Raw genomic sequence first — 107,006 nt, 5'->3', positions numbered from 1 at the left:
AGGTGGAGAAGTTTTCTTATGTTAAAAAAAAAAATAGAAAGTTATCTTTGGTGATAGCTCTCTTCCTGGTACAGGCTACCTATCTAAATTATTTTAGGCAATTAAAGAGGAGGTAAAAAGTTCTTCTTGAGTCTATTGGACCTTGATTGTCTTCAGCTAAAAATAATCAGCATGCCAAAGTGGCACATTCTTGGGTGCTTGCTCTAAACCCCATCAGAGGGCAGCAATCCTGATTCAAGATTCTGGTTTCAAATATTATGGCTATAGACCCAGAAGTGGGATCCCTGGACCATATAACAGTTCTATTTTTAATTTTTTGAGGGACTTCCATACAGTTTTCCAGAGTGGCTGCACCATTTTACACCCCATCAGTGGTGTCCCCACGTTCCAACCTCTTCACATTCTTGCCAACAGTTTCTGACTTTTGTTTTCTTATAATACCCATTCTAACAGGTGTGAGGTCATATCTCATTATGGTTTTGATTTGCATTTCCCTGATAGTAATGGTGAGCATCTTTTCATATACTTATTAGCCATTTTCATGTTGTCTTTGGAGAAATGTTTATTCAGTTCTTTTGTCCACTTTGATCAGTTACTTGGGGGCTTTTTTGCTACTGAAATGTAGGAGTTCCTTATATATTTTGGATATAATCTCTTATTAGATATATGGTTTGCAAATTTCTCTCCCATTCTGTTTACTGCCTTTTCACTCTGCTGGAAGTGAAGGAAAGGAACTTTTTTTTTCTTTTGCTGTGCAGAAGCTTCTCAGTTTGATGCAGTTCCACTCGTTTATTTTTGTCTTTGTTTTCTATGCTTTTGGTGTCATGGTCAAGAAATCATTGCCAGCCCCATGTCATGAAGTGTATCCTCATGTTTTCCACCAGCAGCTTTACAGTTTCAGGTCTTATGTTTAAATCTTTAATTCATTTTGAGATGATTTTTGTGTATGGTGTGAATCCAATTTCATTCTTTTGCATGTGGATATCCAGTTTTCCCAGCATCATTTGCTAAAAAGACTATCCTTTCCCCATTCTGCATTAGTGGCTCCCTTATCAAATGTCAGTTGAGTATATATGCAGGGTCTATTTATGGGCTTTCTATTTTGTTTGTTAAAAAGAAAAACCACAGGCCCCAAATGGAGTCCCGTAGGCCACATCACCAAACTAGGGCTTAATATCTCACCTAACTGCAATTTCAACCTCCTCCAGAAATGTAGTCTTAACTGATCAGTCAGGAATTTTCTGGTCAGCACCAAAGAGGTAATCAGTGACATGGGCCTCTCCATTCCCAAAAGGAAGATGAGGTAATCTGCATGATAAGATCCACTACTCCTGGGCGCCTGGGTGGCTCAGTTGGTTAAGCGACTGCCTTCGGCTCAGGTCATGATCCCGGAGTCCCGGGATCGAATCCCGCATCAGGCTCCCTGCTCAGCAGGGAGTCTGCTTCTCCCTCTGACCCTCCCCGCTCTCATGCTCTCTCTCTCAAATAAATAAATAAAATCTTTAAAAAAAAAAAAAAAAGATCCACTACTCCTTCCCTTAAGGGAAAGTGAACTTGCCTGAAACAATCCTTTCTTTTCCCTTTGCTAATTATCCCACCCTGTTTCTGTCTATAAAATCCTTCCATTCTGTACAGCTCCTTGGAGTTTTTTTCTGATTGCTAGATGTGATGCTGCCTGATACACGAATCACTTGATAAAGCCAATTAAATATTCAAACTTACCAGTATAAGTTTGTTTTTTAACATGTTCCATTGGTCTATATGTCTGTTTTTATGCCAATGCCATACTGTTTTGATTACTGTGGCTTTGTAATGCATTTTGAAATCAAGAAATGTGAAGCTTCCAGCTTTGTTCTTTCTCAAGATTGCTTAGCTATCCTGGGGTCTTTTGTGGTTCCATATTAATTTTAGGATTTTTTTTTCTACTTCCTTAAAAAAAATACCATTAAGACTTTGATAGGGATTACACTGAATCTATAGATCACTATGGGTAGGATGGACACTTCAACAATATTGTCTTCCAATCCATGAACATAAATGTCTTTCCATTTATTTGTGTCTTCTTTAATTTCTTTCATCAGTGATTTATAGTTTTCAGTGCACAAGTCTCTCTTCTCCTTGATTAAGTTTATTACTTATTTAATTTTTTGGATAGTTTATTGTTAATGAATAGAAATGCAACTGATTTTTGTTTGTTGGTTCCCATCTCTGCTTCTTTATGCCAACAAAGTAGGAAGATATCAAGGACCAATATTAGAGTGTGACCCTGAGGTGTGAACGGAAGCTACTTTTATTTTTTATTTTTTTTTTAAGATTTTATTTATTTATTTGAGAGAGAGAGAGTATGAGCCAGTGGAGGGAGGGGGGGAGGAGCAGAGGGAGAGGGAGAAGCAGACTCCCCACTGTGCAGGGAGCATGATATGGGGCTCCATCCCAGGATCCCAGGATCATGACCTGAGCTGAAGACAGACGCTTAACCGACTGAGCCATCCAGGTGCCCCAACAAAGAATAATTTTTTAAGAAAGTGAGAAACAGAAGTCTTCTATATCAAGTGTGACAAGGAGGTCATGAATGAGCCAATTCTATAAATTTATAAAGGTATTCTCATTTCCACAAACACTATTTTTTTTAAAGATTTTATTTATTTATTTGAGAGGGAGAGCACATGAGAGGGGAAGGTCAGAGGGAGAAGCAGACTCCCTGCTGAGCAGGGAGCCGGATGCGGGACTCGATCCAGGGACTCCAGGATCATGACCTGAGCCAAAGGCAGTCGCTCAACCAAATGGGCCACCCAGGCGCCCTTTCCACAAATATTATGAAGGCATTAGAGACCTAAACTTGCAATTTGGGCCCGGCGCACATAGCATATTGGTAGAAAGCCCAAGTGCACTCTCTGTTCTTCATGCATGAAAACATACTGCAAATACACAATGCCAGAAGGTCACTGGCAGGAGGAAGACACAGCTGTCTCCTACATACGGACCAACACAGGACTGAGAAATAAGAACAGCTGAGAGGAACAGCTGAGGCTTATGACAAACGGGCACAGATTAGAGAAGTGAAAACCTGACCAGGGATAAACTCTGTGAAACCTGGAAATGACAGACTACACTGTGGTTTAGAAATTACCCTTCAATGAGAATCAGATATTCTGGGTTCCAGTCATGGTCCAGCCACAAACTAGGTCAGTAGCTTCATGGAAGTCACTGAATTTCTGACGTGCTTCAATGATAAAAGATGTGGTTGTGTCTTACAGGATATCAGGCCTTCATCCAAATCTATGACAGTGCTTCTTAAACTTTAATATGCATACAAATTACCTGAAGATCTTGTGAAAAAATGTAGATTCTAATTTACTACAACTGAAGTGGAGCTCAATCTTTTGCATCTCCAATAAGTTCCCATGAGACTCAAAGCTATTTCTTTGCATATCATGCTCTGTGTAGGAAGGCACTAGAATTTGCTGGTTCAATATTCCTACGCAGGATCAATCAATGAGGGAACACTAAGTGTCTAATTGGCCTTTTCAAATGAAGAGATGAAGAAGGAAAGTAAGTAGAAGAGAGATTAGGCCAGGAAATTTGACAAGGACCAATACCCAACCCCAAACCATTAAGAACTGAAACCAGGGCTTACCATGCGAGTAGTTGCTCAATAGTGGTGTCAAATATCAAAAGATAAGAGCGTTGCTAAGAACTCTTGAGTCAGTAAGGAACAGCAGCCCTAGGGGAATTTCATTTGTCAGGTGGGTTATGCTGCTAACGGTTAAAAAATACTTATAAAACTATTCTCCCAATTGGTCATCTGTATATTAAATTTTCTATTAAAGTCTTAGTTTTGAGAGAACTCAGATTTATCAATTCTGTGAGTTATAATTTATGATTTTGAACTTTAGTTTCATCCAAAAAAAGCACTCACCCCAGATTACAAAATCATTGTCCTACATTTTCTTCTTCACAGTTTTGTTTTGTTTGGTTTTAGAGAGTGCGGGCAAGAGCGGGGTGGTGGGGGAGGGGCAGAGGGAGAAAGAGAATCTTAGGTAATCTCCACACCCAGCACCGAGCCTGACTCAGGGCTCCATCTCACCACCCTGAGATTGGGACCTGAGTCAGATGCCCAACCAACTGAGGCACCCCTCTTCTCTACAGTTTGTTTTATTTTTTTCACATTAAGGACTTTAATCTGTCTGGAATCTTCCTTTTCATGAAATGTTTTATACAGAACAGTTTCAAGTCTCTTCTGTTTGTCACCCTACAAGCTTTCTCAATTAGAGATTTTTTTTCCCCTAATTCTGGGAAATGTCTCTATTATTTCCTCAAATATGACCTCTCTGTTTTTCTTTCCTACTGAAACTCCTGTTATCTCTTAGCTTTAAAAAAACAAAAAGTTCTATCTTGTCCTTCTTTCCTGTTGCCTTCTAGAGTCCTCAATGTGACCTTCCAACTCATTGATGGTTCTTCAGTTTTATCTGTGCCACAATTTATTGTGTTTTTTATTATATTTTACATACTAACATCTATTTGGTTCTTGTTTGTGACTTCCTGTTCTTTTTTATTTCTCTAGTATCTTCCCTTATGTCCTTGAATAGTCTTACTTTCCATATTTAAATTCTATTCTATCAATAACACTACTTCAGTTGGTAGGTGGTGTTAGTTGTCTTTTTTTTTTTTAATAGAAATCTTATTCCTTTCTGTCTATTGTTTGCCTGTGAACTCATGTATCTTGGGAGATGCCAACTGCCCTTCTTGGTAATGCATGTTGGTAAGGAGCCAAAGGTCATGTACTCGTCTAATTACACGATTACTCATGTGATCAATCTGATTAATGTAAGGCAGTAGTCAACAAACTATGGCCCATGGGCCCAATTGGACCCACTGCCCATTTTTATAAATACAGTTTATTGGAGCACAGAAACTGCCATTGGTTTACATGTTGCTTATGGCTGTGTTAGCGCTACAGGGACAAAGCTAAGTAGTGGCAGAGAGACCAGATGGCTCACAAAGCCTAAAATATTTACTATCTGGCACTTCACAGAGAAAGTTAGTTGACCCCTGATTTAAGAAGTGGAGAGAGTGGAGACCCAGGGTGGAGAGCGACAACTACCACCAACCCTGGTCCTCGCATCCAACTGCGGCTCCTCCCTCAGGCAACACCTCTCTGGATTTCACCTGGCGGTGGCTCACCAAGGCTGTAACACCCAGACACCAGGGGAGTCGTGAGGGAGTGAAGGCTTGTCTGTGGCTGGTCACTTAAGCTTCCATCACTTCCTCACTCAGTCCAGAGCTTGGCACTGCCCTGATATTTCATGGCTGGACTGTTGCTACTTATTTCTGTCATGATAGGGCAGGCAAGGACTGTCTAAAGGCATTGCACGTGAAAAGCAATCTAGTCTCCCAATGCTTCCTCTTCCTGCCAGGGTCCAAGTGGCCACCGTCCACCCAGGGAAAAAAGACGACTTTCTGTCTCCTTAGAGTTTCTTATGCTTTGTGGTTGTCGTTTCATAGTAATTATCATTAGATTCTGGAAACCATGCCTCCCTCTTGTTTCTTTGGCTTCTTCCAGATTGTTTTTTGTCAGGGAGCCAACAACACATGTTGCTTCACCCTTTGACAGAAACCAGAAGCCTCTGATGTTTATATAGATTAAGCCCATCTCCATGGCAACATCTTTTCCAAGCCCTTCTTCACTCATTCCTAATCCCTCCCAACACAAAACTAATATAGACATGCCTCCCATTTTATTGTGCTTCACTTTACTGTACCTTGCAGATACTGCATTTTTTATAAATTGAAGGTCTGTGGCAATCCTGAATCAAACAAGTCTATTGGCACCATTTTCCCACAGCATTTGCTCCCTTCGTGTCTGTGTCACATGTCAGTAATTCACGAACTATTTCAAACTTTTTCATTGTTATTTATATTTGTTATGGTGATCTGTGATCAGTGATTATGGCTTACTGGTTTGCATTTTATAGCAACAAAGTATTTTTAATTAAGGTATGCACATTGTTTTTTAGACATAATGCTATTGCACACTTAACAGACTACAGTATAATGTAAACAACTTTTATATGCACTGAGAAACCAAAAAATTTATTTGACTCACTGTATTGCAATATTCGTTTTACTGTGGTGACCTGGAACTGAACCTACGATACCTCCAAGGTACAACTGAAACCCAGAGGAAACTGGGGAGCCAGGAGCTAAGGAAGAGTAAGACTTCCAGTGATTTTTCTCAAGGATCTTATCTAGTGGTCCTTCCTTCTCACGGGCTCCACACAGCTTGTAACATACATCACCTGCTATTATGGACCCAAAATTTGTAAGTCAGAGCACTAATCCTCAGTGTGACAATATTTAGAGATAAGGCCTTTAAGGAGATAAATGAGGTTAAATGAGGTCATCAGGGAAAGACCTAATCCAATACGACTGGTGTCCTTAGAAGAAGAGATACCAGTGAGTATGCATACAGAGGAAAGGTCCTGTAACAAAGTCGTAGCAAGAAGATGGCTCTCTACAAGCCAGAAAGAAAGGGCCTCAGCAGAGACCAAGCACCTTGACCTTGGTCTTCCAGCCCCCAGAACTATAAGAAAGTACATTTTTGTTGTTTAAGACACCTATTCTGTGGTATTCCACTATGGCAGCCTGAGCAGACCAATACACTTACCTATTAGCACTAAAAAGTGCCCAGAGGACTCTGGGCACTTATAACATCCTGATAGCAAGGTTGCAGCTTATAAAACATGCCTTCCCCAATATACACCAAATTTCATAAATCCTGTATCGTAAATGCGAGAAGGAAAAGAACCCCAGTTGTAACCATCCAACTATATCCCAAATGGATACCATAAAAATATCCTAGATGAAAAAAAATACTTCTCTGGTAGAGAAAGTTCCCACATACCATGATCCCACCTTGTCAGATAAGGAATGTCTTAAACATGGATAAGGAAAGCGTGTAAATAGAAAAAGAATGATCCAGCATCGGGGCGCCTGGGTGGCTCAGTCGTCAAGCGTCTGCCTTCGGCTCAGGTCATGATCCCAGGGTCCTGGGATCGAGCCCCGCGTTGGGCTCCCTGCTCCGCAGGAAGCCTGCTTCTCCCTCTCTCACTCCCCCTGCTTGTGTTCCCTCTCTTGCTGTGTCTCTCTCTGTCGAATAAATAAAAAAAATCTTAAAAAAAAAAAAAAAAAGAATGATCCAGCATCCAAGCACAATCTGGGAGTATCAAAGAACTTGTGAGGCATTTGGGAGATATTTCCTATGCTAATCACAGGTAAAGAAAGGCAAAACATTTAAAAGCCTGGACAGTGGCACCTGGGTGGCTCAGTCATTAAGCATCTGCCTTTGGCTCAGGTCGAGATCCCAGGGTCCTGGGATTGAGGCCCACATCAGGCTCTCTGCTCAGCGGAGAGCCTGCTTCTCCCTCTCCCACTCTGCCTGCTTGTGTTCCCTCTCTCAGTCTCTCTCTGTCAAATAGATAAATAAAATCTTTTAAATAAATAAATAAATAAAAGCCTGGACAGAACATTTACTACCCAGATCAACCTAGAGATTCAATGCAATCCCTATCAAAATACCAACAGTATTTTTCACAGAACTAAAACGAACAATCCTAAAATTTGTATGGAACCACAGAAGACTCAGAATAGCCAAAGCAATCTTGAAAAAGAAAAACAAAGCAGGAGGTGTCACAATTCCAGACTTCAAGCTGTAGTAATCAAAACAGTATGGTACTGGCTCAAAACAGACACATAGATGAATGGAACAAAAAAAAAGTCCAGAAGTAAACCCATTAATTATATGGTTAATTAATCTTCAATCAAGGAGGCAAAATATGCAATGTGAAAAAGACAGTGTCTTCAACAAATGGTGTTGGGAAAACTGGCCAGCTACATGCAAAAGAATGAAACTGGCCCACTTTCTTACACCATGCACAAAAATAAACTCAAAGTGGATTAAGGACTTTAATGTGAGATCTGAAACTATAAAAATCCTAGAAAAGAACACAGGCAGTAATTTCTCTGCATCAACTGTAACATTTTTCTAGATATGTCCCCTGAGGCAAGGGAAACAATAGCAAAAATAAACTATTGGGACTATATCAAATATGCACAGCAAAGGAAACAATCAACAAAAATGAAAGACAACCTACTGAATGGGAGAAGATATTTGCAAATGACATGTCCAATAAAGGGTTAGTATCCAAAATATATAAAGAACTTATACAACTCAAAACCAAAACCCGCCCCAGATAAACCAGTTTAAAAATGGGCAGAAAACACGAACAGGTATTTCTCCAAAGAAGACATACAGCTAGCCAACAGACACATGAAAAGATGCTCAACATCACTCATCATTAGGCAAATGGAAACTGAAACCACACTGAGTTATCCCCTCACACCTGTCAGAATGGCTAAAATCAAAAACACATGGGTAGGGCGCCTGGGTGGCTCAGTTGGTTAAGCAACTGCCTTCAGCTCAGGTCATGATCCTGGAGTCCCGGGATCGAGTCCTGCATCGGGCTCCCTGCTCAGCAGGGAGTCTGCTTCTCCCTCTGACCCTTCCCCCTCTCATGTGCTCTCTGTCTCTCTCTCATTCTCTCTCTTTCAAATAAATAAATAAATAAATCTTAAAAAAAAACAACAACACATGGGTGTCTGGGTGGCTCAGTTATTTAAGCATCTGCCTTTGGCTCAGGTCATGATCCCAGGACCCTGGCAGGGAATACCGCATTGGCCTCCCTGCTCAGTGGGGAGCTTGCTTCTCTCTCAGCCCCCTTGCATGTGCTCTCTCTCTCTCACAAAAATAAATAAAAATTCTTTAAAAAATCCACAATTTAAAAATATATATATTTAAAAAAAAAAAAGCAGCAGCAAGTGTTGCTGAGGATGTGGAGAAAAAGGAACCCTTGTGCACTGTTGGTGGGAATGCAAACTGGCGCAGCCACTCTGGAAAACAGCATGGAGGTTTTTCAGAAACAAAAAATGGAATTACCATACGATCCAGTAACCGCACTACTAGGTATTTACCCAAAAAATATGAAAACACTAATTCAAAGAGATAAATGCACCCCTATGTTTACTACAACATTATTTACAATAGCCAAATTATGGAAGCATCCCAACTGTCCAGCACTAGATGAATGGATAAAGATGTGATATACTTGATGGGATATTACTGAGCCATAAAAAAGAATGAGATTTCTCCATTTGCAACAACATGGATGGATCTAGAGAGTATAATGCTAAGCAAAGTAAGTCAAAAAAAGATAAATATCATATGATTTCACTCATTTGTGGAATTAAGGCAACAAAACAAATGAACAAAGAAAAAAAAGAGAGAGACAAAGCGAAAAACAGACTTAGCTATAGAGAACAAACAGATGCTTACAGAGGGGAGGTACGTGGGGGGATGGGTGAAATAAGTAAAGGGGTTGAAGAGTACTGGGTAATGTATACAATTATCGAGTCACTATACGGTACACCTGAAACTAATATAACACTATATGTTAACTGTACTGAAATTAAAATTTAAAAAAAATAATAAATGATTAAAAAAACTTAAATACATAAATACATAAATAAAGGCCTGGAAAGAACAAAAAGATAAAGAATATAGTTACAAGAGGTTTACATATTCCATTTACCTGTAGCTATCCCCTTTCCAACCCTCTCACCATATTGCATACAAGGGGATTGTGGGGTGCTCCAATAACCTAGGGGGCCACCAAAAGTGGGGCATCCCAACTGGGTAGGGGCCTGCAGCGCAAGTGGTGAAAGAGTTCACCCAACAGAACAAACAGAACAAAAGAGATAAAAGTTTATCGAACACACCGCAAGGGAGTGACTGGCCCGACAGCAAAGGAGATTGTCTGCGATGAAGTGGTGGTGAGGGGCCACATTTTTAGGGCAGAGTGAAGAGGTATGGGAACAGATGGAATTTTCTTTCTTTTCGTAACTGTGCCTCACATTTTTTCTTTTGGTAACTGTGCCTTCTCTCTTTTGGTAACTGTGTTGTAAGTAGCCCATTGGTTAGTTAGGGCCTAAGGCTATTTCAAGGTGTGTTGCTTAATGAGCCTGTTTGCATTCAGTCCAGGGGTCACTTGCTCACGTTCCCATGGCTCAAGCCTGTTCCCTAAAAGCAGCCACTGCAGGGATCATCTCCCAAGAATCATCTTGAATTTTCTAAAATCCTTTAAATGGAGAGCATATTAGTTAATATGGGTCCCCTTAGTATATGACTTGACTGCAACATAAAGAAAAAATTAAAAAAAAAAATTTTAAGCCAGACAAAATTTCCTTACGTGGAAAATAAAAGTCGGCACACAAATTCACAACACTGCATCATACTACACCCATTCCCCTTACAGCTTTCTGTTTATGCCACTGGTGAAATCAGAAATCCTCCACTGATAAAGTGGCATGCTAAATGGCTAGCTCCACCTGCCATGAGCTCACCTTTCAGGCTAAGCCTAAAACAACAGCACACAGCAAATGCCATGGAAAGAAGTGTCCCTTGCCTAAATGTGCTCCCCACCACATCTAAAACAAATCCCTGCACATAACTTGCACATCATAAATACCTGACAAAGAAAAAAGTAAAGAAGACTAATTATGGCAGAAGACACAACAGACTGATGCATATGGAAATGTCACCATTATTACTGATAGAATTGATAGGAGAACATGTCTGGCTCACCTCGACTTCATCCAAGAATCCGAGGTCACAGGCTCTGGTTGCAAGCAGTGCTGTCAACAGACTGGGGCACCTCAGCAGAGGAAGCACTTGCTCAAATAAGCCTACACGTGGTCAGAGAACAGACTGAAACAGTGTACCCTCTCAAGATGTGGCCAGGTCGGAAAAACAGAGCTCCAAATGGCTAAGTCAAACTTGTTCTTGCTGATGAGATAAATCAGTTCTCCTCCTTTGAATGAGTGTGGGTGGAGGTGAGCCACAAGATAACATGCCTCCAGGCATTCTTCGTTCTTTATTTTCCCACAACTTCTTTTTTTTTTTTAAGATTTTGAGAGAGAGCTCCAGCTGGGGAGTGGGAGGGGGCAGTGGGAACAGAGGGAGAGGGGGAAGCAGACTCCCCGCTGAGCAGGGAGCCCGACGTGGGACTCGATCCCGGGACTCCAGGATCATGGCCTGAGCCGAAGGCAGCCGTTTAACCAACTGAGCCACCCAGGCGCCCTACATTTATATTTATTATTGACATATTTGGATTTATTTTTACTTATATCTTTTTTTATTTGTCCATTTCAGTGCATCTTTTTATTTTTCCTTCACTTTGTTATTGTTGTTGTTGTTAAGTAAACCACTACACCCAACATGGGGCCAAAACTCATGACCTCAGGATCAAGAGTCACATACTCTATCAACTGAGCCAACCAGGCGCCCCTATTTTTCCTTCTTTACTTTGTTCTAAATTAAGGTTTTGCTTTGTTTGGTTTTCTCCCCCATTTACTGATTTGAGAGTTATTACACTTGTTTTCTACTCTCTCAATGGGAATTCCTGAGATTTTTTTTTAAGATTTTATTTATTTATTTAAGAGAAAAACAGAGAGATAGAGAGTAGGGGGGCTCAATCCCAGGACCCTGAGATCATGACCTGAGCCAAAGGCAGACGCTTAACATACTGAGCTACCCAGTCACCCCCCTGAGATTTTTTAAGTGCACATTTAAAATGTCTAAATTTACCAATATCCTTCCCCTCCTTAAAGATAAAAGACCTTTCGATCTCCATTTTCTCTCCTGGCTCATGTACTATTGTCATCCAGAGATCTTTGTCTTTTTTAGGCTCTCAAATTAGATGTTTTATTAGAATTTCTTTCATTGAGAGCCTCTTGGTGGCAGATGGTCTCCACTTTTGTTCATCTGAAAATATTTCTATTTTTTTTAAAAGTTTACTGGGTGAGGGCGCCTGGGTGGCTCAGTTGGTTAAGCAACTGCCTTCGGCTCAGGTCATGATCCTGGAGTCCCAGGATCGAGTCCCACATCGGGCTCGCTCCTTGGCAGGGAGTCTGCTTCTCCCTCTGACCCTCTTCCCTCTCGTGCTCTCTATCTCTCATTCTTTCTCTCTCAAATAAATAAATAAAATCTTTAAAAAAAAAAGTTTGCTGGGTGAGGGGCACCTGGGTGGCTCAGTCGGTTAAACGTCTGCCTTCAGTTCAGATCACAATCCCAGGGTCCTGGAATTGAGCCCCGAGTTGGGCTCCTTGCTCAGCCAGAAACCTGCTTCTCCCTCTCCCTCTGCCTGCTGCTCCCCCTGCTTGTGCTCTCTCTCTCACTATTTCTCTCTGTGTGTCAAATAAATAAATAAAATCTTTAAAAGAATAAATAAAATAAAGTTTGCTGGGTGTGAAATTCTAGGATGGTGGGAATTTCTTCTCATACTTGGCTACCATTGTACTATGCCATAGTGAGGAGTCTATTTCATGTTCCTTCATGGATAATGTCTTCCTTGGCTCATTGTATGGTCTGTTCTCTTTGGTGTTCTGCAATTTCACTCTGGTATGTCTGTGTTTGTTGATTTCCTCTTATTTAATCCACTTGGGATTCCCGAAACTGAGAACTGGTGCCTTCATGTTTCAGTGATTAAGTGATTCATTTTCTGAATCTTGCCTTTCCCCATTATTCTGATGCTCTTATTTTTTATCTGCAATTAATTGGTTGTTAGAACACTGGTCCAAGGGTCAGTGAACACTTGTGTCCCCTGGAAGCCATCTGGTTTATAAAAATTACAAGTGGAACAATTGGAACACCAATTTATGAATTGTCTATGGATGCTTCCAGGCTATAACAGCAAGCATGAGTAGTTGTGACAGAAACGAGAGGACCACAATGCCTAAAATATTTATCATCTGACCCTATAAGGAAGAGTTATCTGATCTCTGCTTCTAGTCTTTGTGTCTTTTTTTTACTTTCACTTTTTAAATTTGCTAAATATAATTGCTTTTCTCTAAGCTTCGTCTATGTGTTTCTCACATCTTTTTTTTTTTAAGATTTTATTTATTTATTTATTTGACAGAGAGAGACACAGTGAGAGAGGGAACACAAGCAGGGTCAGAAGGAGCAGGGAGCCCAATGTGGGGCTCAATCCCAGAATCCTGGGATCATGAACTGAGATGAAGGCAGACGCTTAATGACTGAGCCACCCAGGCGCCCCTTGATTGTTTCTTCATTGTCTCTAGCTCTTACTTATTTTTGATTCCCTCTCATTCTTTTAAACACATTAAACATACTTTTTTCTGGATCAAATAAATAATTGTGATATTTTAATACCAAAGTCTTTACAGGCCTAATTCTGATGCTTATTGTTTCTTCCCATTCTTGTTAGCAGTGCCTCATACCCTCATGAGTTTTGCCCTTTTTTTTTTACTATGCAGTTGTATTTCTAATATCATTATGGGGATTTTTTCAGGCCTGCTTTAGGGATGCCTCTCTCTCCAGAAGATTTACATTCCTTTCTGCCGATTGCCTGGAGAGCACTACACTATCCACCCAGGTCTACTTTAAATAACATTTACTGCTTATAGTTTTCAAAGAAGAATAATGATGTAAGGGTCATTAAATCACAAAATGACTATTTTCCCTCAATTCATAGCCAAGGTCAAAATAGAAAAATAGGATGGATTTCTTTTCTAGTTCACTCTTTTTCTGAGAGTGTAGCTCACCCTTGGTCTGTTTTAAGTGGGGGGTTTAATCCTGCCTCCATGTCCTTCACAGGGGCAAGACTTTGTCTTCCATACCTGAGGGTATTTCCATCAAACAAAAGCTGAAGGCCACCTGGTGTCAGGAGGTACCATGTACAGCTGGCTTGAGGGTGCCCCTACTCTCTGTCAGGTTCACTTATGCAATTGAAAGAGTGAGGTTTTATTTTAATATTTTCAAAGGTTGGGTAGCAAGAGACTTTTAAAATATGTAGTCTATAATACTGCCAGGAGTAGGTCAAGGTTAATTACATTTAATTATTTTTTTTAAAGATTTTATTTATTTATTTGAGAGAGAGAGAATGAGAGAGAGAGAGAGAGAGCACATGAGAGGGGGGAGGGTCAGAGGGAGAAGCAGACTCCCTGCCGAACAGGGAGCCCGATGCGGGACTCGATCCCGGGACTCCAGGATCATGACCTGAGCCGAAGGCAGTCGCTTAACTGACTGAGCCACCCAGGCGCCCTACATTTAATTATTTTAAAATTAAAACTTCTGCATGATAGAAAACTCCCATGAATTGTGAGGTAGGGGGAGATGCTTAGACAGGGAGATAATATTTGCAACACAAGAAGTAATTTGTATACAGATTATACAAACAATTAATTTTTCTAAATAGTTGAACGATCTTAGAAAAATAGGCAGATCTCATAGAACAAAATAGAGGCAAAAATGCATGAAAGATGTTAAATTCAATAGTAGTAAGGGAAAAGTGAGTATCTATGTCTTCATCCATTTGGGCTGCTATAGCAGAATACCACAGACTTAAAAAAAAAAAAAAAACATTTCTTTCTCACAGTTCTGAAGGACATAAAGTCTAAGATCAAGGTGCCATCAGATTCACTGCCTGATGAGAACTCACTTCCTGGTTCATAAACAGCAGTCTTCTTGCTGTGTCCTCACATGGCACAAGGAGTAAGGAAACTCTCTGGGGTCTCCTTTACAAGGGCACTAATCCCATTCATAAGGACTCCACCCTCATGACCTAACCACCTCCCAAAGTTCTCATCTCCTAGTACCATCACATTGGGGGTTAGGATTTCAACATATGGATGCAGGGGTAGGAATAAACCTTCAGTCTATAGCTACCTAAGATCAGACAAATTCACTCAAGAGGTATATTACCTATAGAAACACTGCACAAAACATGGGCAAGAAAATGGATACAATACTTTTCATTATAACATGAGTTATAATTTTGAAAAATTAAAAATATCTGTTCAGCAGGAATCAAGTGAATCAACTCTAGTTTATACCTACATGAAATATTATGCAATAGTTAACAAGAATGAATTCAAATTGTTATGTGTCAACTTGGACAAATCTAAAAAGCAAATTACTGAGTAGAAAAAGGCTAGGTATAAAATAATGGTTGTACTAAAATATCATTTATTTACATTTTAAACACATAAAACAACACTGTATATTATTTATGGATACTTAAATATCTACAAAAAATGTAAAAACATGTATGGGATCAATACCCTTCAACTTTGGGGAAGTTGAAATCAATACCCTTCAAACTTGGGGAAGTAGTTCCTCTAGCAGGAGAAGCAGGAAGAGAAAAGAGTGGTGTTTTAGCATTACCTGCAATGTTCTTTTTTTTTTTAAGATTTTATTTATTTATTCATGAGAGACAGAGCGAGAGAGAGAGAGAGGCAGAGGGAGAAGCAGGCTCCCAAGGAGCAGGGAACCCAATCCCAGGACTCTGGGATCATGACCTGAGCCGAAGGCAGACACTTAACCATCTGAGCCACCCAGGCGCCCTGCAATGTTCTTTTTAATAGAAACGTATCTAAAGCAAATAAAGTAAAAATTAACATCTCATATATATATATATTATATATAATTAGCAGTGTATATATATATGTCTCTGTATTATTTTCTGTGCACTCTGAATGCCTAAACCACTTTATAACTAATTTTTTATTTATTTATTTTTTAAAATATTTTATTTATTTGACAGAGAGAGAGAGAGACAGTGAGAGAGGGAACACAAGCAGGAGGAGTGGGAGAGGGAGAAGCAGGCTTCCCACCGAGCAGGGAGCCCAATGCGGGGCTCGATCCCAGGACCTGGGATCATGACCTGAGCAAAAGGCAGACGCTTAACGACTCAGCCACCCAGGTGCCCCTATGACTAATTTTTTAAAGAAGAACAAAATTAATGAGTGTAAAAATTGCCAATTTTTTTTTTACAAGAACACTTATGAACAGGTATTTGAACATATAAATATATGTACTGCCATAAAAAAAATAAAAAGTTAATCAGGGTTTCAGAATATAGTCCAGAAACCAGCCCAAGTGTTGACTGGATTGTAAATTCTGTAGGAACCAAAATTTTAACTGTTTTCTTTTCCCTGAATTACCAGCACCTAAACAGAGACTAGCACATATTAACATCTTAAAAATGTAAAACTTCTGCATGATAAAAGAAAGTATAATCAAAGTCAAAATACAAATGATAGAGTAGGGAAAATATTTGCAACATTCATAATGGGAAATGGTTAATATCACTAATATTTTGAAGACATCTACAAATTAATTACGTATAAAGGACAACCTAATAGGAAAAAAATGTCCTAGATACATGAACCAGCAAGTCACAAAAAGAGAACTTGCAAATTGCCAACAAACATATGAAAAGATAGGCACTTTAATTATTAATTAGGGAGATATCAATTGAAACAATAACTTCTCTGCATATCTAATTGGCAAAAATTTCAAAAGACGGTTAACATCCAGAATTGGCACTGGTACAGGGAAACTGACACATTTACAAACAGTGCATAAAAATGTAAATGCAACAGAGAGCAACGCCGTAAAATATGCATATAAATTTCCCCCAAATCATTGTCTGACTCCTAAAATGTTCAAGAAACCCAGAGAAAAGCAACATCTGGAAGGTTAAGAAACTGAAATTTCAGTTCCTGCTCGGGACAAAGGAGAGGAAGCTTGGAGCTTGAATTCTATCAATTTAGAAGGATTGGTAAACAACTTGGGAGTTTCCACTGAAATTGCTGAGGACTAAAAGCTGTGGCTCAAGACTAAGGAGTTATTCTAAAAATAAAGGGAAAACCAAAACCAGCCTTTAAAAAGTATAAAAACAAATCTCCACTGGTTCAAAGCGATTGACCAATAATTTGTCTTCCTGAATATAAATGCTCTTCCGAGAAAGATTATAGAACCCAGAGTCTCTATAAATTATCATTCTCTAGTCCCCAGTATATATGGCAACAATACAAGCAAAACTCTCTAAATTTGTGAAACATGTGACCTGTAATCAAAAGAAAAATTAGTCAATAGAAACTGATGCATAGATGACCTAAACACTGAAGTTCAGCAATAGCTTTAAAACAGATACTAAAAATATATTTTAACTTAAAGAAAAATATGGTCATAATCAGTGAACAGATGGGGAAATCTCTGCAGAAAAATGAGAATATTCAAAAGAAAAAAATGGAACTCCAGAATTGAAGCAAAATGTCTGGAATGAAAAAGCCATTGGATGGGCTTAATGGTAGAATGGAATGGTAAAATAAAGGATCAGTGACCTCAAAGGCAGATCAGTAAAAATTATTCTATTTCATGAAATAGAATTTTTCTAACAAAAAACAGTACAGAATTTCAGTGACCTCTGGAATGTGTAAGAATTATCCCAGTTCTATTTGAATTCCAGTAGAGATGGGTATTCATTATAAATATGCCAAACTATTTTGAGTTGTTAAAATTTGTCTAAATAACTGCATTGCTAAATCTGACATTTTTATTCCATAAGATATGATGGATCAAAAATATTTTCAAAGGGAATTTCAGTTATTCTGTAAATAATGAGAAAGTAAAAAGAAGTGCATTAAAGAAAAGAGACACCTGCCTGCAAGCCCCACTTCTCTTTCCCAGTCCCTCTTTTCTCTTAAATTTTAGGGCGCCTGGGTGGCTCAGTTGGTTAAGCGACTGCCTTCGGCTCAGGTCATGATCCCGGAGTCCCGGGATCGAGTCCCGCATCGGGTTCCTTGCTCAGCGAGGAGCCTGCTTCTCCCTCTGACCCTCCCCCCTCTCATGTACTCTCTCTCTCTCATTCTTGCTCTCTCAAATAAACAAATAAATCTTGAAAAGAAAAAAAAAATTTTTGGCCATTAAATCATTGCATGACTTGCTTTGTGATTATAAAAATTAACGTGGGAGGGACGCCTGGGTGGCTCAGTCGTTAAGCTTCTGCTTTCGGCTCAGGTCATGATCCCAGCGTCCTGGGATCAAGTCCCACATCAGGCTCTTGCTCAGTGAGGAGCCTCCTTCTCCCTCTCCCTCTGCGGCTCCCCCTGCTTGTGCTCTCTCTCTCTCTCTGACAAATAAATAAACAAAGATCTTTAAAAAAAATTAATGTGAGATTTGTCTACTTCAGAATGATAAAGTGTTTTGGGTGGGGGGAGGTAGAGGATAGAGGAATTTAAGGTCATTGCTACCTAAAAACTAACATCTTTGATGGTGCCCTGCTATTGATGTCCTTTCCTTCCATTCCAGTCCCTCCCTCCAATTCTTTTCCTTCTCCAATATATTTCCTTTGAACTTGACTACAGTCTAAAGTTAGTGCAAACACACTCAATTAAATATAAACATAAGGGACCCTTGATAAAACTATGTGGTCATTAAAATATTTATTCTGCCCAAGGCCTCATATCTTAATTCCATAAACTTCTTGGGTCCATCACCTTTCTCATAAGAGCCCTAGTGTCCTCTCATTCTTTCCTAATAGCTGCCTATAGTACACATTGGAAGAAATGTTTATGTTTTAAGTAAAAAATGCTCTTCCAAAATGATTGCTTGTTCAACTATATTTCCTGGGAAATTCAACCCAGTCACATCTTGTATGATCTCTTAAAGGAAGACGTGAAGATGTAGGTTTGAAGAAATCAGGCCTCCAGAACCCCATCACCCACAGAGTCTGCAACTGCAAGACAAGCTGGACAAGCTTGGCTAAGGCGGGCTTGCCTGCAGCTGTTGGAGAACTATTCCCAGGAGTTTCTAGGGTTGAAGCTTCTTCCTGCCAAGTTCTCAGGATGTGACTCCTCTCCTGCCAGAACGCAAAGTCATCTGAAATCTCTCCCACCAGTTTTCACTCCTCTCTACTTTCCCCAAACCAGCTACTCTTCCCCTTATGCAATTTTGTGTTTCCTTTCTCTTAATGGTTTTGCAAATTTTCAAAGCAAGGCTGACTTTCCCCCCCTTTTTTTCAACTTTTTTCTAAGTGTAAATTAATGCATTGTCATCATAAACATAATTGTAAAATTGAAAAGGCATATAACAGCACCTTACCTCTCTTACCCAAAGACGACTAATTTTAATTTCTTTACTGAGTGATTCCTTTTGGGTTCAAATCCACTGGAAAATATAACATCAAGAAGTGGGGCGGGGGGAGGCGCCTGGGTGGCTCAGTCGTTAAGCGTCTGCCTTTGGCTCAGGTCAGAGCCCCGCATCTGGCTCCCTGCCAGCAGCCCGGGAAGCCTGCTTTTCCCTCTCCCACTCCCCCTGCTTGTGTTCCCTCTCTTGCTGTGTCTCTGTCAAATAAATAAATAAAATCTTCTAAAAAAAAAGAGAGAGAGAGAACTGTGTGTGTCAATTAGACAGCCAATAACAACTTTGTATCCAGCTGTAGAGCCCTATAGGGAGGCACTGCAATCAAAAGTATGAGAGCTATTGTAGAGGGGGTTCTGGAAAGTTCCAGAAAAACCAGTGTGCTCTCCAGGTTTATCCACTAAATCACTGTGCAACAGTGACTGAAATCACTTTCTTTCCCTGAGGTCAGGTTCTTTATTTGTATAATAAAGGGGCTAGACTTGATAACTCTAGGTTTACTTCTACCGGGTATTTGTTATTTTTTTGTTGTGCTACCCCAATTTGCATTTGACTTTCCTGTGCATTTGTGTTTTGTGATTATTTGTATCTGTGTTCCTCCAATTAGTAAATTAATCTTGATGGGGACAAGGTCACCCCAAAATATGCCACCTTAGGCATATCATTTTGAGTTAAAGTTACATAAGAAACAGCCAATGCAAAAAGAACACTCTCATCGTCCTTTGTCTCCCTGAACGCAGGAAATAAATCTCCCGTGTGAAAGGAACCCTCCCTGTACCAGGAGGAAGAGAGACATCCTTATCACCAAGACAGAATTTAGGGCCAGGAAGGTTGTATAAACAAACCTTGTTACTTTATTTGCTAGCCCAAGACCAAACTTCTTCTTTGTCTTGTAAATTCCTCACAAATGTATTGTTTCTTTGCCTAAAAGATATAAAAGCTTATTTATTATTTTGGTCTCATATTTCTATGCACTTCCATACATATGATTTAAATTTGTTTTTCTCCTGGGATACCCAGATGGCTCAGTCAGCTAAGCATCCAACTCTTGATTTTGGCTCAGGTCATTATCTCAGGGTCCTAAGATTGAACCCTGTGTTGGGCTCCACGCTGGGCATGGAGCCTCCTTAAGATTCCCTCTGCCCCTTCCTGCTCACACACTCTCTCTTTCTCTCTCTCTCAAAAAAAAAAAAAATTTTTTTTTTTGTTTTTCTCCTGTTAATCTGTTTCATGTCAATTTAATTATTAAACCAGCCAAAGAACCTAAGAAGGAAGAAAGAAAAACTTCCCACTCATAGTCTTATTCTTTGCATCTGCCCAAATACAGTGTTGGAGAAAAAACAAAAACAAACAAACAAAAAAAACCCCAAAACCAAAACGAAGATGTTTACCCCCATGACAGCAAACGAAGACTGAATTACAGTTTTAGCCTACCCCAGAAATGTGACCTTTTTAAAAGTCCCTCTGAAATTTATGGGCCCTAGTGAAGTAATCTGCATGATAAAAACCCTGCTGTTTCCTTCCTCAGGGAAAGAAGATGTCCCAGACTGAAACAATCCTTTCTCTTTTTTTGCTGATAACTTCTTGCTCCACCTTCTTTCATATAAAAACCCTCCATTTTGTACAACTCAGAGCTTCTCTCTACTTGCTAGATGGGGTGCTCCCTGAATCATGAATTGCTTAATAAAGATCTTTAAATTTGCTTGATTGAATTTTGATTAACAGTGGTGTATAGCATCTAATAGGTGCTCAATAAAGGTAGGAAGGATGGAAGTGAGAAGACTCAAGAATACTGAAGATAGTTTTTGATGAGGGAGCAGAAGGCTAACTAAGGACAGGCAGAAGCTGACACCCCACAAACCTCCTCCATGGGATATATGTGACATTCCTCAGGCATTCCTGGCTGCCCTAAAGGAAAAACAAATAGTTAATTTACAGAGATCACAATCCTTGCAAGACACGAGTCTCCCTCAGTTTACAAAAGTCTTAGCAATTTATAAGAACAAAGCATTTCTATGAATGGCCTTGCTTCCAGAAGGAAACGTAGATACAATTAAGTGTCTTTATAATCTGCAGTCCATTGACAGATACTTGAAGCGGGCAAAGTGCAATGTTCCTCCAGGCGGCTCCAACTATCTTACTACTAATGCTTTACTAAAGGGAAAAACAAACTTAACCTGACAATGGCCAGGCCTCTGGTATCCTGTAGGTCCTCTTTAGCATGTGAGAGTTCTTTTGTGAAACCTCCCTTTTCCTTACCTCCCCTAAACCCGTAGTGTATAGTCAGCCACCGCTCACAACTCTGGAACAGCAGCTCTTTCTGCCCTTGGGTCCTGCCTCCGTGCTTTAATAAACCACCATTTTGCACCAAAGACGTCTCAAGAATTCTTTCTTGTCGACTCCGACTCCACCCCACCGAACCTTACTTATATTCCAAAACCACATCATGTGTGTGTATAAAGAATTGTTATATCCACAGAATGTCATTACATATCTTTACATAACAACACTGCAAAGACTAGGAGCAAGGTGGTTTTATTAGAGAGTCAGTAATTTATAGGAATTGCTCAAAGTTTCATTTATTTTAGGAACTAGAACCACACAGGATGACCTTGTTTGTTTTCTTGGGGGTCTGGGGATGGTTTGTCTCAGCACAAGATGGTGGTGGTGATGGTGTCACTGATGTCACTCTTAACCATGAGGGTACCATGCACCATCACCCCTAATTGAACAGGGAAGGCAGTGGTTTCATTCCCACAGCCCTGGAAAACAATAAAATAGAAAAGGGTTAAATGAGCCAGAACAAGTGTACGAGGCAGATTTTTCCTGTAAAGATATAACAAGGAAGATTTTCAGGAAAGACAGATTTCCCAGGTCATTCTAACTTCTTTTTCCTTTGCTTGAAAAAAAGCTGAACGTAAGAGGCTGAATTTTTCTGTCATGTAAATCGTTTTGCTCCCACCGTTCATTTGTTTGCAAATTAACAAATTAAATGTCAAGATTATAATGTGAAGCATTCTGTGGAGTAGTGCAAAGGGCTGTCCCTTTGGGGCGGGGAGGGACCTGGGGAGAAGAACCTGGGGACAACTGGGGGCGCAGAGGACTTGTCCCTGCTGTGGGAAGAATTTTTCCTTACACTTACATACACTTCTACCTCCACACGTCCTCCACGTCCCCCCTGCAGGGTCTGGCCTTTCTTTTTATCTTATCTTAGTCTTCATTTTCTTGGGACGACTCTGAGGGCTTAGCTTGAGCTAACTCCGTGTGCCCTCTAGAAATCAAGCATGTGCTGTTCTATCTTGAGGCCTGGAAGGGATAGTCGGGTCAGTGGTTTATTTGCCTGAAAATATTTGGAAGGAATGTGAGAGGGACTTAGGATGTTGTAGAGCAGATGTTTGTTCAACCAAAAAATGGTTGTTTTTAGTGACCATTTCCATGGCCCTGTGTCTGTCCAGGATTGCAACCACACAAAACACTTGGCTTAGAAGATCTTTATGCCTATTTAAACAGTCATGAGGATTAATATACCAATAGTGTACTTGGGAAATCTGTGAAGAAAGTGAATATTGAATAGGGCCTTTAAATACGTCGTAGACTTCATGTCAGGGTAAGGTAGGGCTTGACAAAGAGGAAGGTGAACATTTCAAGCAGGGGGTATACAGTGCACCAAAGCTAAATGACGAAGCAAAGAGAAACGTTACAGGTCTAGTAAAACTGACGTTGATTGTGGTTAAACATTGGCTTTGAAGCTAATAAAAGTAAAGAAATTTACCTGCTGGGTGTTGGTGCTCTAGGAAGTGAGGGATGAAGCCCACCATACTGGCTTATCTAACAGCAATATGGCATCAGAAATAGTGAAGCCAGGAGTGGTTCCTCAAAAATTTCCCCCCAATTTTTAAAACTATTTGAAATTCCTGTTCCCATCACTCTTTGGATCCCAGATTCACCTTGCACTGTCATCAACTCCCCTTGCCTGTTTTCCTTAGCTCACTGAACATCCTCATTGATATATTTGCAAAGAATAACTTTCAGTGTTACCCTACCCATTTGGATGTTTGAATTTAAAGGGGGACTATAGAAGACTCAGATAATTACTCTTCCATGGTGATTTTCAGGTAGATAACGGGGTAGATGATTTTGGACAGGTGACCACCTTGCTATGGCTAAACTTCTATCATCTAGTCTGACTTCCTGTAAGGTAATCCCTGGGTAACTCTACAATAGAAAACAGTGGTATCCTCAACCATTATAGGTTTATGGATTCTAATTCCTATCATTTACACTGTTTGACCAAGACTACCTGTGCACAAACTTATAGCACAAGCAAATTCAAACCACAAGAAATGATGATTCAATACAAAAATGCAAAGATGGGGGTGCCTGGGTGGCTCAGTCAGTTAAGCATCAGTCTTCAGCTCAGGTCATGATCTCAGGGTCCTGGGATCAAGCCCCGGGTCAGGCTCCCTGTTCCTCAGGGAGTCTGCTTCTCCCTCTGTCCTTCACTCCACTCATGCTCTCTCTTATTCTCTCTCTCTCTCAAATAAATAAATAAAATCTTTTTAAAAAAATGTAGAGATCATTTGTTCCTAATGTTTACATATCAAAGAATCACACTAGATTTCTCTTATAAAAGTATTCACTTAGGGCCTTGTTTACCTCACAAAGTTGTTGGGAGATTAACTAGAGTTATATAACGTGGAAAATGGGAAATTAAAAGCACTGTAAGGGGCACCTGGCTGGCTCATTCAGTGGAGCATGTGACTGTTGATCTTGGGGTTGTGAGTCCGAGCCCCACACTGGGTGTGAAGATTGCTTAAAAATAAAATCTTCTTTTAAAAAAGCAGTGTATAAATGTTATGAATGTTTTGTCTGCTTTATATAGATTACTGTGATTCTAAGCTATTTTACTACATAGGTGCTAGTTCGTATTTATTTTATTTACTTTTTCTGCCAGACCCCAGGGGATAGTAGTGATTTGTGGTTATTTATTTACAGCAGAAAGGATAGGGTGAGAAGAATGTGAAGTTGTCAATTAACATATTTTTTGAAAGAATCACAGCTAGAACAAAATAAAATTTCAGAGGCCCCCAAGAGATGAAGATAGACCATAACAGAGCATCTGAGGCAGATAATACTCAGGACCCAAGCAGGTAGGCATGTAGCTTCCATGTAGATAACCAACCAGGAGGAAAGGTTCCAGCCACCAGGATGGTGCTGGAGCAAGACTCCAAGTCTGGGAAGGGGTCTAGGAAAAGCCCAGTTATTACAGATTTAACTTTGGGTTGATGGAAGGTTGGGGAATGAAGAAAAAGTCTGGACCTCAGGATCCAGACAAAAGCTCAGTCTTCAGAGCTTACTGAGACTGGAAACAAACCACTCGATCTTAGGAGCTTACCTTCTGCTGCAGGTCAGTTTTGGTCTTTGATCATGGGAATGAAATGAAGAATGGCATCTGAAGAGGATTATCTAGCTATGGCAAAGAGGTATGCAGAAGCTAGGAATATATTTGGACCCAACACTTCCTTCTACGTCATAGCACCACTTTGTGGTTCCTTTTGTACTTTTATAAATGTTTCCTCCTCTTCCGGAAATGTTATTTCTCTCAAACTCAATCTCTGAAACCATATTTCTTGGGTTGAAAGCTGTCATTTACTACCTATATGGCCTTGGTCAAGTTACTTGATCATTCTGGGTCCCGGTTTCATCATCTATAAAATAGAAATAATAATAGTCCTGTTACTGCACAGGGTTGTTGTAAAGACGACAAAGACTCAATACTCATAAGAGCACTTAGAATAGTACCTGGCACAGAGTTAAGCACTGTGCAAATATTTGCCTTGATTATTATTATCTTTATTTTTTATTTTATTTTTTTATAATTTAAAAAATATTCTTCATCTTTTTTTTTTTTTTTTAAGAGAGAGAAAGCATGCATGTGTGCACATAGGTCGGTAGGGGCAGAGGGTGAGAAAGAATCTTAAGTGGGGTCTACACCCAGTGTGGAGCCTGATATGGGACTCAATCTCAGGACCTTGAGATCATGACCTGAGCCAAAATCAAGAGTCGGATACTTAACCAACCGACTGAGCCACACAGGCACCCCCTTCATCTTTTTTACTTTGAGAAATTCATACTTCCTTCTGACTTGAGTCAACCACAGATTTCATACTTGAATTTGTAATCTCAGCTGATGCTTTCAAAAACAGAAAACTGACACATCAGAATAATGTTCTAAATCTGTAAATGTGGTGATAACCTGATATGACTTGTAAAATTTCCTAACACTCTTCTGAATTTATATACTATTTCTCATTTTTGTACCTAGTAATTTTTTTCAAAACCCAGAAATTTCAACAGCCATTCTGAGGCACCTCAGTTTTGAAACAAAAGGTGGCTTTTCATGTTCTGAGAGCCACGAAGAACCAAGATTGTTTTTCCAAATTAAAAAAAAATTTTTTTTTGATGATGGCTGCCCACTCAGAGAATACCCTAACATAAACCCTTTTCCTGGTAGCTGATGGTTTAATATTTTTAATGTTTGTGATAATGGACCCAGACTTATGGTAGCTAAAGCATATACACTGGGGAGGCCATCTTTAAGAAAAAAAAACACTAATTGAAAATACAGATTAGGTGTAAAATCAATATGTATCTTATTTTATTTTATTTTTTTATTATTTTTTTAATGTAAGATTGTCCTGATTCTTTTTTTTTTAGATTTTATTTATTTATTTGTTAGAGAGAGCATAGGCGAGAGAGAGTGAACGAGAGCACAAGCAGGGGGAGCTGCAGGCAGAGGAAGAAGCAGGCTCCCTGCTAAGCATGGAGCCCGATGCAGGACTTGATCCCAGGACCCTGGGATCATAACCTGAGCTGAAGGCAGCCACTTAACCGACTGAGCCACCTAGGCGTCCCATTAATATGTATTTTAAATGTATTTTAAATTGCAATTGTAAAAAGCAACGAAATACTATAAATATCACACAATCCAGAAAATAACACAATATTTTATTTGCTGATGCTTCCTTACTAGTGGAAGTTCCTGGTTTTTTAGTTTATTAAAGTAAATATTAAACTATTTTTAGCATGTCTTTGATCATACAATAATGATTTTGTAATATCATTTTCTGTAGAGAAAATGTAAAGTTAATTTAGATGTTCTCTAACATGGTTAACTGAAGTATTTTATTTTTATTTTTTTAATAATTTTTTATTGTTATGTTAATCACCATACATTACATCATTAGTTTTTGATTGAAGTGTTTTAATTTATGTTAAAGAAGTCACTTTTAGCTTCACAATAATTATTTCTAATAGATAAATGTATACAGTTTTGTCAAATTTATGATAAACCTCTATAGTGCATTTGTTTATGTGCATTACAGAGTATACACCTGACAGTAGAGAATTGCTGCTTGAGTAGGTATTAATGAAACTGTTTGCTTACAGTTTCATATGACCAATAATAGGAAGAATCTTTCACAGACTCACTTCTTGTTCTGTGCACTTCTGGTTCTGAACATTTTAAATCTTGTTTCTCCTCCATTACCACTGTTGGGGATATATAATTAAAAACAAAATCTTCCAACCCAGAAAACCTCTCCACAAAGATAGTAGAGAACGAAAATACTTTTATTATTAAATCAGCATTAAACCAGAATGTGATGCATATCCCAGGTAATCCACTGAGATCTTGCAAAGACAGAAAGAAATCTCAACCTTTTATATAACCAAGCAAACACAATCCATTACATACATACTCTCAAGATAAATAATAACTAGTCCTCAAGTAAAAGGACTTGACAGCACAATCTGTAACACAGAGTTTATCTTAGATTTATCCAGTAATTGGAGTGACATCTGTGTTAGGTAATTGGCTTTACCCAGAGGAAGAACAATCTTCTTATATCTTTTTAAAAAAAAATTTTTTTAAAGATTTTATTTATTTAATTGACAGAGAGAGAGAGACAGAGAGAGAGGGAACACAAGCAGGGGGAGTGGGAGAGGGAGAAGCAGGCTTCCCGCCGAGCAGGGAGCCCGATGCGGGGCTCGATCCCAGGACCCTGGGATCATGACCTGAGCCGAAGGCAGTCGCTTGACCAACTGAGCCACTCCGGTGCCCCTTCTTATATCTTTTTGACAGGAGATAGTTTTGTAACTTGAAGTAAGGTACCCAAGAAAGTTAGGCAGCTACCCTCCCACAGAAACTGTGAATAGAGTACTATTACCCTTGTTGTTTACATTTCAAAGAGATGGTTCTCAGGTCGTTGAGAAAGACATTTCTGAGTCCTAAAGCTGACAAGAGGCTTATTTAGCTTCTAAAAAATTTATACACATTTCAAAGAGACAAAGAAAGAAATTATAATTCAACATTTTCTAAAGTAAATGCTCCATAAAAGGGAGAAGAGAGAAGTCCATTCCCTTATTTTCAACAGGGAGAATTAAGCCTCTTGTTTTTTATTTTTTATTTATTCCTACACCACATATTCTGGTGCTTGCTAGAAAAATCTCTAGTCCTGTTCTTTCGGGTCATGACGTCCAAGTGACTCAGCCTGGTGGATATTCCCAGAAACAATTCCTACAGCCATTTGTTTCCCTTGTAACAAAGTTCTTCATTTAACCCTGGCCTTCTCATTCCCAGAGCAAACAAGCACCCTGGGACAGGGGCAAGATCACTGGATCACGAGAGTGGACAAGCATGGCTTGCCCTGTATTGGGAACATCGCTGTCTCCTCTAAAATTGTCCCATGATAAGCCAACCCGACCTACCAGATTTCTCACATATGGTGATTTTTTTTCCCCTCAGAGTTTACAGAGTGCTTCTCTGTAATTCACTTCATTCAGGGACCATCTCAACTTCCAAATATATTTATAAATATTCCAATTTTGAATGGGCTTTGAACTGTTTCCCATTATAGCTCCCAGACCTGAAACACATCAAGATATATGATCTAACAATCTGATTTAAATTTCCAAATATTATAAGACGGATGAAAAGTTTGCTGAATATTATATGGCAAAAGGTTGGTGTAATCCAAATATATAGATGAGTTCAGTAGGGTGTTATTATATTATTCCACACGTGGACCTAAAGAATTCTCATTTAAACAAGATGTTTAACTGAATATACTTTAGTTGTTCTTGGGGCTGACCAGCTTCACACAAAAGAAAAGAATAAGTTATGAAAAACTGAGATCTTCCCTTCAGGAATAAAAGACAAGGGGAAGGGGGAAGAAGGAGACAGAGAAGACAAGAATGTGTAGTCATAAAAGGCAGGAGAAAAGAGAGTTCCAAAAAGGAGGTGTCAGTGGTATTGAATATTACACAAGTTTTAGGGAAAAAAAAATGCACTAAGAAAATCCTTTCAGATTTGAAAGATAATTTAAAAATGTAAGAATGATCTTAGGTATATAAATTCAGTAAATTATGAAGTGGAAACTAAAGATGGGCAAAGAAACAGAGGTGAAATTATATATTATTTAAGAAGTTTTGCGGGGCACTTGGGTGGCTCAGTCATTAAGTGTCTGCCTTTGGCTCAGGTCATGATCTCAGGGTCCTGAGATCAAGCCGTGCATCGGGCTCTCTGCTCAGCAGAGAGCCTGCTTCTCCCTCTCCCACCCCCCTGCTTCTCCCTCTCCCACTCCCCCTGCTTGTGTTCCCTCTCTCGCTGTGTCTCTCTCTGTCAAATAAATAAAATCTTTAAAACAAATTTTTTTTTTGCAATAAAATAAGCCCAAGACAGCTAGGCAGTCAAAATTTTGTTTTGTTTCACTTTAAAACATAGGAAGGAAGAAGAAAAGAGTCAATTTGATGAGGGAAAGGAGGCGCAGTAGCCAAAGAAAGTAGAATATTGGACGAAGGATGCTCTGAGAGATGACAAGAAAAAAATATCAATAATATTAACAATAATAACTGCACACATATCAGATATGTGATTCATCTTTTAGCTCTGCTAGAGAAAAATCTTCCTTATCTAAGATCAGCCTCTGTTCCCCTACTCATGCTCCCTTCCTTGCTTTTGAATTATCTCATGTCTCTTCAATTATGAATAAATCATCTGTTGGGTATCACTGCACTTTCAAATTTCCATTCCATCATTTTGGAAGAATCCAATAAACAACAATGACAAAGTAATCCTACTAGACCAACCTTCCAACCACAAACACATAAGAAAAAGTAGACAATGGGCGCCTGGGTGGCTCAGTTGGTTAAGCGACTGCCTTCGGCTCAGGTCATGATCCTGGAGTCCCGGGATCGAGTCCCACATCGGGCTCCCTGCTCAGCAGGGAGTCTGCTTCTCCCTCTGACCCTCTTCCCTCTCGTGCTCTCTATCTTTCATTCTCTCTCTCTCAAATAAATAAATAAAACCTTAAAAAAAAAAAGAAAAAGTAGACAAAATATATGAAACAACTATTTTCAGGCACTGGACAAGGAGTCAAGGATGGAGATCCGAGAAAGAAGGGAAACAAATTAGTTGAACTCTAAAATAGCCAGGGCTCTCTATCTGGAGGTGTCTGTTAGACAACACTGGAGGGCAAACCCAAGCTAGGCACAGCAAGTCGAGGGACAGAGTTCAGAGTTCAAGGAGACTAAAGCAACTGAGGGGCAGAATACAAAAAGGAAAAATCTCCAGAAATCTGCAAAGGAGTGTGTTCTAGTTTATAACTGAAAATAATAAGCTGTACATGCATGCACAGGTTGAGACTCCACAAGCCCAGGCAAAGAACAACTATGAGAGAAAAAACAACTACTGGGGAGGTGAATGCTGAGCTACAGAGCTTGCAAAGAGTTAGATGTTTGAGATCCAAGCAACCAGAATGGATGGACCTCATTGACCACCCAGTGCCTTAGAAACCATATGTCCTAGCAGCAGAGAAAAATTAGCTCTAAAATGAAGTCTATTCCACTGTGACCCAACAAAGCTTCAAAAGAAAATCTTGAAATAATCAAGTAAATTTACAAATAAATTTTGTAAATTATTTTGACAGCTTTTTTGTAAATTAGCTTGACAGCTTGTCAGTACCAACTACAATACTCTTTTTTTTTAAGATTTTTTTTATTTATTTATTTGACAGAGAGAGACAGTGAGAGCAGGAACACAAGCAGGGCGAGTGGGAGAGGGAGAAGCAGGCCTCCCGCCAAGCAGGGAGCCTGATGTGGGACTCGATCCCAGGACCCTGGGATCATGACCCGAGCCGAAGGCAGACGCCCAACTACTGAGCCACCCAGGCGCCCCATCAACTACAATACTCTTTAAAGAAAGAAAACAAGACACAGAATTCAACAACATTTATAATGTCCAACATCCAATCAAAACTTACTAGACAAAAATAAAAAGGAAATGTGATCCAAAATGAAAAGGAGTATCAGTCAATAGCAACACACCCAGAAATAACAGAGATGATAGAATTACCAGGCAGAGAATTTGAAATAGCTATGGTAATATGTTGTAAGATTCTTTTTTTAAAAGTGAACATAATGAGGAAAAAATGGAAGGTTAAAAAATAAGTAAATGTAACTGAAGAGCATATAGAGCTGAAGTGAAAATTTTACTGGATGTGTTCAATAGCTGTTTAGACTTCACAATAAAATAATTTGAAGACAAAGTATAAAAGCTATCCAAACTCCATGTCATGGGGGAATAAAAACTAAAAACAAACTAAATAGAACTTCAGTGGCTTTTGGAACACCACCCAACAATCTAATGTATGTATAATTGGAGAAAAAAAAAGGGGGTGAGGGCAGAAAAAATATTTGAAGAAAACATTTCAAAGACATAATGACAAAAATTTTTGAAAATTGGATGGAAAATGTAAATTTACAGGTTCACAAAGCTTTATAAATACCAAGCAAGACAAACAAAACAGAATTACACCTACATGTCATAATTAAATTTCCAAAAATCAACAATAAAAATTGTTAGGACAATCAGAAATTAAAATATTCACCATACTCACCCACACATCACAACACATGTTATATAAGTATGGAAATATACATAATACATTGCTTATGTTTCATGAGAACCATGCGAGTCAGAGGACAATGGGACAATATCTTTAAACTGCTTGGGGTTGGGGGGGTGGAGTGGAATAAACTACCTAGAATTCTTTATGCAGTAAATATATCCTTCAGAATGAAGGGCATGTAAATAAATTTCACACAAACAAAAACAAAGAAATTTTTGCTACAAGACCTTTACTGCAAGTAATGTTAAAAGGGTGGCTCAGTTGGTTAAGTGACTGCCTTTGGCTCAGGTCATGATCCCGGGTCCTGGGATTGAGCCCTGCATTGGGCTTCCTGCTCAGCGGAGGGCCTGCTTCTCCCTCTGTCTCTCTTCCCTGCTTGTGCTCTCCTGCTCACTCTCTGTCAAATAAATAAATAAATTCTTAAAAGAAAAAAAAATTAACTCAAAGGGGACACCTGGGTGGCTCAGTTATCTGCCTTTGACTTAGTCATGATCCCAGGGTCCTGGGATAGAGCCACACTTTGGGCTCCCTTCTCAGCAGGGAGTCTGCTTCTCCCTCTCCCTCTGCTGCTCCCCCTGCTTGTGCTCTCTCACTCTCTCACTCAAATAAATAAAATCTTTTTTTTAAAGATTTTATTTATTTATTTGAGAGGGAAAGAGAGTGAGAGAAAGCACGAGAGCAGCAGAGGGAGAAGCAGACTCCCTGCGGAGCAGGGAGCCTGATGTGGAGCTTGATCCAGGGACCCTGGGATCATGATCTGAGCTGAAGGTGGATGCTTAACCAACTGAGCCACCCAGGCACCCCATAAATAAAATCTTTTAAAAAAATTAAAAATGGATCATACAGTTCAACATCTAAAAGAAAACATAGAAAAATCTTTGCAATCTTGGGGTATGCAAAGATTTCTTAGGATGCAAAAAAAAAAAACATAAGAAAAAAACAAATTAGATTTCAAAAATTTAAAACTTTTGTGAATCAAAATATATTATTAAAAAATGATCAGGGTGCCTCAGTGGTTCAGTCGGTTAAGTGCCCAACTCTTGATCTTAGCTCAGGTCTTGATCTCAGGGTCATAAGTTTGAGCCCCATGTTGGGCTCCACACTGGGCATGGAGCCTACTTTAAAAAAAATTATTAGGGTGCCTGGGTAGCTCAGTCTGTTAAGTATCTGCCTTCAGCTCAGGTCATGATCCCAGGATCCTGGGATCAAGCCCTGCATCAGGCTACTTGCTCAGCAGGGAGCCTACTTCTCCCTCTCCTGTTCCCCTGCTTGTGCTCTCTCTCTCTCAGTCTCTCTGTCAAATAAATAAATAAAATCTTAAAAAAAAAATTATTACTAAGCCACAAACTGGGAAAAAATATTCTCAATTTTTTTATCTCACAAAGGACTCATATCTAGAATAAAGAACTTTTGTGACAACAAAAGGAAAATTAATCTAACTTTTAGTGAATAAAATATTTTAATAAAAAATATTTTAAATAATTCTTCACAAAGAATAAATATATGAAGTCAATAAGCATATGAAAATTCGCTAAATATCACGAGTCATCACAGAAATGCAAATTAAATTAACAATGAGAAAACGCTATTTACCCCTACAATAATGTCTTTTTTTAATTGATAGTAACAAATATTGGTAAAATGTAGAGCAACTAGAACTTTTGTATGTCTGGTTGATGGGACAGCAAAATGGTGAAATCTCACTGGAGAACAATTTGGCTCTTTCTTAAAAAATTAAACATATACTTATCTCATCTAAGAAAATTCAGCTAACATTTATTCATCTAAAATAAAAACATATGCTCACCAAAAGATTCCTGCATGAGTATTCAGCACAGCTTTATTCATATAATTAAAACTGAAACAACTCAAGAACTTATCAACCACTAAGTGAATAAACAAGGTGTGGTATGTTCATGGAATATGGAATGTGTAAGGAAGGAAAACTTTCCCTCTCTTCCTTTCTAGTTTCTTTGGCTGGTCTAATAATTAAATTGACATTAGACAGATTAAGAGGAGAAAAAAACAAAAATATTTTTTAGAAAAAAATAATTTTAATTTTGTATGTACAGCAGCTCATAGAAATACGAGACTCAAAAAAGTGACCACACCAGGCAGCATTTTTATCTGTTAGACAAAGAAACAATAGATTTGTGAGGAATTGACAAGACAGAATTTTGGACTTGGGGAGGTAAATTGGTAAAGTAACAACGATTGTTTTTATAGCTTTCATGGCCCTAAATTCTCCATCTCTGGTGATAAGGATGTCTCTCTTCCTCCTGGTTCAGGGAGGGTATACCTCACATGGGAGACTTATTTCCTGCTTTCAGGGAGACAACGGAAGTTCAGAGGGTCCTTCCTGCACTAGCTGTGTCTTAAGTAACTTTAATTTTAAATAATCGATTTGCCAAAGTGTTATATTTTGAGGCAGCCTGCCCTGAACCTTATCAAATACTACTCAGCAATCAGAAGGAATGAATGAACTTTTTATATTTGACAATAGGGTTGAATCTCAAAAATTCTTTGCTAAATGAAAGCATCCAGACACAAAAAAGTATACAGATCGTATGATTTCACTCATATAAAGTCATACAGAAGTGAAGACTAATCTACAGGCATAGAAATGAGATCAGTGGTTGTTGGAGTGGGAGGGAAGGTGTTGAGGAAGACTAACTGAAAGTGGGCACAAAGGAATTTTTTGGAGTGCTGAGAACCTTCGAAATCTTAATTGAAGTGGTGGTTCCATGGGTATACACATCTGTCAAAACCCGCTGAACTGTATGCTAAAAATGACTGCATTTTATTCTATGTGAGTTATACCTCATTAAACTTTTTTTAAAATTACAACTCTAACTCTATTTTCTCGTTTTGCAGAGTGTCCCCCAACAATGAGTTATGCTTGCTATATCCATCAACTCTCTGTTGACGCTCAAGAGTTCAAAACCCCATCTTTTCACTTATCACCCTAAGATAGTTCACCAAAAAAGTCGTACAATTCTATGCCATTCACTCTTGCATTTCTGTATACCTGGCCACTTGTCACATTATTAATCAAATTTCCTACCCTTGATTCAACTTAGTTCAATAGAGGATCCCATTTAATTATTAAGAAACCACTGATTTTTCTTCTTGCAGAAACTGTGAAATTCAAGATCTAAAACCTACAAAATCATGGATTCTCTGATTTTGATTAATTATCTCAGGAGTGGAGGGATGACTGGTCCCAATTAGAATTTAGAAAACGGCCAGTGCCCCACCTTGACTTATGAATAAAGTTTTAGCGAGACTTTGTTTTCTCCTGGGAGTCTCTGGAGCACATCCATGGAGACTGATGTCCCAGAGGAAGCTAAGAAAGTGCCCCACTAACAAACTGCTATTCTGAGAGAAGAAATCTTGACCTAGTGTGAACTGACCTATTAATCAGTTTCCACACAATTCTCTTAAATACCGAAGCAATCTTGCTATTTCCTGAAAGCTTTATGAATGGAATTCAGCAATGCGTAACAACACTTACCTTAAATTTTAGAAAGAGATTCATTTTCCTGGTGCAAAAAAGGAAATTTTCTGTTTCAGTTCTGTGCCTTTATATGAACCTCTCCTTTCCTTTCAGGCGGCTCTTATTGGATAATGACACGCCTCCGCCTCCGGACCAGAAGTGTTTCCCTGGGAATCATTAGTGCTGTCAGTATTGCTTTGCTAAGAGAGAGCAAAGAATACTATTCTGGGTTAAGTGTTGCTCTTCTGTAGAATGAATAGATATGGCTAGCCTTGATGCCTTGAACCCTTGAAATAAATTCCAATTAATGCATCTCCGTCTCATATAGAAAAGTCATAAGTATGACTGGACTTGGACAAGCAAGCAGTCTTAATTCACCGCATTTTACCCACAACCATCAATCCTTGGGATGAATTTCAAACTGGCTGTCTTTATTTGCATTTCGGTTTTGCACAGTCCCCCAAATAGTGATTCTTGATGCATGTCCCTTTGTGGAATTTATAGAGTATAATCCGGGTGCCTCTGCTGGAAGGTGGTACACTATTGGGCATCTTCAAATTTACTACATGATCAAAGTCTTGAAAAATTGAAATTGACCCCAGCAACACTTCAGAAAAACAAAATGACTAAGCAAACAAACAAAAGATGAGGCTTGGGACATATTGCCCTAAGCCCAGATTGGGAAAAGATATATGTTAATATCTTTGTACTTCTTTCTTCTTTTGAGACAATGAAAAGTTTCAGAAAAATGAAGGATGCTTGTCAAACCATTGAGCATCAAGTGGGTTAAGAAAGCTCTCTGTACTCTGGGCAGTCCGGAGATCTGGGATAATAACCAGAACACAGTAGAAACACAAAGCCCTGATTAGGGAAAGATGGAGCAGAAAGGTTTGCATGCAGCAAAATTTACATAAAAGCTGGAAGCAGCCGTGGACTTGGAGACAAATTATTTAGCAAACAGTCCCTGTTATGTCTCTAGCATTTGAAATATAACAGTAGCCTTTTATAAACATATGCATGTATCAGTCTATATAAACTCATAGGTAACTGGGGACACAGTATCAACAAAATATCCATTTATATAATCCTTCAGAAAAAAATCTCTTTTGAGGACTTATTTTATGCCAAGCCCATGCTTCGGCCCCACAGATATTATTGCTGCCCTCGCGACCTTAGAGTTTGTGGAGGAAGCCAAACAAACTGTAAATTCAATGTTGTAAGCGTTCAGATATGGAAATGCGCAGGGGGTCGGGCGGAGGGGGGTGGGGCGTGGGGACGAGGAAGGTAGGAGTAGCACTGGAACTAGCCTGGAGATGAGAAGTCAGGAAAGGCTTTCCGTGACAGGCTCCTCGGCTGGGGTCTAGAAGTCAGACTGGATTTAGCCAAATGTGGAAGAGATTGGGGGAGGGGATTCTAGGCCAAGTTAACAGCACGCGAAGTGATTAGGTGATGAGAGAGAAGATGGCACCTTCAGGGAACCAGAGCAGGGGTCAGCAAACTGTTGCTGTAACGGGCTGGCCTGATCATGAGTATTTTAGGCTTTGGGGGTCCTATACTCTCTGCTATAACTCTGAACTCTTTTTTTTTTTTTAAGATTTTATTTATTTATTTGACAGAGATAGGGAGAACAGGAACACAAGCAGCGGGAGTGGGAGAGGGAGAGCGGGCTTCCCGCCCAGGAGGGAGCCCAATATGGGACTCGATCCCAGGACCCTGGGATCATGACCTGAGCCGAAGGCAGACGCTTAACGACTGAGCCACCCAGGCGCCCTGTAACTCTCAACTCTGCCATTGTAGCACCAAAGCATCCACAGGCAATACGTAAACAAATTAGTGTGGTTCCAGGGAAATCTTATTTACAGATAGTTAGCCAAACTCTAAACTTGGGTAACTCAATGAGCACAGAGCATAGAATGGGGAAGGAAAATGGAAGAGCAGGCAGGAAGATTGGGTGAGGTAAGACCAGATCATCAATGCCTTGAATGTCACACCAAGGAGTCTGGGTGCTACCCTTAAGGTTCTGAGGAGCGACATGGTCAGAATTGTGTTTGAAAAGGACCACTCTAGTTACAGTTTGAAACATGTGTAAGAAAGAGTATGACATAGGGAGTTCAGTTAGGAGGCTGTCTTGATCCCGATGAAAGATAATGGCATGAACAAAAATAGCCTCGAAGAGACCGAAGGAACAGATTGGAAGGTAAGGAGGTAACATGAACAGGACGACTCCTGATTGCTACGGGGAAATGAGGAGGAATGCCATATGACTCTATACGTCATGACTTCTCCAAAGGAAAAGAAAGAGTCTAGACTATATAGTTAAATCTGGTAAGCATGTCAACTGCAATGTTTAATCCAGTAATCCAGTACTTTAACTCTATCCCCTTAGCTTCCTAGGGTTGCTTTCCTGTCTTTATCTGAATATTGCTTTCACCTGCTAACTCACACCATCTGCCCTTCCTCGAAATCTCACAAAACTTCACGTGGGCTCATACCCCAATCTAGTCGGCGGTCCAGACAGCTACCGCCTGGTTCCTGCCCCTTCTCTTTTGCTCTGCATCCCTCCTGCGGGTCACTGCTCTTGCCAGGCACGCCCACTTCTGCTGCTACCATTTCTGCGGACACCATTGCTGCAGCTCCTGGGTCCTCGTGGTGCCAAAGCCAAGTCATGGTCCTTACAAAAGTACGCAGAGTCGGTATCTCCTCGTCTATGCCTTGCTTTGTCACCTGGATACATAGCAGTGCACCTGGGTACATAGCAGTGCTATCTGTGACCAGAATCTCAAAGGAGCCCATTCAGTTATCACCAGCAGCCCCTTCCTCCATGAAGCATAGATAAATGTGTACGTGTGTTGGGGAGGAAGGTGACACCATATTTTCCACACATACACATATGCACAAATTTGCCCCATGTTTGCAAACTCCCTGACTCAAGAGTCTCTCCTCCAAAAGTCTCATGAACCCATCATGTACACTGACTTCTAGGAGGCCTGTCCCACCTGTTAGTTTATCAGAAGTGCCTAGACTGACCCAACTCCCAGCTCCAGCTGAATTCTCTGCTTTAGTTCTATTTCACAAACTTCAGGCCTTGTCTGGAATGCATTTTCCCTCCCTACCCCACTCTCTTTTCCTATTGAATGCCTCTAGACTCAGCTTAGGCATCTTCTTCTCTGGAAAACTTTCTCTAACCACCACCCAGGCTGGGTAAGGGGTCTTTCTGGGTGTTCCCAAAACAATCTGTGCACAAATCTACACTATCACTCGCTGGGTTTCTCCCTATTTAAATGATAAGCTCCTTAGTCCTCTAAGAGGACTTGGAACATAGGAAGCTCTCAACAAATGCTTATGGAATATATAGGTCTAGTTCTCCAAATTGTGGAACGTTTATCCCTTAGAAATTTTGTATTAAGCAGGAGAGACTGCCACTCCCTTCTGAGTAGGGAATGAAGATAAATCTATATCTACCCTATTTTGAGGGACAAGGCCCATGGCCAGTTATACTGACCATTAGTACAAATTCAAATACTTCTCTGTCTCTTATAGTCTCATGGGAAATAACTGAAGCTTTTGACTTAATAGGCAAAAAATAATAATCCTTTCCTAGTCTAAAAAAGAGGTGGGAGGAAATGGAAGCATTTTTCTCCTCTACGCTCTCAGAGAATTCTTGTTCTCTGATATGGGGATAGAATGAAGCCACAAATCAACGAACTTTCCCATACTTTGAAAATGGAGCAGTTCATTTCACAGCAATTTACCTTACCCACTGCAAAGAAGAACCGTGTGGAAGAATATCCTCAGTAAGATAGGAAGTCGTGTTACTCTTTTCCAGTGAATTTTAAGAGAGTTGAAAGTTCTCAACCTATGAATTTGCATATACAAATAGGAATGCTTTGCTTGGTATGGAAAGATACTTAGTCACAAAGGGAGGTTTTGGTAGGGATGTACTTTCCAGGATCCAATTTGTTATCTCAAGCATTTGCTAGACTTTTTACTTTTTTAGTTTCATGTCTATGGATCTTTATCCAGTATACAGTGATTAGGTACATCTGTATATTAGGCCCTAATTCAGCTGGTCTTGGCATTTTAAATTAAAGCTTAGTACATTTTCCTACTTGCTTAGCAATTTTATTCATTTCGTTTGAATGTTTTTTAGTCTCCTTTGTTATGAGTCTGAATTAGAATTTGGAAGTGGATTCTTGAGAAAAACATCTGTTCCATTATCTAAGTTAGTATTTCACCGCTAATATATAACAGCAATGATTTTTAGTTGTATAAATACACCCAGAGAGATGTGGGGGGGGGGTTGTAAAATCAGCTTTCTTAAACATATTTGTAATATAAATCAAGAATTTCTTTTAGAACAGAAAAGGGGAGTGTGGATTATTTCTTATGAACCCACAGCTCAGTTTATGCAGACATACCATTGTATATACTTTAAAAAAAATCATATGGATTTTTGACAGTTAAACCCTGTCACCAAGTGTACTTTCGAAGTCCATTAAAAGATGGTTTAGCTGGCAAAAGGACAAGCCCAATCCTGAGTAACGAAGGAGTGTTGAGGGTGTATATGTGTATGCGAAGGAGGGGGAGTGTCCTGAAGGACCTTATATAGACCCAGAATCCTTTTTTTGTGTCCAACCTGTATTTGAGCATGAGATTTGAAGAAGCTACTTTCCTTGCTTGTCTTTCAAGAGTTTCAAGGGACATGAGAAATGGCACGACAATCACAGAGCTCATCCTCTTAGGCTTTCCTGATATCCAAGGACTACAGATCCCTCTCTTTATAGTCATCTTTTTCGTCTACATATTAACCCTTGCAGGCAAGGGGCTCATAATTGCCATTGTCTGGGCAGAGCCCAAGCTTCAAATACCAATGTACTTCTTCCTCTGCACCTTGTCCTTCTTAGAGATCTAAGGGATGACCACAGTCATCCCCAAACTGTTGGAAACTTTTGTGGTGACAAGAACAGCTATCTGCAACCTCTGCTGCCTACCGCAGGCTTTCTTCCACTTTTTCCTGGGCACCACTGAGTTCTTTATCCTCACCATCACATCTTTTGACCATTACCTGGCCATCTGAAAGCCCCTTCGCTACCCCACCATTATGACCAGCAACCTCTGCCTGCAACTTGCCCTCGGTTCCTGGGTGGTAGGCTTTACCGTTGTCTTTGGTCAGATGCTGCTGCTCATCCAGGTGCCATTCTGTGGCAACAATGTCATCAATCATTTCTACTGTGATGTTGGTCCCATTTTGAAAGCAGCCTGTGCAGACACAAGCATGCTGGAGCTCCTGGGTCTTTTGGCGACCGTCCTGGTGATCCTAGGGTCACTCCTCTTCACAATGATTTCTTATCTTTATATCTTGTCCACGATCCTACAGATTCTTTCAGCCACTGGCCAACAGAAGACTCTCTCTCCCTGTGCCTCTCACCTGACAGTAGTCTCCCTGCTCTATGGTGCTGTTTTGTTCATGTACCTGAGACCCACAACACACTCTTCCTTTAAGATTAATAAGGTGGTGTCCGTGCTAAATACTATCCTCACACCTCTTCTGAATCCCTTCATTTATACAATTAGAAACAAGAAGGTGAAAGCAGCCCTAAGGAACACAATGGCTTGTCCAAAGACTCATCATCCACAGTAAAACATGCAACACATCAAAATGAACTTAAGGCAGATACAAAAATTAAATGTGAAAGAGGACTGTGGAGAAGGTAAAGATGTAAAAGCAAACTATGATGGTTAAAGTCTCCTATAAGAATTTGTTATGTATAGGGGCGCCTGCGTGGCTCAGTCGGTTAAGCGGCTGCCTTCAGTTCAGGTCATGATCCCAGGGTCCTGGGATCGAGCCCCACATCGGGCTCCCTGCTCAGCGGAAAGTCTGCTTCTCCCTCTTCCTCTCCCCCTGCTTGTGAACTCTCTCTCTCTTTCTCTGTCAAATAAATAAATAAAATCTTAAAAAAAAAAAAAAGAATTCGTTATGTATAAATGAATCAGGAGTCCTTCAAAAGAAATGAACTCATTCTCCAACAAGGAAATCCCAGAATACCTTCAGATGCATCAAGTAGAAACGGCAAAAGTCAAGGAAAACTGTCAGTAGCCTTAAAAAGAAATGTAAGGAATCCTGTCTCCCTCTTTGTTTATAATAACTCTTCTTGCCTCATTCCCTTGTCAATGGCATAAAACATCCCACACATTTTCTCAGTACTTAGTTTCTTCACAGTATAAGTCCCCCGTAGGCTCCTAATCAATTCTAATGGATCTTTCAAAAATGTTTTAAATAAACCAAGTGTTTTTTCTGATACTGTGGGACTTTCATTTGAATAGAATACAAATGTCTACATACACCTAAATGTGTTTATTCCCAGATAATACCAAAACTTGAGGACATCATGTGAAAATTTCTAATTGGATTTAGCCAGTTCTTATGCTTCACTCTAGGTAGGCCAGGTGCCTAAGAAACCAAAAGTCTGAGAGCCAATGAACTATGAAGGTTTTCTTGCTGGAAAACTCAGTCCCAAGGTTACATTAAGGACAGGGCTTGAATGTAAGGTTATCATGTAATGTCCCTCAAGGCAATGACAAACCTATTCATTTAACCATGTTCTTGGGCAAGACATTTGGCAGAAAAAGTTTTTTACAGAATGATGATGCAGGTGAGTCAGTTTGTAAAAATGAGTATTATATGTGCCCCTCTTCCCACAGCAAAAAAAAGTCTATCATTAAAAGCCCATTAAACTGATTTTTTAAAAAAGGATTATTGCACATCCTTTTTAATATTGAGTTGAAAATTACAAAAGCAAAACAAAGTGTAATGAGGTGAAAATGTTATTATCTCAACTGTCCGATCTGATCTGATCTTAGAGAGGAGTTGTCTTGGGGCCAGGCAGGTGAAATTGGTCATTTGAAGGCAGAGGGAGAGAGAGAGCTCTAGGATGAGTATTATCAAGAGCCCTGTCATCAAAAGAATGGTTTAAATTGCCCTGAATGAGAAAATCTGGGTAATATCTAAGTGCTCCTCAGAGGGGAAAATGGCACAAAAAGTAAAGAGAGGAGAAATGAGCCCAAAAGATGAATGTAGCAGAAAAGTCTGTGGGAAGAAGCCAGTGGAAATTCTCCAAAGTTGGGGAGCCTACAGAGCATTTTAAAGGTGGAGATGCCTATCCTCAATTTGAGGCCACATTTCTATGCTGTTCAACTGTCTTCCCCTTTAACCTTTAGTAAAGTCTCCTACATTACCAAATATACATATGAACAGGCTGTGTAGGTCACACACATTCGTGTATGTGTATGTTGTGCATGTAATTCAAGGAAGAACTGAGTTTCTTGTCTGGAATGATGTGGTTTGGATGCTGGACAGCCCATAGAAAAGCTCACAGCAACGGCCACAGAATATGCAGAAATTTTAGGAAGAACTTCAGACTTTCATTGGCTTCGGCATGGCTCCAGGTAACCTATATCTTGGGGAATTGAGACACTTGGGTTATATTATTACTTAAAAACACTTTTAAAATCTGCTTTCAAGTTTCACAGATATTAGTTTCCCTGGGCCTAGCCTATTGCCTTAAGAGTTACCTGTTTGGAAAAAAAAAAAAGTTACCTGTTTGATAGCAGACAGAGGGTAACATAGAACACCTTGACAGATCTTATAAAGGAGAGAACAAATGTGAGAGTACCACCTGAGTCCAATTCATGAAAATCAAAACAGACATCATTTATTCAAGCATTTTTCATATTTTATTGATGTATTGGTATCATGTCCCAAGCAATGTGTCAGGTACTGATTCTGTTGAAAAAAACATTTTTGTGTAGTCTGCCAGAAAATCAGTGCTAGGGGTTGGAAATGCCAGAGTTGGAGAAGCCTATCCAACAAAGATGCTCCAACACCTGAACATCAAGAATGAAATGGGTTACAAGACTTCTAGGTAGCCCTGCCTTAGATCTTCACCAACATGGTCCCTCCAAAGTCACCAGGGAGTGTGTTGTCTACCTCCAGTGCCTACAGGAGCCAGAGTGTTGTTTTGAGGAAAAGGAGCCCTGGCCAAAAGGAGCCCTGGCCACAGAGACAACATGGCAGAGCTTGACTTTACATTGCCCTGTTTCTTAGGGCTCTAGAACCCAAATATCTTCCCCAAATGTACATACCCCAGCTTTCTCCAAGAGAATAAGAAATTACAACAAGAACTCATCCAAACAATATCATAAACAACCTCTTACTCAGATCCCTGGATAGTAATTATTTTTCTACGACTGGTAACTCTGATGACAAGGTGGAGCTCATGCATACAGCTGAGCCAAATCCTTGACAATGAGCTCTTGAGTTAATTTGTTCCTGAAAAAATGTACACACTTAAGTAAAGCGGTTGTTTCCATGATGTGTTCCAAGAATACATTAGTAATTAAAAACAGGGTTCAAGTATTCAAATCGGGGGACATACAGAGTTAGACAAGGTTAAGCAGGTTCTTTCACTACTCAATTTCTCAGAATCTTTAACGCTATGTTGAAAAACAATTTCTAACTCCCAAGCTTATGCATATAAAACTGCCTGTTATATCATCTTGGTTTTATTAAGAACTGTGCCTACTATTAGTGATGTCAACCAGAGCAATGACCATTTCAAAAGGAGACTTTACAATCCTCTCCTCAACCAGTCAAATGGTAGCCTCTTGTTCCTGCCTTATTTGGGCAAGACTTCCTTTCCTTATCCACGATCTAGCCCCTCCCTTGTAACTCAGAAAGACCAAAGTCACTTTTGAGTGATACAGCTCCCCTTTACCTGTCAAGTAATAAATTCAGCTTTACTTTTTCAGTTCTAATAATCTTCACATGCATTAGAAACTCCCAAGAGGAAGATAAGAGAATATGCCTTTCCCAAGCTTACCCAGCTACAGACCACTTTTCTCAAAGTGCCTTAGACTAAAGGTTTCCTGCCATCTTCCTTAAGGCGCATCCAAAGTCATCTCTGTTTTTATCAGGCTCTTATAATTCCATGATATTCATAAATGACCGACCAACTTGGAGATAAAATTTTTAACTCCAATACAAGAAAAGTTGAATACAAAGAATTGGACATGATTACATATTTACCTGACCAAGTGGCTCACCACCACTTTGAATTACATATTCTCCTTGCAAGTTTAAATGAGTCCAATTATAAAAATGCCATTTACACATGACTCTTCCAGAACCATCCACTTTCTGTACCTGGTATTCAGTTAGTCTCAGACTGAACAACTAAAAGGGTAGAATGACACACACTTTCAGATCAGCCCACTCCACTAATTACTCCTGCCATTTCTTTAATTTTTCGAAAATAGTCTCTCTCTTCCAAGTGCAGAAGCAACCATTTTCCTAATAATTAGTTCTTTGGTCTTCATCAGATACTGTTTAAAAAAAAAACAACAACCTAATGCCCCCATCTCCACACTATGGCTTTAGTCCAAGCAGTTGACCTACAATAATAACTGTAAATCACCTTTCCCCATCTACTCTTGGACCCCTTCATTCTCTTCTGTGACCAGAAGGATCTTATAAACATCTATATCTAATCATGTCACTTGATTAAAATCCTTCAATGGCTTCCCATTAACTGTAACAGATAATGCTTAATTTAGTCTATAAGACATTTGGTCTATCAGATCTGATCCCTGTTCACAATACCAGGTCCATCTCATATATTTCTCTATTGCTTTCTGGCCCTAGACACACTATCCTCTCAGTTTCTCCAACACCCTAAGCTCCTTTCCACCTCAGGACCGTTGCATACACACTATTACTTCAAATATTCTTTCTTACCCCACTTCCCACTCCCACCCCAATCTCAGTCTGCCCACTCATCCTTCAGAACTCTGCTCAAAGTTTACTACTCAAGAAAGTTTCTGCTAACCACCTGTCTACCAGCATCATCACCTGGATTAGGACCACCAGTCATAAGCTCTTGCAATAGGTTGTACTTCTCCTTTGTAGAACGTACCACAATCATAAGTAATTTATTCAAATATGTTTCTTCCCTCCCAAACACACACATCCACGTGAAAGCTCCATGAGGACAGGTTGTTCTCCACTGTATTCCATATACTACCACAGTGTCCGTATTCCATATACTACCACAGTGTCCGGCAACAGTAGTTACTCAATAAATAAATCCCACTGACGAATGAAGGACCAGATAACTGGACGGACAGAAAATCAGTCACATCACATATAGATTGTAATCTCTGTAGTTCTGTTATGTAAATATCCCACACTCTGTGTTTTAAAAGTATAAATGAATTACCATAGGCCATATTAGATTAGAATCCCCAATTTATACCAATCACAAAAGTAAATTCAAATTCATAAAAAGGAGAGCAAAAAAGTAGTAAAAGAAAATATAGGATGAAGCCCGGTTGATTTTGGTGTGGACAAAAATGTTCTGGAGTAAGACATGAAATTCAAAGCCACTGAGAAAAAGAGTGTATCAAATTTACCCAATTTGAAACTTTTTTTAGTTTTTTGTTTTTTTTAAAGATTTTATTTATTGATTTGACAGAGGGATAGAGAGACAGCACAAGTAGGCAGAGAGGCAGGCCCAGGGAGAGGGAGAAGCAGGCTCCCCGCCGAGCAGGAAGCCCGATGTGGGGCTCGATCCCACGACCCCGGGATCATGACCCAAGCTGAAGGCAGCCACTTAACCAATTGAGCCACCCAGGTGCCCCTGAAACTTTTTTTTAAATAAAGACTTTGACTCCTGTTCTTTCTTTATTTTTTCCCAAAGATTTTCTTCATTTATTTATTTGACATAGAGAGAGACAGCGAGAGAGGGAACACAAGCAAGGGGAGTATGAGAGGGAGAAGCAGGTTTCCCGCTGAGCAGGGAGCCCAATGCAGGGCTGATCCCAGGACCCTGGGATCATGCCCCAAGACGAAGGCAGATGCCCAACGGCTAAGCCACCCAGGCGCCCCCAATTTGAAACTTAAAACCATAAACAAAGTTAGAATGTAAGCTATAAAGTCAAAGAAATTATTTGCAACATACATATTAAATGATTACTAACAAGAATATATAACATTTAACAAGAATAAGAAAAAAATCCAATTGAGAAATGGGTAAACTCATAGGAAAACTACAAGTCACCAATAAACATACAAAGACTGTTCATTTTCATTCTTAATCCTGGAAAAGGTAAAATAATGAAACATCAATTTTTACCCATTTTACAAGTTTTTTTGAGAGAGAGTGAGAGAGAGAACAAGCGGTGGGGGGGTAGTCAGGGTGGGAGAGGGAGAGAGAGAGAGAGGGGGGGGGGGAATCTTAAGCAGGCTCCCTGCTCAGTGCAAGTCAGTCAGGGCTCAATCCCAGGACCCTGAGACCATGACCCAGGCCAAAACTGAGAGTCGAATGCTTAACCAAATGAGCCACCCAGGCGATCCTCACTTTCCAAGGTTAACAACATAAAATAGTGGCATGAATATGGGGGAAAAACATTCTCATATACAGCCCTTAAGATCATAAATTGGTGCAGTCTCTGGGGAGATAATTTGGTAGTATTGATTGAATGTATACAACCTATGACCCAGCAATACTTTTTATTTGTCCCAGAGTAACATTTGCATGTATGCATGAAGAAGATGTTTATTATAGCATTGTTTGTGATAGTAACAATTATAAACAACACATACTACCCATAGGGAAATGGCTAGTCACACAATGGAATGTTATGCGAAAAGTAGAAGGAATAAGGGAGATCTGTATGTACTATGAACAGGTCTCCAAGGCCCAATACTGGGAGAAAATAGCAAACTGAGGAATCCAACATGAACCCACACATATATGCATACGCACACAAAATAATAATATATGATTTCTATGAATACTTATGTATATTGTATGTAAAAGTATAGAAAAGGTAAGGTAAACACGTAAGAATAAACATTTGATGAGAGAGATGAGGAAGCCAGGCTTAGTAAAAGGTCATTAACTGCAATGTTTGAAATGTTTAGACAAACATTTATGTATCATTTATGAACTTAATACTTTAAAATATTAAATGAAATCTATAATGAGAACATCTGGCACACAGTAGACCTTCACGAACCGTATATTCCCGCCCCTCCATCAAAAGTAACGAATAGGGGCGCCTGGGTGGCTCAGTTGGTTAAGCTTCAGCTCAGGTCATGATCCTGGAGTCCCAGGATCGAGTCCCGCATCGGGCTCCCTGCTGGGCGGGGAGTCTGCTTCGCCCTCTGACCCTCCCCCCTCTCATGCCCTCTATCTCATTCTCTCTCTCAAATAAATAAACAAAATCTTTAAAAAAATAAAAAAGTAACGAATACCTTGGCTTCAAACACAATAGACTGATCCCAGGAATGTGTCCTATTAAAATGAAACGTGTAAGACATAGTTGGGGGGAGAGAAGGCCCTCCCATGGCACGTGGAGAGGGGTGACTTAGGGGGTTCAAGGGACAGGGAGAATAAAAAAGAAAATAGGAGAGATCACTGGCCGAGACAAACTGAACAAATGAGGTCAGGGAGGTCAGTCTTAACGAAACACAAAGACATGCTCCAAGGAAAACAGAAGAGAACAGGATACCGTAACTATTCTCTTACTAAGCTCTTACAACGTTCCAAAGAGTTCGCATGCAATATATCCCTTAGCTCTCAGAGCAAGGGTATTATTATACCCATTTTAGAAGAGCACACTGAACTCTAGAGGGGTATAGGGGATTGCCCGAGGCCTCACAACTGCTCGTGAATGCAAGAGCGAAACCCCAAACGGCTCTCCTTGCTACCCCGCTTCGCGGACAATTCAAGAAAAACAAGTAGAGTTACAGACTCCAAAATCAAAGCAGAGATCAAAAGCGGTGAAACGGGTGCGCCTGGGTGGCTCAGTCGTTAAGCATCTGCCTTGGGCTCAGGTCAGGATCCCGGGGTCCTGGGATCGAGTCCTGCATCATCGGGCTCCCTGATCGGCAGGAAGCCTGCTTCTCCCTCTCCCACTCCCCCGCTTGTGTTCCTGCTCTCGCTCTCTCTCTCTCTCTGTGTCAAATAAATAAAATCTTGGGCGCCTGGGTGGCTCAGTTGGTTAAGCGACTGCCTTCGGCTCAGGTCATGATCCTGGAGTCCCGGGATCGAGTTCTGCATCGGGCTCCCTGCTCAGCAGGGAGTGGGCTTCTCCCTCTGACCCTCTTCCCTCTCGTGCTCTCTATCTCTCATTCTCTCTCTCTCAAATAAATGAATAAAATCTTAAAAAAAAATAATAATAAATAAATAAAATCTTTAAAGACAAACAAAAGCGGTGAAACGGGTATGTGTGTAAACTGAAGGCCGCGGGCTGCAGGGGCGGCGGGCGGAAGCGGTATGGCCTGAGACTTTCCGCGCTGGGTCCCCGCGGCGACCAGAGCCTCCACCCGCGCGTAGCGCACAGAGACCAAACCTCCCGCTGCCTAGAAGGGCTCCAGCGCCGCGAACAGGCGGGGCGAAGCCCAGCTTCCGGTTCCGGGCGCAAAGGCCCCACGTGTTCCGACCCGCCAGGCCCCGCGCGGCTCGGATCCGGCGGCGCTGCTACGGCCGGGAGTGGGTGGGGGAGAAGCCGGGGCAGGGGAGGAGCTGCCGGAGCTGCCGGAGCCGTGAGTGCTGAGGGGCTGGGCCGGGCCGGGCCGGGCCGGATCGCGTTGAGCCGGGCAGGGCAGGGCGGGGAAGAGGGGGAGAGGTCTGAGACCCCGCCCCCCAGATCGTGGGGAAATCTCACTGTCCTGGAAGAAGGGGCGGCGGCGGTGTAGTGAGGGGGTCTGGGCGTTGTGGTCCCCGGGGCTCCTGGTGGCCGGAGCTCGAACCTCTGGGGGCGCGGATGGCGCTCCGGGCTTCTTTCAGTGCAGCCACCGCCCTCCGCCCCCTCCTGAGGCCTGTAGAAACGCAGTTAGTTCGTACCTCCCATTGCTTCCGCGCCAACTGGCCCCCAGGCACGGAGAGAGGAGTGATCTAGGCCCCTTTATTTCCCCTAGCTTTTTCTCACCCGGTCTTTCAGATTGTTCAAGAGCCACCCCCCCTCCATCCCATCCCCCGCAGGCTCCCGGCCCAGACAAGCCCCATCTCTCTCCACCACCAACCCACCCCCTCCACACACACACAGATACCCTCACCCGTGATCTTATCACCCTTGGATACCGTCGGGCCTGTGGCTTTTCAGCTGCCACTGTGACCGACCCCACGCTTCCCCTCAAGCTAGTAGCTTCTGTCTCCGCTTGCAACTTCCCTCCCCCCGCAACCCCTCACAGCCAGTTTTGGCACTTCTGAACACCACCGTTACCCACAGCAGGAGTATGTAGGCCTCTGCTTCTTGTCTGGTTTGACCAAAAGTTTGTTAGTTTGTATGCCATGGATATTCTGTGTTCTCTCAGGGGTCAGCCCAATTTTTATTTTTCTGGCATTGGAGATTCTTGTCTCCCAGGCGCTTTGATTTCCCTGTCTGCCTTGGTCCCTGTACTGACCACCCCAAAGGTGGGCCCCTAGGCCTCGCTGTCCTTTGACCACCTTGGTCCTGGGGAGCACTGTCACATTCAGGCTCTCACTGTTGCTTTTTCTTTGTCCACACACTGCAGGTGACACCCAGGGCAGCCTGACTCAGGAGCCACAGAAAGCTAGTGGAGTCCCCCTTCCCTTCTCCCAGCTTCTCTTCCAAGTCACCCCCCTGGGCCTTGATCCAGAAAGCCGCTTCAGAAAGGTTGTGAGGAAGCCAGTGGGAGGCATGTTGGTGGGAAGTATGTGACAACCAAGCAGTTAGGGTTTGTGGCCATTCGTCTTGGGTAACTTTCTGCTGATAGATTCTAGTATAAGAGCGTGGGCAGGGTTGGTGGGAGGAAGGGGATTTTTCCTCTTAGGACCAGATACCTGGGATTCATAATCTTTCCCCCTTTTTCCTCCAGCTGTACCCCTTTTGCACTCTTTTAAATTCTATATTGCAGTAGACAGTCATTTCAAGGGCACAGCAAGGTTTACAGCGATGTGAGGGACTCTTGGGCATTACAAACTATATACAGATGAGGTAAGTTACAGGTTTGCATTTTTTTTCCAGTTAATTTGCACAGGCATAAAACAGTCCTAGACTCTTTTGACTTTTGCAAACCTTCCTGTAAATTTGGCCAGCACTGGAAAAGTTGGATGCTTTCTGCCTGAACCTCAAGTTTCCTTTCTTTGCCTTAGGTACTGGCTCTCAAATTTATCATGCTTCTCAAGCACCTGAAGGGAGGGCTTGTGGAAGAGATTGCTGGGGCCACCCCCAGAGTTTCTGATAATAGTTCTGGGCCTGGGCTTGAAAATCTGCACATTTCTGACAAGTTTTTAGGTGCTTGCACTGCTGGTTTGGGTTTCTCACACTGAGAACCACTGCCTTTGGCCAATCTCCTTCACATAAACAGTGCAGTGGTTTGGGGGATCAAAAGACCTGTGTGTGTACTTCTGTGTTAGAAACTAGTAATATGGAGAAGAAAAAAAACTAGTAATATGATCTTGTGTGGATAATTTAACCACTTAGGTCTGAGTTCTTTAGTTTTTAAAATTAAGAAAGCGTACTTAAAAAAAAAAAAAAACAAACCTCCAAATGCTAGTGATCTTATGCCAAATGGAAGATGAAATATTGATGAATTTTCCCCCTGATTTTCTTAATTCTCTTGATAGGAGCTTCCATTTTGACCATATAGCTTATATCCATATTTAGGTTTTTGCTACAAATTGCGAGTATGCTAAAGTTCGTGCTACTTCTTAACTACTTATTAAATTCTTTAAGGTCAGAGCCAGTGCTTTTTTTCATCTTTCTCCGCCTGGACATTGGTTTGTGTGGGACACACAATTGATGCTCTGTAGATATTTGTAGAATGAATAATCATATCCCCTGCTCTCTTTTCCCTTTGAAGAAGTTTTTCTCCACTCGTCCTGTACCACATTGTAAAGCAGTATATGGCTGTGCCACCTGATTCCCCCAGGTGATTGGGATAAATGCCAATGCCAAATTCCTATAACTGTCCCCATGAGTGATTTATTACCAAAGCCGTGGCACCCACTGATTCTGAATTTTAGTGCATCCATATCCAACTTGGAGTAAGAGAAATAGCTTAATAAAATTCAACACGTTTTACTGAGCGCCTTTTCTACCAAGCATCTGACAAAGTGTTAGGCACTTAGAATATAAAAATGAATAAAGAGGTCCTTGCCATACTGGGATGCCTTCTACTCTTTGTACCATGATTTTTTTTTTTTTTTTTAAGATTTTATTTATTTGACAGAGAGAGACCCAGTGAGTGAGGGAACACAGACAGGGGGAGTGGGAGAGGGAGAAGTGGGCTTCCCGCGGAGCAGGGAGTCTGATGCAGGGCTCGATCCCGGGACTCCAGGATCATGACCTGAGCCGAAGGCAGACGCTTAACGACTGAGCCTCCCAGGCGCCCCTCTTTGTACCATGATTTAATCTGTAGTGGAGACTGCTGCTCCTCTGATTCCTCTGATTCCCATAGGCATGGGTCCCATCTTTTATCATCTCATCATAAGCGAGGGAGCCTCGGGCAATGCCAGAAGGAAGTCGTCTAGACACAAAGCAAGAGTATTTTGACAGTATCAGTTACAAAACAAAGCATAATACATGACTCTTGAATTGACTGTTCTGAATTATCCATGTTTACTCCTCAGGTCAGTCTCTAGTTATAAAATATAGTATCCTGTTGTTTTTCGCTAAATAATGGTTCCTCCAACTGTCCATGTGATTGGCATTGAGCATGTTCATCGTAGTAATGAATTAGGTACAGCTAGTTTAACTCTGCCTGCCACATGAAAGCTGCCACTGTCATCAGGGTGGGTGTCAGGTTTGAAGGGTGCCCTTTTCCCACTTCAGATTCATTTGTGATGTTCTATTTTCAACTGAGGGGTATAGATTAACCTGCTTTATTTAAGCCATTGACCACCTCTAGGTCACCCTTAAGGTTTAGAAAAACCTAGCTTCATGTTGAACGTTAACCAATATCATCAGGATAGCCAGATACTCAGTTCTGGACTTGAAAATCTGTTTGTGGCCTCTAGCCCACCTGAAGTCTTGAGTAAATGCCTGTCACCATCTTAGGCTAATACATCATGGCCTAGGTATTCAATGAAGAAGCCCTGTATCCTTGTTTCTCTTGAAGCCCCTCTATCACCATCAAAAAGCAAGATGGTTTCTCATAATATGATCCAGCTCTCTGCCTTCGGGCGGAGAGCCATTCCTAGTTCTCAGATGACACATCTTCAGAAGGTAGAACACAAATCACCTACTTCCAAAGGCAGAACTACCAACATTCAGCACTGTCTCCTGGGCCTGTGATACACACCTAGAAAGACATTAATTAAAAATAAAGTGAATTGTTACAGTTTTTATAGTTTATTTCACATTATTTGTGTTTACATTTACTCCCAATGACATTTTTATACCCACTTTATACCTTGATCCTAACCACAGAGTCTACAGAATTTCAGGGCAAAAGATACTCGTGTCTTGGCTTTCCCCTGATTTCCCTGTACCACCCACCGCCACTACTTATTTAGCCTCTGGGTTTATTTCTTCCTGTCTTCCCCCTCACTCCGACTTACCCTGTTTCTTTGAAACCTATCGTAATAAGCTTTGAGCCACTTCTCCCCTTGCTATTCAGATATTTTATGCTGAATCTAATGAAGGAAAGATGTAAATGGCAAAAAAATTTTTTTTAAAGATTTTGTTTCTTTATTTGACAGCGAGAGCACACAAGCAGGGGGAACAGCAGACAGGGAGAGAGAGAAGCAGGCTCCCCGCTGAGCAGGGAGCTCGATGCGGGGCTCGATCCCAGGACCCCAGGATCATGACCTGAGCCAAAGGCAGATCCTTAACCAGCTGAGCCACCCAGGCGCTCCGGCAAAAATATTTTAAAGAAATAGTTTTTAAACATGGTTTGAAGCATACTAATCATGATTTGTTAGAAGGCCAAAAGTCAGTGAATGCCTTCCCTTTCATTTCTCCAGCCTTCTGGGTTAAGTTTTCAAGGGACTTCGTAGGTATACTAACTGGGCTTGCCCCAGATTGCCTCTTCCCAGTTCGAGGGAGGAGACAGGACTGCAACACTGGTAAGGAGAGGCACCACTGATAGGTCTTGGGCAGGAGAACTTGGCTGGAAGGTTCCATCCCATCTGTGTTCCAAGGCTCTTATCTTAGCTGATAAGTCTTTTCAAAGCAAGGACTCTTCTTTCAGTTTAACACTTTATTTTTTTTTTTAATTTTTTATTGTTATGTTAATAACCATACATTACATCATTAGTTTTGGATGTAGTGTTCCATGATTCATTGTTTGTGCATAACACCCAGTGCTCCACACAGAACGTGCCCTCTTTAATACCCATCACCAGGCTAACCCATTCCCCCACCCCCCTACTTTTGATATAACAGTAAACAGGCCAAGATTTTTCCTGTGCATTTAAAATTTTTTGGAATGATGATGAATGAAATAAAGGACTGCCTGTTTATCATTTAATCTTGCCTTCCCAAAAGGATTTAAAGCACTTTGAAGGAAAGAGAACAAAATCTATTGAGCATCTACTCTGTACTGGGCTCTATGCTGCAGTGATTCTATACGTTACTTCATTTACTCCTTAAAACAACCATGGGAGGTAGGTAGTGTAGCCACATTTTGAAAATGAGACCAAGACAGGGAGTGTCCCGTGGCCAGTAAATGAGGAGAGGGATTCAAACTCAGGGCTCCAAAGCCCTGAACCATTATGTGGAAAGCATGGATAAACACTTGTATACAGGACAATTAACCATAAAAGATCATCTTTCCAGTAGAAGGATCATACCAGATAATCTTTAGTTTTGAAGAAGAATACAGTGGGGCACCTGGGTAACAGACTGATTTCGTCTCAGGTCATAGTGTCAGGATCATGAGATCAAGCCCCGTGTCGGGCTCCATGCTGAGTGTGGAGCCTGCTTGAGAGTCTCTCTCTTTCCCTTTGGCTTTACCCCTTTCCATCCTTTCTCTTTTCCCTCTCCCTCTCTAAAAAAGAAGAATACAGCATTAGAACAGGGCAGTTAACAATTTTTATTAGTTGATTTCTATTCTAGAACAATGGGAAGAGCAGTTGGAAGGTCTGGTTAACCCCAGAGAACAGACATACCCAGATTGCCAGGTTATGGGCCAGCATTAGGGTAAAAAATAAAATTGGAAGCAGGAAGGGAAATAGGTATCTGCTAAATATAATCATTTGAACCTCTCTGACCACTACTGAAGATTATTTGCCAGTAAATAGATCACTATCTCTCTATTGGGTAGATACTGTATGACCACAAACATTGTCATTTAGGGTCCAGAAAGCTCTCCCCAAGTAGTCAGATTTTAAGGTAGAGAACCATATATCCTTTTAATGCCTGCAGTTTTCTGTTCTTGTCAGTAGAATGCAGTTACGGCCTTCAGTGCCATGTGACACATTCAGATAAGGGTCAGAGGTAGTTGGACCAAAGACCGGAGAAAGCTCTTACCTTTTCCACATCTCCCCAGTCCTGCTCCATACATCCTGGAAACACTCACTCCAAGAGACTAGGTCGTGGACTGCACCCAGCCCTAGGCCTGTGAAGCTTTTCTGCAGACATTGTTTCAGAGCCTTCTGGAACCAAGTCTTTTGCTCTTCCTGGCCTGGGTTCAGTCTCTCTGTATAGTCCTCTTCAGTTTTTATCTGTCATTGCGGAACCCTTCCAAGGACAGACACTGAGGGAAAGTATTAGAATAGCAAGGGCAACAAATTGCAGGCCGACTTGCGGTGTAGCATATCCTAGGAACCTAGAATGAAACAACGTCCGTTTTCTGTTTCTAATACTTGACCTTTGCACAGCACATTTTAGTTCATAAGCTCACAGAGCTCAGCTAATCCTGTGAGTTAGGAGAGTAGTTCTCTGCAGAGGGCTTTCCCCTTTACAAGGGCTCTTGTGTGTGTGATGTCATGGAACCCTTAGAGCTGCTCCAGGTACTTGAGGATGTGGGGCTAGGACGCGCCTCTTTGGGTACCTGACCCAGTGTTCTTTCCACTGCAGCGCCTGCCTCCGGTTCCTTCCCATCCCTTGCCCCACCAGGGACGACTCTTCTGCCCTTCATCCCGCCATTGCTCATCTGTTTGCCTTCATCTCTTCCTGAGCTGCCAAAGTAAATCCAAAACAAGCAATGGAAACCTCAATTGATGATTTCTGAAGCGGATTTAGAAACAGCAGGTTTTATGTGGGCCAGCATTAGGGTAAAAATGTTCCTTTGTCTTTGGAGAGCGAGAGCAGGAATGCTGCTGTCAATGCAGACTTCACAGACTCCGTGGTAGACAGTCTGGTGGCCAGTGCTCCGTGGAAACAAGGAGAGCTTCTAGTCTGCTTTCCTGCGCGTGGGTTCTCAGACTCTGAAGACGACTGAGACCCCTTCATTAAGCCAAAAGACCCTGTTGATTCTGTCTTCTCTCAGAACTCCCAAGGAAAACAGCCTCACTGAAGATAGCCATAAAATTTTAAAAACCACAAACCGTGTAGAAAACAGACCACCATGGGGTAGAGACTGCAGATTCAGGAGGGAGGACAATTAGCACATAAAGACCGAGAAATGAGGGAACTCTAAAGCAAACTATGAAAGTAGGCAGTGGATATTTGAGGCTACTGGAAGGGAAGTAAGAGCACGAATGAATGAAAAGCCATTTGAGATACAGATAAAAATAAATAGTAGGGTCATTGAAATTAAACTCAATTTGCTGGGAAGCATCTAATTAGACCCAGCTCTTAAGAGCGGATCGCTAACCTTGAAGGTGGATCTGAGGCTGAGGTAATGACCCAAAAGACTGCAAAATGAAGAACCTTCAGGTTGCATGTGGAGAGGGGTGCAGAGGGGGCAGGACTGGGAAGACTAGGGGTGACCTGAACAGAGTCGTTCATTCAACATACAAGTGACTGTTACCTACCAGCGTGGTGTAGGAGACGGTCATGTTTTTAAAAGGTCCCACTGATACCGTTCAGTGGTTCCTAATGGCTCAACCAGGGGAATGGAAGTGGAGATGAGATAGATGAATTGGAAAGACATTTAGAAGGAAGGATTAACAAGATCGGTGAATAAAAAAGAGTGTAGAAACAGTGGAGGGCAAGGTGGATTCTTGCTGATAAAAAAAGAGGAAGAAAACTTTAGCTTATTCGTTTAAATTCCCTTACTGCGCACTTTATTATGCATGTTGGAAAGTTGAAGGAGTTTCGTAGGAAGCATAACCAGTGGCTGTATCTGGTATCCCAGGATCGATACCACAGACGTGGTGATAGAGGTGTGCCCAGGTTGCTGCAGAAGCACAGTGATTTCTCACCATTTTAAGGGTAAGGGGAATGGGATCAAAGAAAATATCTCAGAAAACATGAAGTCTGAGCTGTCTTAGAAGTAAAGTTTCACCTAATGAAGGGTAAAGACTCACAAGGAACAACATGTTCTAAAGCCAAAGAGATGGGATTTGTGTGTGCTTCACAGGCATACACGATGCGTGTGTGTGTGTGTGTGTGCGCGCGCACGCGTGCACGCGTGGGCGTGCTGCGTGTATTGAGGAGGATTGAAGAGGAGGGAGAAAAGAAAGTCTGCCTAATCTATAATACTTAGGAGTTTGTCTTTCACTTACGAGACAGAGGAATGGTTGAGGATCTTAAATAGGAAAGGGACATGATCACGTTTGCCAACAGTGCCGGTCACTCTTGTGATATGGTCCTTGGTAACTTGAAGGTAACATACTTGGAGGCAGGTGGCTCAGGATTGGAGGCAGTTGGAGTAATCCAGACAAGAACTGATAAGGAGCTAGGGTGTAAATCATAGGAATGAAGAAGAGGGGGCCATGTGAAGAAATGGAACACACCATGCAGCATTGGAGGTGGGGGGTGGGAACATTGCATTTAGAAGGAACAGCCTTCCTACAGGCATGGTGTCCTGAAAAGACACCCCCTTTCGATTGGAAGATCAGCAGTGCACCCATGATAGCTCCGTGATAACACAGCAAAGGGGAGGATATTAGGCTTGAAAAATCAACTGAGGGCTGATTGTGAAGAGCTTCATGTGCCATGCCAAGGATGTTATAGCTGATCTTATTAACAGAAGTATTTTTAAATGTTGAGCAGTGCAGTTGGGACTATAATTTAGAAAGATAGTTAACATTGGGTTGCCATTGCTCTTCTGAGCACTTGGCAGAGGGTGGTATGTTTAATCCTCATAGTCACGCTATTAGATGGATACCATCCTTGCCTCCATGCCACAGATGGGGAAACAGGCATAGAGAGCATAGGAACTTAACTATTGGCCTCACACCTACTAAACGGTACAGCCCAAATTTAACCCCTGACACCAGACTCACTCCTTAACTTACACGCCCTAGGTGGTTCCTCCACCATCACACACATCAGGACCACGTGTAGCATTTCGAAGGATACAGTTGCCTACATTGACTAAATCCCAAGTATCCAGAAGAGTGTTGAGTGATACTTACTTTGCAAAAGCTTCACCATAATTATGCTGCCCTTTACTCATGGTCGAGTACGCAGGGATCCCAGTTAGGAAGTTAGGTCAATAGTCCAGGCGAGAGCTGAGGGCCCAAACTAAAGCGGTCTCTGGCAAAGAGGAGGAAACAGATTTAGAGGCTTACGAGGTAGAATTGGTTTAATGGGCTGTAAGCAATGGGAAAGAATCAGAATTGAGTCTAAAGATTACAAAGTTGAGTGTTTACTTAGCTAGTGATGATCTCAGCCAAGACAGGATCTTGGGAAGAGGGGTGGATTTGGGAGTCAGCAGAATGAGTTCAGTTTTGAACACTTGGGTTTGAGGGTCCAGAGGTCCTCCCATTAAGATGTCTTAGTAAGCGGAAGGTTGCTCTTGGGAGTGCCTGTGCACCCGCCACTGTGTAAGGGGCTTTCCTCACTGTTACCTCACACAATTTGCCCCTCAAATCTCTTGAGAGTCCCCATTTTACAGAGGAATTCATATTGAGTGTAATTCAGTTTGCAGTGAGCCTTTATAAAGGCTTCCCCATCTGTTTCAGCCTGGCGGATGTGTCTCCTCTCCTGGTGTGTATGTAAACGTGTGTGTGACATGGTCAGTACCACATGTTCCAGCAGGCAGTGAGCAGCGTCCTTGGTCCTCACCATTCTCCTTGCAGGTTCACAGGGTTCTTGAAGAAGAGGTGCAGTTTTTTTCTGTTTCTCTATGGGGTGTGAACCTGGCCAAGGACAAGGGGTAAGAGAACATACTTGAGGCATAGATCATCCGATTTCAGCCAAATCTATTTAGAGCTGATGGTTGTGGAGATTGGGGGCAGGGGATTTAATAGTGTAAGGAAGTGTTATGTGTGCGGGGTTATGAGTGAACTCAGAACTATTTTCCCTGTGTATAATCTCATGCTTATACTCATGTTTGTCTCTACTTCTCTGCCCCAGGTCCCTTGGGAGAAACTCCTTGAGGTGCCCAGGCTGAGACTGGGGGCTAATGACAGTGTGAGCTCTAGATGGTGTGAGACCCCTCCCCCCGAGAGCCAAACAATGGCTACAGCCTTGGAACCAGAGGACCAGGATCTTTGGGAAGAAGAGGGAATTCTGATGGTGAAATTGGAAGATGATTTCACCTGTAGGCCAGAGTCTGTCTTACAGAGAGATGACCCTGTGCTCGAGACCTCACACCAGAACTTCCGGCGCTTTCGCTACCAGGAAGCCGCAAGCCCTCGAGAAGCTCTCATCCGACTGCGAGAACTTTGTCATCAGTGGCTGAGGCCTGAAAGGCGGACAAAGGAGCAGATCCTAGAGCTGCTTGTGCTGGAACAGTTCCTTACCGTCCTGCCTGGAGAACTGCAGAGCTGGGTGCGGGGCCAACGGCCAGAGAGTGGCGAGGAGGCAGTGACGCTGGTGGAGGGTTTGCAGAAACAACCCAGGAGACCAAGGCGGTGGGTGAGGAGGGGGAGTCCTGATCTATGTGATGTGGAGGGGGCCTATTTGTTTGCTGGAAGGATGGATTTGGGGGTAGGGCATACAAGGCCCCCATCATTTACCCTTTAAAACTAATTGGCTGTGCTCTCAGGTTGCACCTAGATCCGTAAGGGGCAGAGGTGTGTGTGTGCGTGTGTTTGTGTGTGAGTGAGTGTGACTTTCTCGTTTTTGAAACACCTGCCTAGGGAGGATCTTAGGGATCTCAGCACTCAAGGGTCATACGGTTTTTTCCTTTCTTTGGCTTTTGAACCTCTAGTTCCTGGGGAGGCCAATTTTGTGACTTCCTCAAAAGATCTAGACTCTCAGTCACAGATCCCCCTCCCCCAGGACCATAAGACAGGGAAGCAAAAACAACAAGGAGAGAGCTACGGGTGGGAGAGGTAGAGATGGGAAGGATGGGTGTCCTAGAGCCCTGGGTGACGGACAGGGTTGAGGAGGGTAAGGAAGCTGTGCAGTATCCAAACATCCCTGCCTTGTCCTGGTGAGGGTAACCTGCAACAGCTCTTGCGTGCCCCAATGGAACCGGAGACTCCCCTCCTCATCTGGGACCCTTTGGGAGTGTTCCTGTTGGCAGGTTCTCCAAAAATAAGCCCTGATGTCAACCGAGACTTTCCTCTTGACTCCATGCTGACTGGAAATTGGAATTATTCCCAGGTGACTGTCCATGTTCATGGCCAGGAAGTCCTGTCAGAGGAGACGGTGCATCCGGAAGCAGAGCCCGAGTCACCTAGTGAGCTGCAGAACCCTGTGCAGACCTCGACTCCCGAGGCGTCCCGTGAGGAGACCATACAGAGCCCCAGTCTGGGGCCACCAGAAGAGCAGAGCCTGTGCCATGAATTGGAGTTCCAGCCCCTGCAGGAGAGCGGTGGGAAGCCTCAGCAGAAGCGGGGCATTGTAACGGGCAGAGCGTGGGAAGGGGGATATTTCCCCTCTACTAAGGAGGCTAGGTGTGGGGAGCATAGTGGGAATAAATCACAGAATCCAGGGTGTTGAGAGGAGACGGCACTAGCTAGAGTCCCCCAGAAACTGGGCCGAGCTTTAATAGCCAACCAATCCTTGGTGGTTCTCTTGGCATTTCAGTAGTGTTCCAGATGGTGGCCCTGGGATGATTCGAGCTGCCCTTGGGCCAGTTTCCTGATTCCTACCAAAGAGCATGAGAGCTACTCGGCTCTTTGCCACTTACCTGGGCAAACTGCATATTGCTGATCTCCGCATTCTTTTCTTCGTAGAGGTTCCAGTGTCCCAGGACCCAGACCTTCCTGAAGAGAGGAACACTGGAAACCCAGAGATGGTTGCCCTTCTTACTGCTCTTTCACAGGTGTGCTCTAGTTTGCCTCTGTGCCTCAGATAATTTGAAGAACCATCAGGCATTAGCTGTATACTGAACGGGTCAGACAGGACACAAATTTCCACCCTCCTTTTGCCAACTTAAGTTCTCAGTTCTAGACGTGTCTACAGCAGGAGTTGAATCGAATGGGATGAATTATCATAGTCTCAGTTGGATCTGCAGGCTCCAGAGCCTCTTTATTTGCCACTGCCCAGAGGGAGGAACTAACAAGATAGGATTATTTTAGAACTCTCCAGTACAACCTGGAAGTTGCTGAATGAAGGCTTGTTTTTTGTGTGTTTTTAAGGAGTAAACTTGATAGTCATTTGTGAGAATGGCTAACTGCTGCAGAAATGATTTCCAAAATTGTGTGGTATCCTCTTGTAAGGACTGCACTCAGGCCACTACTCATAGGAATCCCTTAAAATGGTCAGGGCCCGAAAACTAAGCTAGAGGCTGGAGAGAAAAGGAAAAGAAGCATCCGTGGTTTCAGATTGTAGTCTAGCTGCAGCAAAAGGGCCTGTGTGTGCTCTGCCGACCATGTAGGTGATGGGGGTCCCTGGAGAAGGTCAGTTAGGGAGAGCTTTCCAGAAAAGGTGAATTTTTGCAGAAACGTAGGTGGTATTAAGGCATCAATTAGGGAGTTAATTAGGACTTTTAAGACTTTTCTTGTGCGTTAACCCATATGCTCAAGAAGAAGAGCAGAGGCTTGCCCTGAGAGAAAGTGGTGGGACTGGGGGGCCCGGAGGAGGAAGTAGGAAGTCGGGGAGCGGCAGCCAAGGGTGCCACAGATTTCCCCAAGGGAGCCCGGAGTCCTGTGTGCGTTCCTTTTGTCTCCGGGCGTAACCTTCATTCCAGGAACGAAATGGGCGGCTCCGGGAAGCTCCCCTTTTTAACTGAAGCCTGTGTCGTTTCAGGGATTGGTAACTTTCAAGGACGTGGCTGTGTGCTTCTCCCAGGACCAGTGGAGCGATCTGGATCCCGCACAGAAAGAGTTCTATGGAGAATATGTCTTGGAAGAAGACTGTGGAATTGTGGTCTCTTTGTGTAAGGAATTTCAAGTGTTTCTAGGGTGTTCTGAGCACAGAGGTCTTTCTCCTGTTGGAAATCGTGGGGGTCTTAGATCTTAGACTATAGGCACCACGCTTCTCTTACGCCTGCCCCCCCCCGTGAGATTGAAGGAGGAGCTATAATATAAGCAAGACGATATCCTTCCAAGTTCAAGGGAAGAGGAAATGCTTAGAAAGTGCTTGGAAACTTCTAATAAGAGAATAAAATTATAATATATAGCTTTTTAGTATGTTGGAGGTAGCGTGTGAGTTTTGGAAACAAGCAATAGAAGTTGATCTGCTTACTTGAATACGGGGAAAGAGGGAGCATTAACGGTCCTAGATCATTGAGTCGCAGACAAAGGGCATGAGATATGCAGGATTTGGTGAGAGGTGCTCGAGCTAAAAAGACCAGATTGGATCCACTGACTGGGCTGTCCGTTTGTTCTGCAGTCTACCCAACAGCAAAGATCTGCTCTTAACACGGGGAATTGCCGAACCAATCGTAATGTCCCGCTTTCCCTCTCTTGAGCAGCATTTCCAATCCCCAGACTAGATGAGATCTCCCACGTTAGAGAGGAAGAGCCTTTGGTCCCAGATACCCCAGAGCCTCAAGAGCCTCAAGAGCCAGAAATCCTGAGTTTTACCTACACAGGTGAGGAACGACAAAAGGCATCTTCCCCCACAGAGCTGGCACTTCCCCTCTCCCTCTGGGGTGCCCCTCTCATTGGTTCTTCTAACCTGTTGGCCATCACCCCTGTCCCCCTCTGAATGCCAAGTTCTTCTGTCCTCACCCCCCTCTTTCCCTCCCATCATTCGTGTAATGTAAGATGGTGAAAGAGAAAAAATGGGAACTTCGGAATGCAGCTGTAGTCATGTATGAAGCAGGTCACTTAAACTCTTGGTCCTCAGTGTCCACATTTGTGAAATGGGGATAATAATCTTTGTCCGCACCGAGGCTTGTCGACAGCATGAGATACCATGTAAGAAAGTGCCTGGCACGTGACAGAAATCAGTTGACCAGTTATTTCCTTCTTTCCCAGCCTCTGCAGTTATGAAATGTGGGCTTCTCTCTGTGTGGTCTTGCCTTCCCAAGACAGTTTAAAAACGCCGCCGTTGCGTGGAAGGCATCGTCCCCTCTATAATTTCCCCTGTTCTCCTCTCACCCTCTCTGCAGGAGATAGGAGTGAAGATGAAGAAGAGTATCTTGAGCAGGAAGATCTAAGTTTGGAAGATCTACACAGATCTATTTTGGGAGATCCAGAAATCCACCAGACTCCAGACTGGGAAATAGTCCTTGAGGATGATCCAAATAGACTTAACGAAAGAAGATTTGGTACAAGTATTTCCCAAGTTAATAGTTTATCGAATCTTCGGGAAACCATGCCTATCCACCCCTTGTTAGGGAGACACCATGACTGTCCTGTATGTGGGAAAAGTTTCACTTGTAACTCCCACCTTGTTAGACACCTAAGAACTCATACAGGAGAGAAACCCTATAAATGTATGGAGTGTGGAAAAAGTTACACGCGGAGCTCACATCTTGCCAGGCACCAGAAGGTTCACAAAATGGGCACTCCTTATAAATTTCCCCTAAACCGGAAGAATTTGGATGAGGCCTCCTCTCTGGTCCAGGCTGAGAGAACTCCACCTGTTGAGAAACCCTATAGGTGTGACGATTGTGGAAAACACTTCCGCTGGACCTCAGACCTTGTCCGGCATCAGAGGACACACACAGGAGAAAAACCCTTCTTCTGTACTATTTGTGGCAAAAGCTTCAGCCAGAAGTCTGTGCTGACAACACACCAAAGAATCCACCTCGGAGGCAAACCCTACCTGTGTGGAGAGTGTGGGGAGGACTTCAGCGACCACAGGCGGTATCTGGCGCACCGGAAGACCCACGCAGCTGAGGAGCTGTATCTCTGTAGCGAGTGTGGGCGGTGCTTCAACCACAGCGCTGCGTTTGCCAAGCACCTGCGAGGACACGCCTCAGTGAGGCCCTGCCGGTGCAACGAATGTGGGAAAAGTTTCAGTCGGAGGGACCACCTTGTCAGGCATCAAAGAACCCACACTGGCGAGAAACCGTTCACGTGCCCTACCTGTGGAAAAAGCTTCAGCAGGGGCTATCACTTAATCAGGCATCAGAGGACCCACTCAGAAAAGACCTCCTAGCTAGCTTCCTGTGTGAGGAGGTCTGCATTCAGCCCTCACCCGGGGATGGGCGAGGAGATGCCCTCTTGTCAGCTCGGGAAGACCTTTTCCAGGGAGTCTCCCTGACTTGCCCAGATCTCCGTCACCTCTTCCCACAGCTAAATTAAAATCCCCCTGGCAGAACCTCTCAACCTTCTTCTGCACCTTGAGGAGATTTTTTTGCCCAAAGTACAACCTGGGTGGAGGCTTCTCCTTGACTGGAGTGTTCCCGCCTCTACCTCATGGGTGTGAAGGAGGAGATTTAGAAGACTTCCGAGGTTGTGGTTATTATATTTTGCCCAAAATAGGCTGTTGCATATCCTAAAGACTGCTTCACAGCCTCAAGTATAAAGTTGCCCAGGACGGCCCTTTAGGTATGGTAAGGGACCAGCCTCTAGGATTCTGTCCTTACTGGGCTCAAATCTTAAAGCACACAGCCCTGAACTCAAGGCAGGAGATTTGCATCCTCATGGCTCTGCCACACACTCACAGGATAACTACAAATCTCTCACTGGTTCACTTCTTCACCATGCACTTTCCTTTGATCCTGGGGAGAGATGGGAGAAGTGTCTGATGGGGGAAAACCTCGAGGCTGTTTCCCGTGGACCTTGTCAGGCTGCTCCCTTACCCATTGCCAAATACCAGGTGCCAGACCCTGCTAGAAAGGAGGACCTAGTCAGAAGCCTCTTTCCTTGTGGGATGCTTTCCTGTTAGAATACTCATGCCCACCCTTCTTAGTGTTCTACGAGCCTCTTGGTTTTGCCCCTAGCACTTCTGCAAAAGTGAGGCGCAAGTTGGGTGCTGGGGGCGTCAGTTAAACCATGATATCATTTACATTCCCACACGTGTACAAGCCCACCCCTCCTGCCCTCTTCACATGGGTTTGTGAGGGGATTTTGGAACCATGTCAGCTTACATAGGTACTATAGTAATTACAGAGTCATGATTGATTGGGTCACTTCCTTTATATGAGGAACATGAGAAGACCTGAGACCAAACTGTGGAAGCAAAATTTTTAAAAGCTGTTGCTGCTGGCGAAGGCCATCAAGACTATACTGACACCCAGCCCCTGTCATCCCCGCCTTGGTTCTCTCATATCAGGGGAAATTAGGAACCCCAGCACCTGGGACCCTGAAGAATTTACCAGGAGTAAATGGCTTTCATGTAATTGCGTTGTTTGCTTTTTCTTATGTGATCTCATTTTTATGTAATTAAGAACTAAATAGTATTATCTCATGACCTGATAGTAGGATCTCTGTTGCCTGATAAAGGTTCCTTGGAGATGAGGTTGAATAATTATGAACCTCACCTGCTCTGCTTGTGGGAGTGGCAAGGACTGGATGAGCGTCCTCCGTAAGTGGAGCATAGGGTATGGGATTAAAGCATGAGAAGGGAGATTGTCTTCTGTGCCTGGTTTCTTCAGCTGTTTCTCAGTCTATAATGTGCCAGTGTGTACAGAGAAAATGGGTGGGATAACCCGGCTCAGCCCTACCAGCTCAACAAGGCAATTCTCATTTTGGTCACTAATGATACTCCAGTTGACCAGTTTTGCTTTGATACCAGTCAGTCATTGTCCCGGAGATAGACACATATGTAATAAATAAAAGTAACACCGGCAGCCACGTTCCCTGGTTTCTGGAACTTTGCATCTTACTCAGTTCCCAAGGCTTCAGGTTCCAGGTAGTTCTGAACATCATACATACAAAGACATCAGAGAGTACAAAGTAGTTTTCCACGGGGCTGGTCATGGTTAGCAGAGCCAAAGGGAATAGATGGCATACTGAGTAAGATCTGTGCCTGTGGTTTGCAGAAGACACGCCTAATGGGCAGACATTTCTGAACCCTAGATCTGAAGGCTAAACATATTTTTGCTGGGTGGAATACAGTCCCAAGAGATCATTTTTCCTAGCTCATATCAATTACGGGAGCTGATAGAATTCTGGAGGTTAACAGAACAAATTTGTTCTAACAGAACAGTGACTTTGTTCACTGATTTACCTGCGTTACTGCAGTAAGTGAGAAACTGTCAAGAGAATTGTACATGAGGAAAAGTGAGAGACTGGTCCAGTTTGTTGGAACATCAAATAGTTCTTTTATTGCCGATCCCCTAGCAAAGTTTCATATGCTGACACTGAATCTCTGCTTGAGGTTCATGGAGGGGCATGCTGTCTCCTAAACCTGAGCATGAGCAGAACTGAAGGGCCTATGCAAGAACCTGCAGTGAGCAAGAGACTACAGCTGAACAGGGGCAGGTGCTGGGCCACAGGTTACCCTTAAGGGGTTCCCTGTAGAATTTTGTGAACGGTTGAATACTGGTGTTCTTGAATACCATACTAAATTAAAGTTTCTAGAGAATAAAGAGGATTTTAAAAATAATACTTGGAGGAAGCTGTAAAGTACTCTAAATCAACAACTCAAGGAAATTGGTGGATTGTTGGAAATTGAGGCACATGCTAGTCAAGTTATGAAATTAAAATAATGTTTGAGCTTTTGGCCATTTAGTTTAGGAATAACCAAGGAATATTCAGCCTCTTCTCCATCTCATTTACCCAAAAGAAAGAAATGGAAAGAGATCAAGGCAGAATATGTTTTTATTATCTGGAACTTAGGCGTCAAAGTCTAGAGCAGAATCTAGTGAACTCCGATGAACCCCGTGGAGAGTTCATTTGGTAGATTAACATCAAAGTACTAGAACCAAAGCAAGCTAAAAAATGCTCTTTCTCCAGAGCCCAACTCAACAGAAGGATCTAATAGAACATGCATTCTTTTCACTGCGCAGCAAAATGGTGAACAAGAAAACACCCCGCTGAGTCCTGCAAAGTTGGCAGAGACCATTCACTCCAAGCCTCACATGTCAGAGCAACAACCTCTAGATCGCCCTCTTGCATGAGGAAAATAAGCTAGTGTGCACCCCTTGCTGAGCCATTTTGATTCACCAAGCTCCCAGGAAGGACAACAACCAGGTGAGTTAATTTGACCCTGTGATGGTTTTGGAGAACAAAAGCTGTACTGAGAAATAGTGAACTATTATATGTCATGCACATGAATAACTTGGTAGTGTTCCACACAGATATTTTTTTAGTTTTACCTCTAAGATCTCCCTCAGCTGACCAAAGTATTTCTTCCAGCCACAATAACTTTCCCTGAGAGAAATACATAATTTTTTTTCTGTCTCCTTAAATTTCTAGTGATGTTGGCCAACTGACCCATTAATCTGATTTGTGGGAGAGGAACAGACTAAGAGCGAAAAAATGGGTGCCCTACCCATGTACTCCCTAAACTGCTTTGGCAGAATTCAATTGTTCTCAAACACATTGATGAACACATCTCCTTTTAGGTGGAATAACTTGATTCCTCTTTGGGGAAGCCCTAAGAAGCTGGCAAGGACAAGTTTTGGTCTCTCCTTAGATATCAGTCATTGTAAATTATCCTCAAGAAAAAGAAGAAACAAAGAATTCTTGTCAGGGCAGCAAAAGTAGGGATATCCTATAATGAACGGTTCCTGTTCTTACTGTATGTGTATGTTCATGGAAGTTTCAGGTAAAAAGGGAGAAGAGGGAATGCAATTTGATTTTTTTAAAAGCACAGACTAGATTATTTGTAAGGACAGGGGCTCTTCAGTGGAAACTGGGAGTTAAAGAACAGAGCTTATATTAAAGACTTCCAGAAGCAGAAGTAATAGGTAGCTGGAGCAAAAAGACCCAATCCTCTGCAAAGGTGTATGAAAAATAATCTTTGGGCGCCTGGGTGGCTCAGTCGTTGGGCGTCTGCCTTCGGCTCGGGTCATGAAGCCCCCCGCATCGGGCTCCCTGCTCTGTGGGAAGCCTGCTTCTCCCTCTCCCACTACCTACCCCTGCTTGTGTTCCTCTCTCGCTGTCTCTCTCTCTCTCTGTCAAATAAATAAAATCTTAATAAAAAAATAATAATCTTCATTTAAATAGAGTATAAATCTTAGCAATGATCTGTGCAGAATATGACAAGGCTTCAAAAGGCCATTTGGACAGAAAGATAATTGAAACTGTAAATTCCCAGGATTTCCTGTAAGACTACTGCTCTGGGCACATTTATCTGTGGTTCCTCCATTAGTTGTACATCTTATGATCCCTTAGAAGAGTCCAAGAGACTACTTAGCAAGGAACGATCTCAGGAAGAGAACTACAGCAATTGTTTGGACCTTCAGTTCATTTACTGAATCTCTGCAAAAGCTCTACCAAGAAGCAGTTCAAGGCTAAGAGCTGGGGAGCAGTTGGAAGAAAGTACCCAAACAGTGATGAGTTAACCATGAGCCAGGAAACATCAATACAAAAGCAGAAAACTGGATCCAGAAACTAAGAAGACCTCTGCTTCCTTCTTTAACTCTGAGGAGATATTCTGAAAGGCCCTCTTCTACAACGACTCTAATTTGGACAAACTACTAGAGAATAGAAATAGCATGTATATTGGGGTAGGGTGCTCAGAATTTGAGTGTGTTAGCATTCGTGAATTGTTCGGGACAAAAGCTCTTAAGATGTTGGTTAACTTTGGATACTAAGTATGCACTAATAAATTATTACATTAAATTATTAAATTAAGTATGCCCTGTGCAATATTAAGGATACTCATTACAAGAAATGGAGTAAGTAATATTCTAAATAGTGGAGAGAAAATTAGAAATAAGAATTTAAAAACAAAAGTAGGGAAGTAACTCATTGTCCAAAGAAAGGCAAAAAATAAGCATCTAAATATGGGACAAATAGAACTCAAAGTTTCAGAAAGCCCAAATATGTGAAGACAACAGACAAAATATTGGTTAAATAAAAGAGATTATTAAGGTGAGCTCAAAAGTCGGTTGGAGCAATAGGTTATATACGAAAGACACACAAAAATATAAGAACAATGAACAACTAAAAGTAAAAGAATGAAAAGAATCTACCGGGAGAATACTAACCTAAAGAAGCTAAGGGAATTATTTTAATATTGACAAAAGTCTTTTTTTTTTTTTTTAAGATTTTATTTATTTGACAGAGAGAGAGACAGCGAGAGAGGGAACACCAGCGGGGGGAGTGGGAGAGGGAGAAGCAGGCTTCCCGCGGAGCAGGGACCCGATGCGGGGCTCGATCTCCAGGACCCGAGCCGAAGGCAGACGCTTAACCAGCAGAGCCACCCAGGCGCCCCGACAAAAGTTCTTTTTATACAAAAAGCATAATGAGAAGTAAGACATCTACATAGTTAAAAGTTTAATCCACCAGGAAAGTATAATAGGTCTAAATTTGTTATGTGCTCAACGAATTCACCTCAGATTATATGCCAGAAATTGGTAGAATTAAATAGGAGAATTGACAAATCCATCACCTTGGTGATCCACTTAAATACACCTCCCCCGGTTATTGATAGATTGAGCAAAAGGAAAAACCAGTAAGGATACATATTTGTACAACACAATTTAATAATTATGGGGAGTAAAAATCCATGCCTCACAATTACAGAATGTATGCTCTCAAACAGATATGACACTTAAAATAATTGCTACTATAGAGTGCAGTAAAGTCTCAACAAATAGCAAGTGTGTATGACATAGATGATGTTCTCTGACCACAATATATTTTATTTGAAAACCTGTGACAACAGGAATTGTAAGTTACTATGTTTGGAGACTTTAAAATGCCCACATAAAAAACTCTTGCATTAAATAACTCTTGTATTAAAGAAGAGATCACATACAGACTTACTAATAGTTAGAACTAAAGCAAAATGTTAATATTGTTAATCAATACACGCCGAATGCAGTGAAAATGGTATTTAGAGGGTTACAAGAGAGGAAAAGCTAAAAAATTAATGAGCTAGATTATCAATGTAAGAATTTTTTAAATTTTTAAAAATTAATTTAAAGTAGGCTCCACGCCCAATGTGGGGCTTGAACTCATGACCCTGAGATCCCTCTCCCACTCCTCCTGCTTGTGTTCCCTCTCTTGCTGTGTCTCTGTCAAATAAATAAATAAAATCTTTAAAAAAATTTGACACAGAGAGGGAGAGAGAGAGAGAGCCTGATGCGGGGCTCCATCCCAGGAACCTGAGATCATGACCTGAGCCGAAGGCAGACACTTAACTGACTGAGCCACCCGGGCGCCCCATGAGAATTTTTTAAGTAAAAGAATAAAATAACGTAGGGGCGCCCGGGTGGCTCAGTCGTTAAGGGTCTGCCTTCGGCTCAGGTCATGATCCCAGGGTCCTGGGATCAAGCCCCGTGTCGGGCTCCCTGCTCTGCAGGAAGCCTGCTTCTCCCTTTCCTTCTTCCACTCCCCCTGCTTGTGTTCCCTCTCTCACTGGGTCTCTCTCTGTCAAATAAATAAATAAATAAATAAATCTTTAAAAAAAAAAAAGAATAAAATAACATAGAAAGGAGATAACTACAAGAAAGTCATGACCAAAAAAGTACATTAACAGAGTAAAGAACCTGGTTCTATGAAAAGACGACTAAAACCTCTGGCAATGTTGACTAAGAGATGGAAATACAGAAATACAGTAAATAATGAGCTACAGAAAGGTAAACATGTAGATAAATATAAATCAATACTGATAAGAAAATAATGTCTTATGAGTATCAAAATATTTGTCAATAATGCATAAGATGGAGAGAGTGGATGTAGTCAAAATGTTCTAAGGTTCTAGCATTATTGGGAAAGTGGTGAAGTACTATTTTTTTTTTAGACAGTAATAATCTATGTTGTGATCTCTGGGGTAACCACTAAAAGAACAGTAAAGGAATGTATAACTGACAAGTTCATAGAGTGAAAATAATGAACTTGCAAAAGATTAATGCAAATGAAGGCAACAAGAGAATATAAAAAGGTAGCTAAAAAGCCAAGTATATAAATACTACATTAAATATAAATGGATTAAATGCCCCCCATGAGAGACCACGCTAACATTATATACACACAAATACAGAGACATACCTTAAAGACGACCGGAAAACTGAACATAAAAAGCACTCTTGGGGCGCCTGGGTGGCTCAGTCGTTAAGCGTCTGCCTTCAGCTCAGGTCATGATCCCAGGGTCCTGGGATCGAGCCCCGCATCGGGCTCCCCGCTCCGCGGGAAGCCTGCTTCTCCCTCCCCCACTCCCCCTGCTTGTGTTCCCTCTCTCGCTGTGTCTCTCTCTGTCAAATAAATAAATAAATAGATCTTAAAAAAAAAAAACAACACTCTTTACAATGACTTGTCCCTGGAGAATGGTTATAGCCAGGAAGAGAATGAGAAAGACCATCTTTATCACAGTACCGGAGTCAGAGAGAACACACTATGAGAGACCTGTTCTGAGCCTAAGAAGAGCGTGTTTGAGGGGAAAGGAACAAGATAGGAGGGGCAGGGGCCGGGGAATAGAATGAACAGAGTCACCTGTTCTCTGTTTGTAATCCCTTCCAGTCAGTTACCACTCATTTGTTGAGTATAATTTGATCCTTGTATGCTGGTTGCTTAACATAACTTACCCATGAAAACGTGTTACAGGTATTTTTATTCTTACTTCACAGATTAAAAGAACCAAGTCTGAAAGGAGTGAAGTTGCTTATTCAGTTTATTATCATTAGTGGGATGGGTTCAAAATCAGGACCGTGACTCCAAAGCCAGTCATTTTTTTACATGAGCATGCTGTCTAGGTAGAGCAGAGGAGGATGCACAATGTCAAAAGAAGGAAGAAGAAAGCCAGTAAAAAAAAAAAGATATTGGTATTTGTATCAGGCAAATACTGCCACATGATAACACAAAACTTTGGTGGCTTTCAATGATAAGCACGTATCTCGTGCATCTGCAGACAGTCCAGACTTCCAGAAGCTGATCTTGTCTGGGTTTGGGGATGTGGCTTTGCTTCTCCCTGGTGATCTGTGGGGCAGCAGGGGCAGCTGGGGCGCCATGTCGTTCATTCTTCTCTTGGGTCCAGTGGTGGTGGCCTTGATATAGGACTCCTATAGTGATTGCAAAGGTGCAAGAAGGGAAACCCAACCTCCAAGTGCATGCCAAGCCTAATGTCTCAAGTCGGCTAAACTTCGTTGGCGAAAGCAAATCACATGGCAGAGCCCAAAGTGAAAGGGGGGAGACTTTCGCTATATCTTCAGTGGGAGAATGCTTAGTTATATGGAAAAGGGTTTGGATATAAAAGGGGAAAAATGAGAGTCAATAATGTACTCTACCATTTTCCAAGCAAGAATCACAATGTAGTTTTTTAAGGACTTGACATCCATGCCGATTTGGAAAATGTCTATTTTTATTTAACTCTTCTAAGACTAACCCTCCTCTCTACACAAAAAACATAAAGTATTTTCTTTTTTTCTTTTTTAAAGATTTTATTTATTTGACAGAGAGAGACTGCGAGAGAGGGAACACAAGCAGGGGCAGTGGGAGAGGGAGAAGCCGGCTTCCCGTGGAGCAGGGAGCCCGATGAGGGGCTCGATCCCAGGACCCTGGGATCATGACCTGAGCTGAAGGCAGACGCTTAATGACTGAGCCACCCAGGTGCCCCAAACATAAAGTATTTTCGCTATCACTTTCCTTGCAAGCTGATAATGGGGAATGGGATTAGACACTTTTTTTTTTAATTTATTTATTCACGAGAGAGAGAGAGAGAGAGAGAGAGAGAGGCACAGGGAGAAGCAGGCTCCCAAGGAGCAGGGAGCCCGATGCGGTACTCGATCCCAGGACCCTGGGATCATGACCTGAGCCGAAGGCAGACGCTTAACCATCTGAGCCACCCAGACGCCCTAGACACCTTTTTTGAAAAAGATTTTATTTATTTGTCAGAAGAGAGAGAGAGCGAGCCAGTGCACAAGCAGTGGGAGCTTAAGCAGGCTGCCCACTGAGCAGAGAGCCTGATGCGAGGCCTGATCCCAGGACGCCGGGATCATGACCTGAGCCGAAGGCCGATGCTTAACTGACTGAGCCACCCAGGAGCCCGGGATTAGACAATTTTTATAAACCATCAACAGGGTGTTCAAAATGTTCTATGTAACCTTTATAGAAAAATCAAGAGCAAACTTGGGGGGGGCGGGGAATGACGTAGAGGACGCAAAGATGAATAAAACACAACATGCACGGACAGCTGTGGGGATCTAGGTGACAGGTAACATCATTACATTAGAAATACAGGAAAAGGCAAATGCGCTAGAGAAGATACTCAGCTCAGTTTTTTGTTGTATCGAGTGTGAGGCAACTCTAGGCTATCCAGAAAGTAGAAACAGATCTGTTGTGAGAGAAAAAGTCTAGAAAGGAGATACAGACTGGGGAGTGATCTGCAAACAGGTATAAATTCAGGGCACGTGCCTGGATGAGAAAGAAAGGTATATACATAAAAAAGAAAAACTTGCTAAGGACAGAAATCTGGGCTTTTCCAATACTTAAGGAGCAATGGGTGGAGGCAGTAAAGTACCTGCCAAAGAAAAGTGGGAAAGAACAGTTGAAGGGGAGAATCCGAAGAGAGAAATGTTGAAGAAATCCAAAAGAGAAGAAAATTGTAAACGGAGGACGTGGTCTTTGTTGTCAAATGCCATAGAGGAGCCAAGCTGGATGAAGACTAAAGCAGAGCCTTTGATTTCATGATTGGATCAATGTGAGATGTGGGGTGAAAATTAGGTAAACAAGTAGGACTGAAGAAAGAGACAAGCGGCAGAACTTTGATGGAAAAAGCTGGAGATGGAAAGAAACAGTGTGGCAGTTTGGGGAGACTCAGTGTCAAGAAAAGATGTCAGTTTTTCTGGGTGTAAGAAAGACTGGCAGCAATTGAGGAAGCAAACTAACAACAGGCTTCAACCACCTGCTGTTTGCCAGACACCGAGCTAGTTGTGCTGATGCATATTGTCAAGTTGAATAAGCTGAGGGGAAGGAACAAGGGCAGCCAGAAACATTAAAAATACAAAAGGGGGGAGAATGGCAGAAGCAAATCTTTAAGAGGATAGGATCAAAAGTACAGGTGAACAGACTGATGTTAAAAAATAGCTCATTCTGAGACCAAAAGCACAAAATGTTCAGGGGAATACAAAATATGATCAGCTCTTACACAGGGAAAAGGGAAGAAGTGAGGGCTCTGTCTTCTCCTGCAGTCAGAGCTGTGTCATCATCTGGGAGTGGGTGTGGGCAAGTGCAGAAATGGGCTCAGAAAGAGTAGGAAAGGGTCATGCTTCTGATGGAGAGGACTGTGAACATGAACAGAGAAAGTAACTGCATGTAAGTGCTACCTACAGAAAGTTTTGTTACTAAACTGACCAACCAAAAGCTACTCTATGTAAATAATTCTTGCTCTAGATAAATAATTGTTATGATGAATTTTCTTAGTGAACATCGGCCTGTAGTTGAGTAAGAGGCATTATCAGTTAGAAAGCCACAGTCATGGGATCATAGAGATGGAAACGCGTGTAGAGCACACTCAGTCCAATAGCTTGAAACATACACTTCCTGAGCTGTGCGATGAGCCCTCTAAGGTTTTGGGCTGAGTGTCTTTCAGATACCCAGAAAGCATGTAATAAATACTTATCATGGGGGTGCCTGGGTGGCTCAGTCGGTTTAGTGTCCACCTCTTGATTTCGGCTCAGGTCATGATCTCAGGGTCATGATATCAAGCCCTGTAATGGGCTCTGCGCTGAGCATAGAGCCTGATAAAGATTCTCTCTCCCTTTACCTCTGTTGCTCCCCCTTCCTACCCGTCCCTCCTGGTCATGCGCTCTCGTCCTCTCTCTTTCTAAAAAAAGAAAAATATTCTTATCATTTAACAGAGTCTATTCTAGATATTTGGGAAATGGCAGTAAACAAGAGACAAAGATCCCTATCTTCATGGAGCTTATATTGTGGTGAGGGGAGACAAATAGTGAACAAAATAAATTATTGTTTTTTTTAAGAGATTTTATTTATTTATTTGAGAGAGAGAGAGAGTGAGTGAGATCACGAGCAGGGGGTAAGGGAAGAGAGAGAAGCAGACTCCCTGCTGAGCAGGGAGCCAGATGCTGGAGTTGATCCCAGGACACTGGGATCATGACCTGAGCCAAAGACAAATGCTTAACTGACTGAGCCACCCAGGCGCCCTAAATTATTGTTATCTAGCATACGAGAAGGTAACAAATGCGAAGAAGAAGAATTAGTCAGGGGAAGTGTAGAGCACACTCCAGGGATAAGGCAGGGAGCAAGCAAGGAGGGCTCACAACAAAGAGCGCAAGGGAGTGAGTCATGCATATTGAAGAGAAGAGGCATTCTAGAGTGAATAGCAAGTGCAAAAGTCCGTGAGAAAGGTTGTGCTTGGCATACTTGAGAAGCAGCAAGGAGGCCTGTGAGCCTGGAGCATAGAGAGTGAGGGAGAGGGTTGTGGGAGATACGATTAGGGGGATCTAAGGAGGCAAAGCATGGAGCTCCTTATAAGCCACTGGAACAACTTGAGTTTTTATTCTGAATACAGTGGGGATCCACTAGAGTCCATCATTCAAAAAACTGTTCTATAATCTCACTACAATTATAGAAACACACTGATAGTGAGAATGGATTGTAGGGGAACAAAGATGGAAGAAGGGGGACCACTGGGCAGGCTGATACAGCTATCCACAGGAAAGATGGGTGTAGTATGGATGAGAACAGTAGCAGCAAAAGTGAGGAGAAGTGGTAGGGTTCAAATTATATACTTAAAGTAGAATTTACAGGATTTGCTGGTGGATGCGAGACTTGAGAAAAAGACGAGTTAAAGAACCCGCTAAGGTTTTGGGCTGAGTAAATGGAAGAAAGGAGACACCATCAGCTAAGATGGGAAGACTGTGAGGTAAAGCACATCTTGCCAGGAATATGAAGAGTATGGTTTGGACATGGTAAGTTTGAGATGTTTACTAGACAGATTAGTGGAGGTGTTACATAAGTCACTAGATAGAAGAGTCTGGAGAATAGAATAATAATATCCACCCATTCATTAGACATTTATTGGGTGTCTGCTCTGTTGCCAAGCATTGTGTTAGGTGCAGATATTAATTACTAAGAGCTTTGCTTCCAAGGGACTCATGAACCGGTGGGAAAGACTGGTCTCTAACCTGATATATGAGGTGGGCTAAGTACATAGATAGCATAGAAAGGGGGGGAGGTCAGCTTTGCTGGAAGAGATGATTCAATTAAGACAGAGGCAGAACAGAACAGTGGTTAAGAGCACAGACTCTGGATAAATGGACCTAGATAAGGACCTAGGTTTGAGTCCCACCTCCATCATTTAGGAGCTCTATGACCTGGGCATGTAAGTTACTTAACATCCCTGAGGTTTCTCAGATGTAAACTGGGGATATCCATAGATCCCTTAGAAGCCAATATTTCATTAGTTGTCATATTAACTCAAATTACTTAATGACTGGACCTGTGGCCAGCCAGGCTGCTTCCGCCCCTGTGTGAGACAATGTCTGTGTATCAGCAAAACCCTGGCCATGTTTTCAGGATGATCTCACTCTGGTTCTTTCTACCATTCCTAGGATCAACGAGAAAAGCTCCTCAAGACCATTATGAATATCTGTTTTTTACAATTCCAGAAGCCACTGAGGGTGAAGATGTTACCTCAAATCCATTTTCCCTATGGCACAAAATACACTGAGAAAAAAATATATATCTTTCTTGACTCAGATTCATTCAATGTGTCCACCCAAACCTGCCAAAAAGAGTGATGTAATGAGAACCAAATGATAGCCCAATAATAACCAGTAGTATATCGCCTTAGAGTATCTTGAAATTTGAAGCCATCCTTTAAAATGTAATAATATGAACTCTTTCCATTTTCAAGTAAATCTTCTTTTGCCACAGGTAAATTAAGTCCCCTCAAATAATCTTAATTTTGTCTTTTTCCACAAGGAAAACCAAGTATCCCAACTATGTCTTGAGTCTTTCCATTCTAGTCCCTGCGTGGTGCCCAGTTATCTTCTCCAACCCTGGGTCAGAAGCTGCCTGCTCTTTAGGACCCAGAGTGGCTCCAAACTTCGTCACTCGTTTGTCCAACTCTTCCGGGAACCCAGGGTTAAAGGACATAAAGGATTGTCCTGGCACCAGCCCCACACCCACAAAGTTTAGAAAACTCAAGGATCTCTTGGAACCAGTGTGACATCTGCAGGATTGCCAACTCCATCATACAATCATGTCTCCCCACAAAAACTATGTTCTTAAGATCTGTATTGTCTCCCATCCAAGTACTAAACAGGTGTCTTCCAAATCCACATTGCTATTTCCAGCAATTTTCCGGCTATTTCTACTACTATGCCCAGATGCAAATAAGGGCAGATTTAAGTAACTAAAGGGAAGGGGGAAAAAAAGTGATAAAGGAAAAGACTATGGTTTTAGCTTCTGTGGAGTACCAATCAATCCAAGTCCATCATTTGCACTGAGAGAGAAATCTTCCCTTAAGAAGCTTCCTAAATGTCCCAGGGGAAAATCCATCAGGCACACAATCTCCTCTCTCAAAGAATGGCTTTTGAAATCCTTCTCTTCTTGCATGATTTGGAAGTTTCTGGCCAATTTGTGGGTTTTCTCAAGTAATCCCTTCATTTTGCCTCCACGCTATATTTTTCCAGTTTCTTAATTTCCCTTCCCAATTCCCATTTAATTCCTGCATATCTGGCTTCCCATTGCGGAATTCTTTGGAGTGAGAGGTACTGAGGACCTCTTGATTGACAGCTTCCTCTTCCCTGTCTTCCAGAGTCAGACAAGCCAAGTTCATAGGCTTGTACCCCTGCCCCACCCAAATCCCAATCTCCTGCTCTTATCTCTGTACTTTTCCAATTTCAGCAAAATCCTAAATCTTTCCTAGCCCTGTGATGCTGCTGCTGGTTCTTTCCAAAGAAAAACAATAGGTTGGAAACTTGCTTATCCGCTGTGATTGGGATCAGTAACTTTTGGGGGGGGGGTGGGGAATCAGTAACTTGTCAGTTAATCTACAAAGCTGACAAATCTTTTTATTTTATTTTTTTAATTTTTTAAAAAGATTTTATTTATTTATTTGACAGAGAGAGACAGTGAGAGAGGGAACACAAGCAGGGGGAGTAGGAGAGGGAGAAGCAGGCTTCCCGCGGAGCAGGAGTCCCGATGCGGGGCTCGATCCCAGGACCCTGGGATCATGACCTGAGCCGAAGGCAAACGCTTAACGACTGAGCCACCCAGGTGCCCTGACAAGTCATTTTAAAAAGATACATTTGTGCCATACCTTTCATTTTAATTTCAAACATGTAAATCTGTATTTATCCCCCCATTTTTTATTGCATGGTGATTAGTCTGAGTTTAAATCTAGAACCATTATTTACCACTTACGTGACTCTGGATTAATGAGAGCAAACACTTATGTAGCACTTATTATATGCCAGTCAATTTTCTAAGTGCTTTACTATGTTCACTAATTTACTCTTGATAAGAACCCTATTGTATTAGTTTTCTAGGGATGCCCTAATAATTCACATAAACCGAGTGGCTTAGAACAACAGAAATTTATTCCCCCAAAGTTCTAGGGGCTAGAAGTCCAAAATCAAGGTGTCAGCAGAGCCAAGTTCCCTCTGAAGGGAAGAATTCTTTCTTCCTTCTTCCTAGATTTTGGTGGTTGCTGGCAATCCTTGGCATTTTTTGGCTTATAGCTGCATCACTCCAACATCTGCCTTCGGCTTCCCACGGGCATCTTCCCTCTGTGTGTCTGCAAGGCTCCAAACTCTCCTTATCAGGACACCAGTAATTGGATTTAGGGCCCACCCTATTCCAGTAGGACCTCACCTCAACTTGGCCCCATTTCCAAATAAGGTCACATTCACGGGTACCAGGGAAGAGGACTTCAACACTTCAACAAATCTTTTGGGGGATTCGAATCATACACCTAAGAAGAAAGAATGGCTGATTATCTAATTTCACAAATAAGGAAGTTGAGGCACAAAGAAGGTTTTTTTGTCTTTTAAAGATCTTTTTATTTATTTTATTTGAGAGAGAGAGAATGAGAGAGAAAGCACATGAGATGGGGGGAGGGTCAGAGGGAGAAGCAGACTCCCTGCCGAGCAGGGAGCCCGATGCGGTACTCGATCCAGGGACTCCAGGATCATGACCTGAGCCGAAGGCAGTCGCTTAACCAACTGAGCCACCCAGGCGCCCTCTTTTAAAGATTTTATTTATTTATTTGACAGAGGTACAGCGAGAGAGGGAACACAAGCAGGGGGAGTGGGAGAGGGAGAAGCAGGCTCCCCGCTGAGCAGGGAGCCCGATGCGGGGCTCGATCCCAGGACCTGGGATCATGACCTGAGCTGAAGGTAGACGCTTAACGACTGAGCCACCCAGGCACTCTGAGGCACAAAGAAGTTAAATAACTTGCTTAAGGTCAAACAGCTAGAGATTAGTAGAACCAGCATTTAAACGCAGGCTCCAATTCAGCTCACAATTCTTCCTTTTCACCACTATGTCAGACTCTCTCTAGACAGAAGAAGGAACCTTAGGGTACCCAGCCAAGGCCCGGACTCTGAGCTGCCCTGAGGACAGCAACGGAATCCAAATCCAAGTATCTCCAAGGTCAGGTTCTGCTCACTCACAGACCTGCAGTTGCACTTGCAGTTTAAAGAATGACCACTAGAGGTCGACACCCAATGCTGGAAGCTTGGTTTCTCCACAGAGACTCCAGATCTGCAAAACTGATAGGTGGAAAGAAATAGGAATATGTCTGGGATCTCAAATTTTTGAGAGCTCTCTATAGCTGCCCGAAATTTTAAAGAGATATTTGTACAAACACTGGGGTGCCTGTGACCACTTAGATCTTCGGACCTTAAGCCTTCATATGCCGTCAAGCTGAGAGGCAATATATTCATTCACCTTCTGGCATTTTGACCGGAGCAATCTAAACAGGTAAGTAAGGGGTGTCTGGGTGGCTCAGTCGTTAAGCGTCTGCCTTCGGCTCAGGTGATGGTCCCAGGGTCCTGGGATCGAGCCCCTCATTGAGCCCCGCATCCAGCTCCCTGCTCAGCGGGAAGCCTGCTTCTCCCTCTCCCACTCCCCCTGCTCGTGTTCCCTCTCTATTTCTCTGTCAAATAAATAAGATCTTTAAAAAATTTTTAAAAATAAACAGGTAAGTAAAAGTGAGGGTGCCTAAGGAATTCAGTACAAAAATACATCACGATGCACATGGACCTTTTTCCTTATTACACCAAAAATGGTTAGTCTCCCCAGAAACAAAAAGAAGGTGGGGTAAGGAATGGGGAGGGAGTTGTGAGTAAAGTCAGTACCCCCAAATCTATTATTCTTCTCGAAAGTGACCGGCCACCATCTACCTAAGGCAGAAACCTGTGATTTGTCCCAGACTCTCTCCTTTCCCTCTCTGTATCCCATTAGTGATGCTAATTCTATTTTTTTATTTAAATTCAATTAGCCAACGTATATTACATCATTAGTTTTTGATATAACGTTCAATGGTACATTAGTTGTGTATAACACCCAGTGCTCATCACATCGCATGCCCTCCTTAATGCCCTTCACCCAGTTACCCTATCCTCCCTGTGATGCTAATTCTAAATTATCTTTACTGACTACATCTGTGCCTTCCTCTCATTTCCCCTCTTCCCCCCCCCCCACCGCAGTGGTTCCGGCCTCATCGTGTGAGTTATGACAATGGCCTTCTAACATATTCCAGTGCTCCCCACGTTGCCCCTCCTTAACTCATCCTCGGCATGATTGCCAGCAAACTTTCTAAATATCAAATCGCATCCTATTACTTCTATCCTATCTTATTGCTCAGTGGCTCCACAGCACGTTCAAGGTGGAATACAAACACCTTAGCTTTGCAGGCAGGACATTTACTGCGGCAGCTCGTTCCGTGTACCCACCACCCCCCACTCTGTCCATGGCTCACTTTTACCTACTCTTTCCCGCTAATTCCTTTTGATTTTGAAAACTTGACTCATGGTTCACATCTTCCAAGAAGTGTGCTCTTATTTTCCCTTCATATACTTCTTACAAGGCCCTTTGGACCTTGCCTTGTAAGTTTTCTCTTGGTTTTGTCTGCCCAGCACTGAGCACAATTCCTGGTCCATAATAGCAGAACCGGGAATTTTACCACTTCCCCTCCACCTCAGTACCCTTCATGGAAAAGCATTTTTTACCTAGGACCATCTTGTTCTATGTGTAATCTTAATAAAGACTGGAGTCTCACATGGCCCACTGTCTGTAGGGATTTACATTGGAAGGACAAACATATGTAAATCCAGAATCCTTGAAAAATAATATGTACCTTTACTGTAAGTTTTCGTAAAGCAGTCAGGTTTTGGACCACACACCTTTGGGTGGTTTGTACTTAAACAGTGCCTGGTGCCTGGTAAGTGCTCAATAAATATCTGTTGAAGAATGCATGAATGAATGAATGAATGGACAAAGACCTGTTTTAGGCATTTATTACAGAACTTCCCTCTGATTTCTTATGTTTCTCCCTTACTTACCTATAAGCTCCTCAGGTCTCTTGAATATACTTCAGAGTATGTGCTGGCCCCTACCACAGGGCTAGAATATAGTAAGCACTGATTGTTGAATCTATAAATATCACACTCAGCTTTTGAAAATGCAATCACCCCAAGAAAAAAGTTCCCCAAGTCCAAACTCTAAATAGATTTGAAAAAATGAAAGTACATATGGCAAATCAAAAAGAACAAGTATGCAGAGGCAATGCAAAAAATAATAAAAAAAAAATCATCTCTAAGGGGAAGTTATACAGTGCCCAATGAACTATATACAGGGAGCTTTGCATTCCTCCATTTCTTGTTCACTCCTATTGACACCAGATGGCGACATTTTATCATGATTGAGTCTTGGCCATTTGCTAATTTATTCAGCAAATGTATACTGAGAAGCTTACACGAGGCACCAAGAATTCATAAATGAATAACATATAGACTTTGAGATCAAAAAGTATAATCTATTGGGAAAGTATATACCTATACAGATCATTAAAAAGTACAATTGCGGGGCTCCTGGGTGGCTCAGTCAGTTAAGCATCGGACTGGATTTTGGCTCAGGTCATGATCTTGGTGTTGTGGGATCAAGTCCACGTTGGACTCCATGCTCAGCACAGAGTCTTCTTGAGATTCTCTCTCCCCCCTTCCCTCTACCCTTCCCCCTGCTTGGGCTCTCTAAATAAATAAATAAATAAAATTTTTTTAAAAAGTGCAATAGTGATGATACAAAATTATAGCTAACATTTTTTAAGGGACAAAAGACCTAAAAAGACACGTCATAAGCAAGGATTTCCAAACGGACAAAAAGCACACAAAAGTGATCAACATCTCAGGGTCTTGAGATCATGACTTGAGCCAAAATCAGGAGTCAGACCGCTTAACTGACTGAGCCACCCAGGTGCCCCCCCATCTCTTTTTTAAGTAGGCTTCATGCCCAATGCCGAGCCCAACGTGGGGCTTGAACTCACGTCCCTGAGATCAAGACCTGACCCTAGATCAAGAGTCAGTCGATCAACCAACTGAGCCTCCCTGCCATCCCAAGAACAGGAAAAACTAATCTGTGATAATAAAGGTTAGAATACTGGTTACTTGGGAGAGCAGGTGGTTATTGATGGGAAGGGGACAAAAGTAAACCTTCTATTGTGCTAGAAGTTTTCCATATCTTTTTTTTTTTAAGATTTTATTTATTTATTTGACCGAGAGAGAGATAGCGAGAGCAGGAGCACAAGCAGGGGGAGTGGGAGAGGGAGAAGCAGGCTTCCTGCTGAGCAGGGACCCTGATGTGGGACTCGATCCCAGGACCCTGGGATCATGACCTGAGCCAAAGGCAGACGCTTAACGACTGAGCCACCCAGGTGCCCGAAGTTTTCCACATCTTGATGTAGGGGTTGCCACATAGGGATATACAGATGTAAAAATTTATAGAGCAAAAAAAAAAATTTACAGAGCTATATAAGATTTATGCACTTCACCATACATAAGTCATTTCTCAACAAACTAATAAATAAAAATGAAGCAGCAGCTAACTTCATTGAGTGTTTATTAGGTGCAAGACATTTTGCTGATACATGTACAGTCTCACTTAGTCATCACAAGAATTCATTTCCTCCCAGCTCTGTTGAGATATAATCCACATGTGTGATTTAAGGTGTACAAGGTCATGCTTTGATATGTGTATATGTTGCAAAATGATTACCATAATGTTAGTTAACTCATCCATCAGTTCACAGTTACCTTGTGTGTGTGTGTGTGTGTGTGTGTGTGTGTGTGTGCGTGTAGTGAGAACATTTAGATCTACTCTTTTGGCAACTTTCTTTTTTTTTTTAAGATTTTATTTATTTGAGAGCGAGAGAGAGACAGCACGAGTTGCAGAGGGAGAGGGAGAAGCAGATTCCCCCCTGAGCAGGCAGCCTGACACGGGGCTCCATTCCAGGACCCCGAGATCACAACCTGAGCCAAAGGCAGACACTTAATCGACTGAGCCACGCAGGTGCCCCATATTTTTTTTTAATTTAAAGTGTTTTAAAAAAGATTTTATTTATTTATTTGAGAGAGAGAGCAGGAGCACAAGCAAGGGGGAGGGCAGAGGCAGAGGGAGAAGCAGGCTTCCTGCTGAGCGGGGAGCCCGACGTGGGGCTCGATCCCACGACCCTGGGATCACGACCCGAGCCAAAGGCAAACACTTAACTGACTGAGCCACCCAGGCGCCCCCCCATCTTTTTCTAAAAAGATTTATTTTATTTATTATTTTAGAGAGAGAGAGTGAGGGGAGGGGCAGAGGGAGAGGGAGAAAGAGAATCTCAAGCCAACTTCCCCCTGAGCACAGAGCCTGATGCGGGGCTAAATCTCATGACCCTGAGATCACGACCTGAGCTGAAATCAAGAGTCAGAGGATTAACTGACTGAGCCGCCCGGGCACTCTTGGAACTTTATACACTTTGACCACCTTCACCCATCTTCCCCATCTCCCCCCGCCCCCACCTAGGGGTTGCCCTAGGCAACTGCCAATCTACTCTCTGTTTCTATGAGTTTGGTTTCTTTTTAGATGGCACATGTAAGTGAGTTCACACAGCATGTATCTTTCTCTGTGTGATTTATTTTACTTAGTATAATGCCCTCAAGGTTCATTCATGTTGTTCCTAATGGTAGGAGTTCCTTCTTTTTTTATGGCTGAGTAATATTCCAGTGTGTGTGTGTGTGTGTGTGTGTGTGTGTGTGTGTGTGTGTGTGTACATCACATTTTCTTTAATCATTCATCCATTGTTTCCATGTCTTGGCTGTTGTGAATAAGGCTGCAATGAACATGGGAGTGAAGGTATCTCTTCAAGATACCGATTTCACCTTATCCCACAGTAGTCCTATCAACTTACATTCCCACCAGCAGGGCACGAGGGCTCCCTTTTCTCCATGTCCTCACCAACACTTGTTATTTCTTGCCTTTTTGAGATTAGCCACTGTGACAGGTGTGAGGATATCTCATTGTGATTTTGATTTGCGTTTCCCTGATGATTAGAGTCATCACAGTAGTTCTGAGCCTAATTTCTACCCCAGTTTACAGATCAGGAAGCTGAGGTTTAGAGAGCTAAGCAACCTACCCAGGTGCACAGAATGGGCATGTGGCAGAGGAAGAACCTAGATCAATCTGGTTATAAAGCCCAAGCTCTTCCTTAATTATTACCCTATCTTACAAGGCCCAGTAGGAGTGATGAATTGTATCTTAAGGTAAGTACGTTATCAAAGACTTCAAAGAAAAGGATGACACACTTTGAACCAAATGAGTGAACCAAAATTGTTACCAATTTCCTTGCTTTCTAGTAGAACTATGGAATTCTGGATCTGAAGAAGAGTAGAGATCACCTCATCTAGCCCAATCCTTTATTTTATTTGTGAAGGAAATAAAGCTCAGAGTGGCAAGAAGCCTCACATAAGGCTAGCAAAGAACAGAGCTAAGGTCAATTGGAGAACAGCTAACTTTAACCAGAGAGGTGAAGTAATTGCCCATGGCCACCCACAAGTCAGTGAAGGAGCCAGGATCTGAATCCAGCCAGTGCGACTACAGAGCCTGTTCTCTTAACCGCTGGGCCAGACAGTGTCCTTACTCCTAGCCCCATGCCCCATGTGCTGCCCCAGTCTGCCTCCCTATGCTACACTGAAGTAGTACAACAGGAGGGATTGGAGTGGTTGTGGTCAGTGGGAGGTGGAGAGGCAGAGAGGCAGACTGGCATGCTTCCTTGTCAAATTGGGCCAAATCCAAATGCAAACAAATTGGGCAGGTAATGGGAATTGCTGGCCAAAGTCAACTACGAGCAGAACAAAGCAGCATGGGAAACCACCTAACCTAAACCAGGGGATCGTTTCAAGACTTGAATTTAGACCAGGAGGAGGGGAAAAAAAAAAAAAAAAAAAAGAAGCTCACTTTCAGCAAAGTTCAATTAAGGCATAGAAAAATCCAATTTGGATTGAATTGGTGGGTCTGTCTCAGCCCAGGGTACGATGCTTATCTAGCCAAGGCACCTCAGCCCGGAGTCAACCCTTTATCCCTGCCTCCCTCTCTCTCCGCTCTGTCTGCGCCCCCTCTTCCCCAGCTGGAGTGCCTCCTAGTTTTTCCTGGAACTTCTGCCAGCCTTGCCCACTTCTCGATGTTGCAGTCCACGTATCAGTGGTCTAGGAGCTGAGAGTCTTTGTCTTGCTACGGCTGGCTTTGTTGAGGCGTCTCTGCGTTATGTCCGATGCCTTTGGTGGCTGTAGCAAATACCGCAGACTTGGTGGCTTAAAACAACAGCAATTTATTCTGTCCCAGTTTTGTAGACCCCAAAGTCCAAAGCCAGGGTCACTGGGCCAAAATCACCCTGTTAGCACAGCGGCACTCCCTCCGGGGGGCGCTAGGGGAGAATCTGTAGCTGGCTTCTTCCACCCGTAGGTGACCCCCGACCCTCCCCAGTGTCTGCCCCTATTTCACAAGACCTACCCTGTGTGTGTCATCTGCCTTGGTCTCTCTCTTACACAGACCCACCTGGAATAATCTCATTACAAGACCCTTGATTTAATCACATCTATGACCATAGAAGATCGTATTCACTCTTTTTCCAAATAAGGGAATAGTTACAAGTTCCAGGGGTTAGGACTTCATCTCCTTGGGTGGCCCTTATTCAGCCTACTAGTTTTCAAGCTGCAGATAGATAGATTTTTACAAATAAAGAAAACCTCTCTAAGGACCCACTAAAAATCCTGCCATCGAGGAGAAGTCCTGTCTTAAACGCTCTTTGGTCTGGCTTTTTGGCCTCACCGTCCTCTGGAAACACCTTTGAGGAGGCTGCCAAATCCCATGGTCCTTTCTCAGCTCTTATGCTGTTCTCGCAGCATCTGACCCAGGAGACCGCTTCCTCCTAGAAATGACCCTCCTCCACGCCTCCTCCTCTACCAGCTACTTCTTTTCAGTCTTCTCCCCTGGATCACCCTCCTCACACAAGTTCTGAGCATCAGCATGCCCGTGGCTCAGCCCTTGGACTCTTTCCATCCTTGCCTGTTCTTATCCTCTGAGCAGTATAATCCAGCACCCCCAGCTGAAGTCACCAATACACTGATGATCCCCAAACTTGCGTCCCCATCCCAGTCTCTCCTGTAAACACCCAACTATTTTTTTTTAAAGATTTTATTTATTTTTTTGAGAGAGAGAGAATGAGAGATAGAGAGCACGAGAGGGAAGAGGGTCAGAGGGAGAAGCAGACTCCCTGCCGAGCAGGGAGCCCGATGCAGGACTCGATCCCGGGACTCCAGGATCATGACCTGAGCCGAAGGCAGTCGCCTAACCAACTGAGCCACCCAGGCGCCCCCCAACTATTTTTTTAAGTTTATTGTTTTCAGTACTCTCTACACCCAACATGGGCTCAAACTCACAACCCCGAGATCAAGAGTTGCATTCTCTAACGACTGAGCCAGGTGGGCGCCCCTTAACATCGACTTTAATAAAGAACGGCTTACTTGACATCTCCGTTTGAATGTCTAACAGGAATCTCAATCCTGACATGTCCCAAACTGAGCTCCTTATTCCACTCCCGCCCCCAAACCTGCTGTTTCTGCAGCCTTTCCCATCTCCACAGAAGACTACCTGCCCCATCACTCAGCCCCCAAATCCTGGGGTCTTCTTTGGCCTCTCTTTCTCACCTCTCTTTCTACCAGCCTCTCCAGCAGCAAATGTTGTTAGTTCCATCTTGTAAAAATTTCCAAATCCTACTACTGCTGTCCACCTTGACCACTGACACTTTGTCATTTCGTGCCCAGATTGTCACAATTGCCTCCTAACTGGTCTCCCTGCTTTCCCTCCTGCCTCCTTACAATCTGTAGAACCATGGAGATTATTTTAAACACACATCTCATCATGTGTTGCCCTTCTCAGAATGTTCCAGTAGCTTCCCATTGTATTTAAGATCGTCCAAAGTCCTTCCCGTGGTCCTCAATGCTTCATTCCTTATTGTTTCTGACCTTGCCTCTTGTACTCCAGGCTCATTGGCTTCCTACTGTTCTTCAAACTGACCATCCTCACTCCTGCCTCAGGACCTTGTACTCCCTGTTCCCTCTGTTGGGCCACTTTTCCCAGATATTTGCCCAGCCTGCTCCTTGACTGCATCCAAGTCTCTGTTCAGTTGTCATTCCCTCAGGGAGACCTCTCCTGGTGCCCCACCTAATAGCATTTCTTTTACTCCCCAGCCCCCTACCGTAATTGATTCTCTCTCTCTCTCTCTTTTTTTTTTTTTTAAGATTTTGTTTATTTATTTGACAGAGAGGGACACAGCGTGAGAGGGAACACAAGCAGGGGGAGTGGGAGAGGGAGAAGCAGGCTTCCAACGGAGCAGGGAGCCCGATGCGGGGCTCGATCCCAGGACCCTGGGATCATGACCTGAGCTGAAGGCAGACGCTTAACGACTGAGCCACCCAGGCGCCCCTGTAATTGATTCTCTTTAAGACATCTGTCACTACCTCACAGTATAGTATGTATTTATTTGTCTAATTGATTAATTTCTATCTCCTCCACTGAAATATTGGTTTTCTGAGAACAGGAATCGTGTCTATTTTTGCTCATTGAAAGATCTCCAGTGCCTAGAACAGTGCCTGACACAGAATAAGAACATGTTGGATATTTCTTGAATGAATGAATGAATGAATGAATGAATACTTTAAAGATTTTAGAGGGTGGCTGGCTGGGATATAAAAGGTTAGCTCTTGGAAGGGACCTCCCTCCACGGTCCCCCAGCACCACCGCAGACTCTGATCCCCCGCCAGCTCGAACAGCCTGCCAACTCCAGCTGAATGTCAGCTCTGCAGAGGCAGCCGGGGCCTCCCCCGCCATCTTGGCTTCCTGACCAGCCTCCCAGGGGGAGTGGGCAGGCAGGCCACGAGGCGGAGAAACCTGCCTAGGAGAGCACAGCTAATAATACAGTTCCTGTGTTATAGCAACTGCTATGATGTGCAAATGCTCTGTGTTTAAAAAAAAAAAAAAAAGAGTAACCTGGTGGGATTCTTTGTAAGTTCTTGGCAGCAAAAGCTTCATTTGATGCGCCAGGTGGGCCAGCAGTTAAACAAGAGTGAAGCTACTTGTGAGTGCTGTCCCCAGCCTTTGGGGAGGGGGTGGGCTTGGTGGGTCACAGGTCCAAATAGATGCTGCCTTCCACATCAGACGCCGCTCCCACCTCCATCCCACCCCCAGGAAAAATCGGCATTGGCCTGGTGGCCAGGAGAAACCCACATAAAGTACAGAAGCAGTATAGCACAATGAACATGTGAAATTTTAGAGGCAAGCCTCACTTTGAATTCCCAGTGTGTACTGCCAGCTCTGTGTTCTTGGGCAGGTGATGTACTGAGCCTCAGTCCCTCATCCGTAAGATCAAAATCATGCCTCTCTCGGGGCCCTTGTGAGCGTGGAATGGTCTGGGCCAGCACTGGGTCTCCGTGACTGGTAGTTGGCGTGTCGGAAGGCATGGAGGGCAAGGCGGAGGGTGGGAATGGCTAGGACACCCATGACACCATTGGCCCTGGGGTGTGGCCAGCCTGCTCTGCGGAAGCCATGGAATCACAGAAGGTTGCAGTTACAGGAGATTCCGCAGTTATCAAAACAAGCAAACAAACCTTGCATTTTACAAAAAGGGCAATGGGCCTACAGAGATGAATGGATTTGCCCAAAGTCACACAGCCATCCATAACAAAGCCAGAGCGGGCACCCAGATCTCAGCCCTTGGTCTCATGCTCTTACCAGAGCTTCTGGGTGTTTTCAACAGCCTGGGTGATTCGTGAGCCCTCCTGCCCCCTGACTCCCTGGCCTCGAACCCCACGGCAGGCCCAGCCATTAGAGCCAATGAGCCCCGACTCAGCCATGGCCTCGCCAGCCCACCAGGCCTGCAGGGCTCTCTGCAGCCTTGTCCCTACCCGCAGTCTCTAATCTTCCTTCCTTCTGACCCCACGCTCCCTGCTCCCTACTCCCTCCCCGCCAGGAGGTCCACTGGCCTGTTGCAGAGGAGGACATTTCCTGGAGGTGAGGGGAAGAGAACCACCAGGTCACTCTCAGGATCCCCTGCTTGTGTGGCAGCTAAAGTCCTTCAGGTGACATGCTTCCCAGGCCAGCCTTGGTACAGCCTCTCATTCCTTTCCTATCCCCACAGCCCTTCTGTAGGCTCGTTGGTGATGCCATATTGCCAACGTTTCCAGAAGTTAAAAATGAAAGCAAAACCCCCAGCTCTCTCCGATCAAAGGCCCCATGGTTGTCTCTACCCCCTTCATCTCTCTGTTCCTTCGCCTTCAAACATTCTTGGAAATATCATCTCTTCTGCCGAGCCCTTCAGATGGAGGCATTATTCCGAACCAGGGCTCAAGTCCTTAGCTGCCCCTCACGAGTTTCCTCATGACTCTGTGACTCAGTTTCCTCATCTGTCAAGCAGGGATGGTAGTATTAGCTCTCTCCTAGCCTTATTGTGAGATTGTGAATTGATACCTGTAAAGCACTTACAGAAATGCCTGGAACAAAACAAACCTTCAGTGAACATTGTCTGTGATTATTATTACCATTACCATTATTATTATTGCCATGAAAATTAACCTCTCCCATTTCAAATGGGAATTTACCTGGGACTCCAACGGCCCCATTATATGTATCTCTCCCTCTTTGTGCCCATAACTAAGTATATGTTAGTGCCTTACCTGACACAATCCTCTTTCCTTTCGGTTGTTTCGTCTAGCGGCCAGTGTGTGATGTCGGGGGCAGCTCCCAGCTGGGCCGGGACCAGACCTGGTGAACCCTCCTCTTCTGCCAAACGGATCTAATCCCATGTGCCTTGTACTGCTATTAACCGAAATAACATCATCAAGTAAACGGTAGATAATACCATCACCCTTATTCCTGATGACCTCTCTGTGCAATCGGACTTGTATTACGTTTACTATAAGAAATGGCACATTTGGGGGCTTGGGTGGCTCAGTCGTTAAGCGTCTGCCTTTGGCTCAGGTCATGATCCCAGGGTCCTGGGATCAAGCCCCGCGTCGGGCTCCCTGCTCCGCGGGAAGCCTGCTTCTCCCTCTCCCACTCCCCCTGCTTGTGCTCCCTCTCTCTCGCTGTGTCTCTCTCTGTCAAATAAATAAAATCTTAAAAAAAGAAAAAGAAAAAGAAATGGTCCATTTTTCTAAGTCAAAAACAGTCAAATATCATATGGTTTGGTCTTACAAGAGTAATAATACTTGTAACAAAAAACAATAGCACCCAATGTGTATTTTTTGTTACCATCTGCCAAGTACTGTCCCTTTCATTTCACGTGGATTATGCCATGTCATGTCCACGGCCCTGTGAGGTGTGCGCCATTATCATCCCCAAATGTCAGAAGAAGAAACTGAGGCACCAAGAAGCTTAGTAAATGTCCTCTGGTAACCCAGCCAGTGACGGGATGCAAACCTGGGGGTTTACTTCTGGGCTCACACACCCAGCAAATACTCTACTGCTAGGCTTTCTGAATCCAGGACTCTGCCTCTTTCTTATAAATTCATCCTTTGAGATCAAGGATTGGAACTCTATCTTGGACACCCAGCTAGTGGATAAGCTCCTGCTACCTGATGAGAAAATGCTGTTTCTGCCTTTCGTCTGCTCGAGTCCCTGAATATGGCTTCCTCCTAGTTTCTCTATCACTGTGTTCTGTCTGTCTGTCCAAGGAACACTTACCCATTATGCATGTTGGACCTTCCTGATGAGAAGGGCTTTACTCAGTGGCTCCCATCATGTACGCTGTCCTGTTAATCACGTGCTGGGCTCCACATACCACTCGGTACCTGCTCCTTCACCTCCAGCCAAGTCTTACTCCTCAGTCCCTTCCCCATTCCCAGGAGGGGTCTAATGTCACTTCCGTGCCCACCCTTTCTGTCATTTCCTGCAGTCTCAGGCATTCGCAACCAGCCCTGCTCAAGCATCTGCCCTGCTCGAGCATATGACGCTGTGGGGGAGAATCCCCAGGATGCAGAGTGCATGAGCCTAGTCCCCGCGTGCAAAAGCCTTGCAATCTCATTGGCAGGCAGAATATAGAAAAAGAAATGCAAGGTAGTGCATTCCAAGTGATGATTAAGTGGCCTGAACATTTATTATGCACTAAAGGCCTCGCATTAGGAAGAGAGTGAAGAATCGTGATCAGGATACAGTCCAAACAGTGCCTGCCTGACATCTGCACTAAGCCCAGTTGCCGGGTATTAAAGGGCGCCCAACAGGGGCCCCGAGGGAGCTCCCCTAAAAGGCCAGGGGGCAGAGCGGCTCTGCGGAGTGTCCCTTCACCTCCAGCCCTCTCCATGTAAGGGCCATAGTGGAATCTCGTTTCTGCGCCCCTCTAGGCATAGCCTAAGCCTTTCATCCACAAATCAGAAGTCTGGTAACCATAATTTAAATTCTCCCCAGTGCCTTGCCTGGCAGGGCCACAGTAAATTGCAGCCTAAAAGCCACTTTTTTTTTGGGGGGGGGGACCCACACAAACCATGCACTTTCTGGCAATTTTTTTTCCAGCCTCCCTTCTGCTACCAGAACAAACCTCATTTACCCGCAGCCATTAGGTCTGTCCACAGGCAGGTATCAGGCATGACCAAGAAATCAATAAGAGCCAGTGAAACAAGATATTTCCTCCCTGTTTTGCTCGTCTAAATGAGGAAAGTTCCAGCGGTGATCAGGGAGCAGCCGGCCGCTCAGTGCCCTTTTCCCTCTCTCCCTGCAGGGCAGACACAGGAATTCTTTTCTGTTAGGAATGTGGGCTAATGCGAAAATCAGAGACTTTAACTGTATGAGGAAGCCAGTCTAAAATATCCTTCCCGTCTTGGAAGCTATCACAGAATCTGTTCTGGCACGGGGTAAGAAAGAGGGACCAGGGAGTCATCAGATGGAGATGTATGAGATGGTCAGGCTCTCTATTTCCAGACAGCTCACTCACGTTCACCTCTAAAATTCTCAGAAACCTTTCTTTCCAAACCCCATCCTAAAGACTTGTATCTGTATACATTAGGACTTGTTTACTCCACCCAGCTTTTATTCATCTAAGATAATTTATTATTGATGACACCCTTTTTTCCTGAGCCTCTGTTGTTCAATAAGATTTTGGAACTCAGCAGCTTTGTGACTAGAGCACGGGCTCCGTTCACCATCGACTGGTAGAGGTAGACCCTGGGTGAGTTAGAGGAGGAAAGCAACAGGTAAGGGACTCATGTCAGTCCGCTCTGGCGGTCGTAACACAATACCATACGCTGGGCGGCTTAAACCACAGACATCTATTTTCTCACAGTGCCACAGCCTAGGAGTCCAAGATCAAGACACCAACATGGTTGATTTCTGGTTCGAGCTCTCATCTTGGGTTACAGATGGTCACCTTCTCACTGTGCGCTCTCTTGACCTCTTCATTGCAAAGGAGAGAGAGCATGTTAGCAAGTAAGCTCTGGTGTCTCTTTTATAAGGACACTAATCTCGTCATGAGAGCCCCACCTTTATGACTTCATCTAAACCACCTCCCGCCCAAAGGCTGCTTCTCTAAACCCCTCATCACATTAGGGCTTCAACGCAGAATGGGGGGTAAGGGGGTAGGACACAATTCAGTCCATAGCAGCATTGTACCATAGATGCTCTCTGTTACTATATGAACTATCTTGATCAGGGACTGAAGGCTTCATTGGATGCACGACCACAGTTTTCCTCCTGTGTTTTCTTAGGCAGCTCTGGTTGGTGTGATGTGATGTAGTTTCTGTGTTGTGGTAGGAGCTGCACTGGACTTGCAGTTAAAAGACAAGGTTTCAATCACCTCACTCCCATTTGGATGGCTACTATCAAAAATACAGAAAATAGGGGCGCCTGGGTGGCTCAGTCAGTTAAGTGTCCAACTCTTGGTTTCGGCTCAGGTCATGATCTCAAGGTTGTTGAGACTGAGCCCCGCGTTGGGCTCCCCACTCAGTGCGGAGTCTGCTTGGAATTCTCTCTTTCCCTCTCCCTCTGCCCCTCCCCCTACTCTCTCTCTCTAAAATAAGTAAATAAATCTTTAAAAAAATACAGAAAATACTAAGTGTTGGTAAGGATGCAGAGGAATTGAAACACTCATGCTCTCTTGGTGAGATTGTTCAGTGGTGCAACTACTATAAAAACCAGTATGGCGGTTTCTCAAAATATTAAAAATAGAACTACCAGCAATCCCACTTCTGGGTATAATACATACAAAAGAATTGAAAGCAGGATCTTGAAGTGATATTTGAACACCCATGTTCATAGCAGCATTATTCACAATAACCAAGAGGTAGAAGCAACCCAAATGTCCACCAATGGATGAATGATGGATAAACAAAATGTTTGTTTGCTTTTATACATACAATGGGATATTACTCACCCTTAGAAGGAAATCTTGTCACATGCTATAAGATGAACTTGGTTGAACCTGGAGGACATTAAGCTAAGTGAAATAAGCCAGTCACAAAAAGCAAATACTATATGATTCCACTTATATGCGATATCTGCAGGAGTCAAATTCATAGAAACAGAAAGTAGAGTGGTGGTTGCCAGGGGACGTGGGGAGGAGAAAATAGGGAGTTGTTGTTTAGTGGATATAGAGTTTCTGTTTTGCAAGATGAAAAAGTTTTGGAGATGGTTGTACAACAATGTGAATATACTTAACGCTATTGTACTGAACACTTATAAATTGTTGAGATGGTGAATTTTATGTTATGTGCTTTTTACCACAATCACACACACACACACACACACACACACACACACACACACACACGTTTTAAGTCCAATCAAACAGGTGCTAGCAATGAGAGAGTCATTTAAACTTTCTATGCTTCGGTTCTTTCATCTGTAAAATGGGGGTAAAGTGTCCATCTCTGAGTTACAATGAAATCAGAGAGACTGGGGCAAGCACATTAAGATAAAGGTGTATGGGAGGCTTGTGGACAATTACGTGTAATACTGAAATAGTGCGCTGGTATTGATGTTGCTGGAAACTGCTCTGCCACAATTTTAATTGTATTAAATTCATTAGTTACCTAGAAGTGTTTTAATTGTGGCCCCTATAAAGAACCTTATACAACGTAGGCACAGGAACTGCCTGCCATATCAATTCCCAGTTTTGGAGGATGGTGTGAGTTTTTGAAATGAAATTTTAAGTTTGATGATATATTACCCAGGCAGCAGAAAACACAACAAATTACTTAGGTCTAAACGCATTCAACTAAGATTTGTAAATGGTAACCTGGACTCATTAAGGATTTCTATTTGTTAGAGAATAGTCAAGAGGACTGGTTTTGTGTGATTCATATTCCCGCTGCTACTCAGGAAAGGGTAAGCCAGTAAAATCCATTTGTGGGCTGTGAAACACTTAATGCGCCTTTGTACTGATGTCTTATCATCAAGAAAAAAAAGTTCATTTATAAAGAGGACAGCAGGAATTAGGCAGTAGCACATAGTCATACTAACCTGCCTGTCCATCTTCAAGAAGCTCTGCACCCAGGTTCCTGGGTTTTGGATCAAAGATGGGGACCCAACATCAGCTCACTGCTGCCCACTCATCTCCTTTGGGCAGCTTCAAAAGAGGCTAGAAAAATACACTAAGAGAGGGGCGCCTGGGTGGCTCAGTCGTTAAGCATCTGCCTTCGGCTCAGGTCATGATCCCAGGGTCCTGGGATTGAGCCCCGCAACGGGCTCCCTGCTCAGCGGGAAGCCTGCTTCTCCCTCTCCTGCTCCCCCTTGCTTGTGTTCCCTCTCTCGCTGTGTCTCTCTCTATCAAATAGATAAATCTTTAAAAAAGAAAAAAAAGAAAGAAAAATACACTAAGAGAGAGTTTTCGTATTCCTTCATTCCCAGACTGTCCCCAGAGGGAATTGTCAGACACCAGCAGATGTCTGTTCAGACTATCTTGCTGCCCACTGTGGGTCTTTGAGGAGGATCAGCACCGGGGTGGGTTCTAGAGGGTTAGTGACAGGGGATAACATGTCTACAGTGCAGTTAACTCTCACTGATCTTGATAACACAAAGGAGTCGTGAGCAGTGAGGGGGCTAACCCCAATGAGAATGTAATATTTTTTAGAATTTGACTGTGATTTTTGAGTTGCTAGTTCTTTTAGAAAGTTGATTGGGTGGATGTAATTTAAGAGAGCTTTTCTCTCTTTGTTTAGGACCACAAGTCTCAGTGTCCGAGAGGCCCAATCAAAAGTATTTTTGCTGTTTCCCCAAGAAAGTCTGGTATTTTCATTCCAGGTCGTCTCCTAGCACTGCCTGTTATGTCAAGAATCCTAAAACAGGGGCGCCTGGGTGGCTCAGTCGGTTAAGCATCTGACTTTGGTTCAGGTCATGATCTCAGGTTCTGGGATCGAGCGAGCCCCACGTCTCGGCAGGGACATCTGCTTCTCCCTCTCCCTCTGCCCCCCCCCCCCCCCCCGCCCCCGCACAGTCTCCCCCTCTCTAATAAATAAATAAAATCTTTAAAAAAAAAAAAAAAGAATCCTGAAGCCGACAGACAAGTGAGATACCTGCCAAAATACGTTACAAACACGTACAAACCACACACCCAGACCTCAGGAGAATGTAAGCTCAGTGAGGAAAGGGATTTTTGTGTGTTTGGTTGGCTGCTTTATTCCCATCACCTGGAAGAGTTCTGAGCACAGAGTGGTGCTCAATAACTGTTTTTAAATGAACAGATGAATACTTGCTACATACACGCTCACACACAAATTCACAGAATTGGTAAGAACAGAGCAACAGCGTCTCATGCCAGGGAAACCCGGGCATGCCATATATGACTGACATGGCCAGTTTCTCCAGTATGATGGTCTGTGGGCTTTCTTTCCATCTACATTGGAAAGAAAATATGTCATGACACTGGACTTAAATCCAAACACCATGTCCAGAACACTAAGAATATATTTAGTTCAGGGACTCTTAAAATTTGAGAAAACAGCACGCAAGTAATGGGAACTATAAAAACAACTGATGTGGTCCTTTGAGCAGCCAAAGGATGTCAAAATCTTAAAAATTAATCATATCATGATTACGGACATCGGGTCTCAGGGTCTAATTACTGCTTTATTATTTTCTTTCTTAGACTTAATTTACAGAGATTTTATCTGACTTGACTGTTAACTTGTGACCTTAATATGAGTCCTTGTAAAATGACACACTTCAGGTTTTCAAAACACAGTTTCTAGCACATTACGCTTTTCGAAGAATCTTTACATGCATTATCTAATTTCAAACATCTGTGCAAAGACCGAGGAAGACCAAATTTCTGAAGTCCAGAAAGCCTGAGAGATCATCCAGTTTATTATTTTTCCTTTTCCACTGCAACTTGCCTTTAGTTACTAATCTCGACTCTCTGTGGCTTCCCTTTCGCACAGACTACGGTAAGTGGAGGAGAGGTAGAACTGAGATTTATTAGCCCCTAGGTAACTGAAATTAGAGTTCTGGATATGTGTGCCCCCTAGTGTTTGTGAAGTCTGTGATGGTTCAGAATATACAGGAGAGTGAAAATTGAGGTAGGTAGCAACAGCTCCAAATACTTCATCCCCCAAAGCTAGGCATGGACAACTTTGCATAGAAAGCCAATGAGAAAGTGTGTGTGTGCAGGCGTGCACGTGCATGTGTGTATGTGTGTGTATTTTGCAAGAGGCATCAGACTTCGGAGTCAAATGTTCAGAGTTCAGAAACTGCCACCCCAGCACCAACATCTCCCCTCAAGCTGTCACACTGCTGATTTTCAACCCTGGCTACACATCAGAAAAACCCATTATTTACTGCATGTGCCCACTTCAGAGATTCTCATTAGTTTGACCTGGGTGGGGTCCAGGCACCAGCATTTTTCAGAGCTACCCAGGTAATTATTAATATACAGCTGGAGTTGAGAACTACTGGGTCATGCACTGCAGCAGGTTAGATTGAAGTTGGAATTTACCATTGATGAAGTTGTTTGATCTTGAACCTGTGAAGTCTACAAATATCATCTTATGGGCTTTAGAAAAGAAAAAAAAAAGGTTTTGAGTTATATATAGTGAATTAAACATGAGTTTATCTACATTCCCTCCTGAGTTTTCACTGAAATGAGAGTACATGTTATAAACCTACAGGACGGATAGAACAGAGAGGAAAACACCACAGACAAGAGATATCAACAAAGTTTGGGGAAATGGAATGCAAATAGAAGAATAGAAGCTGACTTCATGGAGCTAGAAAAAGCTAAAGCCTAAGTGTTTGCAGAGGGGAAGATTGATGAGAGTCAAACTGATTTGTGTTCAAGAATCCCTGAAAGGCTCAGAAATTGGAGGCCTCGGCTACAAAGATGGGAAGGGGGTAAGACTGAAAACAGGAGGACCAGGTCCCTTGAAGGTCTGTATAATGGGCAGTAATCCCAAGTCTTACTCACATGAGATGCCAGGTGACTCCCTCTATTGTAGAAGGAGCTAGGTTATTCCCTGAAAAGACAAGAAGAGTCTTCAGACAGGATAGGGAGGGGGCACTGGAAAGAGGAGATTCAGGGAACTTCCATAATCACCTTTGGGCATCCAGCCCCTTCTAGCCTCTTGGCCTCGAGAATGCTGACTGCCAAACAAATTCTCCCCAGGCAAAGAACTGGAAAATCTTTCTTTGGAGAAACTGAAAAGCCCTGAGGAAAAAAACAGACAAAAAACCTCTGAAAAATGATGTTTAGAATATCCACAGTAAGAACAACTGTTTCTCTACCACATCCTTACAGAGTGAAGGCAATGATTTAACAAGCTACACCGATTATTCCTGAGATTCTAATCAGCTTTCTAGAGCCTCGCTCTGAATGGATAATGAAGGATCTGCAGATCCTTAAAGAAAGCTTCCATCCAGTGCAAAAACAAAACAAAAACAAAACAGAAGAGAAGAAATGGAAGTCGTTGCAAAAAGAGACCAAAAAAAGATATTAAATTTATAATTGATATTCTCAGAAAGAAGAGAGGATACTGCAGCCAGGAAGCAAGAACAGAAGGCTGTAAAAAAAAATAAAATAAAATAAACCCTTCAAGAATGAAGAGTTCTCAGGAAATAAAAATCTGGTAGCTGTGGTAGCTAATCTCCAAAGATAGACCCCCAAGGAACCATGCTTCCCAATATCCACGCCCTTGCATCATCCCCTCCCACATGGAATTCTTTTGGCTTCGTGACGCTCTAACCAATAAAATGGGACAAAAGTGACGCTATGCCCATTTTGGCCTAAGCCTTAGGAATTTAGCGGCTTCTGCTTTTGTGCTTTTGGAAGCCCTGAGCCATCCTGTAAGAAGTCTGGGTACCCCACTGGAGAGACCACAGGGAGAGCTCATGAGGAGAGAGAAAGATCCTGAGACTACATGAAGAATGAGAAGCTCTGCCCTCCCAGCGTCCTAGCTGAGCCTCATCCTGCCATCTGGCCAAAGCAGGTGCATGAATGAAGCTGTGTTGGAGATTCCAGCCCCATCTGCCACATGAGAGGGAGGCCACACGAGAGAGCCCAACTAAAACAGATGAGCCCAGGTCAACCCACAGAATCATGAAAAATAATAAAATGGCTGTTGTTTTAAGTTACAGATGGTGTGTTATGCAACTGAAATATCTAAAATAATTGCCAAAATAAAATGATGAATCTGAATGGCATCAGACTTCTTAACAACAACCCTGAAAGCTAGAAGACAGTAGAGCAATAGCTTGCAAAGCCAGGGGAGAGGGGATGCATTATTTCAATCTACAGTTCTACACTCAGTAAAATTAGCAATCAAACATAAAGTTGGATTAAAGATTTCTTGCAAAGCCTCAAAAAATTTACAACTTATGCAAGCCTTCGCAAGAAGCTATTGTCAGATGTGACTCAGTAGAACGAAGGATTAAACCAGAAGTTCTCAACTGGGGGCAATTTGGCCCTCCAGGGACATTTAACAATGTCGGGAGACATTCCGGTTGTGGAGGGGGGTGATGTTGCTGGCATCTAGTAGGTTGAGGTCGGGGATGTTGTTAACAGGGAATTAGCTGACCTACAACAGGGAACTAGCTGACCCCAAATATCAATAGTGTACAGGCTGAGAAGCCCTGGGTAAACCAAGAGAGAAGACATGGTATCAGGGAATGAGATTTTCAACACAATAGATCTGCAGAGGGAATTTCCAAGACCATGGCTATCTGAAAGGCTTAGAGAAGAGCCAGTCCAAATTGGAAAGGGATCATAGAGGATTCCAGTAGGAATACAGAGAATACATCCAGGAGGAAAAAGAGAAGGATGGAACTGGAATAATACCTGATTATTTGACTATCTGGGCAGAGTATTGGGTGGAGAATTTATAGTTCTTCTGAAGAGTAGGAAGATTTAGTGATGGGGTCATGAAAAAGTAAAAAAGGTAAAAATGAGGCAATGACTAACTTCACAAGATATGAAAAATTGTACAAGAAAGGAAATATAATTATATTCTCTCAGTTCAGCAAGTTGGTCTTAAATGGCAGTAATCAGGTGATCATAAATTAATGATAATAGCAGACACATAAATGGCTTATTATAGCACTGTTCTAACTGCTTGACCTATATTTACTCATTGAACCCTCACAAAATTTTTGCAAGGTAGCTACGATTATCATCCCCGACAAAGGCACAGAATAATTAAGCAGTTTGCCTGAGATTGCACAGCTATAAGTAGTAGAAGCAGGATTTGAACCTAGGAAGTCTGGTTCCAGAATTTTAACATTTTTCTGCTATCTTAGGCTATTTACTCATTAAAACAAATTTTTAAAATGTGATATTCATCTCGTATGCACGACGTAGCTGGGCAACAAGCAACTGTTCTGTTCTCCAGCAGTTACTAAATGTCTGGAATATCGCTCCTAGAACCAGAGTAGAAGGACAGAGAGGGAGAATCAGAGTGTGAATGTGCTAAACCCTCACCCACTGTAATAGGATTACTGAGATATATATATGTCTAAAATTCAGAAGTAAAGATATAGCAGCATGAGCATGCTGTTTGGATATATGGAAGAAAATATCAGAAGAACAGCTAAGAGATTAAAGTGGTTGCCCTGAGGGGACGGGACTTAGGAGCAGAGAGTGAAAAGGAGGGGAGAGCTCCTATTATTATAAGCCTTGTAGTACTATTTAGCTTTAAAATTATGTCTATTTATTACTTTGATAAAAAATAACATTCATTTAAAAATTAATCTGTCATTGGCTGAAGATTGTTGAGACTTGTCCTGCCTGGAAACAGAGACATAATCCAATGATTCTTAAAATAGCCTTCTGGGCTAAGGACCATGGAAATAAGAATATTCCGTCTCAGGGAATAGCGTAAATTGCTTTTTCATATGTAGGACAGGAAGATCATTCAGAGCGGAGGCACTTGTCTTGAGCCATTTAAGACTCTCAGTGATCCATGGGTGGCACCTCTATGACAGAGCCTGTGTGATATCCAGAGGAACTCCTTTCTGGAGAGAAACATAGGGTATCTCAGGTGGGAAGGGGTCATTGCTGAGGGAAAAAGAAGGTTGATAACCTCCATCCCTGAGTACAAAAGATGAAGGTAGACTGTACCAAAGAAAGACTGTGTGAGGAAGTCACTTAACAGTTTGAATGAAGACTAAGGACAAGCCTTAAGAGACTGAGATTTCTTGAAACTTACCCAGCTATGTACTTATTTTTAAACCCCTTTCTCTTGCATTGCAGCGGCCCCAGATTCCCCTTCTGCACTACTTACTATCCCCTCAGCCTCACCATCTTGGGGGCCTTGGAACGCCTCCCCCAGTCCTACTCATTGTAACAACCAATTGGACTAAACTGAGCAACTTTGTGCGGGGACGTTTTGACAGCATCTGGCCCCACGTCTGAGCTGTACCACTTTGCTCTTGTCCGTGAGATTCCTGTCTACGGTGAGGTGAGAAACAACCAGACCAGTTGGGCACTTGCATGTGGGCTGCTCAGAAGCACAGGGGAAATTAACCCTGTGTGGCAAACTGACCAGTGGATGATGGACACCAATGCATAATTCTCTCTTCCTGAAACTGTCCTGAAAAGCAATCATGTGTAGCTTGGAAGAGCCTGTGAAATCAAGCATTTCTTCTTGCTTCATGTCAAGTGGTGATGAACTCTTGTGTTGCTTCTCCCTGCTCCCCTCACTCCCACTTCCTTGGATTGCACACCCTAACCAAGTAGCAGCCCATATGTCATGTCTTAAGTTCTGCTTTCTGAGAAGCCCAGATTTCAGACTTCAAAAAAGATTAAAGGCCTCACCTAATATAAAATAGATTATCTGAACAGTCCTATAACTATTGAAGAGATTGTATTTGTAATTTGAAATCTTCCAAAATAGAACTCTTCAGGCCCAGATGGCTTGCTGGAGAATTCTACCAAACAAGTAAAAAAAGAATTAGCATCAATTCTATGCAAACTCTTCCGGAAACTAGAAGAGGGAAAGCACTTCTCATGAGGATACTGTTACTCTAATATCAAAATCAAACAAATAGAGTAAAAAAAACAAAACAAAACAAAACACTTCAGGCTTAGATTTCTCATTAACTTAGATGCAAAAATACTTTTTTAGAAATGCTAGCATATTGAACCCAGCAGTAGATAAAAAGGATTATATACCACAACCAGGTGGGGTAAGGGACGGAATTATGAGCTAGGCTGATTCAGTATTTGACAATCAGTCAATTGATGCAGAAAAGGAATTTGACAAAACTCAATTCGTGATAAAAACTCTTAGAAAATTAGGGATAGAGGGTAACTTCCTTAACTTAATAAAAAGCACCTATAAAAATTAGCAGTTAATTTCATACTTAATAGTGATAACCTGAATGCTTTCCTTCTAAGATTAAGAATAAAGCAAGGATGTCCACTGTCACTACTCCTCTTTCACATAGTAGTAGAAGTTCTAGTCAGAGCGGTAAGCCAAGAAAAGGAAATAAAAGGCATACCAATTGGAAAAGAAGAAAAAAAAACTGTCCAAATTTGCAGGTGATATGATGAGAAAATCCCAAGGATTCAACAAGAAAATTCACAGAACTAATAAGTCAGTTCAGCAAGTTTGTAGGATACAGGATCAACGGCAAAAACCATTGTATTCCAATATATGTTGGCAACAAACATGTGAAAAACAAAAATGAAAAACCCAATACCATTTATGATTACCCCTCAGTTATCCCTCCAAATGAAATACCTAAGTGTAAATCTAATAAAAACATGTAGATCTATATGCTAAAAAAAACACAAAATTCTGGGGCACCTGGTTGGTTCAGTTGGAAGAGCATGCCACTCTTGATCTCAGGCTCGTGAGTTTAAGCCCCACATTGAGGGTAGAGATTACCAAAAAGTTTTTTTTTTAAAACACAAAATGCTAATGAAAGAAATCACAGAAGATCTAAATAAATGGAGAGATATACCATGTTCAAAGGTCAGAAGACTCAATATAGTGAAGATGTCAGTTATTCCCAAATTGACCTATAGATTTAATGTAATTCCTATTAAAACCCAAGCAGGAATTTTTATAAACATAGACAAGCTTATTATAAAATTTACATGAAAAGGCAAAAGAATAGAATAACTTAAATAATTTTGGAAAAGAAAAAAAAGTAGGAGGAACCTCAAACCTATATTTGATGCTAAGACATTCTGCAGTGACAGTAATCGAGATAGTGTGGTACTGGTGAGGGAATAGACATGTAGATCAACAGAACAGAATAAACCTAGAAATAGACCAACACAAATATACCCAACTGATTGCTACAAGATGCAAAAGCAATTCAATGGAGGGAAGGACAGTCTTTTCATCAAATGGTGATGGGACAATCATAATTAGACATTTATGGGTAAAAATAATAAATCTTGACACGAACCTCCCACCATATATAAAAATTAACACAAAACACATCACAGATTTGAATGTAATGTGCAGCTATAAAACTTGTAGGAGAAAACGTCAGAGAAGATCTTTGGGCTAGGCAGAGACTTACTAGACATGACACCAAAAGCACAATACATAAAAAGAAAATATGATAACTTGGACCTCATCAGAATTAAAAACTGTTGCCCCATGAATAACCTTCTTAAAAGGATTAAAATAAAATCTACCACCAGGAGAAAATAATTGCAAACCATATATCTGACAAAGGTTCATATCCAGACTATAGAAAGAGCTCTTGAAAAGCAACATTAAAAACAAACAATTATAAAACATACAGAAGACATGAGCAGACACTTCACCTAAAAGGAGATAAAGATGGCAAATAAGCACATGAAAAGTTGTTCAACATCCTAGCCATCAGCAAACAAAATCACAATGAGGTATCAGTACACATCTCCTAGAACAGCTAAAATAAAAACTAGTGGCAACACTAAATCTGGCAAGGATGTAGAGAAGCTGGATCACTCATAGCTTGCTGGTGGGCGTGAAAATGTTACAACCACTCCAGAAAACAGTTTGGCAGTTTCTTATAAAACCGAACATGCAATTTCCATATGACCAAGAAATTTCACTCTTGGGCATTTATCCCAGAGAAATGAAAACTCGGCTTCACACAAAAAACCTATACATGAATGTTCATAGCAGATTTCTTCATAATAGAAAAGGCAAAGGAATAGAATAGCTTAAATAATTTTGGAAAAGAAAAAAAGTAGAAGGAATCACTGCACCTGATGCTAAGACATTCTGTAGTGACAGTAACAATCTACAAGTCTTTTTTGAGCGAATGGTTGAACAAATTCTGGTATAGCCATACAACTGCATACCACTTGTCAATAAAAAGAAATGAACTATTAATACATGCAACAACCCGGACAGACTTTGAGGGGATTATGATTACTGAAAAAAGTAAATCTCAAAAAATTGTGTGTATGATGCCATTCGTAGACTAGAACATTCTAGAGATGGCACAAAAAAAATAAAGCTAGCAAATGGATTAACAGTTGCTAGGGAGCAGGGATGTTGGGAGTAGAGTGGGTTAGGGGTCGGTGTTCATACAAAGATGTAGCACGAGAATGGTCTTTTGTGGTGACGGAATAGTTCTGGATCTTAATTGTACAGGTGGTTATACAAATCTATACATGGAATTAACTGGCTTGGAACTACACACACACAAACACATAAATGAATGTAAGTTTTTTAAGTGGTGAAAACTGAATAAGATTTATAGTCTAATAAACACTAATGTACCAATGTCAACTTTCTGGCTTTGATATTATACTATAACTACATAAGATGTCACCATTGGAAGCTGCCTGAAGAGGGTGCAGGACTATTTGTCCTGTTTTTGCAACTTCTTGGGGGTCTATACTATAACTCTTTCAAAAGTGTTAAAAAAGGGGAAACTTAAAAAAATGAAAAATAAAAATATATTTTTTAAAATAGCCTACCTCCTTAACGTTTTAAAAGTCTTCTTGGTCTGTTAAAGCAGACTAAAATAACTATAAGAGAGCCTTTTCCTTCTGCTGAAGACAGATGTGGTCATGGAAAGAAAGCCCTACAGGGAAGTAATAAATAAAGTGAACCGAGGTAAATAGGCCAAATCTCTGGAACCTATGGGAGAAAAATAATATGCCTTGAGCAAAGAAGTGAGCTACAGAGTTTAAATTAGAAGGATGGTGTGTGTTCACTGACACCCAAGCATGAAGGAAATAACAGTGACAGACGGACTGGAGCAAATCTGGGTTTGAAGAGTTGGAGGGGGAGGAGAGCATCTCTCCAAGGGTAGATGGATGATAACACAGAGTCTATGCTTTGGGTGCAGCAAGGATGAACGTCCAGCCTTGTGAGCGCTGATTGTCTGAGACTGAATCCATCCCTTGTTGATGAGACCTGCAGCCCCTGCCTGCCTCCACAGAGGGAGCTCTGCCTGCCTCCTCCGTTCTTCCCTCCACCTAAACCAAAGGCATATTAATAATAGTTATCATCACAACCTACATTTGCACAGAACCTTTCCATTTTTGCAAAAACGTTCCATATCTTTGACCTCATTTGAGCCTCACCATTCATTTGTAAGGTAGTCAGGGAAGGTGTTTAGGGTAAGGTAAGAAAATTAAGAAAGACAGAGGTTTCACCGACTCATGTGGATATGGTGCTATGTTTCAGGTGTCTGGGCTCTGACAATCAGCTCTGGAATCTGAATTGTGGCCCCTCTTTTCCTACTGGACCATGTCAACTCCCAGAACACAGACTCTTTCCCAGGATGCTGTGCAGGGGGTGAGAAATTCAGAGAGAAAAGCTACCAGCAAAATTCAGCCTCATAGAAAGACCTCTGCTTTTCAAGGAGCCATCACAAAAGAAAAAAAAAATCAGTTCATTAGTTCATGGGGTTTGTTTTTCTTAAGAAGAGAAAGGAAAGTATGCAAATTTCACTCTGACTGGTTTTATGTTTTCAGGTAATTCCTGAGTCTTAGTCATACATGGGTCTTGGATTAATCAGAATTTATTTTTATCTTCTAACCTTCCCGCTGAAGCTTAGAGGCTGTTCTTTGCTTGCCGGGTGAGGTTGCCATAGAAACTCTTTCAGGGGAAGCAGAGTCTCTCTTCACAATGTTGTGACTGCAAGCAGGGACCAAAGCAGACCAGCCACTCCCTGCGAAGGAGAGTACTCTGGGGCCCCCAAAGCGCTCCATCTCTATGCCAAGATCCCTGTGCCCTGAGATGTGAAGTGTTTTCTGATCAGCGTCCAAGTACACACCCACAAAAATATCTTATGCCCCCTGAAGCCTCATCTTCATTAGCCCTTCTTGGAGAATGGCTATGGAGCCCTGATATGAATTAGGAGCCCTAGTGGGAGCACTGCTATGCTGGAGCTGGCTCGCACTGGTTCACAAGACTGATCTGTGCCTTGCTCCCCGGTTCCACGTTCCCGGATGTCCCATCGGCCACTCGAAAATTAACCCCGGGTGGGAATATTTATGTCACAGAAATTGGTCAATCATACAGATCAGGGCTTTTTACTTTTTTATCAGCTCACTACTGAGAACTTATCTTTCCTAGAAACTCTAGGAAGCTTTAATAACTGATTCTGAACACGTTGTCTTCCAAATGTCCGTCAGTTACAGGTATCTCCGAGTCCAAAAGAGATAAAAGTAACTCAGATCTCCATAGAAGACTAGAACTCAGGTCTCTTCCACTTGTCCCACCCTTGTAACTTGTGTGTGCCTCTGTTATTACACTGTGCACTTTTATTTCAAATGCTGTCAGCTTCATTCCACTATATCTCCTTGAGAGCAAAAATTCTTTCTTATACATCTTTTGTATCCCTAGTGCCTAGTATAGTGCTTGATACACAGCGAGTCCTCAACAGATATTTGGTGCATGAGTTACTGAATAAATAAATGTGTGTTAGAGCTGGAAGGGCCAAGAAATAATTGAACGCAGTCAATATACTGGTAAGAAACACCTCCCAGGAAAGTACTAGTGAATTGCCCAAGGAAACAATCGTGTTAATGGTAGAGGTGAGATAGGAACTCAGCTGATACCTTCTAAAACTGTGCCACATTTTCCCCTGGTTCCAAACTTCCAGTACCTGTGACGAATACCACATTTGTGATTCATAGCCTCAGCCTTTTCCTCCGAACTCTACTTGTTATAATCTTGTTACACGAGGAACCCCTTGCACTGGAATTTCTCCATCCTTGTCTGGATGCTTTCACCCTAAGTAAGGTAGGACTCTTCCTACTCCGGTAATGTATGACTATAATGGAAGAAGCTCCAGGACATTTCCATGAGACCATAGTGCCCTGGTCTCTTCCTCCCTTCGCTTCCTTTCTCTCTCTCTCTCTCTCTCCTTTCCTTCCCACCCTTAGTCCTGGATAAGCTTCTTTACTTGAAGATTCATAAGATTCATAAATCATATCTTGAGTTCTTTCCCAATAAATCCTTAATGTAAAATTCTAAGTCTCATCAATGCTCTAGATAGATAGGAAGACATCACATACAAGGAGAAGTGAGAAAGAAAATCACATCAATAGATTTGTTTTAATGTCATCTTTGCAAATGTCAATACTCCTCATGTGGTGCCTCGTGAAATGTTTCCTTTCTCCCCTGCTCCTTTCCCTAGGACCTTGACCTAAAGCTTCTTTCTCTCCTCCTCCTTTTTCTTGTTCTCCTCCTTCTCCACTTCCACCGCCTTCATCTTCTTCATAAAATAAAATGTAAATGTTAAAAGTATGAAATAGTGTGATGAGTGCCCAATGGGATATTAGTTTATCAAAATGCTAATATGTTTGGGGTAGTTTCTACTAACAGCTACTGAAAAAAAAAACAGGAAAAAGGAAAAAGGTTTTGGCAGATCTATAGCTGCATACCAAGTTCTTGATGATATATTAATTTGCTCTGGTAAAGAAACCACAACTGAAACAGCAGCTGCTGCTGGGGTTACCACCTAATGGAGGGTTCAGTAATCCATCATTTTTCAAGATTCAGCCGTCTTCTGTGCTGGTGAAAGGCAGCTCCAGGACAAACTATTAGAACTACTCCCAGTCATTCAAGCTAAAGCATTGAATACAGAATCTCTGGTCAGTGCACCCA

The 107,006-nt window shown here is 42.4% G+C and overlaps 2 protein-coding genes and 1 long non-coding RNA gene across 13 annotated transcripts; 2 read left to right on the top strand and 1 right to left on the bottom strand.

Moving 5' to 3' along the window:
• Positions 1–21,616: 21,616 nt before the first annotated feature.
• On the bottom strand, positions 21,617–34,577 carry LOC141374582 (uncharacterized). The gene is made up of 3 exons (XR_012381595.1): positions 34,544–34,577; positions 24,456–24,768; positions 21,617–21,822 (listed from the first exon to the last, which is right to left on the bottom strand). It is a non-coding gene; the product is annotated as an uncharacterized lncRNA (long non-coding RNA).
• A 4,650-nt stretch (positions 34,578–39,227) lies between these two features.
• OR6X1 (olfactory receptor family 6 subfamily X member 1) lies at positions 39,228–40,166 on the top strand. Its single transcript, XM_025893549.2, is given in 1 exon segment — positions 39,228–40,166. A coding segment is annotated over 1 exon segment (939 nt).
• Positions 40,167–48,011: 7,845 nt separating this feature from the next.
• ZNF202 (zinc finger protein 202) lies at positions 48,012–64,691 on the top strand. 11 transcript variants are annotated; one of them, XM_025893578.2, is made up of 9 exons: positions 48,012–48,131; positions 49,428–49,546; positions 54,575–54,683; positions 57,965–58,468; positions 59,162–59,372; positions 59,737–59,825; positions 60,752–60,881; positions 61,419–61,538; positions 62,061–64,691. In XM_025893578.2, the coding sequence occupies exons 4-9, from the start codon at positions 58,067–58,069 to the stop codon at positions 63,053–63,055; spliced, it is 1,947 nt and encodes a 648-aa protein (XP_025749363.1). In that variant the 5' UTR covers positions 48,012–48,131; positions 49,428–49,546; positions 54,575–54,683; positions 57,965–58,066; the 3' UTR covers positions 63,056–64,691. The 11 variants fall into 11 exon arrangements, with proteins under 11 accessions (XP_025749363.1, XP_073759996.1, XP_073759995.1 ...); XM_073903895.1 differs by having other exon boundaries at positions 54,575–55,873; XM_073903894.1 differs by having other exon boundaries at positions 54,575–57,764.
• The last annotated feature ends 42,315 nt before the right edge of the window (positions 64,692–107,006 follow it).

Source organism: Callorhinus ursinus, unplaced genomic scaffold (assembly GCF_003265705.2).
Source record: "Callorhinus ursinus isolate GAN/ISIS: 27379988/994484 unplaced genomic scaffold, GSC_fseal_2.0 scaffold19, whole genome shotgun sequence".
NCBI classification, from domain to species: Eukaryota; Metazoa; Chordata; class Mammalia; order Carnivora; family Otariidae; genus Callorhinus; species Callorhinus ursinus.
The sequence above is the reverse complement of the archived record's forward strand: the minus strand, read 5'-3'. Positions and strand labels throughout refer to the sequence as shown.

Coding starts and splice junctions, on each gene's coding strand:
- ZNF202 (XM_073903890.1), top strand. CDS start 57,824: ATGGTTGTGGAGATTGGGGGCAGGGGATTTAATAGTGTAAGGAAGTGT. Junction 59,373..59,736: donor CCAGCCCCTGCAGGAGAGCG/GTGGGAAGCCTC, acceptor TTTTCTTCGTAG/AGGTTCCAGTGTCCCAGGAC. Junction 59,826..60,751: donor TTCTTACTGCTCTTTCACAG/GTGTGCTCTAGT, acceptor GTGTCGTTTCAG/GGATTGGTAACTTTCAAGGA.